Here is a 112356-nt window from a genome sequence, read left to right as displayed (position 1 = left end):
TCTCTTCTGTCGGTACAAGTCTCCTTCTCCTGGGTGGCTGTAGAGCTTTGATTTGTTTCTCCTTCTTTATCTCCATCAGGATCTGAGTAGTCAGGCCAATGCTCTTTCAGCTTTCATTCCAAGGATATTATGGCGCTGCCTCTTCTCCTTTATAGTTCCCTGATCTGTCACAATCCTGTATGATCTCAGTTGTGGAGCTCTTTCAATTATTATCCCTTTGTTCTGTTGGTCTCATACCCATACTCTCTCCACGGGCTTCAGCACTGATAAGTCTCATGCTCTGTGCCTGAAGTCAAAGTTATGAGCCTTTTTGTTCTGTTCTTCCTCATGCTGTTTTACTCTCTCGTGGTCATTTGAGTTAATATTAGGTTTTAGGTTCTGTTACAGAGCTGGAAGTTTTGTTCTCAATGTCCTTCCATGAACAACTCTGAAGGTGAGAAACCATTTTGTAGAGGTGAGGTTCAGTAACTCAGGAGAGCTAAATTAAGATCTTCATTCTTCTTCATCAAGTCTTTGATGGTTCATACACCTCTCTCAGCTTCTCCATTTGCTTGAGGACAATGAGGTGAGCTGTTACGCAAATTAATCCGTATTCCTTTGCAAGATTTCAGAATAGTTCATTAGTAAATTGCAGACCATTGCATTCTGGACATTGTGTTGTCAGACAATCTGTTGCATAAATTCTCTTCAGTGGTTGAATGACTGCTTCCTCTGTGATGCTGTACAATCTGTTTACCTCAATCTAACTTGAATCATAACCAATGACAATAAGGAATATTTTGCCTTTAAAATCTATTAAATCCATTCCCAGGCACTCACATGGCCTTGATGGAAAAGTAGAAGGTGTTGGTGGTTCCTTTTGCTCTTGGCTATTCACTGTATGCATAAGGCAATTAGAAATAATTTCTTCTCTGGAATGAGTAATGCATGCCCGCCAGACTGATTGCTGGGCTCTCGCTTGACATTTTGCGACCCTAAGTGACCTTGGTGAAGTCTTTGAAGAATATCAAGCCATAGTGTTCTCAGAATGACTCTTCTGTCATTAAAAACCAGGAGATCATCAATGGTTGTGAGCTGCTTTCTCTATTTGAAGTATTGCTGTAGTACTGGATTATTAGGAGTATAGTCTGGCCATTCTTCCAGGCAGTATTTTCTTATCTGGACACATTTGTCATCTTGCTGCTGTGCTGGTTTTATTTCCTGAAACTTCTTTGCGGTAGCCATAGGTGTTGACTAATGAGAGGTGTATACACTTCTACCTCCTCGATCAAATGCAAATCTTCTAGATTAGTTCCTTCAACTGGTATCCTTGATAATGCATCTGCTGTTGACTGGTACTTCCCTTGAACATACTCTTATGGAGTCATTTCTCATTAATTTTAATCTGAACCATGGATTCTGGGCGGCATCTTTGGAATCTCTTTCATGTTCAAAAGAGTGAAGAGTAGCTTATGGTACTTCAAATTTTGAACCACAATCCCATCACAGTCTGAGAATTTCTCTCACACCAACATTGCTGCCTATGCTTCCTTCTCAATTGTAGCGTATCTTTTCTGTGTTGATGAGTGACCTTGAGGCATAATAAACTGGTCTACATTTACCATCTCTCTGTATTTGAAATACTACTGCACCCAGACCTGTAGATGCTGCATCTGCTGCTACTATAGTCAGTAGCCCTGGGTTATAATGTGCTACGAATTCAGGAGGAAATTACAAGATTTTTGATTTTCTCAAAATCACTTTGCTTGTCCACATCCCAGCACCGCTGTTGCCCTGTCTCAAAGGCTTATTGACCTCAAACAAATTTGGCAGGAACTTGCCTACTTGGTTGACCATCCCGAGGAACCTCTGAAGCTCAGTAATGTTCTTGGGTTGTGGAAACTCTCTGATCTCCATTGTCTTTTGTGGGCTGACTGTGAGGCTTGTACAATGTGACCTAGAAATTTAACCATAGGTTTGGCAAACTCACATTTTTCAAATCGATGTTAGGCCTGCATCCTGTAAAACTTTCAGGACTGCTCTAACTCTATAGTCATGCTCTTCTCTCGTGGAGCTGTGTTCAGATATGTCATCCAAATGGCATATCACTCCTCCCATGCTCTCTAGCGTGCGAGACATTGTTCTCTGGAAAATATCAGGAGCGGACGTAAATCTGTGTGATAATCTATTAAAACAATAGTGATTGAATGGTGTCATACAAGTGGTCAGCAATCTGGATTCTTTGTCCAGAGGCAACTGCCAAAATCTGCTGTTTGCATCCAAGTGATTGAATAGAGTATTCTTGGCTAGTTTTGCAAGAACCTCATTCAGTGAGGCCATTGGGTGGATTCACATTCCACTGATTTGTTAACTTGAGTTAAATCCACACAGATTCTAATTGAGCCATTTGGTTTTGGGACAGTGACCGTTCCTGAACACCATTTTGCTGGCCCGGTTCTGGTGAGATTATCCCTTGTGGTAGCATGTTCTTGATTTCACCCTTGATTTTGTCCAAAAGTGGGTGGGGGACTTCCCTTGGTATGAAGAGGCAAATTAATGTAGCATCAACTTGTGTGGTAACACGGTACTCGGTCTTTAGTTTTCCCAAGCCTGTAGATAATCCTGGAAATCCATTCCTGAATGTACTGTTGTAATGCTCATCAGCAACTTCAATAACTTTAGAGATTAGTTTCAATGTTAAACATCCTGCTTCGTAAGGATTCTTGGATGGCATGCAGAGATTCAATGATTTCTCTATCTTTGCACTTCAATTTTGGCCTATGACTTTTAGTGTAGTCTCATCTGGACCGCTGTAACTTGGTAGATGAAAGCTGTAGTGTAATGGGCTCAAGGCAAACTCCTCTCCCTGTGTCTTTCTTTGTGGCTCTTTCACTTTTTGTATGTGTTTTGGCTTTAATATCCTTTCCTTCTTTTTGCAGATTGTCAACGTTTTAGATTGGCAGGTGGTTTTAAAAGATCTTATTTTTCCAAGTTGCGGCACTCTGGACCCTCTGCTGGGCATTTTTCCTACTTGTGCAGGTTTCTTCCTCCATACTGAGAGAATTTCAAGATGGTAGTTGGCATGATTTTCCCTGTTTTCATGAGCTTCTGCTTTGGTATGCTTTCCCTCTTATGGCCTACATACTGAATGGCCTCAATCATTCGTTTCCAGGGGACCTCACTTTCTCTGAACAAATGCTCTATTTTTTTTCTGAGCTCAGTTCATCTCACAATTTGTCAATCTCACTGCATTAGCTAAAGTTAAATCCTCCTCTTGTCTGCAAGAAATCTGATAAAGCTTCATCTAAGACCCCAACTACTATTCGATCATGAATCAATTCATTCCTCAATATTCCATAGTCGCGAGTTCTTGCCAGCCTGTATAGATTGATGATGAATGAATCCACGCTCTCACCTGGTCTTTTGCTTTCACTTGTTAAATTTTGCCCTATAATTTTTTTTTGAGAACACTGATATGTGAATCAAATGCTTGCAGGACTTCTTAAGAAGTTGAAGTCTCATTGACTCCCTACTTCAATATTACATCATTGGCAATAGCGCTGACTGCATAAAGTAATGCATTGACCAGATCCTTTTGGTTTTTTTTGTGCGAACCAGAAGTGGTTCTATATCTGGAAAACCTCTTTTTCCAGTCGTTCCAGTGCTGTGCCTGTTGCAAACCTTCAGTGCTTCAGAATAGTTCTGGGAGTGGTGGTGTGGATTCCATGCTTGTATCAAGCCCTGGAATGTTTGCTGCTTCACTGGTGTTACTAGTTGATTCTGATCTGTGCTGACTGCTGTCCGGACTCAGGTTCTGCATCTCAGCTTGCATCTGCTGCACCCGCAATTGTCCAACTTTTTGGTGAGTTTTGAATTTGTTCCTTTTGTTCATCTTTTAAAGATCTCTTGAATTGCCAGGTCTGTAGCTGCTTCTTCAAATTTTTTCTGGGTCTTTTATTCGCTGTCCACTGCTCCCATGTGCTTCTGATGTTAACCCTTTACTCTACATCTCCCCCCCACGTCTTTATCCCAATTAGATACATCCTCCTACAGTATCAGATTAGTGGGGATATAGTCTGGCCTTCCTTCCAGATAATATTTTCTGATTTGGAGACATTCTTCATCTCATTGCTGGGCTTGGTTTATTTCCTGCAATTTTTTTGCAGCAGCTGGTAAATGCTGAGTGATCAAAGAAGCATATGCTTCAGCCTCCTCTTTGAAGTCTAAATCCTCACTTGGAATGTTGGCTCTGTTTCTCTCTCCGCAAATGCTGCCAGAGCTGCTGAGTTTTTTCAACATTTTGTTTTTATTTCAGATCTCCAGCACCCGCAGTATTTTTCTTTTATCTAAATCTTCTTGATTGGTTCCTTCTGGTGATCTTTGACTGTGTCTGCCGTTGTTGATACTTCCCTTGCACATACTCTGTGATGGAGTCATATCTCATCCAGTCTGAACCGCTGGGTTTTGGGTGGCATCTCCACAATTTCTTTCATGTTCAAAAGGATGCCTAGTGACTTATGGTCTGTTTAGATTTTGAAATGCAAGCCCATAACATGATCTGAAAATCTTTCACATGCTTTTTTTTCTATTATGGCATATCATTGTTCTGTTTCTGTTAGTGACCTAGAGGCATAGCAGTCTTGGCTATGCTTGCTGTCTTTCTGCACTTGAAATAAAATTTCCCCCAGGCCAATGCATCTGTTGCGGCCGTGCCAAGATTTCAGAGATTAAAAGTTCTTTAATCCTTTTGAAAGCATTTTTCTGGTCCACATTCTAGCGCCACAGCTGACCCTGTCTCAACAGCTGTCTCAAGGGCTCACTGACCTCTGCTAAATTTGGTAGGACCTTGCCTACTTGGTTGACCATCCCGAGGAATCTTTAAAGCTCAGTTATGTTCTTGGGTTGTGGGAATTATCTGATTACTTTTGTTTTTTTTTGTGGATCAATTGTGATTCCAGTGGCTTGTACTATGTGTCCTAGAAACTTGATCATAGGTTTGACAAACTCACATTTTTCATTCCATGTTAGGCCTGCATCCTGCAAGACTCTCAGGACTGCACTAACTCTACGGTCATGCTCTTCTCTCATGGAGCCATGAAGAGGTATGTCACCCACATGGCATATTGCTCTTTCCAAACCTTCTAGAGTGAGAGGTGTTGTTCTCTGGAAAATTTCTGGAGCAGACGCTATCCCAAAGGGCAATCTATTAAAACAATAACGACTGAATGTCGTTATAAATGTGATCAGCAATCTGGATTCCTTGTCCACAGACAACTTTCAAAATCCACTATTCACATCCAGTTAGGTAAATAAAGTACTGCTGGCTAGCTTGGCAAGGCCCTCATCTACTGAGGGCATCGGGTGGTTCTCATGTTACACTGATTTGTTTAGTTGAGTTACATCCACGTAGATTCTTTGGCTTTGGGACTGTAACTATTCCTGAATACCATGTTGTCGGCATGGTGACCGGTGAGATAACCCCTTGCTATTGCATTTTTTCAATTTCACCATTGACTTTGTCCAAGAGACGGTGAGGGACTTAAGCTGCTTTGTGACAGGATTGCAGTCAGGGTCCTAGACAAAGCATTATCAGAGCTCTTACAAACAAGAAAGGATTTAACATTAATAAAAGCAAGGCAACCAGAAGTCAGGAAACAGAATGAGGCGGGTAAGGAGCGGTCCCGTGGAGATTGAGTGAGACCAGTTTGAGGACCATAAACAAAATGCCCACCAAAATGGGGAAAAAAACGTGCCAACCACCATTTTGAAATATCTTTGGTGTGGCAGGAGCAAACCACAGAAGTGAGAAGAATATCCAGCAGGGTGGGGGCAGAGTGCCACAACGGTGGAAAAATAGGTCACTTCAAAACGGTTTGTCGCTCAATAACACCGACAACCTAGAAAACCAGGGGGAAAATTTTAAAACAGCCACATGCAAGTAGACCTCGTAAACCATAGCTCCCATTGTCCCAGTTCTGGGCCTGTCGTGGGTCTTCTGTACCCTGAAATGGTTCTGGGAATGGTAATGTGGATTCCATGTTGAGCCCTGGAATTATTCCTGCTTCTGCGTTGCTGCTTTCTGCTTCAGGTCTCTGTTCACTGCTGCCTGGTCTCTGGCTCTGTGTTTTAGTTTGTACCTGCTGCTCCCACAATGTTCCAATGTCTTGATGAGTCTCAACTTTTCTTTTTGTCCTTCCTTTGAGGCTCTCTTTTATTGCCATCCACGTATCATCTGTTTCAGGTTCGCTGGGTCTTTTACTCGCCATGTTTTGTTGTGGGGGTGAGGACTAGACTGGGGTTTTGGGGATTGTCTATTCTCCCAAAGTATGCTGCTCGAGTCTGTAGTTTCTCAAAACCCTTACTCTTTATTTACAGCAAGCATTTACACATTTGGACCTCTACACAAGGTTGGAGCTTCTCCTCCTTCCAGATCTTTTACTTCTCAGTCGTGTGATCTGACATCATTATTGCATTAGCTTCATGTATGCTTCTGATGTTAACCCTTTACTCTACAAACACGACCATCCTTTTTGAGGAGTGTTGTAGAACACCCCCAGAATTGTTCAAGCAGCTAAGGCAAATATTCAGCAACCCAATGCCTCTCCCGACCACCTGACTCTCCTCAGCTTCAATCTGTGACATAAATGCGATGATCAAGCTATGCACAATGATGAGCTGTGCATTCACTTGCAGGATGTGCAACCAGGTGTTGTGGATCATCTGCATATTGAGGGAGTGGCAGCTCTCTCTATTCATATAGCTTTGTGGGTTCTGAAGGGGACTCTTCTGTATGACAGAAAGTCCATTATCTTCCTGAGCACTCTGGGGAAGTCAGTAGTTCTCTAGAAGCTCAATGATTTCAGCCATTGCTCCAAGCTGGACATCCCAAATCTGTTGAGTTCCCCAGTCCTCTGGAAGCAGGACCTGTACCTATCAAACGTGGGTTCAGTTACCAAGCAAGTCATAGAGTTGGCTGATGACCTCTGCAAAGTACAGCAGACACCTTCCTGAAATGTCAGTCAAAGCCTGTAAATTCTGTAGGCCAGATACTTGGGTCTGTGGTGTTTCATCCTCTGGGTTTCCTGTCTCTGTTTCTGTTCCTTTACCATATTTAATAATATTATAATGGTGGAGACAAAAGAGCCATTTTATTTCTCAAAAGGGCTGGAAAAGGTCTGCTGACATGCACAGGATGAGAATGGTTTCCTTGCTTCCAGTAGCAACCAATTTGTGCCTACGTCAGGTAACTGCAGGCACCTGCATGCTTGAAAATCAGGTCGTAATTTGAAGAAATCCTCTGGGCCAATTGCAGGAAACTCACAGATTAGGCTCTGTTAACTTGGGGCCGATCCATTATTATGGGCAGAGATGCATTGGAGTGAAAAAGTTGGCAATTCAAGCATAATGCAAACACACTCAAAATGTATGTAATCGTTTAGGCCATGTACCTATTTTGCACCCTGGATTTGCATCCTAGACACAGGAAACATACAGGAAATCCTAGGCCGAGACTTTTAACCTCCACTTTAATTGGCAGACAGAGATTCAGTGTAGAGTTTCATTCAAAAGGTGACATCTCAAAACATTAATCCAGACTGACAAGTCAGCGCAGAATATACTCCGATCTCTGGAGTAGGGCTTGAACCAACCACCTTGTGACTCAAAAGGAAGAACGCAGCCAACTAAACCACAGTTGGCATACTAAAAGGTACAGACGAGAAATCAGGTGGATAGTGTAAATACATTTTTTCCTCCCAAAGAAATGCAGCATTTAAAGCTTATCATTTTTTTTTTTAGCGTCCACCTTTAGATTGTTGACAGCTTCATAGAAATACTTGTCTCTCAGGGCTATAACCAGCTATGTTTGCCACAGTATGTGAACTGCAAACAATGAAATAATTCCTAATATTAGAATATATTGATACTGAAATAAACACTGATGGTACATTAATTAAAATACTGTAACAATGAAATAAACATTAGTATTACAGCAATAAATCCACTCGTGCTTATTTTATTAAAAAATTCAATAAAACAATGCTACAGAAAAAAAATTGAAACAATTTAAACGGTACATTCCCTCCAATTCTAACCTTTGTTTAAACTTCCATTTGATTCTGTAACTAAATTTTTTTTTTTTTACAAAACACAGCATAAAATCTTTACCAACCCCAGATTTTTCCATGTCACTGGTTCTATTGTGTGTTCTGGCTGATTAAGTTCTTCATTCTCAATCCAATGACTAAGATTGTAGCACACTCTGGATTATCCCATTTGAGAAGATAATTTAGCACCTGGGTACTGACCTGCTAACTTTCCTGGTCTGAATGGATTAGCTACAAATGCTAATTGTACTTACCCATTGAGACAACACACCCTTCATTTAATTCTCTCCTAATCACGTTCTACAGTTCCTTAACAACTCAAGCTAAGTCATTACCTTCCTTTGAGGCAGGTTTCTATCTTCATGGAGAGATATCAGATGTTGAGAAAATTGAACACTCTTCATTTCAGACACTAGGTCAATACAGTGTCAAATGCAGAGTAAAACTCCATGAAATCTTTCCCAACCATGAATCTTACCTGAACCTCACTTGATGATCCACAACAGCATAATTTCATTTCCAGGTCATTGATCAGCAACTTTTTGCTTCTGTCCCCTCTCTTCCAAGAGCATTGTCATACTATCAACTAACAACATCCTGGGGGTTACTAATGACCAGAAACTGAACTGGACCAGCCATATAATACTGTGGCTACAAGAGCAGGTCAGAGGCTAGGAATCCAGAGGCAACTCTCCACTTGCCTGAATGAGTGCAGCTCCAACAACAGAAGAAGTTTGACACCATCCAGGACAAAGCAGCCCGCTTGATTGGCATCCCATCCACAAACATTCACTCCTATCACCACCAATGCATAGTGGCAGTAGTGTGTACCATCTACAAGATACACTGCATGAAGTGCACCAAGGCTCCTTCGACAGCACCTTCCAAACTCACGGCTGCTACCATCTAGAAGGACAAGGGCAGCAGACACATGGGAACACCGCCACCTACAAGTTCCCCTCCAAGCCACTCACCATCCTGACTTGGAAATATATCGCCGTTCCTTCACTGTCACTGGGTCAAATTCCTGGAACTCCCTTCCTAACAGCACTGTGGATGAACCTACACCACATGGACTGCAGCGGTTCAAGACAGCTCACCACCACCTTCTCAAAGGCAATTAGGAATGGGCAATACATGCTGGCCCAGCCAGCGAAGCCCACATCCATAAATGAATTTTAAAAATACATTTACTTGGAAATCTCATCCATGTAGTTTTTCTTAAAGATATATATTAGAGGCAATCCAAGGAATTATCAACAAGCTAACTGGCCATGTTATGCAAAGCTCTTGGAGAGTCGTAGAGTTGGAGGAGGTTAGAGAAAGGAGTGGCAAATCTATAAAGGAATTTGAATATTAGACTCCATAGAGAAAGCAAGCACTGGAGAGCAAATGAACAACTTCATTTTGTATCTACAAGGAAGGTGCAGTTAAATCAGTAACAGAGTAAAGTTTTAAGTGTGGAGAAGAGGGGAAAAGAACTTCAAAAAGTAAAAAACGGCAGTCATCTCAACCAGGAAAATGCCGTACCGCTACCATCCAGAGGTGGGAGGAGAGAAATGGGTATGAATGAAGGCAAGCTGGGAAAAGCTTCCTTTATTTGACTAATGCCTCTAATAATGCAGTATTAAAAAAAAAAATTCTTTCGAGTTATCAACAGTCACAGATTGCAACTCTTCCGAGTACAATCACAGTTCTTGGTTTCCGGGAGTGGGACATGAACCCACAACCCTCTGATTCAAAGGCGAGGGTGCTATGAACTGAGCCACAGCTGACACCTCATAATGCAGTATTAAACCAAGCAGTCTCCACGCAGCTGCTAATGACCTATTGTACTGATTGATAACCTTGCTCAGTGAGTCAGTGGGCGATTGAACAGGATGCTGTGCAGTACAGGGTTTCTTCTGTGGTTGGAACTGAGGCACAAGGTTTGTGCAGAGTAGCAGGAGCTAAACCTGACCGAGTGCAAGATGCTGAAACTGGAATCATGGATGTACAGAGATTTACATAAGTCATTGCAAAAATAAAACAAATGTTAAGTATGAAGCAAGCAGTACAACTGGTGACCTAAATTGGTAGAAATTTCACAAGAGTTTGATTTGTAGTATACCAATGCTTGTAGTAGTGTTGTGTCTTTGTGTCACTCCTTTAGAACTCTCAGTTACCCAGATTTCCAGCTTAGCTAGGATAACCTGTCTAAATATCTTTCAGTAAATACAGCAGGAGATTACAGGTCTGGCAGAAGAAAAGCATTCTATTTCACAACTGATTTATTGAAGTCTCTTATACAAATTCCACTGACTCCTATTTAATACCTTTTATGTTCTACACTTGAAAGTCCTGTGAGAACTTAACATATTTTTCGCCTCTAACCCCTGCAGTCTCAAAACCATTTGGTTTCTCCCCCCCACCCCCCCTTTCTCCAGATGGCATGGTTGGCACCCCAGCCCCCATACCTTATTCAGCTGGTCAATCTCAACATTCGAATGCATATTGGTTGGCTGTTCAACTAGAGAAGGCATCAGTGTGCAACCCCACTCAAGACATTCACACCTTCTAACTTTCCAGACCTCTACTTTTCAGTGTTCCTTCTTGTTTTGAATTTTCTTGGGTATTCTTTCTACATTGAAGGTACTAGATAAATAAGTGTAGATCACAGAACAGAGCAGACAGGCAGTCAAGACGAGGAAAGCTACTCAATTGTTAGCTTCCTTCTCCATAATGGTAGAGGGCGGCGATTTGAGCAGGGTCTTAAGAACAGCAGTTCCTCTTTCTGGGAGCCCTACTGATCCAGCAGTGATGCCTATTCCTAGGGGAGAACCCATCTTATTGCAGAAGGTCCTCTTATTCCAGAAGGTCAGCAGTTTACTTGCTGACCAGCATCTGCTCTGGAACACTGCCTGCCTTCACACTCAAAAGGAAAGGTCCATGTTCTGTTGGTGCTTTGAAGTTATTAGGGGGTTGTTTCCACTTGGATCCTGAATAAGTTGCTTCCCCAAAACAACTGTTCGAGCAAGGCGAGTGTGGAAGGTGAAACAAAACAGCTGCAAATTTCAATTCCAATGTGACACTCAGCCAGCGCTGGCCCTCAAGGGCCATATGCTGTCAAAATAATCATGAAGTTAATGGTGCTGCTTCTTATTTATGTACAAATGCTATAGCAAATTCAGGCAATGGCAGATGCATGGTTAAATGTGAAAATCCAAAAGTTGCCATCCAAGTGGCACTGCTCTGCCGTTAACTTCATTGAAACACCATCTTGCTGTCTCATCACCATTGAATGATGCAAAGTTGCTGTATTTGCATGGTAGATATAACTTAAGTTTGCCACAGAAAGTCGTCATGTGATGGTAAGTATTAATTAAGTGTCAACCCCTCTGGCACAAAAAAAACTACAGGTCTGGAGTATCATCGCTTAAGGTTTTAATTGTTGTTGGAGATTATAAAATTTTTACCTTCAACGTTTTTAATTATTAAAACTTTGTTTCTTTTGCTCTGTCAATCCAATATTTATTTCCCTCTCTTTCTGTATCTTATTCAACATTGAATTCACCAAGACTAATTTACACTTCATTCTCCATCATTCCTCTTTCTCAATTTTTAAAATCTGAAACCTTGAGATACACAGTTGCTTACCCTGTTCACTCATGTACCAAATGCCTTGTTTCCCTCACTGCGCACTTATCAGTTCTCAGTTTAAGCAACTTGCCACATAAAGTAAAAAGCTAAGCATGCAAAGACAAGTCTAATTAATGGCAGATGTATGTTACAGTAAATTATGTCTCATTGTCGCTTTGATGTGAGGGGAAAACCTGGATGTTCAGGGAGTTGCATGCTATAGTGATGAAATTACCGTAGCTTTAACCATTTTTCTGGCACCAAAATTCCATCTGTGCTCAATAAACAATTGTGCCAGTGGCTTTTAGTGGAATGAAACTCTGAAGAGATCGGTTTTGTAGATTTTAAGGATTGCATTTGATAGACTGCTCAACCAGTGTTAGACTGAGAAGCAGCTCTGTCCAGGTCTCCCTAAATAGTTCTAGGAGACATCATTAGGTCCATTTTCTTTCCAGGCTTGTAAAAACTTGGAATTCAGCAGATATGGCCAAAGCTGTGACCCAACGAAGTGGAGCAGCAATGAGGGTGCAAGGAACAGATGCTAGGAAGAGATACTTTTGAAACGAGATGCTTTTCAATAAAATGGAAGTTAAAAATATACCAACAAAATAATTGAAGTCCACAGACAGAATACAGAACTGGCCAGGACAGGGGTCTCTCTAGTAACAAGAACAGAGCCAAGGAAATTGACAACGATAACACAATGAAAACACGCAGATAACATACTGGGCCCAGTGGAATGATGACTGCCATGCAGACGGAGCACTGTTATGGCAGGCTGTTATTATAGTTGGGAGGTAATCCCCGGCAGGATAAGTTTTAGACCAGGCCGAAGCCTTCCTTTTAATATGATGACTCTCCTCATGAAAAAGGATAATCTACTGAGCAAGACCTGTACTTTATATACGGTTATAAAATAGAATCAAAAGGAGAAAAATTAAATGGCTTGCTGGTAAACAGCAAGGCCAATGAGTTCCATTCTCATAACATGAGCCAATTCACAGGGACGGGCCATTATACAGACTCCAAGCTGTGCATATTTTACCCATTTAATTGGAGCTTTTCAAAGGCCAGACAGCTTTAAGTAACCAAACCATTTATTTAAATCAAAATTAAACAAAGCTCTCGGCAATGGAATATACAGAGAAAAGTGACTGCCAGTTTAGGTTGATTCATTTCTCCATTGTGTGACGAGTGCCTCTGTTCCAGTGTGGAATCTGATGTCTGCTGTACCACCATCAAGTACACAACATACACTCCTCAAATCTAAAGGTGTTCACCATTACAGTTTTATAAATCAAATCATATTAAAAGTGGTCATGCTTCCAGTTAGGAATGTTCAATACCATTCACTGCTACAAACAAGTAATTTTATCTTTAATTTTACTATTTGGTAATGAACCACCAATCTCAACAATTTCTGAAAGAAAACACGGGGTGAGTGAACGTGAAGAATCTGGTGTCAGCAGCTACATGGTTCATTATCGACTTTCATACATGGTTTCAGCCAGCTTTCAGCAAACAGAATTGGTCACACATAGAGGTGTTACCCAAAATGAGACGTCTAGAAAACAATTAACTTCAGTTTTGTGAAATATTTTAACATATTGAAATGTGTGCTTTACTTTAACATTTGTAGGATTTACATTTACTGTAATCGGGTCCCACTCCTTTATTGGATCACCCAGCAGATTGGTTGGAGTCCTACCAAGGAAAAAAGGGCAAATATCAGTAACTTTGTTAGAGAGAAAAAAAAAATCACAAATGTAATTCATGAATGCAAAATGAATACATTTTGGGAGTAATTTTAATCTAACTCTAAGTAGGAAGCTGACAGGGTCAGGTTGACCACCATTTTTACCTCTTCATTGAATTCAGCGAAGCACAAAATTGGGCAGGCGGTGAAACAAGAAACCAACCTCATTCTGACAGTTACTCACCAGGCAGATTAGGTTAAAATTAACCCTCCTGAATCACCACTGACCCCTCACATGGCTTTTTCTCACAATAAGATCCTGTTCACAGCTGAAGATGGTTTAAACAACTGGAACGTAGACTGATGAGTACTTCCCTACAACTAGGCCAGGCCTCGGAGGTATATCACATCTTCAAGATGTCGCAAAGTATTTCACACCCAATGAATTACTTTGAAATGCATTTGCTGTTACGATGTAGATGATCACAGCAGCCAGACCGACCCGCATTGACTGAAATGAGGTGATCTAGTTTTATTCAATATTGAGGCAGGAACATTGGTAGGACTCTGGGAGAATTCCATTCTCTCTGATTAATGTCACAGGGTTTTTTGCATTCACCTAAACAGGCAGTTGGATTCTCCATTTAACTCTCAGTAAGTTGCTAGAGTACCACCTCAGCACTACATCAGATTGTCAGTTCTCCAGTAAGACTTGAACCTAAAATCCTTCTGATTTGGGCAGAAGTGCTGCCAACTCATATACAAAGAGCAAACTGGGCACAAGCCTAAGGCAGTAAATATCTTGGGTAAAACTGGGTCGTGGATAAGGCATTAGCTGAAAGCAGCAGCAGATGCTAGGGGAATGCTGGCAAATTGAAGTGTCCCAGGGATCAATGAAGGATCCCTATGGTATAATCTAGAGAAGTAACCTAGGTATATAGATGTAATTAATTAAGCTCACAGATGATAAATAGCTGAAGTAAATACAACTTTGCATTTCTAAAGTTCCTGGTGACATGTCAAAACAGCTTGGAGCAAGGGGTAAAAAAAAAATCAGAGGAAGAGTGTACTTAAGTAAGAAGCAGAGAGCTGTGGATGTGGAAAAGAATCAAGAAAAGCAGAGAGCTTCAGTATGGCTATTACAAAAAGGGCTCAAGGAGTTTTTCGAAAGTAGGAGGGGAGGAACTGGGCTGGGAGGTCAGGAAGGCAGGAGCCGAACAAGTGGCCAACAGTACTAGCACAAAGGAAACCTGATGTTACAGCCGCCAAGGCCATGCGAGGTCTCGTGACAGGAGAAGATCACCAATTAAGGCATGTGTGCATCTGAAAGCAAAAGGAGAGATCTTCAATAGCGAAACAAATGGGACACAGATCTTGGAATAAGGGTGAGGGACTGCAGGACTTTGCAGAGCTTTGTTAACTTGAATGAGCTCCAATCAGCAGGGGAGGGAAAAACAATAAAGTCTAATGAAGCAGCCAAGGAACTGCAGGAGGATGACAACAAAAGTTTAATTGGATAGGAATGTGACAGATGAAATATACAGGTGATAAGTGTATGGTGTTGCACATTGGAAATTAAAAAAGAAGGAAAATTAATGATATGAATAACATCAAAGTAGCTGAAAGGGTGCTAAAGAACTTTAGGCTTGATGGTGGACTCAGCATTGACCACGTCCAGTGCCGCTATCAAACGGAGTGTTGAGCTATACGGCCAAGTCAGTCGAGTACAAGAACATTTTTTTTTTACTAACGAGCTGCTCTTGGAGTGCACATTTGCAGGAGTTTACACACACATCTGCCATGATTTTCCATTTTGTAAAATTTACGCTTGCAGTCTGAGGCTGTGGAGTGCTCTGATCAGGACATATCTCCAGTACTGTGTTCAGTCCTCGAGACATCTCTAACCCCTGGAAGGGCCACGAGGCTGAGCACTACTGTCAGAGAACAGAGTTACAAAGGTTAGAAAAACATTGGACTCTCCAATCTTGAACAAAGATGAATGAGGGGGGACCCCGGGAGGTATACAGATAGTAGGCGGAACAGAAGAAAATTCCTAAGCACTATTTCATGATAAATCGTGGTTGTAGTTCAACAGGCATAGGTAGAAACTGGGCGAAAAAAAACAAGAGCATTCAATGCCTGGAATAGGCTCTAGGTGGAAGTGGAAACTCTGGAATCATTCTAGAAGCAATAAGATACAATGATAGGCAGGCGGGAGGTTACAATAGAAGGTTGAGATAGTTGTGCTGGAGGACTTCTCCATCTAAGACAGATGCACAGCAAATGGCACCTGGCCCTGTAAAATGTCAATGTCCACCTTGTCCAGGGCCTGGTTTCCGCCAGAACCCACCCAGGTTTGCAAATGTCTCCCACAACTCTTCCAGCATATCCACCAAATTAACTACAAAACTTTAAAATGGGTTTGAAATTATACCGAGGTAGAGGGGCTTCTGTGTCACCAAATATGGAGATAGAAGAGCTACGCCTGGGATACATCATAAATACAGCAGATTTAAATACCCATTGATGAAAATGAGGGACAATATGTTCTCAGACCAGGGCAGTGTTACCTATAGCACCAGGTCCCAGAGCATCAATAGCACTAACAGGCTCTGCACCTACATATGATTAAACCTTAGCTGACACCGTATCTTCACATTGAGTGAGTGCCCTTGACATCAAGGCGGCAATTGGCAGATTGTGGCATCACAGAATCTCAGTGCAGAAGAGGTCCTTCGGCCCATCGAGTCTGCACCAACACATGACACATGAGAAACACCTGACCTACCTACCTAATCCCATTTACCAGCACTTGGCCCATAGCCTTGAATGTTATGACATGCCAAGTACTCATCCAGGTACTTTTTAAAGGATGTGAGGCAACCCGCCTCCACCACCCTCCCAGGCAGCGCATTCCAGGCCATCACCACCCTCTGGGTAAAAATGGTTTTCCTCACATCCCCCCTAAACCTCCTGCCCCTCACCTTGAACTTGTGTCCCCTTGTGACTGACCCTTCAACTAAGGGGAACAGCTGCTCCCTATCCACCCTGTCCATGCCCCTCAATCTTGTACACCTCAATCAGGTTGCCCCTCAGTCTTCTCTGCTCCAACGAAAACAACCCAAGTCTATCCAACCTCTCTTCATAACTTAAATGTTTCATGCATCAGGGAGCTCTAGCAAAACAGGAATCAATGGGAATCAGGGGGAAAACTCTCCACTGGTTGGAGTCATACCTAGCACAAAGCAAGATGGCTGTGGTTGTTGGAGGTCAGTGATCTCAGTTCCAGGACATCACTGCAGGAGTTCCTCCAGTTAGTCTCCTAGGCTCAACCATCTTCAGCTGCAGGCTTGGGCTGATAAGTGGCAAGTAATATTCACGCCACACAAGTGCCAGGCAATGACCATCTCCAACAAGAGAGAATCTAACCATCGCCTCTTGACGTTCAATGACATTACCGTCACTGAATCCCCCACTATCAACATCCTGGGGGTTACCATTAACCAGAATCAGAGCTGCACCAGCCATATAAATACTGTAGCTACAAGAGCAGGTCAGAAACTTGGAATTCTGCAGAGAGTAATTCACCTAACTCTCCAAAGCCTGTCCACCATCTACAAGGCACAAGTCAGGAGTGTGATGGAATGCTCTCCACTTACCTGGATGAGTGCAGCTCCAACAACACTCAAGAAGCTTGACACCATCCAGGACAAAGCAGCCCAATTGATTGGCACCTCATCTACCACCTTCAATATCCACTTCCTTCGCCACCAACGCACAGTAGCAGCGGTGTGCACCATCTACAAGGTGCACTGCAGAAAGTCACCAAGGCTCCTTCGATAGCACCTTCCAAACCAACGATCTCTACCACCTAGAAGGATAAGGGCAGCAGACGCATGGGAACACCACCACCTGCAAGTTCCCCTCCAAGCCACACACCATCCTGACTTGGAAATGTATCGCCGATCCTTCACTGTCACGGGTCAAAATCCTGGAACTTCCTTGCTAACAGCACTGTGCGTGTACCTAATCTACATGGACTGCAGTGGTTTAAGAAGGCAGCTCACCACCACCTTGTCAAGGGCAACTAGGGATAGGCAAGTCAGCACACTCACGTCCCATGAAAGAATAAAACAACTAAAATCACGCATTTAACAAAGCAGGTTCGAAAGCTTCACTTACACCAGATCTGTCATCTTAATATCAAATCTCTATCAGTGTGTCACCACAATGTAAGGAAAAACATACCCGCCATGAGTTCAACACGTTATCAGTTCAACACATTAATCGAAGGCTACAACCCCTGACTGTTCGGCACTAACCCCAACACTCAATAGTTGTTTCCAAATACTTGCCAAATGTTGCAAAATTTGTAGTTTGTCCGGGAAAATACTTCAAGCTCGATCACAGTGGATGGATCGCAGATGTTTACTCACTTGTGTGGAAATGTAATTGGTCATTTATCATTTACAAGGGCCTTATAAAAAACTGCCAGTCAGCCAGCAGTGTGCCAGACTTCAGGTTCCAGCTGTAAACATTCAAACCGTGTCAACTGCAAGACAGATTCCTAGGATATTTCTCCATGAAACAGAATCTGCTTCGGGACTCAACTTGATGGAGTGATAAACTGCTGCTTAAACTAAACAAGGTCAGAATTTACAGGCAATTTGTTTTTCTCCCCTCTGATGTGGGAAGATCACAGGCTCTCCAGTTTCCGGACTATAGTCACAGCACCCAGGCCAGTGTCCTCAGTGGAGATCACTCACTTGAGTCTCCACTGCAGTGAGTAACTGATACACTGATCGATGAATCCCAAGCAAAACTCACATATACACCAACATTATAATACAGACATGCCAACTTGAGAGTGCTGACAGATCAAGAGAATCAAACTCACACCGTCGCCTGCATAAGCTGTGCTACACGACTAAACTTCTCAAATATAAGATTCATCACTGCAAAATTAACTGAACAGTTTTTAAATTGTTTTTGCTCATTCATATCTCCCCAAACATTTTTTCTCTATTTCAACTTTCCTTTTCATTTGATTTCTAACCATTATATCTCATCCCATTCTTTTTTCTTCCTCCTTGAAACAAACTTAGTATCTAATGTTACAATGTCTCCCAATAAATCCCAAAGCATTTCATACCCAATGGACTATCTTGCAGTTTGGTCATTGAAATAGTGTAGGCAAACAAAACAGTTTTGTGCACAAGATCTCAAAACCCATTATCTGTCATCATGTTGGAACTTCTCTATAAATTCCACTTTCTCACCAGATCATCACATTCTTAGAGTCCCTTTGTGCCCCAAAATCTATCAATCTCAGTCCTGAATATACTCATTCAGCTGAGTATTCACTGCACTCTGGGTAGAGAATTCCAAAGATTTAAAGTCTCCTGAATGCGGAAATTTCTCCTTAGCTCAGTCCTAAATGGCTGACCCCTTATCCCGAGACTACGCCCCATGGTTCTAGACTCTCCAGCCAAGAAAACAGTCCCTCAGCATCTACCCCATCAGGTCAGCTAGGAATTTTATATGTTTCAATGAGATAACCTCTTTCTTCTAGACTCCAGAGAATTTAGGCTCATTCTACTCAATCTTGTTATGATCCTCGGCCAGGTCGTGGGGAGAGATCCAGTTGGGGACCAATAACGTTTTGTTGAAAGCCGATAAAGGTTGAGATTCAAACTCTGAAGAGTCAAGTCATACAGACTCGAAACGTTAACTCGGTTTCTCTCTCCACAGATGCTGCCAGACCTGCTGAGTTATTTGGAATAAAGCCACAAGATTCCATGGGTTTTGAACAAAAAACACCAAACTTTACTATACAAGTTCAGAAAGATAAAACAATTTGCAATATGTACCTTATACTCTTCTATTCAGGCAAGTATGAGGTACATGTGAATTAACAGAAACTGTGGTCAAACATACCACACCATACCACAAATGACAGATGCAACCAAGACAGAGTCCATGTATTTCTTAAGTACCCACCAAGTCAAACAATCTCGCTGAAAGTCTGCCTCATGAGGGATTCCCAGCTCACCTTCGAAGATCTCGTCTTGGAATTCTCTTCAAAAGTTGCTCTCCCACTCGGACGGCTTTAACAATGGCCCATTTCAAGGGTTTCAATCTCGCCTTCCAGATTTCCTTCTCCCTGCATTCCCAAGTGCACTCAACACTAGCTTACAAGCACACTTTTAGGTCTATGGCCGTGCCAAGCAGAACACCACTGCTCCAAAGGGGTACCTTTACTTCAACTGCCCTCTTTACTTAAAGTCTGCATCCTGCATCTCTTTCTTTAACTTAACTGGGACCTGATTCTGTCCCTTTTGTCTTTGCAACATTTGTTGGCTGGCATACTGCCCCAAGAAAAGCTGATCCTTAACTCTTGAACTGTTCTGGTGGCCTATCCAAACACTCCCAGTGGGTCCCACCTTGTTAGGAACCAACATAAAAGCATTGGAACATCCTGTACCTTAAATATAACAATCTTACAGACTGCTGATTTAGTACCCAGGAACACAAAGATCAATGATTTCAATGACAATCCCTCTCCATAAAACAACCTACTCATCACAGGAGTCAATCCAGTTAACTTTTGTTGTACCCTCTGAGGCAAGTAGATCCTTCTTTAGGAAAGGAGACCAAAACTCCACACATTACTTCAGGTGTGGTCTCACCAAAGCTCTGTATAATTGCAGCAAAACTTCCTTATTCTTGGCCTTTATTGTAAGTGAATTGTAGTACAATATACCATTTGCCTTCCTAATTGCCTACTAAAGCTGCATGTTAACTTTGTGATTCATATACAAGGACACTCAAGTCCCACTAAGTACCAACATTTACTAGTGTCTCACCTTTTAAAATATGTTTCACCATTCTTACTACCAAAGTGAATAATTTTACACTTCTCATTATGTAACACAGGAAAGGTAGCCAAACCATGGCCTACAAGGGAAATTAGATGCAAGGAAGAGGCATACAAATTGGCCAGAAAAAACAACAGACCTGAGGATTGGGAGCAGTTTAGAATTCAGCAAAGGAGGACCAAGGGATGATTAAGGAGGTGAAAATAGAGTACGAGTGTAAGCTTGCAGGGAACATAAAAACTGACTGTAAAAGTTTCTATAGGTATGTGAAGAGAAAAAGATTGGTGGAGACAAATGTAGGTCCCTTACAGTCAGAAACAGGGGAATTTATAATGGGGAACAAAGAAATGGCTGACCAACTAAATACATACTTTGGATCTGTCTTCACAAAGGAGGATGCTAATAACATACCAGAAATGTTGGGAACACAGGGTTTAGTGAGAGGGAGGAACTGAAAGAAATCAGTATTTGTAGGGAAATGATGCGGGGGAAATTGATGGGATTGAAGGCTGATAAATCCCCAGGGCCTGATAATCTACATCCCAGAGTACTTAAGGAAGTGACCCTAGAAATAGTGGATGCATTGGTGGTCATCTTCCGAGATTCTATAGACTCGAACAGTTCCTAGAGATTGGAGGGTAGCTAATGTAACCCCGCTATTTAAAAAGGGAGGTAGAGAGAAAACAGGGAATTATAGACCAGTCAGCCTGATGTCAGTAGTGGGGAAAATTCTAGAGTCCATTATAAAAGATTTAATAGCTGAGCACGTGGAAAACAGTGGCAGAATCGGACAGAGTCAGCATGGATTTATGAAAGGGAAATCGTGCTTGACAAATCTACTGAAATTTTGAGAGGATGTAACTAGTAGAGTTGATGAGGGGGAGCCAGTGGATGTGGTTTATTTGGACTATCAGAAGGCTTACGACAAAGTCCCACATAAGAGATTGGCGTGTAAAATTAAAGCGTACGGGATTGGGGTAGTGTATTGAGATGGATAGAAAACTGGTTGGCAGACAGGAAACAAAGAGTAGGAATAAACGGGTCTTTTTCCGAATGGCAGGCAGTGACTAGTGGGGTACCACAGGAATTGGTGCTGGGACCCCAGTTATTCATAATATATATTAATGATTTAGATGAGGGAATTAAATGTAATATCTCCAAATTTGCAGATGACACAAATCCGGGTGGGAGGGTGAGCTGTGAGGAGGACACAGAGATGCTTCAGTGTGAGTTGGACAAGCTGAGTGAGTGGGCAAATGCATGGCAGATGCAGTATAATGTGGATAAATGTGAGGTTATCCACTTTGGTAGCAAAAACAGGAAGGCAGATTATTAGCTGAATGGCTATAAATTGAGAGAGGGGAATGTACAACGAGACCTGGGTGTCCTTGTACACCAGTCGCTGAAGGTAAGCATGCAGGTGCAGCAGGTGGTAAAGAAGGCAAATGGTATGTTGGCCTTCATAGCCAGAGGATTCGAGTACAGGAGCAGGGATGTCTTGCTGCAATTGTACAGGGCCTTGGTGAGACCACACCTGGAATATTGTGTGCAGTTTTGGTCTCCTTATCTGAGGAAGGGTGTACTTGCTATAGAGGGAGAGCAGCGAAGGTTTACCCGACTGATTCCTGGGATGGCATGACTGACATATGAGGAGAGATTGAGTTGATTAGGATTATATTCGTTGGAGTTCAGAAGAAATGAGGGGGGGATCTCATAGAAACCTATAAAATTCTAACAGGACTAGACAGAGTAGATGCAGGAAGGACATTCCCAATGGTGGGGGAGTCCAGAACCAGGGGTCACAGTCTGAGGATATGGGGTACACCATTTAGGACTGAGATGAGGAGAAATTTCTTCACCCAGAGAGTGGTGAGCCTGTGGAATTAGTTACCACAGAAAGTTGTTGAGACCAAAACATTGTATGTTTTCAAGAAGGATAGATATAGCTCTTGGGGCGAAAGGGATCAAAAGGTATGGGGAGAAAGCGGGAGCAGGCTATTGAGTTGCATGATCAGCCATGATCATAATGAATGATGGAGAGGGCTCGAAGGGCCGAATGGCATACCCCTGCTCCTAGTTTCTATGTAACACATCATCTGAGCTTTGAGGCTACTGGAAGTATGAACCTAACAAAGGTCCTTAGAAAGTTTCCTACATCTATCAGAGTGCTGGTGTTAATAAGGTCTTCCAAAGTAGTGAGCTATGTACATGAAAACAGCGAATTACTTTGTGTTGTATACGTGAGTGAATGAGTCTCGTAATGAGGTATGTGGTTAAATAGGGAACTTAATAGACCCTTGTCTGAACTTCAGAAGTACTTCAAACACCATTAGGCACCTCCTAGGAAGCAGATAAGTTGGGGAGTCTTAAATTAAAATTAAAGGGCCATTTTACCAGTCATAACTTGTAGCAACATTAAGGCTTTAATTATACTTAATGAGGTGAGAAGATTATCTGAAGGAACTATTTTACAGAGATTCCGTCGTGTTATACTGGAAAGCTGACCCATGCTTTGGGTTTGCTACTGGCCTATTAGTGTCTCATTTGATCCTTCCAGGTGCTCGAAGCCTAGCTAACTGACAGCACAAGGCTATTTTTCATCGCCCAGTGCTGTAACTTCGCTGTGCTGTTCACCATGAGAGAACCCAATGTTGGTCCCATCAGGACACAATGTACCTAGTCATCTATATAAGGAAAGCTAATTTTCTTTGCAAGCCTACAAGGTGCTAGATTGAAAATAGATCCAAGTCAAATGAAACTGAGTTATAGACAAGAGTTTGGGAGACAAGTGGAGGATCTCCATCTAGCTATCACATAACACCATTCTGATAGGATCCTATGTATCTGTACCACCACTAGATCAAACAGAGCGCCACACTAGTTTCGGATCTATGGCAGCCGCTTAACCAAACCCCTTTGATCAAGGTTCATTCGCTTGACAACGTGAGTGTTGTTTTGTTGATTTGGTTGGTAAATGAAATGAAGTATTAGGTTCAGCTTTGGTGGCTGTCCCTTTAAATCCAGCCACACTACACAAGTTTGAAAGTCAGCTGCAGTTAAGTTCCTGGTCCTGCTTAAATCTATAGAAATGTTGCAAAGACAGTTTAAACTGGTCTTTGAACTGTAGGCTTGATGGAAGTCATCAACCTTCAACAAAATACACTGGGTCAATGATCGAGCAATGAAATGTATGACACCCAGTTATGACTGAATCCAGCTGTTATTCAAATTCACAATGGTTTTGGGAATACATATGTGATGAAAGGAGAGAAACTGCTTGGAGCTTTCAAGAGTTAGTTCAGCTTCTGCAGTGCAGAGAAAAAAGAAACTTGCATTTACATAGCACCGTTCATGACCAAAGGATCCCCAAAGAGCTTTACAGCCAATGGAGCACTTTTGAAGTGTAGTCACTGTCATAATATAGGAAATGGAACAGCCAATTTGCACACAGCGAACTCCCACAAACAGCAATGAGACAATAACCCAGACAATCTGTTTTTGTGATGTTGATTGAGGGATGCCAGGGATAATTCCCCTATTCTTCTTCGATATAGTGCTGTGGAATCTTTTATGTCCACCTGAAATGGCAGCCTCCATTTAACTTCTCATCTGAAAGTCAGAACCTCGAACAGTGCAGCACTCCCGCAGTACTTCAGTGGAGTTTCGGCTTTTTGTGTTAAAGTCCTGGGGTGAAACTTGAACCTGCAACCTCTGACTGGGGCAAGGATGTTTATACAAGAGTCAACTTGTGGATAGAGTGTCAAAAGGATGCCAAGTTAGTATTGGTATGGAGACTTTTTCTTGCTTCCAAGGAATTAGTGTAATTTTATATATATTAGATTGCTCTTATTCATTCACTTATTCACATTTTATTCCATAATGCATGGTTGTTTAATCCTATGACAAGATCTGATACTGCAACAGCCCACTGCTCAGAGATAGTCCACACCTCCTGAGCAGCGCAGGTTAATTCCAGTAGCTACAATACTTATTAGACGGATTTCTGTTCATAATTCTAGGCTCATTATCAAAAGTTTATCTACATATCGGGGCTAATGAAGATTCTCCCAGTCACTGGGAGGCGGGAATCAATGAGTGTAACCTAAATGTGAAATGTGAAAGCTGGAAAGTCTAAAGCAAAAGGGTGAAACTGTCCTAAAAAAGGTGACCTTTCGGCTGAACTGCAGGCTCTCATACCTCCACTCCCTTCTTGAAGAGTTAGTTCCATAATACTGGCAGTTTGTTGGTACCTTGGTCTAATCAGCACCACTCCTGTTCATGACAAGATAGATAAGTCTGCAGGAGTCAGCAGGTAACAATCTGGAGTAGGAATGTCTAAACACCCACACCTCCTGATTAGCCTCAGTTAAAACCAAGAGCACTGCTTTGTAATACACTTCGAAGGGGCGGGTGAATCAAATCAATTTTTTCCTTCTTTGGGAGGGGAGAATATGAAGGAAACATCTTAAGATGTTTTATCAATGACCTTCCCTCTGCCATAAGGCCAGGAGCAGGGCTATTCTTCGACTATCCCAGTGTTCAGCTCCATTTGCAACTCCTCTGATAATGAAGCAATCCATGCCAGCCGGCAACAGGAGCTAGGTAACATCCAGGCTTGAACTGACAAGTAGCAGGTGACATCTGTTTAATTGGACCAGCCATGTCATGAGTGCAATGGTATATTCTCCACTTGCCTGGATGAGTGCAACTCCAATTACACTCAAGATGCTCAACACCATCCAGGACAAAGCAGCCCACTTGATCAGCAACCCATCCACCACCTTAAACATTCACTTCCTCCACTACTGATGCACAACAGCAGCAGTGTGTACCATCTACAAGATGCAGGAACTCACCAAGACTCCTTAGTCAGCACCTTCCAAACCCATGACTGCTATTATCTAGAAGGACAAGGCAGTAGTTGCATGGGAACTCCAACACGTGCAACTTTCTCTCCAAGCCATTCACCATCCTGATTTGGAACCATGTCGCCGCTCCTTCACTCGCTGGGCCAAAGTCCTGGAACGTCCTTCCCAACAATTCTTGCGGGTGTGCCTACACCACATGGACTGCAGTAGTTCAAGGCAGCAGCTCACCACCACCTTCAAGGACAATTAGGGATGGGAAATAAATGCGACTCTCACATCCCATGAGTGAATAAAAAAAACTCTATAATCTCACCAGGTGTATCATTCTCCTGTGACCTCTGCCACTATTGTCTTCCTAGATGGCAATGTTATGGGAACCCTTAGAATTTGCTTACCATCCTAATTTGGAGATAAGTCACCATTGTCTCATCACTCAGTCAATTACCAACCTACCTAATACCATTCTGGGAGCACCAATGCCACAAAGACTGCCACAGTTCAAGCAGGTGGCTCATCACTTTCTCAGGGCAACTAGGGATGACAAACAAATACAACTTTCCCAGCATCAGCCACGCCTGGAGAACAATTAGCAAGAGAGCATGTGTTTATATAGTGCTTTTCATGACCTCAATATTCCAAAGTACTTCACAGATAATGAAGTACTTGTGAAGTCACAGTTGTAACAGAGAAACATGGCAGCCAAATAATACAGCAAGATCCCAGAAAGTGATTAGATAATGATCAGAAAGTTTTTTTAAAAAAAAGAAATTACATAAAAGTGATGATAACAGAGGGATAAATATTGGCCAAGACAACAGGGAGAACTTCCTCGCTCTTTTTCAAATAATGCCATCGGATCTTTTAACATCTACCTGGTTTATTGTCTCACCCAATGGCACACCAGAAATTGCAGCATTCCCTCAGTCTAGGCTGACACTTCAGTGCAGTGCCATGTTCTCAAGTCTCTGAAGTGGGGTTTGAACCCTACAACCTCCTGACTCAGAGGTGAGTGTGTGTTACCTCTGAGCCAAGCTTGACAACTTAATGGAGTCCTGTGGCTTAATGAACCCTTTTACTTTCCATAATATGACCTCAACTTAGGCTGAAGAGAGTGACTAAAGCCAAGATATGAGTGAAGGGTATACAACACAGCTATTTAACATAACCTCTCCTGTAAGCAATTAGAAAATTCACAAAAGGTGAAATGATGATTGGTATTAAGGCCCCAGGGACAGCATGCAGTGACTGACAGAGAAACACTTTGCATTTTATCCAAAACTGTCACTTCACACAAAAAACTGGGTTTACTGAATCCATCAAAACTGGCCAGGACAAACACACAATGCTGCTGAGAGGACTATCACGTGATGCAGTACTAGCGATGGTGCCAGGAGAGAGCACTGTGGTGGGCAGGGGCAGTGTGTGGGGAAAAACAGACAATGGCTGCCAGGGGGCACTGCAGATTTCTCTGGGCTGTCATTGATGTCAGTCAGTGTCATTCAGCGAGGCTCTGCCTGTTTATTAACGGTTAAAAAGATGAGTTAGGGCTTGTGGAATCACTAGCATATTAAGGGGCTGGATTGGAAAGGGGTATTGGGATAGGAAGCGGAAGGTGGTGATAAATGGAAAGAGATCTGTCTGCAGGGGAGGGCAGGCAGTGACTCGTGGAGTTCGATAGGGGCCAGTTTTGGGTCTCCTGCTGTGCACACAGAACTTGAGGACAGCTTTAAAGCTAAACGAGCCTCAAGTGAGAAAAAGAGAGAAAATCTTTCACTTCCCACACTGAGCAGTGGATGTGGGGAACAAACTGCAAACTAATTAAACAGTCAATTAAATGACCCCAAACAGGGAGATGGGGAGAGATTTGGAATAAGATTCGTATTGTTGCAACAGGCCAAGGCTGAATCAAATACACCATGGAACAAGATGGTCTTCGTTAAACTTGTGAAAGGATGGGAAGGGAAAGAGGCAAACAGAATGCTGTGTGAGGGCAATGGGCCAGTGCTCAACAGTGTGGATGTGAGGTTAGATAAAAATTCTAGAGCTGTTTTCAATTCCTCTTTGCATTTATAGGCTACTTACATGGATCTGTGCCTTGGCAAATTAAAATAAATGGGATAGAGTCCGTGATTGGAAACTGAGCAGTGAATGTGCTGATAATTTCCCTCTTCCTAAAGGGATCGCCAGAGCTCTGCATTCAGTGACCCACTCTGAACTGGTGAGAACCTGCTACTAAAGGGAAATGGAAGAGTGCCTAATGCTACAGCCATGCAGCTAACCTCACAGGCATAGTAACAGTGAGATTGCATTCACAAATGGAATGGGCAACGAGTGACAGGATCTAAAGCCTCCGGGTGATTATTTTGTAGATAGGTGTCTTATGTTACATCAGTGTTCATTGCGCTTTGATATTTCCAAAGAAATTGTTCAGTGATTATTTTTTTAGTTTTATATCTTACAGAAGCTTTTACATAAGAAAAACAAATCCCCTTTTAAATGCTTCTGGAGGACCCACTCTCTAGTTATGAACCTGAATTGAACAGAACTTCTTTGAGTGACAGCCCTGTGCCCACCAGTTCCACACCCTAATACAGTGACAGCCCTGTGCCCACCAGTTCCACACCCTAATATAGCGACAGCCCTGTGCCCACCAGTTCCACACCCTAATACAGTGACAGCCCTGTGCCCACCAGTTCTGTATCCTAAAATAGTGGCAGCCCCATACCCGCCAGTATTACACCTCAATTGCCAGGGTGCCTAATATAGCCCTCACATTTACTAGGAGGTGGTTCTCTGAAGAGTTATGGAACAAGGTTGGGCACAGCAGACAGAGCTTTACTTGACTGGAGAATTCTTAACATCAATATCCCTCACTTGGACACACACTAATATACATGTTTGATCTCCCTCCCATTCATGGTCACAAGAGCTGTGCACAGGGTCAGGCAACTACACTTAACAGACAAATCAGGCAGTCATTAACTGGCTCCACAGCAAACATTTCAAATTACTAGAGAAATCCTGGGATGGCATTAGGGAGCAACACTGGTGCTATCACCCAGAATAATGGAGGAGGAGATTCTGAAGCCACAGCCCTTCCGGCAGCAAACACTGTCCAGCCATCATGCTGGAAAATGCATGGTGTTAGGAAAGGATAGGCTGTGAGGCCTCCACTGTCAAATTGCCCACTGACACTCAATATCCAAAATAGTCATAGGAATCACTAGGCAAAAGACCAAAGAATCTAGTTCACCTTCTACCATTCTGGGACTTGTATGATAAAACTCTAATCGAGCTGTTAACTAATCATAGGAATCAATCTTGATCAATTTAGTCTACAACAGATCCAGGAGGGGAGGAAAAACCCAGTGATGGGGAGCTTTAGGAATCAGAGATTCAAAGTCACCTGCTGCTCTCAAGCACTCTACACTTACCACATGCCATGTCTCAGATTATTCACACCTTGTAACCCAATGATTGCTTAAGGGCCACAGACAAGTGTAAAATTGCAACACTCAGCACCTTGAAAACTGACAAAAAAACTCCTCCCTAGCAGAGACAGCTTAATAATGCCTTCGTGCCTCATTAAATGAAGCAGCACAGTGCTTTCTCCAAGCTACGGCTCACATCCACAAAGGAAGCAACTCACCTTAGTCTTTCACTGCTGCAGGTTCCCAGGCAGCAAACATCTTGCTACACATCTCCTTCTCCTTCAGGTTCCACTCTCGATAGCAGCTTGTGGAAGGGAAACCAAATAGACTGATTTACTAGTTAGAAGTTCCACACTTTTGTACACCATTTATATAAAATCCTCCCTCCCATTAGGCTGCCACTTCTCCAGAACATACAATTGCAGGCCCATTCCAGGCCCATCCCCACACCATTTTTAAGAAACTAATGCCACCATGACATTACCTGATGATGTGAGCGGGGTGACACACCAAGTTTCAGTCTCTGTACTCTCCGATTGGAGCAGTAAAGGGCCCAGAACAGAGTGTAACAGTCACAGAATGATACCCATGCCCAAACTGAGTCACAATATCCTGGACTCTAAAGCAGTCCTCAGCAGTTTAGGTTTCTCAACCAAGTTTTTAAACAATAGTGTGAACAGAATTACTGTGTACAACATGCAACTTCTACACTTTGTATTACTGTCCCTTATGTCAAAGCCCACTAACACCATCCAGTGCCAGAATTGGAGTACTGCAAGAATAAATAGCACATCACCCCATAGGTGCTCTGACTTAATATCACCATCACTGAATGATGCTCAGTGTGTTAATATTAGCACGCTTCAAAGTCTCACCAGCTGCTGGTTCCTCCAGCACATCAACTTCCAAAACATAGAGGACAAATTTCCATCAAAGGGTTTCAGGAACAGTGTTCGCTCATTCCCAGGGGCCCAGGGTCTCTGGCCTTCTGGCATTCACATTTTTATATAGAAAGCCAATGTCGCGTCCATTTAAATATTGAAATGTTAATGAATTAACCCCGAGATATTGCGCTGGAGACAATGACTGTCCCCTAGTCCCAGCAAGCCTGCCCCCAATCTGGAATTCAGAGGCTTACTGGGAGAACATCTTGTCATGGCAATGCTCTTAATACAACAATGGAATTAAAACAGTGATAAAAAACAAAAATAGTGCATTGTTCTTTTTAGAGTATAAAGAATGATCACCAATTAAAGGCCATTTTCTGGCTGTGTCCTCCTGACATGACTGGAAAACTTGTGCGCTGAAATGCAATCCCAGTAAGCGAGGTTCTCCCTCCAAGAGCAGTCAGAAAATGACCTCATCATTTGTAACATCCCATTATTTCAAACATGCAAATTATTTTTCCCACAAAGCAGCCAGCGGGTGAGAACAGACGTTATGTGTTACCAGATGCAGATCCCAGGGTTTCTGTGAGGTCGGACTCTGCTCACCTGTCCAGCTTCACTAGGGCACTGTTCACATCAGGGTTAAATGGCTCCAGTTTCTGTGCCCTCAGCAGAAAATCCTTGGATTTGTCGTATTCCAGCATCAGCATGCAGGCCTGGCAAAGAGCAGCACCACAAAGGAAGCTTGGTTAACCACGAAAAGGACTAGATGCACTCTCTCACACTCAGATCAGATACTCCCTTCAGCAAAATCGGGGAGGCGGTGGCATAGTGGTATTGTCACTAGCATTCCAGAGATCCAGGTTAATGTTCTGGGGGCCCAGGTTCGAATCCCAGATGGTGAAATTTGAATCCAATTTTTAAAAAATCTGGAATTAAAAGTCTGATGATAACCATAAAAATGTCCTTTAGGGAAGGAAATCTACTGTCCTTGCCTGGTCTGGCCTACATGTGACTCCAGACCCACAGTAGTGTGTGGTTGGCTCTTAAATGCTCTCTGAACAAGGGCAACTAGGGATGGGCAATAAATGCCAGCCTAGCCAGTGACATCCACATCCCATGAACAAATATATATTTTTTTAAATTTGCTCCCAGTACATGAGGAGAAGCCACACGGGAAACAAAGAATTCTCTCTGATTTGGGAGAGATTGTGAAACTTTATCTCTATATTCTTCTGGTGATAACTGGTGCTAATCTTTATACCACATGTACCTCACCCAGGCATCCACTCTTCACATGAGCCTAGTTAGCAAGGAGTGGGGGTGGTGTCACAGCTCATCCCTATCCAGACAGTCATTGGTTGTTTGGGGAAGAGCAAGTAACTTTGTGCCTATGGGTCCCAAAGCTCTCCTTCACTGGGATTTTTCTCACCTCTTATCTGGGTCCGTAATAGACTGATTGATTAGAACAACCAAGCTCTATCAATCACCAACTTCATTATGATTGCATCATACGACCACCAAGCTTCCTATGTATACTCCCCAACAGGAATCACTGGATCAAGAGCAGGAAATTTGGTGGATTCTTCCCAAGGCCAGCTAATGCAGCACAGCCGGAGAATTGAACCTGGGGCATGGTCCATAATACAATAAACATTGCATTCATTAACTGTCTCTGTGGGGAGCTGGCGCTCAAGCAGGACTCAAAAGTCACTCCCTGTAGCTTTGCTAAGGATTTTCAAATTGGCCCAGGTTGTAGGTTATGTGGGTCACCAAACATTCCTTGAAGCGTGCATGTAACAGCAGCCCTTTCTGCATTCCAGGGAAAACCCATCCAACATTTTCAACCAGCCTTAAAAATAGAGGACATCTCCCTGGGCAATCTCAATCTCCTTGGGCACTCTGTGGGAAGTTAGTGATGGACTGCTGCTGTGTACAATTCCAATGCCCTATCAAAGAGACACCAAGGCCTCGATGTGGGATCAATGCTTAATGCTGATCTGGGTGCCAGAAATTACCCCCAAACTAGTGGGGCATTTCTAGCATTTTCTGTTTTTATGCCAGAAATAGTTCTGCTCTGGAGCATGGAGATCCCTCGCCTCGAGCAGAATTCACAGCAGTTAAAAAACAAAAGCTTACTCACCTGGCCACACCTGAACAGTGCTTTGGGGTTCTTGCTTTCAATCTGTAGAGCTCTCTCCCCATAAACCAGAGCACGGCCTGGCGCATTCAGCTTCAGACTGACTAATGACAGGTTCAGGTACAGCAACAATTTGGAAGAGTAACTCTTCTGCTTCTGCTCCTCATCAGCTTCATGATGACGAGCAAACACCGATAGAGCCTAAAGAGAAATATTGAATATGTGGACAATGTGGGGCAAATTTGACTCTGTTGACTGCCATAGTAATTGTAGCAAACTTCATCCACTTTCCAATGGATGCAATAATATAGGTAAAAGACCCTTGAAGGAGATAATGAGACACAAATTTATTGATGAAAGAGGGAAAAAGAGGCTCGAGTTACATGACAGAATTCAAACAGAAAGCTTTAAGGAAAATTTCCACCTTTGCACTCTCACTGAGGAGACTCACCCAGGACACAGAAACGTAGGTCAAATTTTGGGACCCTGCAAGGACTTGGTTGCTAATGAGTGATCATGCACTCCCACACAGGGGCAAGACTAGGAGAGTTTGTACCTGTCTACTCACACCAATAGTTTCTGACAGCTTGTGCTGTACAGGAGATGGGCTGCAGGCCCTACTCAGTTAACATGAATTAGCAGCTATAGCACTGAATATTGGGGCTGAATGAAATAGAGGGCACAAAATGGACACTTTAAATCTCAGTATTCAAGCATTGTTTACGTGCCAACATTAACAATGCTTGAAGATTAGGTGCAACGAAAGGAAATTAGAAACTGCCAGAAACACAAGAGGACAGCAACATCAAAAAGAGAAAGACTGTTTAGATGTTTTGGGTGGGACAAACAAGGGGAGAAGACAAGAGGTAAGAGGCAGCAGTACAGAGGGAGTATTATTAATACAGACAACCAATGTCTTAATAGGCTATGTAAGGGCTGGTAACAAAACTGAATAGAGGTGAATGATAGCCAAAGATGTACAACCAGTTATTGTCTGCAAGTATCTCAGGAGCCTTAGACAAACTTGCACTATCAATATAGAAAGTCCATCAACATTGCCAGAAGAAAATGCTGCTCCTTACCCCCAATCTAATCAATAGTTCTTTTCAGGTTAACCTTTCAGCCTTGCGGACTCCTCCATCCTTGGGATTGAAGTTAATGTCACTCTGCACCATAAAACTTTGGGGAGAGGAAGGAGGAAGAACATATTCTACTATGTTTAGCCTGTTTTTCTTTCCCTTCCACCTAATGGGTCACCAGCACTCTAAGAATGATAAAGAACTTGTTGTGACAGAAATTGATTTTTTATCTACATTTAATTGTTTCACTTCTGCCGCTTGAATTAATATACAAGGGATTATCTCCCAAGGCTACAGACAGTGTTCTGTTTTATTTAACAGAAAAGCACTTAACCAGTTACGTATTAGATCTTCCTCAAGGTGCAAAGCTGTTTCAGGCCATACAATGGACATCTGAGGTGGTAACTGGCTAAGTGGGGATCAGTCCATACAATGGCTAACATTCTATACTATTGGCAAAGATACCCTACGTTGTACCATTAACATCAACTTATATTTATACGTAATAAAATGTCCAAAGCACTTCACGGGAGCATTATATAGCAAGATTTGACACAGCCACATGAGGGAAAATGACCAAACATTTGGTGAGCTGTAAGTTTTTAAAGGTGTCTGAAATGGAAGAAAAAGAGTCAGTGCGGTAGAAAGATTTAGCAAGGGAGTTCCAGAGCCAAGGACCAAGGCAGCTGAAGGCATGGCCACCAATGATGGAGCAATTAAAATTGGGAATACTCAAGGGACCAGGGTTAGAGAAGCACAGATATCTCAAGAGGGTTGTGGGCTGGAGGAGATTAGTGAGAGAGGGTGGTCATTAAGACAACTTGCTGCTTAGGTTGTTCTATTCAATTTGCATGGTCTACAGGTAGACCCAAGGTCACACAAAGGATAGGCCCTGAAAATGAAGGCAGCAGCTTGACTGACCATTATTTCAGGACTTTGAGAATGGGACAGGTCCTTAGATTGGCTGAACCCCTTCAATTTACACACGGATAAATTCCAAGATTTATTTAGATACGGAGCAGAAATGTACACTCAGTATGGGCAGAGGATGAGACACCTGCTTACAGAGTGACATTACACCCAAGAGAATACGTAATGCAAAAACCTGAAAACTGTGACACTTGCCCATAGTTGAAGCAAGATATGAAGTTCCTTATCGTCGAAGGGATGACCATCAGTCGCACCCCACATACAACCAACCCCAATCTCTACCAGCAGTTGGAGACTGAAAACTCAAATTTGCCAGATGAAAGAAAAGGATCAGAATTCCTAAAATACAAATACTCCATCCTGCATGTTCATCCGTAGGTAAGCAACAACAATTTGCATTTTTATAGCACATTTAAGATAGTAAAACAACCTAAGGCACTTGACAGGAGCATAATCAAATAAAGTTTGACACTCAGCCTCAGAGATATTAGGGCAGGTGGTCACCAATGTAGATTTCAAAGAGCATCTTAAAAGGGGGAGGTGTGGAGAGATTTGGTGAGGACATTTCAGTGCTTGGAACTGGACAGCTGAAGGTATGGCCATTAATGGTTGGATGAAGGAAATCGGGATGCAGACCAGGCCAGAATCGGAGACATACAAGGACTCTAGGAGGACTTGTTAGACTGGAGGAAGTTGCAGATAGTGGGGAGGTGGGGGCAAGGTGATGGAGGCATTTGAAAACTAGAAGGAGAAAATTCAAGTCATCGTTAGACATGGAGCCAATGTAGGCCAGTGAGCAAAGAATAGTGATGAGCAAACTGAACTTGGTGTAAGTTATGATATGTGCAGAGTTTTGGATAAGCTTAACTTAACAGAGCAGAACCACAGGGTAATGTACACCACCCCCAACCCAGCATCATAGGGTGATTTACAGTAACCCCCAGCCCAGCACCATAGGGTGATTTACAGTAACCCCCAGCCCAGCACCATAGGGTGATTTACAGTAACCCCCAGCCCAGCACCATAGGGTGATTTACAGTAACCCCCAGCCCAGCAGCATAGGGTGATTTACAGTAACCCCCAGCCCAGCACCATAGGGTGATTTACAGTAACCCCCAGCCCAGCAGCATAGGGTGATTTACACTACCTACCCCCAGCCCAGCACCATAGGGTGATTTACAGTAACCCCCAGCCCAGCAGCATAGGGTGATTTACACTACCTACCCCCAACCCAGCAGCATAGGGTGATTTACAGTAACCCCCAGCCCAGCAGCATAGGGTGATTTACAGTAACCCCCAGCCCAGCAGCATAGGGTGATTTACACTACCTACCCCCAACCCAGCAACATAGGGTGATTCACACCACCCCCAACCCAGCAGCATAGGGTGATTTACACTACCTACTCCCAACCCAGCAGCATAGGGTGATTTACACTACCTACTCCCAACCCAGCAACATAGGGTGATTTACAGTAACCCCAACCCAGCAGCATAGGGTGATTTACACCACCCCCAACCCAGCAGCATAGGGTGATTTACAGTAACCCCCAGCCCAACAGCATAGGGTGATTTACAGTAATCCCCAACCCAGCAGCATAGGGTGATTTACAGTAACTCCCAGCCCAGCAACATAGGGTGATTTACACCACCCTCAACCCAGCAGCATAGGGTGATTTACAGTAACCCCCAGCCCAACAGCATAGGGTGATTTACAGTAACCCCCAGCCCAACAGCATAGGGTGATTTACAGTAATCCCCAACCCAGCAGCATAGGGTGATTTACAGTAACCCCCAGCCCAGCAGCATAGGGTGATTTACAGTAACCCCCAACCCAGCAGCATAGGGTGATTTACACCACCCCCAACCCAGCAGCATAGGGTGATTTACAGTAACTCTCAGCCCAGCAGCATAGGGTGATTTACAGTAACTCTCAGCCCAGCAGCATAGGGTGATTTACAGTAATCCCCAACCCAGCAGCATAGGGTGATTTACAGTAACTCCCAGCCCAGCAACATAGGGTGATTTACACCACCCTCAACCCAGCAGCATAGGGTGATTTACAGTAACCCCCAGCCCAACAGCATAGGGTGATTTACAGTAACCCCCAGCCCAACAGCATAGGGTGATTTACAGTAATCCCCAACCCAGCAGCATAGGGTGATTTACAGTAACCCCCAGCCCAGCAGCATAGGGTGATTTACAGTAACCCCCAACCCAGCAGCATAGGGTGATTTACAGTAACTCTCAGCCCAGCAGCATAGGGTGATTTACACCACCCCCAACCCAGCAGCATAGGGTGATTTACAGTAACTCTCAGCCCAGCAGCATAGGGTGATTTACAGTAACTCTCAGCCCAGCAGCATAGGGTGATTTACAGTAACCCCCAGCCCAGCAGCATAGGGTGATTTACAGTAACCTCCAGCCCAGCAGCATAGGGTGATTTACAGTAACCCCCAGCCCAGCAGCATAGGGTGATTTACAGTAACCCCAGCAGCATAGGGTGATTTACAGTAACCCCCAGCCCAGCAGCATAGAGCGATTTACACTACCCCAACCCAGAAGTCAACTGCAGCACAGCCAAGACCACACAACTCAGGGACACACCAACCCTGTCAACTCCTGTAAATACTGGCACCCACAAGAACTCCACCTACCTCCCCTGCCACACTCCACTGTAAATATGCTAACAGCCACACAGATGAGAACATGCCCATCCACAGTAAATACTGACAAGCAGAAGAGAACCCCACCCTCTGTAAAACTAACACCCACACAGAGGGGAACCCCACCCTCTGTTAAAACTGATGTAAGAGAATGCTCTACCCCACCCCACTCCCATAAATACACACACACACACACACACACACACACAGGAACCCTTGACACCTGCTCCGCTCTGCTCCCCCACAACTCCCGGAAGTATTAACACACCCTGAGACGAATCCCCTGTAAATATTCGATGCCTAAGGACACCTATCCAATGCTGAGCAATACTATAATTACAGTCTCCTTTTTCATCCCATGGAATCCAGAAATTACTTCCCAGAGTTTCACAATGGATCCGTGGTACCAGTAAGCAGCCCCTCTCCTTCATTCACCCCTGCCCGTTTGGTACCTTCTTGTATTGGTCCTTTGCATCCTCGTACCGTTGCTGTTGGAAGAAATAGTTCCCAAACTCCCGCTCCGTATTTGCCACTTTCAGTAGCTTCTCCAATGGATAATTAATCTGCTCCTTCTAAAATGAAGAAACAAATGTCAAAACACCAGGAGCTATCAGGCCCTAACACACCAGCCCCACTCACCAACGCACTGTGGAACAAATACCTGCTCTATTTTTCACAAAGAGTAGAATTGCACCCGGATGTGTTTTCACACTGAACCCCTGGATGCCAAAGGTTGACCAAATTCATCAGATTCCTATATATTTTCAGTCTTTATTTTAAAAAAAAACTTATTTCTGTGGCTGTAAAGAGAGTCTCAACTACAGCACTACTTGCCTTTAAGTAGATGTAATTGTGTGTGTCCATGCGAGTGCTCCTCAGGTCATGACAATACTTTACAGAGGGCTCCCCTCAGTGCAGTTATTGTGTACACAATGGCTGAGTCAAGTGGCAGAGCTGTACACAATACAACAGAGCTAGATGAGTCAGAAATCAGGAAGCGTTGCTCGCTGTGGCTGAGGGTGGGTATGCTGGGAACAAATGGTGGGGGGTGCCTCACACAGTCTAGGAGCTTAGCCCAGTTTGATCACTACTCATGCAGCAACGTAGGGAGTAGGCTGTACTCTTGTTTCCTCTGTCAGTCTGCCCCATCACTCTCTGGGCAACAGGATTTCTAAAAGCTACCTGGTCCAGCAAAATTGCAAAGTCTCTTTCATTTTGTTTTCTCTCCTCACCACTCACTACCCACCCCCCCACCCTGCTGGGCTATGGTTTCATGACTACCCAGGTGCCCTTCTGTATTTTGCAACAGTGATCAGTCTCCAAGCATGAATGTGACAGGACATGGCAGAGGGTCGTATGACTGTAGGGGACATCACAATTGAGCCATCACCACCTCATTGCATTTCCACTTTCCATCAGTGGTGGCTGGACAGGAGATAGACGGGGCTGTTTGGCACATCAAAGCTGCTCTGCCAATTTGTATTTTTTTTAAATTAAAAATGAAAAATGCTGGAAAAGCTCAGCAGGTCTGGCAGCATCCGCGGAGAGAGAAATAGTGGCCGGGATTTTACGGCCCCATCGCGGGTGGGACCCGCTGTGGTCGAGGCGGCCTCCCAGCCAGATGTCCATTGACTTGCAGCGGGACGAGACTATCCTGGCGGCGGGCGGGTGTGGAAAATCCCGCTCAGAGTTAACGTTTTGAGTCTACGGGACTCTTCTTCAGAGATCATATTGGACTTGAAATGGTAACTCCATTTCTCTCTCCTCAGATGCTGCCAGACCTGCTGCGTTTTTCCAGCATTTTCTGTTTTTATTTCAGGCTTCTAGCATCTGCAGTATTTTGCTTTTATTTTTGTATTTTTTAAATCCCAATTTCACATCTCCATATCCTTTAATACTCTTACTTTACAAATACCCATCTTTCTTTAAAACATCTTAGTTGATTCTGTACCCCAAGCCTCTGGGGCTGTGTCCCACATTCTCACAACTTCAGCAACATTCTTTTTCTGGATTTGTTTGTAAACTAGCTCAGTTCTTATTTTAATATTTTGACCCCTTGGTCTAGATTCCCCTTCCAGAGGGAAAGAATTGTCTATTTACCCCATCAACTTTCTTCATTAATTAAACTGGTCAGTTTACTCAAATTGACCAATCTCCAGGTCCTAGTTTGAATTATCTCTCTCAATTTCACGCCTTCAGTGCAGTACGTTACCACAGTGCTGGGAGCACCCACCCGAGCTCCATTATTGCACTGTATTCCTGCAGCATGCTCCCAGAAATATTCCACAGAGATGCGTTTCACACAATGAGTAAAATTGTTTGCCATCTGAACTGGTTTCAGTGTTTAAAATCAGATTAAAGAAAGAGTGTTATAGTGCTTCAGTGATTTCAACCCAATCCTCTCACTTGACAATTACACACATGCAATCTGTAAAATTAATTAAACTATGAGCCAGTGTTCCCTGACTGATGAACACAAATAGCTTCCATCTGCTCTCACTCCCCAAAGCCCTATTTCTCAAAACCTCAATCCCAATATCACAGTTCTTTGACATTTCTCTGTACGAGAGACCTGCTGAAGAAACTGAGGAACTCCCATAATCTCCCTCTCCTAACTGGAGAAATATATCATCAGCTACTCAAGGCAAAACAGTGCTTTCGTTGTACAACATGGTTTTCTAATACTGTTAATGCATAGCTCATTAATATTCAGTAACAGAAATAATAATTCTACACATACAGGAATCTAATAAAGAACCCCCTGGGGTTCTGAGACTCCAGTTTCCAAACCCATACCCTAACACTGTCAGCTTATATATTAATGTATGTAGTCAGAACAGTACAGTAACATATTCTCAGGCTTTACAATGCACTAAGCGTTGTGTAAGGTTTTAAAAACATCGCAATGATGATACTGGAAAGGCTGCAGAAGAGGGGAACAGGACTGATTTCATGGGGTCAAATGAGCTAGGAGGAAAGATTAGAGGAGTTTGAATAGTACAGAGACATGACTCACTACGTGGTGTCATAAGTATATAAAGTATTAAAATCATACAGATGAGGTAAATCAAACAATTTATTTTTAAACCCAGAATATTCCATCAAGTTAAGAAATTAGGACAATCAAAAATTAAAAGGAATGGGGAAAGGGAATAAGTGTATAAATCTTTCAAAGGTTGATGCAATAGTAATGGGCTGAATGGCCTCCTACTGTATTGTGAAATTCTATGATAGTAGGATGACATGGGCAGACATCAGTAAACAGCAAATTCAAAGCCATCAAGGAAGGTTTCATGAATTATGTACCACCCAAGGTAGCAGATACAGAAACATAAGGATCATTCAAAATACAGTGAACTGCCATCATATTGTAGACAGATAGGCTTCAATGGGATGAATGGCCTTTTTAAACTTCCCGCTGGCCCTGCATTTAGTAAAACAAACACTGAGCTGGTCTTCTGATGTTCAGGTTCATACACCAATGAGGCAGCTAAGAACAGCTCTTTGAATTTCCTAGCTTGGCAATTTGGAAACTGAAGAAACCACTGAACAAGAAATGAAAGTACAAATAGAACAGAATTGTTTGGACTCCATAGGCCAGATTACTAATTCTTGTTTCCCACTCACAGTCCAGGGGGCAGCAGTTCTGATAACATTGACCCAATAGTAACGTGCACATTGTGTTGACAAGACCCTTACAGAGTAAAATGGATGTGGTACCAATTCTGCAATCAGCCAAGGCACCTACCTGTGATAGTATGAAGTATTCATCAGACTCCAAGGTGTCCAGAAAATGCAGGATCTCCAATTCAAACATGACGGTGGCATTTTCTGGGATCCGTGGGGGGCAGCCCATTGGCCCATACGCATACTGTGGCTTGAAAAGAAATCGGGAGAACTCACCCTTCCTCATTGTCAGTATTGCCAGTTCCATACCGGGCAGTGTGATATCTGAAAAACAGCAAGACCCCAGGACTTGGCAGAACACCTTTCAGTGAGAAGGAGGGGGTAGAAGATAAGCTGCAAGGCATTTTCACAATAACACCATTTCCCAGACAGATGGCAGACAAGTGGGGTCACCCACACTCTCCAGAAGACTCAGCAACATCTGGAACCTTCTCTGGATCGCACCATTCATCCATTTTGTCAGCAGTGCTTATGGCTCGTTCATAGCCCAGCTGTGCTAGCACATCACCTTTTCAACCCAGCACTAATGCTACACTTCTAATCTGTCACAGCGACAAGCGATGAACAGGAATGGAGATCGGATGTCAAAGTGCGGCACAAGTTCTGACAATCTTCCTCCGGTATGAAAAATCTCTGTTCATTAAGATGGGGATATCATTGATGCCTAGTGGAACATTATTCATTTCAGATGCAAAATTCAAACACTCCCAAGTCAAAGGGTTCAAACAGCACTATCAATAACTCCCCGGGCAGGTACTGCATGGGTATGATACCAAGTAAAGCTACCTCAATCCAGCTTTATCAAACATGCCCTGGTAAGATACAGCAGTGTAGCTGTATCAGCGCGACATTTCTCTGAGAGCTGCCAACTTGGTGCTAAGTCGGGGAGATTACATAACTTTATTTCACACAATGACCAACTCTGGACAGTTTTAGTTTACCAGTCTGGCCACTACTGCTCCTTGGGAAAAAGAAGCTCTCCTTCATTTCTGGAGGATCATTAGGCTCTGGATAGCCTGGCTTGCCTTATCACCCCAGATATCGCCAATGCATGTTCCTAACAGAAAAGCAGTGTCAGACACACAAACACTTGTTATTGATGGCTGCATTAGTTATTGTTCAAATGTATGAAAGACCAACAGGAAGTGTTAAAATTCTCAGATTGTGGCTCTAGATGGCACTGGTGCACTGCTGTTTCCCAGGAGCGAACAGACTGACAGCATGAAATGGTCTCCCTGTCACAAAACGCCAGGCTTGTCAATACAAGCTATTAACAGAGGATGGGTGGTACAGTCATTTTGTAAGGGAGTTGGATGTGGTGAGTAGAAGAGGAAATTCATTTCTTCAGCTAGTAGCTGGCTCAGTGTAACGTGTCACTGTGAGGATGGCTGTTCTGAACTTGAACCCTCTGCCATTCTACAGTTAGTTCTTTCTGTCAAGGGGTCAAGAGCCTTGCAAGTGTCTTTGCTCAGAACTCTACAGAGCAGAGTCCAGCTGGTGCTCTGATTTTGTGTTCGTGAAGAGCACAAAGGATCATCCATCAGCGCTATATAAAATCTCACCATACTGGTTACGTGTAGCAACAGCTTCCTGGAACTGTTCTCTCAATTTAACTCAAACACCACCTGCAGGCTTTACACTAGTGAGACATAAACCATTCCAAACACTGCCAGAATGCAGTCTAGGTTAGGCGTACAATTCTGCCACCTCTCTGCGTTTTAATTTCTGTTAGTCACTAACATTTCATCCAAGGCCACAATCCTCAGCAGGATAACTACTCACTGTTCACTTACAAGAATATTCTAACAGCTTGTGCCACTGACCAACTCTAGGCACGATTCCCCACAGGCTGATGCATCAACTTATAGTTTTAACCCTTTTAAAGAGAATAAGCACATGAGCCGAGATGGATCATACTTTCAGGAGAATCACCTTCATTAATCCATGTAACATAGCGTCCTACAGTTTTAAAAGGGATCTTTCTTTAATGGGGATTAAAAACATTGAGGGGCGGTGGTGGAATTGTATACCTGACCAAAACTGCATTCTGGCAGGGATTGGAACAATTTGCATCTCACTGGCGTAAATCTTGCAGGTTCTGCTCTCTGGAAGCTGAGATAGCAACAGGAGACTGTGCTTTCTCTCACTGAGCTACACAAGGATGAGATATAGCCACATGGAAACCCCTTCAGGCAAGTCATAAATGGAGGTGCAGTGACAGGTGGGACAGCAAGTCTGCCAGAGGTGGTGAAATTGACCTCCTCAGGATAATAAACCAGAACTGGAGACTGGAAGGAAGGAATTGTAGCGAGCAAGGCTCTGCCCAGCTCACCCCTTGTGGGCTCAACAATACACATCTTTACACCACAACCGGAGCTATCCATACCCACCTCGACCGAGTTTCATGAACCTTGGCACGTCCCTCTGCACGTTGGAGTCAAAGGGTTTGTCTGTATATTCACTATAGGCACTGTAATGAACTGCAACAAAGGAACACAGAGAAACAAAACTCAACTACAAACAAGACTTCAGGAAATGAGCCCCTGCAGATTCAAATGGTTCCATCACATGTCAAATGTCAGTGGCCATTACAACTGCTATCTCCACTGCCCATACATACACATTAGTGATCCAGCGCAAAACTTGTTTCCTCCTTTGCCCAGAGGCACAGAGATCATGCAGTTCAGTGCTCACTGGGAAGGAAACTAGGGCTTACTGGCCTGCATAGCTCACTGCATTTACCGACTGAACAAACATAAAAAAGATGGAAGAGTAAAGCAGTAATGATAATAGAAACTGGAAAAAGAGGTAGGAAATGCTGAAAATACTCAGCAGGTCCAGCAGACCTATTTACTTTACAGAAAAAAAGACGAATCCCTGATCAACAGCAAACTGAACGCATTCATATCTCGAGAAATCCACCCAGAGTTTAGTTACCGCTCCTCCAAAGCTGCAGACTTGTGTTGCACTAACTTAGCTCAGCTCAAGGCTGACAAACACAGGCTCACGAAGGCCATATGCCCCATCTAGCTGACCTCACTGTAGACATCTACAATCTCAGCATCCAACAGGATTCCAGAGTTTTTGCTTTTTTACGAGAGCGATGCTACTTCCAACAGTTCCATTACCGCCCAGACTGGTGTGATAGGGTCAACATGAATTTAGAGATCGCATCCCTTTGGAGAAAGCTATGGCGCAGGTCACTCCACACTGCTCAGTTACTGTTTCAAATCGGTGAACATGTGGGTAGATCGGAGGTGGGACAGCTAAAATGGAAAAAAGATTCCCCCTTTCCATAATAAATTCACATGTTACAGCCCTCATGGATGATTGCAGAGCAGGAATAAAGAATATAAATCAGAGTGGAAAGAACAGGAGGCCTTTGTAGTGAGGGTAAGGTTTAACCATCATGTTTGTACTTAAAGTGATAAAGGTCACCTTCTCTGAATTTCTGCCCCTAGTTAGTGGCTCCCTGGGCCATTTCTCATCACTGAGACTAGCTCATTCTGTGCAAGTACCCCTCAGCCTCCAACTCCTTCAGACTGACTGAGCTCAGCATTCCCTCTGGGAATTGGAGACAGTATCAGGAATTCACAAATGAAATGGATTAAAAGACTTAGTGTTTCAAGCTTTGCCAAGGTTTCCATGTAGTGACCCCCTGCATGCTGGAAGTCCTCTGGCCTGGGGCATTTCACAACTGTTCAGGGTACCAATAGTTGGCCATACCAGAAACTGAAGCAGTAGATGGGATAACACTGCCTGATCCAGGCCTAAGAAGTTCTTTTAATACACCACCATCGCCAGTCACATCTTGCATTCTCTGGGACATACAGACGAAAGGACTCTGAAATCAAAAGACATTAACTATCACTTACAAGTGCTATGTACCCCCAAAATTCATAATCAGACTTACAGTTAGCATTCCCAAAACTGAAGTGGAAAACACATCTTGTGTAATGAGCCACTTCTCCCTTCCTTCCAAGTATCTGCCACCTCTTCAAAAGGTGCTGAATCATGCTGGCGTACTGGCTATCCCACACACATTACCACAGCAGTCATCTTTCATGACTAAGAGTCATGGAGGTATCAAAGCCCAGTTCAGTCAAGCAATACACACTCAATATCCATTCATGCATACTCATTTAATAGGTGTCATTGGATGATTCAGGATCAGGATCCAGTACCAATTCTTTCCTCCTTTAGCCCCGAAGCACTGAAGCCAATAACAATGCCACGGAGGGATTAAGTTAGCTGAACAGAGTCTGGGAATTGTCCAGCACAACACTATGTGTGGTACACTTACCTACTGCAAAGTCAAACGCTGCACCAAGAAAAAAATACCACCATTTCAAGCTGCATCTAGAAAGCTGGGTGCAGTAATCTTATAGACACTGGCTATAGATTGGTTAGAGATTAAAGCAACACAATACCAGCAGATCCAAGTTATACTGCTGACTTCACAACACTCCAGGCAGATACTAAATAGGTTTATAATTCAGGTAGCTGACTGGCTAGCCCAATCTCTTGGAACAATAAAATAAACAAAATGAAAATGAGTTACCAGCTGGCCTGGCCCATTCATTCTGAGAACCCAGACGGAACGATGAAGGTCGATCTCCAGCAGCTGTAAAGAGTCCTAAATGGATAGGGCCTGGCCACTTGGTATGGAGCTTCTAATGGATGAAAGCCTGGAGGATAAATGGTCCAGAGTTTGAACATTAATCACTACTAAACTGGCAGTCTTGAATTCCACCATATATACTGGATATATGTGAATCTAAATTCACTTATGCTTAGTCCCAGTCCCCTTGGAACTGCAGGAATGGGATATCCCTGGAGTCAGGCCGGTCAGTGTAATGAAAACTCTGGGTGATTACACTCAGATTTGGAAAGACGGGATCAGAGACAAGATTCGGTGATTTAAGTTCTTGGACATTGTCCCATTCATTATCTACCTCTTATAAGAAATTAAACTGAGAAAGCACAAGAATTTTGATAAACAGAAAACGGCCATCAAGTTCAACAAGCCTGCCCAGCATTCACAGATCAAGCCTAACCAGGGCCCTCGTCACCACCGTCCCTCAATCCCTTCTCCCTCCAACACATCCAGCTGCTTCAAGCCTGTAAGCTCTGTGGTCTTCCTGGCGACTCGATCAGCTTCTGGGTTTCACCTGATTTTATTTCTTACTCTTAAGTTCTGATGTGTATTCTTTGGTGATCAAATCCTTCACCACAGGGAACGGAATCAACTGTGGCGATTCCCTTCATAATCCTAAAAACTTAACCCGTTCACCTCAGGGCTTCATCTTCAGGTTAGGACAATGTAATCTCCACGTGGTCACACCAGGAGAAGTGGGCTGACTTCTAGAAAATCTCTACTTTAACACATTCGCAAATCACCATTATTTCTTTCAAAAAGATTTGCATTTATATAGCGTTTTTCACAATCACTGGGTGGATCAAAGCACTTTGCAGCCAAAAGTACTTTGAAGTGCAATCAGAGTTGGAAAATAGGAATTTAATTAATTATTTGGCACCAAACTAATTAAAAAAATGATGGTGGAGCACATAGTTGCTGACAGCAAGAGTAACAATCAAGCATTCCTTAAAGCACCAAGCCTGACTCGCTGATCCGTGAAATATTATGTTATAGGGAAGCCAGAAATATACAAATCTGCTTTGACGTACATAACACAGTAAAACCAAATTATATCCTTTTGAATTCAAATTCCCATTTCTAATAAAAGCTCACAACATCAAAGCCTGCCATTTTGATAGCATTACCTCTTCTCAATCCCTGATGTAATTTCTGCCTGCAATCGTTTTCCACTTATCTATCCCGGTTTCGGTCTTGCTCCTATATATCCATGTGTAAAATAATGCAGATGGTAATACACTGCATGTAAATGTATTTTAATATCAAAATTTAATCTGGCCCAGGGTCTGTTGATGTAGGTTCCTACATTACTGATGCTTAGTTTCATTTCTTACTGAAAGCGACCTTTTAATGTTTTACTTCAGGGCATTTTTGTAGCGGTAATCTTCATCTGAAAGCTAAATTACAAAGCACTTCCTGACCTGTCAGGTAATGACACTGGGTGTGTTCTTCATCTTATTGCTTTTTGTGCATTAAACTTTCATTGAAAAGTAAATGAATATAAGAGGTTATTGGCCAAAACTGTCCCCAAGAGGGTACACAGTGAGCTTTTAAGAGATGACTTCAGTTTGTCCCAGAGGTAATGTGTTAAGTTTATGGCTTTTCAGACACCATCTATTTCAATGCAGTAACTAAAGCTGCCAATTAGAAGTCCCCATCTTACAACACAGTGTTCCTCATAATGCAGCCCTGAAGTCATTTGGAGCCCACAGCCTATCCACCTGCAGCCCTGTTGCCAATGTGTTTCTGTACCTCCATAGCCAGCTGTGGGACATTAGCTGGCTGCAATTCAGTGCCATCTCCTCTCCTGCTCTTTCTGTCCAATGAAAGCAACATGAGGAGGTAGAACTACCCAGTACCCATAGCAGATATGAAAGGGTTCCAATGTGGTATGCACTGCAACTGCCCTACGGTGACAAATTATAAGCTAACCATATGAGGAATCACGAGTGCAGGTCCATTCCCCTTCACTGAGGTACAGATGGAGCATTCCTGACTATGTTTATTTGAACAAGAAAGTGCTGGGAATTCTGACCAATCAAAAGAAACTGTACTAGGAGACAGCACAAAATCACAGTTTTAAGACCTGTTCCATTGTTGCTGGCTGCTTGTGGCAGGGAGAAAGGGCAACAGGGATGGTGGTGTCCCTTCATTTCATAGGTCGCCCAAAGAGTATGGGTATATAATTGGTGTTACTGTTGTAGCTACACATCACTATTTACCAACAATATCCAGAAAGAGTGAGCAGGATGGAAAGTTATCTGGGCCAGAGAATAAACAGACATTGGGGTATGTAGTAATTATGGTTTTATTTAGTGTGTGATGTACCTTTAAAGAGTAATACTTGTTAGGCAAGGCCACATGATCTGTAGTAACCAATAGGAGGGTAGTGCAGGCTACCTCACAGTCAATGTAGAGTTAGAGTTGGAGTTGAAAACACATGTGTAGCTGCTGCTGAGTATACTGTAAATAAATTTAATATTTCTACCCAAGAAATGCCTAGACATCAACTCTATCATTATTAGCACAACTCAGCTACCCTACACCAGGTTAGGATTTTCCACTTGTCCTATGGAGCAATAAACCTGCAAAAGAGGTCAACTCCACTACGACCATCTGAGAGATGCCTCTGTGCTTGGTGATGTGGCTTTACAGGTCAAGCTTTTAATGGATGCTGATGGGCAACTCAGTTTTGTTTTGTGCTCATGAAAGGGAGGAACCCCAAGAGTGTTTTCACACTGTGCAGAATGCCAATGAGGTCAAGAGATCAGTTTGCCTGCTGTTGACAGTACAGCATCAACATGAAGGAGTGCACATCTGACACATCAAGTCCTCAGGGCTGCTCTTCAACATTGCAAAATGTGGAACTCTGTCCTAATTGCTCTTCAACTGGCCCATAGGAACAGATTCAACAGTAGCTTTTATAAGGGAATTGAATAAATACTTCGAGGACACATGGGGGACAGCCAAAGAGTTGAACTGTTTGGATTGCTCTTCAGAAGAGCCAGTGCATATTTGATGAGTTGAACAGATCTTTTTGCGTGATAATATTCTATGGTTCCATAGTGGCATACTGGGAGACTGGCTGGCATAGATCATGGATCACCTGAGTGTCAGTCTCCTGGCACCCTGACAATAGCAAACAACTTAAGGGAGAGATATTAACTGGCTGCTTTTGAACAACTCCCAGCAAACAACATCAGAGTAGCATTGCAAGGGATGTCAAGGGACTAGTAGCAACATTTAACAATACCAACAACCCAAATGAACAAAATAAAAGGTTATTAACTATAGGTTTTTGTTCCGTTTATTTACGATGCAATCAATTTCTGTTCAAAGGTTTCACTTCAAAACAGTTTAGTTATTCAGTGCCATTTCTTGCCAGTAATCCACTGAGACCTTGTGGCCCAGAGGCCAGCCTCATTGATCACCCAATAATGACTCAGTCACTGAACCCAAATTTCTGAATGTATTACTAGGCTGTTTTTAAAAGGTGAGAGAGAGGAGATATGTCAGACTAAGAAGGTTGCAGTGTGATCAATCCATATCCAGACATTTGATCAATACATGCACGCAGATACAATACCAGACAAAGGAGTTTAATCTATTCTTCCACTGTATTTGTCACTTGTTCTCCTAGTCTACTGCACTGCAGTTGGCTGTCACCTTCTGGCATTGCAGCCAACTAGCCATTCTTGGTGTGCCACCCTAGATGATGAGCAATGGAAGAGGTTGTGGGGGCTGGGGGTGCGGGGGAAGGAAAGAGAGAAGAGAAATAGGATTTTCACAACTGGGGGCTTATCTCGTCCTCACCCAAAATCCACATGCACCCTCCAGTGACAGTCAATGCAATGTGAGCAGAAGCAATTTCTTTTTCCAAATTGAGGGGTACTGCGGTCAGTTATGGTACTGCAATGACTGCAAATTAGGGATTAAACTAGATTCTGTGTGGCACACCCGTGTGCAATTATCTAGCAAACCAGCATAGAACCAGACATCAAACTTCGAATTAGAGTTATCAAGCCCGAGATATGTAAATTTTTGTTAAGTAAAGCTCAACAGATGAAAAGCAGGTAGATGGAGGTGAGGTATGGGACCAGCAATGATCTAATCGAATGACAGAGCAGGTCTGAGAGGCTGAATGGACTACTCCCATTCCTTATATTCTCAACTCCAAAGGAGAGGAATGAATACAACATTCAGGGGAATACTGTGCATTCAGAAAAGTTAAGAATAGATAAAAGAAAGGAGGCAGTGCAGCCAAATACGTCAGGAAGGTAAATAAATTTGTTCACTGAGAGTCAAAAAATGACACATGTTACTACTCTGGATAAATATCTCTAATACAAAAATATCTAAGCTATCACCATGGCACGCAATCCACCAGAAGGAGAATTGTCCACTCTACTGACAGACAGGAAGGGGATGCGAGGGCAGGAAAGTTATTGAGTGGGTAACTTCAATCAGCCCATTAATAACTGGGAAAAGAGGTGATTTGGCATTCCAGCTGTTAATATGGTGCAGGACTGTTTCTAGACCAATGAGATGTAGCATTCTTCTTGATTTGGTGATGGTATTGCTGAACAGCATAGGGAAAATGGAAGTCATGGCACAGCAATCAGAGAATAATCAAGTTCAACGTGAGCCAGGATTCAGAAACGCCATATCTAACTTTTTTTAAAAAAGGCCAATTTCAATAAAATGAAGGAACTCAGACAAATTGATGGGGGGGGGGGGGGGTGGCAGTTGTTCAACTTTTGAGCAGAAAAAATGGAACACCCTCAAAAAGTGTAAGTGTAAGCATACAGGATAAATAAATATTTAAAACCAAGTTCACTCAGCCCAAATAGACATGGCCCCAAAAAATCAGAAGTAAAATAAGGAAAATGACCTCTCCAAATCTTGCAGGAAGGAAGATGTGGACTCTGCTGAACTCCATGATGTATTATTGGCAGACTTCAAAAAAGGGATTTGACAAAAGCTATTAATTGAGTTCAACATTAAAAATGAAATTAGATAAGGAATTGGCAGCAAGTTAGAAAGCAGCAGACACTTGTTAGAGAAGATATACCGGGTGGGGGTTGGAAAAAGTACTAAATGGGATGCCCCAGCATAGATACTGGAACCAATACTAAGGGAAAGCTGCTGAAATAGCTGAGAATGAAGTTAAGAGATTAAGAAAAAAAAATTACAATAAAATTCCATGCTCAACTGTCCAACCAGTGCAAAGCAGCAATTAACAACTAATACACACTGAAACTCTCAGAATAATAGAATGCAAACCAAGAGAAAGTTATAAGGAAATTGCACATTGTCAGACCACATTTGGGAGTACTGTGCATGCAGCTCTGCTCACCTTTACACAAAGGTTGGAGATACATTATCAAATGATGCATGGTAGATTTACAATGGGGCTAGATATACATCATGGGGTGAAGAGGGAGACTAAGCTGGTTACAACTCTTTCCTGCTTTATATCTGATCCATACATGATCAGAAACGTCCATGGTGCTGGTTCAATTTTCTAACAGGTCATCCCTCACCTTGATAAGCGGTAGGCGCGCGCACACACACACAAAACAAGTGCATGCTTTTACTGGTAGACCGTCCTGTATATATTTGATTTTCCTGCAGCCAAGATTTTCCAATGGTTTTTCAATCATTAGAATCCAAACTGCTCCCATGTCATTAGACAGCAGATTATAAGGGAACAGTATTTATAAATGAGCTTTATTATACTAACCTCAGATGTACAGTTTACCTCAGCTTGGATTTGTCACAGCCATTCACTCTGCATGAAGCAGACAATGGCAGGATTCTGCAGTGAAGGCTTTCTCAGGGAATCCTTCCAAAAATGACCTTCTCCAAAATCCTGCATTTGCATTTCAATCCATATGGGAGATTAGCTGGAAACCTTTCAATGAAGCATAGTAAAGCAGCTTCTATATTGACAATGCCTCCTAATTAAGTGATATTACTTAGCATCATTTGTTGGTGTTGAACAATGAATGGCAGATCAGCATTTATTTCCTGTAGGATTACGATATTCTTTCTCATCAACCAAGAAAATTTGATTAGCCCCAGTCCCCATTATAAATGTACCAGAAATTATACAGTACTATTTTTCCTAATTAAATGACATTAGTCCAATAAGTGGGGACAGAACCATTTTAATCTTTGCAGCTGGTACTGCTAGTGACCGTTTTGCTTATCTTCATAATCCGTGAATATTCTTCCCATTAGCTCTTTCCTGCTGTATTGGTTAATGCGATCACCCCAAGTCCCACAAAGGTAACAACTGGGTTAGGAGCAGGGCCAGAACTGGATTCTGATGCAAAAATATGTCAATGCGCAGAAGTCTACCAGTATCTGCTGCGAGACAAGACAGAGACACCTGATTTATAGGCAATAATATAGCCTTGACAGTTATCAATAGGTTAACATTTCACATGGGCACTCATCAAAACTAGGCTTACCGAATCTCCAGGCTTGCCCCAACAATTGAAGATTAATCTCCAGGACATTCCAGGGAAAATAATCATAGGGACATCAAAAAAAATCATCAAACTTCTTTTCACACTTTAGAAAAATGTGGTAAAGTTATGAATAAATTGGAGATGCGGAACATGGCCGTTTGAATGGGCAGGCCTGTTGGGGGCAGGATACCATTTGATGAAATCTCCAAGAATATGTCCAAAATTGGCAATTTTAATCAGAAATCAAGACAAGATCTTGTCTATTTACAGCTTTTCCTGTTTTATTTCAGATTTCAAAATTCACATTTAAGTTATGAAGAGAGGTTGGATAGACTTGGGTAGTTTTCGTTGGAGCAGAGAAGACTGAGGGGCAACCTGATTGAGGTGTACAAGATTATGAGGAGCATGGACAGGGTGGATAGGGAGCAGCTGTTCCCCTTAGTTGAAGGGTCAGTCACGAGGGGACGCAAGTTCAAGGTGAGGGGCAGGAGGTTTGGGGGGGATGTGAGCAAAAACTTTTTTACCCAGAGGGTGGTGACGGTCTGGAATGCACTCCCTGGGAGGGTGGTGGAGGCGGGTTGCCTCGCATCCTTTAAAAAGTACCTGGATGAGCACTTGGCACATCTTAACATTCAAGGCTATGGGCCAAGGGCTGGCAAAAGAGGTTAGGTAGGTAGGTCAGGTGTTTCTCACGTATCAGTGCAGACTAGGGGCAGAGAGGGTAGGGTGGCATGTGGATAGGGCAGGTGGTGGGTGCAGGGGGTTCAGTGTCTGTGATTTGTGGGGAGGGGGTGTGGGGAGGTGGGTATAGTTGCATAGTTACCCGTGACTTAAACCAGGATTTTTCTGCCTGACATTTTCTAGGTATCTACCTAGGTAAGTAAGTCTGCACTGTTCGAAATTTCCAACTCTAACTCAAGAGTTGACTCTATCTCACGAAGAGACTTTTGGGAGTGTCCCAGGAAGCAGGGGAATTGCCCATCGGAAATTCAAACTTCCTGGGCAATTCCCACAGAGTCAATGCATTGGGGCTTCTGAGGGCCCGCAGCACATCTTCCAGGATATATCCAGCCTCAACTACAAAGAGATCAGAAGATCTGGGCCAAACTGGTTACATTATGTGAGATACATGAACAGAAACAAGTTCTGAGATCAAAAGGCCTCCATTTTTTAAACCACTCATGATACAAGTAATAAAGTAGACTGCCAGTCCCAGCAAATTTTGCTTTCAAGCTAGCTGTTGCTAAGTTAACTGGTCTGAACTTTCTATGTTGCAGGTTTTGTTTGCAGATTTATACCTCAGCTAGAATCGGTCACTCGTTCTCATACAGATCTGAACCCACCACATCTACTGACAATTGGCGTAACCCTACACCTCATTAATACCTGAAAAGAAATCCCAATCAGCGAATGGTATTGGTGGAAAGACCTTAAACTACGCTGAACACACAGAAGAGCCAAAGTGAAATGGCACCAATCTCACCCCATCCTACACATGAGAGTTTTACTTTCTCAATGGGGGCCGGGGGGAGGGGAGGCGGAGAGAGCTGGGCTGCATTCATTCTACCCTCATGACCACTTCTCATCCCATCAGCTCAAATTTCCGCTCATCCATCGCTGGTTGAAACTCCATTCAAATCACTCATCAGAAGTCCCCACACTGAATATGTTTATCCTTCTTTGTTTCCCCATTTACAGTAACCTCACCCTCCGACCCTAACGTCTGTGCTTCTATTTATAAAGCCCCAGATCCTACATGCTTTCACAACTCAGAAGCAAAATACTGAAGATACTTTATTAACTGCTTTGTTCATCTGTTCTGCCACATTCAAAGGTTTGCACACAAATATCACCACTAACCCTCAGTCTGTTTTTGCACAACCCCTTTTAATATGTAACATTTGGTTTATATTCATCTCAAACATTTTGGTGTTGAATTTCATCTGGCACGTGCCCACCAAACTGTCCATGTCCTTTCGTAGTGTATCATTATCCTCCCTCACTGTGCACTACGCTTCTACATTTTGTCTCATCTGCAAATTTTGTGCCCAGGACCACCAAGTCATTACTGTATATCAAAAACAGCAGTGGTCCCATACTGGACCTGGGGAACACCACTGTATACCTCCCTCCAGTTTGAAAAATAGCCATTTACCAGAACTCGGGACCAATTTTGAATCCTTTTATCCCAGGAGCTTCAATTCTGCTAACAAGCCTATTATGTAGCAATAGTAATAGACCAGCTGTTCAAGTCAAATCAAAGTCATACATGAGACCAACAAGCATCAGTCACTACTGGGGTACCAATAATCTAACAATGTACTGAATGAGACAAGTGGTGCTCTTCTTTCCAAATTGCCTCAGGCTCCCACCCTACTCTGCCAGGCAAGTCAATCAATGGATGGGGTCCTATCACCCCAATCACTGGTAAGGGTACAGTGCATTCCATCATAAACGTCAAGAATGTGGCTTTTATCAAGACCCCCAAATTATCTGTTTGGTTTTTTAATACAAAGATCGTGTTATCATGTTGTGTGTGTAGGTTTGAAATTTACTTCACCCATTTCATCTCTGTTAATGAAAGAGGTGACAATTTTTCTTGAATTCTGTAACTGGTTCAAAGACACTTCCCTCCCCCAACCCTCCGTCCCAGTTCAACTTTGCACACTTTTCCCCCAGCCCCTCCCCAGATTAATTCCTTGCATCGATTATTAGGGAATGAGATAGGCATTATCAATCGAGCACAGAACGTTGTCTCATCCTGTGGAGGACTTACAGTCATTATCTGAACAGCAATAGTTTCCTATAATGGATCAAAGAGGTTGAAAGTGACTCTTTCACAGCTCCTGATCTTAACCCCCACACACACGCACACACACACAAACACACACGGCTACCTACAGTTACTATGCATTGAAACTCTTAACACTATTTGCGTCATATTGTGCTAGCAGGTGGCCAATGAGGAAATATTATGAACAATTCCTCTTGGCCTCTGTTGGAGCTTCCTCCGGTTTTTTGGAGCAATTTGGCCAAAATCAGTACCGGGGGCAGTGATGGCCCCCAAGCCCAGAGTGAGAATGCAGGCAGACTATTCAACTGTGTAAACCATCACAGTTAAGTCTAATCTCCTCAAAAGCTAATTCCCACAGATGTGTATTTTCCTTCATGGATTCAAGATTAGAAGTTCTAGAGGCTTGTGGATTCAAGTACCAGATAAAATGCAGATCTTCTGTTAATTGGATAAGTGGTGTGGAAAGAGGGCCAACAGGAAGGGGTCCAAGCAATTTGGTGTTTTCCAAACTCCACAGTAAGTTGTGTGCAAGCATTTCAAATTGGCCCCATAGGGAACTCAACTATATGACTACAGTTGTGAAACGGGGAGGAGGATATGAGGCATGGGGTTTGGGAAGTTAGGTGGAGTTGTATTTTGGGTTTGCAACTTCCAGCTCATTTATTCTGAAGAAAAAGAGTACTTTATATGCTGCCTTTCATGTCCACTTGCAATGAAGTATTTCAAACGTTACGCAAATAAATAGAGGGGCAAATGAGATAAATGATCAACACATTCTGTTCCTCTTCCAATAATACTGTGGGAACTTATATATTCACCTGGACAGAGAGAAAGGGGCTTTGTTTAATTCCTCAGCCAAAAGATGACACCTTCCTCAGTGCAGCACTCACACAGTACTGCATTTGGGCTACATGTTCAAATTCAGCAGGGAGGTTTAAACAGACAACCTTTTAATGCTTTATGACAGCACTGTCACTAATGAAAGGATGACATTAGCAGGTTTTCATTTTACTAAGTGATGTTGGTAAACATTAAAAGGAAAGGTTAGAATCTCTTGTTTTAAGAACAAACTTCAGCACATGTAGATTAAATACAACAAGTTTCCCATTTTTTGCACCCACTGTCAGCATGAAGCACACCCAGGTCAGCCACTGATAATGCTCCCCCTATTGTCACATTATCAAACTACATAATCCTAGCACAGATGAGTACCCTCTGCTGATGCAATCTGACATTCTTGTCTCTCACACCAAGTCAGGCTGATGGTTTGCACACACTGAACTGTGGGGCAGTTTTCAGATGCAAGTCTCTGCCCGTTAGAGACTAGATTGACACTGAGTCAAACATATTTCACTTCAAATCTTTACAATCAGCAGAGGAGCTGCAACGCATCAGCCCAGACTCAATTGAACAGATGGTGTCAGCCCACGTACCACCAGCTTCTTCTGAATCTGGACTAGGATAGGCCTCAGATTCAGGGATGGCCAGGGCCCCATTTATTGGCCACGCAGCATCACTAAAGTACTGCTTTCACCTCAGTGAAGGTTATAAATGATACCAAGATCATTCAAACCAGACCACAAGTCAATATGACTCACGGTGACAGTGTAGCTCTAACATCTCAGAACCCAATTGTCATTACTCTTGTAACTTGATCTCTTGGCATTTTGGTGATGCATTTAGTCAGTTTGGAGGTGTTATTACACAGCAGGAATCAAACAAACTACGCCCATGTCACACAAAGCAAAATACTGCAGATACTGGAAATCAGAAATAAGAACAAATAATAAGCTGGAAAAACCGTCCTGACAAAAGGCCATCGACCTGAAACAATAATTTTGTTTCTTTCCACAGATGCCTGACCTGCTGAGTTTTTCAATCTGTTTGTCCTACACCCATATCATGCCATTTCTAAGTATATGAACTGGTCAGTGAAAGGAAAATCTACACGGTTCCCTTACACCCCTCCCAATTAGAGGAAGTAATACTGTCACTAAACTATACCAAACCTGCCTGGTTTTAAAGTGACTTCAGTAAACAAGAAGCTGTCTGCAGCTCATAAAGGCTATTTCCCTACCACCTGACTCCACCTCAAAAGGAAAATTAGCCAGTCCAACCCTATCAGCAGCTCCTCAACACAGAGATGATCATGCGAGCCTGTCTAACACACACCTTCATAATAAATAAAAGGTCAGAGCAACAGTGAACAGGTAGCCTCCTCCCATACTGTAGACATCTTTAACAATTTTAAAATCTTTGTAAGCTTATTGCACAACATAAACTACACTATAACAGTTTGAATGTTCATTAAAACAGACAAAAGTACTGCATAAAAATCCTGCTTCTCACCATCAACTACTGCCACAATCATGTCTCCCTGCACACTAAACCCACCTCCTACATGTGCCCACCTGCTGCATTTCCATTGGTCAGTCAATTTAGGAAGCTTTTAACATAAATAAAATACTTTAACATAAATAAAACTCTTTAGCCTGAGTACAAACTAGAATTTGCAACATAATATTTTTTGTAGGGTGAAACAGCTAATTTGAAGCTTAAAATCTATTAAACTACTATGACCTTTGAACTGGAGGTCAGACATGCTCAGAGGTCAGCATGAGCACTGCTGGTTCTCAATTCTACAGATAAATCAATCATTATCAGATTTTCTTCAAGTGACAGCTTGCTTCCCTGAAGATCACAATTATTTTAATTTTATTCTGTAATCAGTGTTGGGGTCATGCCATCAGGGTAAAATTAACAACAGATGGTTGGGAGAAGCTTCCTTACAATGCCAGTAACCATCTGATAGCGTGACTTGGTGCGGTGGGATGGCGGTGGGGGTGGCGGGTAGGGGGAGGGATGGAGAGAGAGATCTCTGCTCACCGGAGGATTAGAAATAATGAAGCTACAATGAAGGATTGGAGAGATGCAATGAAGGATGGAAAGAAAGGAGGAGCACAGTGGTGAATGGGGGCTGGATAAATGGTAGGAGTTGGATGGAGACAGACAGATGGACAAATACTATCTCCTATACTATAATTGATGGCAGGTAGATAGAGGGACAATGCATGATAGGAGATGGAGTAAGAATCGGTGAAATATAGGATGAATGAAGAGATAGCAAAGGAGTAGAGATGGATGGAATCATAGTGAAGGATAGGGGTTGGGGGTAATTTAATTATGGATGGGAAACAGACGGAGAGATGCAATGTGTACACTTGTCTTAGAGTCTGCCTCAGGACCTTCTATAGACTCTCTGTAATCCCTAATGATGTCATCAGCTTTTACTATTCAAACAAAAAAGTACAAGGAAATAATAAAAATGGGTGGAGCAAAAATAAAAATGAAAGTTTAAGTTCACATCTCAGAGTTCGTTTGACCTTTATGGCTGAAATTAGGATGATCTGAGCTGTAAATTAATCCCTGTTCACCAATGACAGTAAAATCGTGGGTGATTGGATTGGATGATTTGTATCAGATGGTACAGATTGGATTGGATGATTTCTAAATGACACTCAATACAAACTAGATTTGACGCCTGGGATGTTCCATTGTAACAGCCAATCACAGCATCAAGAGAGCAATTAGGCAGGTGGGTGGGGGTGTGTGTGTGGGTCCGGGTGCGGGTGCGAGTGAGACAATGGGAGGGTTATTGGAGAATGGAGCTCTGAGGTATCATCTGGCTTCCTTTGTGCTGAAGAGAGAGGACTTGGTTGGACAAAGAGTTCTGACAGAGCAAGGAGAATCCTACGTAGCAGCTAGTCAATCGGGCATGGAACCAGTGAATGCGCCAAGATCCCCAAAGAAAAAGGAGAGTCTGAGTTATTGCCAGCCATTGCAAGGCAGGCTAGCTGGCAAGGGATTCCATAAAAAAGAATTAAAAGTATCTGTGAGGAAACAAGATCAGAAAAACTGTGTCTCTGAGCTTCATAAGGCAAGATATCATTAAGAGATTGCATGGAGATCATGGGTATTTCCAGGATGCAACTTTTAGTCAGAGGAGAGCAAGTAGAACTGTGAGTTTGGACACCATTCTATTGTTCCAGGGAGCACTTGGAAATGTAGTTTCTCATGTATTTGATCTCCCTACAAGAAGCTGGTGTTCAAGCCTCTGGAGATGTCTGTAATTAACGTTAAGGGTATTTGGTTAATACAATCTGCAAAATTGTTCTATCTCTTTCTGCACAAATCCATATGTAACCTGTATTTAGAGGGTCTCCCTGCTAAGCACGTTGGTGGAGCTGAACAACCACAGAAATTCTGAAGACACAAAACCATGTTGGCTGCCGTCAAGCTGCTTCCTATTCTCTCTTGGCCTTATCCAACACCTGCATTGCCAGAAATTACTTGGTCCAGTGCTTTCAGATATAACTAAGCTCACAATGAAACAACACGTTTATCTTTAATTCCATACATCCATATGTGCGCGCGGGCAAAGGGGAGGGATGTTGGGAGCAAGCCGTGTCGTGGTGACCATTTATTTTTGCTGCACTCAGTTTCACAAAAGAGGAGGAGAACAAAAATGGAGCAAGAGGTGCATAATTGGTGCAGCTCCATGACCCAGCAAGTGGTTTGTTGTAGTACTGGTATTAAGTCAAAATTCCATCTCCTGCTCACATAAGCATTACTGATCCCCATCATCATCATCTGGGAAAACAAGATGTTGTTCAGATTTTTTGAGAACATTCCTCTCTCTCAGCCAACACCTCCAGTAACAGGTTCTTTCGTCATAAAATGATTAATGAGAGCTTGCATTTCACAAAATGGCTGCCATGTTGACCTATTTTAATAAGTCTTTGCATTCTGTTATAAATTGTCATGACCGGACGCTGGGTAAGGTTCCCTCAATTGTTGTGCTCCTGACTGAAGAGGAATGAGCTGGCTCCCCTTCTTTATTCAATCCCCTCAGTTGGTCGCAACAAAGTTAGTTTAAAAATGATCCCCTCCCTCCTGGATACCCTTTCCCAGTCCAAATGTATTTGTTTTAAAAAGAGCCAATTTAACCAGGCTTTCTTGAGTCAGAGTGAGTTTATTAGCAACTAAACGTAAGAAAAAATAATAAAAACGCAACACACATACGCAGATTAGAAATGAGAAGTTGAGTCCAAAGGTAAAAGTTTAAAAATATGAATCAGTCCTTTGGCTTGTCCGTGAGGAGTAGATGCTGAAATGTTGCTGCCATTAAGTTAGGGTGATTCCAGTAGCCCTAACTTTGGTAGTTGAGCAGTTGGTTTTGGAGATTCTTGGTTCTGCAGGTTAGCTGAAAGAGGTTGTCTGGTTTCCTTTTTGACTGTGGGTTCGCTGACTTGTGACTTGCTTCCAGTTATCAAAGAGAGAAGACTTTTTTTTCCTGCAAGTGCAGGGATGCCCAGTTGGTGTTCTTCAACTGTGACTTTCACAGCACACACACCAGAACAGGACACTAGACTAGCACAGAGAACTATGGTTACAGTTGGCTTTTCAAAACCCCTTTCCTTGTGTGTTCCTGGAAGGGAAAAAGCAAACATCTTTCACCCAGATCTGTTTTCTTTTCAACTCAGTTCATGTTCACAGTCTGGGATATAACTGAACAGGAAGTGGGGGTTTCAGATGAGATGGTAATCATTTTCCATTATCTCTGCAACCGCAGGAGATTACAGTTCTGTTTGCATTGTATCTTTTCCTTTGAAGGGCCTCTGTCTGAAGTAGGCTGTGTCACACTTATTAGGTGTGATATTCCATTCTCTCTGAACTAGTTGGTCAAGTAATCCACATAGGAATTTTCCAGCAAGTGATTACCTTATAGTCTCAGCCAGTTTTTGTTTGTATGTCCTTTTTTAAAAAACACACGCCTTATTTAAAAGTTCCTTATGTCCATAAGTAATTTGGGGTTAGGATCTGTGGTCATGACAAAATGGAGTGTTTCATGATGGTCCTGAGGAATGTGATAAAGCACTCCATTAAAGCATTTTTCTTTATGTATTATACAGTCCAACTTGGAATTGTTTTTACAATGTGTGTGTTCCCCAGTTTTCTTGCTCACTTTGCAGAGTGCTATTCAGAGCTTCTCAGTGTTATACTAACCAATTGCATTTACAAAATGGATTCCAAGTCAAGTTGTGATTTAAGTTCTTGTCCTGAAGTGAAAGCTACCTGATGGATTGTTTATTATCATTGGCAATTTATTCGTAAGCCAAGGAAATGAAGACTACTTGCAAAATGTTTCTGGGCTTCCACAGATTCGTACACCACCTGTAGTACAGTGTCACCTCACATTAAAGGCTCCTGCATAGTATAAGTGGAGTATTGGACCTTGGGCCTAGCTTGGTTTTGCCATCTCCAGCTTGATGTATTACTGGAGATTTCCTCGCAAGATACCCTCCAGCCAACTGCCCCACCTTCTCTCACACAGCATTGGTCACCCAACATGTCCATCGTCACAGGGCAACGCCATGGAATGCCAATTGGAAAGTGATCAGATTCTTTACTATCTGACTGGATACTTCTTGACTGTCAGTCAAACAGCCATTCCTTTTCCATCTCCATTTTATAACGAACAACTGAAAGCATTGAAAGATTTTTTTCTTTAATGGCCCGATAATTTTTATTTCTTAATTGGCCTCTAGCAGTGCCCAAGGGATTAATTTTCAGTTCCTGAGGGTTGGCAGCCCTAGCCAAGTTCCCTACCTGACAGGGCAGAAAGACATCTCTACAGGAGTTACTTAGGGTAGTGTCCTAGGTCCACCTTCTTCAGCTACTTCATCAATTACCTTCCTTCCATCATTCAGAAGTTGGGATGTTCACTACACAATGTTCAGCACCACTTGCGACTCCTCAGATATTGAAGCAGTCCATGTCCAAATGTAGCAAGGCCTGGACAATATCCAGGCTGGCAAGTGGCAAGTAACATTCATGCTACACAAGTGCCAGGCAATGCCCATCTCCAACAAGAGAGAATCTAACCATCACCCACTTGACATTCAATGGCATTACTATTGCTGAATCCCCCACTATCAACATCCTTGGGGTTACCATTGAACAGAAACTGAACTGGACAAGCCATATAAACACTGTGGCTACAAGAGCAGGTCAGAGACTAGGAATCCTGCTGCAAGTAACCCACCTCCTGACTCCCCAAAGCCTGTCCACCACCTACAAGGCACAAGTCAGGAGTGTGATGGAACACTCTCCATTTGCCTAGATGAGTGCAGCTCCAACAGCACAAGAAGATTGACACCATCCAGGACAAAGCAGCCTGTTTGTTTGGCACCCCATCCACAAATATTCACTCCCTCCACGACTGATGCACAGTAGCAGCAGTATGTACCATCTACAAGTGGCATTGCAGGAACTTTCCAAATCTCCATAGACAGCACCTTCCAAAACTATGACTGCTACAATCTAGAAGGGTTAAGGGCAGGAGATAAACAGGAACGCCATCACCTGAAAGCTGCCCTCCAAGCCACTCACCATCCTGACTTGGAAATATATCACCATTCCTGCGCTGTCGCTGGACCAAAGTCCTGGAGCTCCCTCCCTAATAGCACTGTGGGTGTACCTACACCACATGGACTTCAGCAGTTCAAGAATCACCACCACCTTCTCGAGGGAAATTAGGGATAGTCAATAAATGTTGGCCTCGCCAGTGAGGCCACAACCCATATGTAAATAGTTTTTTAAAAGAAGTATCTGCAATGAGGGTGGAGTCTACAACTCTGTCAAACAGCTGCCTTTTCTGGCTTTGTGTTCAGCATCTGTTTTAATGTCAGGACATCCTGATTAAAATGGGGCTGATGAGATGAATGGATTTCTATAAGCCGTGGATATCTTGCACTGAAAATAAAAAGCCACCACGGAACTTTTGAGTTATATCCCTCTTCCCCCTGCACTCCCCTCCCCTCCCCTTTTATTGCCTCTGTGGCTTAATCAAACCCCAGCTGCACATTGCCACGTCTCCTGGACTGAGTCATCAGTCCTCCAACTGGAAATGTGAAGTAGTGGATATTATTGATGTTTTCCTCGTCCTGTCACTAACCTTGCATTGAGCTCTGTGTTTACCACAGAAATCCATTAAGTATAGGAAGGTCATTGCAAAAAGCTTTTCCTTAAAGCGGGGGGAGTTTTGATTGTTCGCTGAGTACATTAGAATAGAATTAGCTAACTCATAGGATCATTGTCTGTTCATACTGTTTCTGCTAATAGTGAGCTCTAGAGTACAAAAGTCTGCTCAAAAATGAAAATCCCTGCACACTAAAAGAAGTTAAGTTTGATCAATATGTAACAATGGCAATGAGCCTGTGAGGAAAGACATCACATGGCACAAGGCACAATAGTACTGAATATAGAAAGAAACAGAACCAATCATACACCACTCATCACAGCTCTCAAGGGCATCATGTTTCTTAGTCAATGAATTATGTTGAAGTGAAGCTCTTCTTAGAATTGAACCAAATATGATAGACACAGCAAGATCCCACAAAGGATACAAGTCAGTTTTGGGATAGTGTTGGCTGAGGGAAGACTCCTGGCAAGGATTGGAAAATGCCCTATTTTTATTTGAAAAGGGCTATTGGATCCTTTACCTCCACCTAAACAGGTAGATGGGGCTGTTGTTTGATGTCTTGTGTGAATGATGACATCCAACCAGGCTGGGAATCAAACGGGTCAATCTGTGCTATTAGCTGATTTCAAATAGGACCATAGTTGGAGATCTACTCAGTCCCATTGATCCAGGGAAGACAAAAAATGTCACCCAGCATCTGACTTCTAGCTGCTAGTCTTACCTACTGATCTCTACTAGAAAGTTGTGTGTTATAGCATTAAGTTCAGCCCTGATTCACTTATTCCCCTTATCGATGAGTGGCCAACCATTGGTCAGAGCTAATTCACTCATTCCCGTGTGCTCTGTCTGATATCAGGTCATTGGCTCTTTGTCTGCTGGTGCTTCGTTCTGAACTCTTTCTCTTGGTAGTTTCTTGCTAGTGGTGGTTTGCCATTGTCTTCCACTCTTAGGGGTAGACTGAGGAGGCAGGTCCCGAATCTACTTCAGCCAGCATAGGAATCAAACTTGCACTGTTGCATTATTCTGAACTACATGCTAACTGTTGAGCCAACTCATCTAACCAGCTCCCCATTGGAGGTAATAGTGTCTGATATAAAAAATTGAAATGTCTTCCAGAAATTACCTTTTCCATTTTAGTCACCTTATACTCTTGCACCATGGTCAAGCATAAGAAATTATAGAATGATAAAAGAGCATTTAAACCCATCAAACTCATTCTGTTCTTAAATCAGATCACAGAATTGTTATGGTGCAAATGGAGGCCATTAGGCCCATCATGTCTGCACCAGCTCTCCGAATGAGCATTATGACTTAGTGCCATTCTCCTGCCTTTTCCCAGTAACCCTGCACATTGTTTCTATTTAAATAATCAACTAACACCTTCTTGAACACCTCTATTGAATCTGCTTCCACCACACTTTCAGGCAGTGCATTCCAGACTCACCTCTCGCTGTGTGAAAAAGTTTTTTCTCACTTCGTGTTTGCTTCTTTTGCAAATCACTTTAAATCTGTGCCCTCTCTTTTTCAATCATTTTATGAATGGGAACAGTTTCTCCCTATCTACTCTGTCCTGCGCCCTCATGATTTTGAACAGCTTAAGAATAAGATACAGAAGTAATGATTTATTCTCCTGAGCGTGGCTCCTGCTATGTCGCTTCCTGTCCACCAAAAGTAAATGAAGCAGAATGTTTTTACTATTCTTTCATGGGTTGTGGCATCACTGGCAAGGCCAGCATTTGTTGCCCATCCCTAATTGCCCTTGAACTGTGTGGCTTGATAAGCCATTTCAGAGGGCAATTAAGAGTCAACCACATTGCTGTGGGTCTGGGGTCATACGTAGACCAGACCAGATAAAGACAGCCGATTTCTTTCCCTAAAGGACATTAATGAACCTGATTTACAACAATCAATGATAGTTTTATGGTCACCATTAAATATAATTGTGTTAGAAGCAATTCAGAGAAGGTTCACTCACCTCATTCCTGGGATGCGGGGCTTAACTTATGAGGAAAGGTTAAACAGCAGGGCCTCTACCCAATGGCATTTAGAAGAATGAGAGGTGATCTTTTTTTTTATTCATACACAGGATGTGGGCTTCACTGGCTGGGTCACCATTTATTGCCTATCCCTAGTTGCCCTTGAGAAGGTGGTGGTGAGCTGCCTTCTTAAACCGCTGCAGTCCATGTGGTGTGGGTACACCCATAGTGCTGTTAGGAAGGAAGTTCCAGGATTTTGACCCAGCGACAGTGAAGGAACGGCGATACATTTCCAAGTCAGGATGGTGAGTGACTTGGAGGGGAACTTCCAGGTGGTGGTGTTCCCATCTATCTGTTGCCCTTGTCCTTCTATTTGGTAGAGGTCATGGTTTTGGAAGGTGCTGTCTAAGGAGATTTGGCAAGTTCCTGCAGTGCACCTGGTAGATGGTACACACTGCTGCCACTGTGCTTCGGTCGTGGAGGGAGTGAACGTTTGCAAATGTGGTGCCAATCAAACAGGCTGCTTTGTCCTTGATGATGTCAAGCTTCTTAAATGTTGTTGGAGCTGTACTCATCCAGGCAAGTGAAGAGTGTCCCATCACACTTCTGACTTGTGCCTTGTAGATGGTGGACAGGCTTTGGGGAGTCAGGAGGTGAGTTACTCACCACAGGATTCCCAGCCTCTGACCTGCTCTTGTAGCTATGGTATTTACATGGCTAGTCCAGTTCAGTTTCTGGTCAATGGTAACCCCGAAGATTTTGATAGTGGGGGATTCAGTGATGGTAATGCCATTGAACATTAAGGAGCGATGGTTGGATTCTCTCATGTTGGAGATGGTCATTGCCTGACACTTGTTTGGCACGAATATTACTTGCCACTTGTCAGCCCAAGCCTGGATATTGTCCCAGGTCTTGCTGCTTTTGGACATGGACTGCTCCGGTATCTGAGGAGTCACAAATGGTGCTGAACATTGTGCAATCATCAGCAAACATCCCCACTTTTGACCTTATGTTGGAAGGAAGGTCATTGATGAAGCAGCTGAAGATAGTTGGGCCTAGGACACTACCCTGAGGAACTCCTGCAGTGATGTCCTGGAGCTGAGGTGACTGACCTCCAATAACCACAACCATTTTCCTTTGTGCTAGGTATGACTTCAACCAGTGGAGAGTATTTCCCCTGATTCCCATTGACACCAGTTTTGCTAGGGCTCCTTGATGCCAAACTCGGTCAAATGCTGCCTTGATGTCAAGAGCAGTCACTCTCACCTCACCTCGGGAGTTCAGCAATTTTGTCCATGGTTGAAACAAGGCTGGAATGAGGTCAGGAGCTGAGTGGCCCTGGGGGAACCCAAATTGGGTGTCAGTGAGCAGGTTATTGCTAAGCAAGTGCCGCTTGATAACACTGTTGATGACCCCTTCCATTAGTTTACTGATGATCGAGAGTCGACTGATGGGGTGGTAATTGGCTGGGTTGGATTTGTGTACTTGTGTACAGGACATACCTGGGCAACTTTCCACATAGCTGGATAGTTGCCAGTGTCGTAGCCGAACAGGAACAGCTTGGCTAGGGGCACGGTAAGTTCTGGAGCACAAGTCTTCAGCACTATTGCCGGGATATTGTAAGGGCCCATGACATTTGCAGTATCCAGCACCTTCAGCCATTTCTTGATATCACGTGGAGTGAATCGAACTGGCTGAAGACTGGCATCTGTGATGCTGGGGACCTGTGGCGGAGGCCAAGATGGATCATCCACTTGGCACTTCCGGCTGAAGATTATTGCGAATGCTTTAGCCTTAGCTTTTGCATTGAGGATGGGGATATTTGTGGAGCCGCCTCCTCCAGTGAGTTGTTTAATTGTCCACCACCATTCACGACTGGATGTGGCAGGACTGCAGAGCTTAGATCTGATCTGTTGGTTGTGGGATCGCTTAGCTCTGTCTATCACTTGCTGCTATTGTTGTTTGGCATGCAAGTAGTCCTGTGTTATAGCTTCACTAGGTTGACACCTCAGTTTTAGGTATGCCTGGTGCTGCTCCTGGCATGCCCTTCTGCACTCTTCATCGACCTAGGGTTGATCCCCTGGCTTGATGATAATGGTAGAGTGGGGGATATGCTGGGCCATGAGGTTACAGATTGTGTTTGAGTACAATTCTGCTGCTGCTGTTGGCCCACAGTGCTTTATGGATGCCCAGTCTTGAGTTGCTAGATCTGTTCGAAACCTATCCCATTTAGCACGGTGGTAGTGCCACACAACATGATGGAGGGTACCCTCAATGTGAAGGCAGGACTTTGTCTCCACAACAGCTGTGCAGTGGTCACTCCCACTGATACTGATACGGACAGGTGCATCTGTGGCAGGCAGGTTGGTGAGGATGAGGTCTAGTATGTTTTTCCCTCTTGTTGGCTCCCTCACCACCTGCTGCAGACCCAGTCTAGCAGCTATGCCATTTAGGACTTAGCCAGCTCGGTCAGTAGTGGTGCTGCTGAGCCACTCTTGATGGACATTAAAGTGCCCCACCCAGAGTACATTCTGTGCCTTTGCCACCCTCAGTGTTTCCTCCAAGTGGTGTTCAACATGGAGGGGCACTGATTCATCAGCTGAGCGAGGGTGGTATGTGGTAATCAGCAGGAGGTTTCCTTGCCCATGTTTGACCTGATGCCATGAGACTTCATGGGGTCTGGAGTCGATGTTGAGGACTCCCAGGGCAACTCCCTCCAAACTGTATACCACTGTGCCACCACCTCTGCTGGGTCTTCCTGCCGGTGGGACAGGATATATTGAAACATGTAAGATCCTGAGGGGATTTGATAGGGTAGATACCAGGAGGATGTTTCCACTTGCTGGGGAGCTGGGACCAGTGGACACAGTTTAAGAATAAGAAGTCCACTGTTTAACTCTGTTAGAGTCAACCAAATAAATGGAGTGGAGTTGAGACCACAACCAGATTAGCAATGAGCTTATTGAATGGTGGAGCAGGCTTGAAGGGCCTACTCCTAAGTTCTTATTACTGAGACCATTTTCATATTCCAGATTTATTAATTGAATTTAAACTCCGTGGTGGGATTTGAGCCCAAGACCCTAGAGCATTAGCCTGGCTCTCCAGATTACTAGCCAAGTGATATTGGCATTGTCCAATTGTCTCCACCTAGCTGTGGCTCAGTTGGTGGCACACTTGCCTCTGAATCTCAAAGTTTGGGGTTCAGCTCCCATTCAAGGGCTTAGCATATGGTCAATGCTGACACTCCAGTACAATCCTAGAATGTTGTCTTTTGGATGAAAATGCTAGAATATCTGTCTTGCATTCTATATGATGCATCAGTGTTGGTTATCTATCCTTGTTCTACATTTTAGGTGATCTGAAAAGAACACGGTTTTTTAGAATGGTGCAGAATGTATTATTTATTTATAATCCACCATTTGTGCTGTCATGTGACCCAACGATTAGCAATTCCAGGTAATCACAAACGTCCCACTGCACACATCATAACTTTAAGGGCACCATCTATAAGTAGGCCTATGTGCTGTCTGGAACCTTCCAAAGAGGAGAAATAGTGTGCAGTTTTTATCCTCTTTCATTCTATTCATGTTAAATGGATGTCCTTTAAATGGCTGCTGCAGCCCTTTAAAGCAGTGCTTTAGGGTCTTTGCTTAGTGCGTACGAGCTCTCATAGGAGGTCCAGTATGCAAACTGGACTTTACCATAAAGAAATAATCGGGTTCACATGAAAACCTTACACACCAAGTTGGCAAGATTTCTTGCAGTCCCCTATTACTGTTGACAAACTGAGCAAGTGGGAGTTTTTATCCGATGGTGGGAAAAGTCTGTAATGGATTAATTGACTGTTTCAATGATTTCTCCTGAAGAAATATTTCTCTTTTGATAAGGACTTTGTTAAAATTACAGTATAACAGCAATATATTTTCTGTCATTCTTGTGCATAAGTAATATCGTTAAAAATCTCATAGACTGATCACTAGTCCAAGTCTTTCCAAATCTTTTATTTTAAAAATCAGTATTATGAGGTACATTGACCATGAAATTCTGGTTGGTGAGACAATAATAACAATAACAATAATAATAACCAGAGGACTTAAATTTGAGGTCATCCCAAAACAAAGTATGAAGTTAGAATTACTTGATTTTGGTGGGTTGTTAGGACATAGAAAGCACAATCAGGAACAATGATGGAAGTAGAATCCTTAATTGCTTTTTAAGAAGGTGCCTAAATATTTGAAAAAAAGAAAAAGATCTTGCATTTATATAGCACTTTTTTACAACTACAGATGTCCCAAAGCACTTTCCAACCAATGAAGTGCTTCTGAAGTATAGTCATTGTTGCAATCTAGGAAATGTGGAAGTTAATTTGAACACAGAAAGCCCCCACAAAGTGATGATGACCAGATAATCTGGGTTTTTTTGTGATTTTGACTGAGGACTAAATATTGGCCAGGGAGCCAGAAATAACTCTCTTGCTCATCTTCGAACTAGTGTCATGGGATGTTTTATATCCACCTGAGAGGGAAGATGAGACCTTGGTTTAGCATCTTATCTGAAAAAAAGCACCTCCGACAGTGCAATCCACCTTCTGCACTGCATTGGAGTGTCAGCTTTGATCCTGGAGTTGGACTTGAACCCACGACCTGTTGATGCAGAGGGTAGAATGCTACTGATGGAGTCATGGTTTAAAAGTATACAGGAAATGAAGAAGGGAATAGGACTAAGTAGATAACGCTTTCAGAAAGTCAGCACAGGTGTGCTAGGCTGAATGGACGCTTTCTATGCCGTAAAATTCGATATCTCATTCAGACCCCGGGAATCTATAATTTACATGTTTCTCAGACAAAAGACCATGTAGATCAAATGTTTTTAGATGCCAGCAGATAATTTTTCTGAAAATGAAAGTGCAATTCAATAACACACAGAACGTAATTTCACAAGCACATTATAGTAACTTGGCAATGGAAGTGCCAAATACCATTAACAACTTCCCATCAATTACTCATTCAATCAACCATGGAAATAGAGCACTTTGATCTCCAAAGGATACAAGCTTTTGATCTCTCAGTTGGAAGTTAATACTGTCAGCTTTTAATAAAAAAACAGAACATTTACAATCAATGTTTGCAACACTCAGTACATCATTTTCATGATTGTAGCAGCACAGAAACCGTGTCCGTAGAGCACTTGATTTTTTGCTATTTATACTTCTTATCGCACTCAATCCGTTTTCTGAACTGGCTTATTTCTCCAGCTCTTTTAAAAGGGAGTGAAGGCAAAATGAACGTCCTTATCTATGAACCTGGTCCACATGAGCTGATTCTATACCTTCTCTAAGAAGCGTTCTTTATCCCTCAGGGAATGAGATTGAGCAGTAGCAGCTAATGTCAATCCATAGAGATTACATTCTTCTAAGGAATAATAGATGCTTGTTGTTCCTTTGCTTATTGGTCTCTGCCAGCAGACTTTGAGCTGCGGTTCCTTCATACAGAGGATAAGAAGTGGACTGAAGAACAGATCAGGAATGAAATAGTGATTTGAGAGAAATGAATGAGCAATTTCAGCAGAGAGTGGTAAACTGGGATTTGACCCCATAAGGTCTGCCTGCTGGATGATGCATTGGCCCAGCCTTCTGTTTCCTCCATCGTGATTTAAAGTGAAGAATTTGACTGTCAACATGAGGAACAGACGAAGGGGTTAAAATTTTGCTGCTGCCATTCCAAACCAGGCATCCTTGTGGGGGAAAAAACAAAATAAAAATGAAAGGAAGTAAGGATGAGGGAGTGAAGGAAGGAAGAAAAGAACGCTGTTTGTCATCTCCTGACATCTCAAAGCACTCTAAAGTACTCCTGGGGCAGAATCTTGTCCTTGTCAGGCGGGCTCGGCCAGGGTGGGCGAGGGCGATCGGGAAGCTGGCTGCCACCTGCGATCGAGGCTGGAAGGCGATTTCACGCTGGGCTGGCCAATTAAAGCCCGCCCAGTGTGAAACACAAGCGGCAGCGCTCAGCGCTGCCTGTGCTGGCAGGGGGCGGAGGGGGAGTGCAAGTGGGGCGAGCACGAACTTCGTGCACATGCATGAGTGGGTGCTTGATAATCTCCCTGAAGCACAGAGTTGCCTCAGGGAGATGAGGAAATATTTCAAAAAAATATATAAAGCAATGAAAAATGTAATAAAATATGTCCCTTCATGTGAACAGGAACATGGCATTAATTAAATTTTAAATTTTTAATTTTATTTTTATTTGCTCTAGGAAACCCCGTCCTGCAAGTGGATGAGGTTTCCTAAAAAGTGCAAAGGCCGCTTGGCCTTTTCGCCTGCCTGCCAACCATAAGGTTGGATGGGCAGTGAAAAATGTCAGTCAATTGATATTTTAATGGCCTTAACAGGCCTTCTAATCGGCACGCGCCTGCTGACCGAAATATCGAGCGACTGCGCATTGACGTCGGGATGCTTGCCCGACGTCAACGCATGTCATTTTACACTTGAGCGGGTCAGGCGTGTGCCTGCCCACCAAGCTAACAATTTTGCCCCCGTAGTACCTATTGTAATGTAGTTAATGCAGGAGCCGATTTGCAGAAAGCAAGTACAATGCTAGTTGAAGGGTAAATATTAACACTGGAGATAGGTCCTCTCCTTTGAAATAGTGCCATGGGATCTTTGGAATTCTCTACCCCAGAGGGCTGTGGAGGCTCAATCATTGAGCATGTTCAGATGCTAATACATTAAGGGATATCGAGATATTGGGGGGTAAAATGGCGTAGAAGTAGATGCTCAGTGTTTCTACCGGTCCCCGGGTGAGGTACCCCAATTGTTATGCTCCCAAGTGAGGAGGGATGAACTGGCTCCCCTTCTTTATTCAACCCCTTCAAATGGTCACAACAAGATAAATTTAAAAAGGATCCCTTCCCTTCTGGATACCTTTTCCCAGTCCAAATGTATTTGTTTTAAAAGGAGCTAATTTAACCAGGCTTTCTTGAGTTAAAGAAAGAGTGAGTTTATTAGTTACTAAAACACGAGGAAAAAAAGTAATAAAATGCAACACACATACAGACAGATTAGAAATGTGAAAAGAGACCAGAAATAAAAGTTAAAAAGATATATGAATCAGTTTTTGGCTTGTCCGTGAGGACTAGACAGTGAAATGCTGCGGCTGTTGAGTTGGGTGATTCTGGTAGCGCTGATTTTGGTAGTTGAGCAGTTGGTTTGGAGATTCTTGGTTCTGCCGGTTTGCTGAAAGGACTTGTCCTGCTTCCTTATCGACTGTGGCTTTGCTGACTTGTGGCTTGCTTCCAGCTATCAGAGAGAAAATACCTTTTTACCTGCATGCATATTGATGCTGAGTTGATGTTCTTCAGCTGTGATCTTCACAGTACACCCTCGCACATCAGGCCTGGAACACCAAAGCTAGCACAGAGACCAGGCTGCAGTCGGCTTTTAGCTCCTTTCCTTGTGTATTCCTGGAGGGGAAAAAACAAACATTTTTTCATCCAGAGCTGCTTTCTTTTCAACTCACATCATGTCCAAAGTCTGGGATATAACTCCCAGGAGATGGTTTCTGCCAAGATGGTTATTTGCCTTCATTATCTCTGCAACCACAGGAGATTACAGTTTTTGCATTGCGTCTTTTCCTTTTGAAGTATCTCTGTCTGAAATAGGCTTAAACACCTTTTAAGGTATGACATTCCATTCTCTGGACTAGTTGGTCAAGTGTAATCCACATAAGAATTTTCCAGCAAGTGGTCACTTTACAGTCTGAGCCAGCTTTTACTTGTATGTCCTTTCTTTTAAAAATACATGTCTTACTTAAAAGTTTAATATGTCCGTAAGTAATTCAGTCTATGGTCTGCTGGCATGACATCAGTCATAACGTGCTTCAATGGTGGAGCAGGCTTGACTGGCTGAATGGTTTACTTCTTCTCCTATGTTGCTTTGTACATTGACCTGAGTGGGCAGATGAGCTTCATTTTAACATCTCATCTGAAAGACGGCACCTTAGAGAGTGCAGCACTACCTCAGTACTGCACTGTAGTGTCAAACTAATTGATATGCTCCAGTCTCTGCTGTGGGCTTGAACCCATGACTTTCTGACTCAAAAATGAATATTACCACAGAGCTATGGCTGGCACTTAATAATCCAGTAGGCTATGGAACAAGAAAAACAGGTTTGCTATATATTTTTCTTCCTTCCTCTTCTACTGTACAGTTTCCCAGATACCATCCATCAGCACATCCAGATGGCTGCTGTTTACATGAGTCTAGGTAGTGACAGGCTGTGAGAGTATCATAGGGAGGTGGTGGTGTAGTGGTATTGTCACTGGACTGGTAATCCAGAGATCAAGGGTAACACGCTGGGTACCTGGGTTCAAATCCCACCATGGCAGATGGTGCAATTTGAATTCAATAGAAATCTGGAATTAAAAGTCTGATGATGACCAATTGTCATAAAAACCCAACTGGTTCACTAATGTATTTCAGGGAAGGAAATCTGCTGTCCTTACCTGGTCTGGCCTACATGCGTGACTCCAGACAATGTGGTTGACTCTTAAATGCCCTTGGAACCAGGGTAATTAGTGAGATGAGTAATAAATGCCAGCCTCACCAGCAACACCTACATCACTCAACTTGCATGCACACTCATACTAGCAGGTCTTCCTAGACAGGAAAGAGAACTCCCAGGCTGACTTTGCTGCGGGAGTTCTGTAGTGTTGATTGGGAATGACATGGGATCTTTTATATCCACCTGAGAGAGTGGGTAGGTGCCTCGGTTTAACATCTGATCTGGCAGCTGGCACTTGCTGCAGTGCAGCACTCTGACTGCTGCACTGGAATGTCCACCTAGATTTTTGTGCCCCATCTCTAGAGTGGGATTTGAACCCACAACCGACTAATACAAAAGCAAGAGTGTTTCCAACTGAGCCATGGCTGACACATTAACTTACCTTAAGGTAGATCCAAGAAGAGCTCCTCCTGCCTGCATGTTAGTTTTGCACACGCCCCACTTCCATTTACTTACCTCTCTAACTCGACTTAGCTGCAAGCCAGTTCAGTAATCAAGTAGGGAGTAAGGCTGGAATGATGATACTTTTAGCTTAATTTATAAGGTGACTCTGGGATTCACATTCAGATTCATAGTAGATGCACCAAATCAGATATCAAAAGCCAACATATTTCTTTGGGTACATGCACGCTTCAGGGTGTAGTGACACTTCTAACACTGGGCATAATGGGGTGTGGGGGTGGTGTGTGAAGGGACAAATGTGTACATGAGCATGGCATATGCAGCTACAACATTTTGGCATGAAAACAAAAAATGCTGGAAAAATTCAGCAGGTCTGACAGCATCTGTGGAGAGAGAGACAGAGATAATGTTTTGAGTCTGTATGACGCTTCTTCAGATCTAAAGGGAGGTAGAGATGTGGTGAAATATATACTGATTAAGCGGGGTGGAACTGGTGAAGCTGGATAGAAGGCCAGCAATAGGTGGAGGCAAAGGAGAGATGGTAAAAGATATCATAAACAAAAGGTCAAAGAGTTGTTAATGGTGGTTGTACTGGCTAAAGAAGATGCTAATGGTGACATAAAAAAAGCAAAATATGATAATGGCCGGACCAGGGTAAGCACTCTGGAAAGTGACAGATGGCCCTAGTGGGGGTGAGGTAGGGGAAGAAGGATCAGAAATAGGCTGGGGATAAAACAATGAATAAATATGGAAATAAATTTAAAAAATAATAATAATGAAAATAAGTGGGGGAAAAATTAATGAAAATTTAAAAATAAATAAATAAAAATGGATATGGAAAAAAGAGGGATGAAAAAGTGGGGTGGGGATGGAGGAGAGAGTTCATGGTCTGAAGTTGTTGAACTCAATGTTAAGTCTGGAAGGCTGTAAAGTGCCTATTCGGAACATGAGGTGCTGTTCCTCCAGTTTGCGTTGAGCTTCACTGGAACATTGCAGCAGGCCAAGGATGGACATGTGGGCAAGAGAGCAGGATGGTGTGTTGAAATGGCAAGCGACAGGGAGGTCTGGGTCATGCTTGCGGACAGACCGAAGGTGTTCCGCAAAGCAGTCACTCAGTCTGCATTTGGTTTCTCCAATGTAGAGGAAACTGCATTGGGAGCAGCGAGTGCAGTTGGTCAAACTGAGGGAAGTGCAAGTGAAGTGCTGCTTCACTTGAAAGGAATATTTGGGCCCTTGAACAGTGAAGAGGGGGGAAGTAAAGGGGCAGGTGTTGCACATTCTGTGATTGCATGCCAAGGTGCTGTGGGAGGGGGTTGAGGTCTTATAGATGGTGGAGGAGTGGACCAGGGTGTCCCGGAGGGAACGGTCCCTACGGAATGCCGACTGTGGAGGGGAGGGGGTGGGGGTGAAGGGAAGATGTGTTTGGTGGTGGCATCATGCTGGAGTTGGCAGAAATGGCAGAGGATGATCCTTTGAATGTGGAGGCTGGTGAGATGAAAAGTGAGGACAAGGGGGACCCTATCATGGTTTTGGGAGGGAGAGGAATGTGTGAGGGCAGAGGTTGGACACGGCTGAGGGCCCTGCTCCCACCAGCGGGGTCTGAGCCCAGCGTGACATGCACCTGAAAGCGCTGAGCGCTCCCTGTGTGGGCAGGGCCACCCCCGCACGCCAACCCGAAGATTCTAGCCTCTATTTAAATAAAAAGGGATAAAAAGAGCCTTGAGCTGCAGGCCCATCAGCCTGAAAACCAGTATTGGGAAGTTTCGAAAGGGATTGTAAGAGGTGCACTTTATGATTACTGGATTTCCCTCACCTGGTAACTTCCTCAATAAACCCTATCAAATTAGTTTGGCAGAGCCTGTTTTTTTCAGAAGCAATGTTGTGAATTTCTAATGTCCCCTTCCATTTTTCAGTATCCATAAAGTGCACCTCTTACAATCCCTTCTCGAAACTTCCCAATACTGGTTTTCAGGCTGATGGGCCTGCAGCTCAAGGCTCTTTTTTATCCCTTTTTATTTAAATAGAGGCTAGAATCTTCGGGTTGGCGTGCGGGGGTGGCCCTGCCCACACAGGGAGCGCTCAGCGCTTTCAGGTGCATGTCACGCTGGGCTCAGACCCCGCTGGTGGGGAGAAAATTCTCCCCAGAGACTATATGAGCTCACTTCCTGTCTAAGGATGCTACCCGTGACTCTATATTAAAGTATTAAATGGACAAGGGGTTCACGGAGCACCTACCCCATCTCTTTTTCACCATTGGATGGATATTATCCGAAAGTGATATCAATTTTGAGCTTTCCTAATCTATCCAAAATGACACTATATCTATTTTAATTTTAATAATCCTATTAATACTGAGCAACCCCAATCGGGAACATGAATACCTTCTATAAGATTATGAACTGATGCAAAATAGTTATTTAGGAGCTCTGACATTAACTGCGAATCAATTCGAATCTACTTTATAGTATCCTTTAGTGCTCTTGTATAGTCCTTAACTGTCTCCTGACTTCTCAGCTGAAAACCTTTTGCTATTACTGCAACAATTATGTACCAGCCTCTCTTCCAGACATCCCTCAGCTCGTATGGCTATTTTTATCTTCCTTAGTTGCATATTGATACTTTTCCCTGTTTGCCTGTGAGTGACATGCCTTAAGTGTGCTCTTATGATTTAACGTGCCCCTGTACATTTCTTGACACTTCTGCTTTTATCAGGAAACATCACACACGTAATCACAATGCAAATTTTGTGGCAGGCGCATGTCCCACGTGCAATCACATGGTGGAGGGAATCACTCTCAGCAGCCTAACCCCTTCTCAGCTGCTGATGTTGGGGTCACAACAAGGTGTTGTGGTCATAAAAGAAAAATGAAGTATTGAGGGCACAATGGTGGTACAGGTGCCGAGATGCTGTTATGGTGTCTACTATATATAGATCACAATATATTTTTGCTCACTTGTTGGGACGTCCTCCTTTGGAGGGCACATTGCATTGTCATGCTTCATGATTGGTGGTCTTCGCTGAATGAAGGGGACGAATGGACATCACCTGTTTAGGTAACAATGCGTTGGTGTGTTAAAGCTTCGTATTTATTGGATGGTGATGTGTGTGGCGTGATTCGTACTCCCAAGGCAATGTGGCATGGCTTCACATGCAGCATCTTCTGGCCTCCCCATAATGACTTATCAAGCAGATTGGCTGAGGTTGTTGACAAGCGCAAGAAGTGATGTATTGCCTGTGCACTCAGTCATGGCAATGTGGGTAAGGAGCAGAGAGATGCCTCATAATAGCTTAATTGACTTGAAGGTCAGTGCAAAGCTGGTCTCCGGGTTGTGGTGGGGGGAGGTCATCTCTTTTCAACCGGGGGTAGAGAACATGTGAAGTACAGTAACTCCAGATGGAGACCGGCAGAGGTGGGCACAATCAGAGCTAGCAATGGGTTGCAGATAAGGAAACGATGCTCAGGTAGGTGCATCACTCTTGACCAAAACAATTGAAGATGAGGTTGGCCCTAACAGCCCTGGCATGTCTCTGCATGGCCCTGGGCATCTGGGAAAGCTGCCATGAGATCTCTATTCTCCTCATAATCCTCCTCATCATCCTCATCTGAGGAGGTTAGCAGCTCCTCCATGTCCTTGATTTACAATTCTTCTCCCCTTTGCAATGCCATATATTGCAAAGCACAGCAGACGATAACAATCCTGCACACCCTCTGTGGCACATATTGTAAAGCTCCACTGCACTGGAAGTGCATTGGAAGTGCATTGTGAGCGATTCTATGATTGCCCTTGTTGAGTCAGCAGTGTGCAGTGTTGCAATGCTGCTCCACAGGGCTTTGGGGATGATGCACTAGTGTCATGAGCCATGTTCTGAGGGGACAGCCCTTGCCCTCCAGAATATAACCCTGCTCTTGGGCAGGGGCCTCAAATAGCTGTATGGTAGCTGGTAGTTCCTTAAGATTTTCTGTAACCAGTTGTGATGGAAGGTCATCGACCTGAAACCTTTAATCTATTTCTCTCCACAGATGCTGCCTCACCTGCTGGGTTTTTCCAGCATTTTTTGCTCTTACTGCAGATGCTGGAAACTTGAAATATTTTGCTTTTGTATAGATGAAAGTGTTGAAGTGTGTGGATCAAGCATTGCCAATGATCAATCAAACTGACAGGGAATAGTAACAAGACACGGAAGGGCTGTTAAGAGGCCAGCTCATCTGACCTCATTACTTATTATCTTCCATTGAAGCAGTTGAAAAAAAATGATGCACAAAATGTCTCAGCAGCAGAAGAGACTACAGTTCATTGCCTGATAGAGATTTCACTCAATCATATTGAAGTTTGAAACACAATGGTCATATTGACTCTCAGTACAAAGGCATGGAAAGCATCATCTGTGCAATTATCAATCCATTCCACATCAGGGGTTCTGTTCTGCTGTTTTTAGTCATTTATGCTGTTTCACTGGGGAAACTGTTGGACTCTCAGGAGGTTGAGAAAACCTCCACAGATCTACAGAGCCATTGGCTGCAAAATTCAGTTGCATATGGCCCATATTTTTGGTGCGCTAGGTGCCATTTTGGTCTATTCCGTGTGTGCACACTTCAGGTGCAGCTTGTGCCAGATTCCATTTTGGTGAGGGCAGGTGCAGCAGAATTATGCAGATTAGGCAGATTATGATGCCAGTTACCGTGCAACGCTAATTTGATGCCAACGCTGCCACTTTGAACCCCACTGCTCCAGATACTGCCTTCTCTTAACCTCACACAGCATGGAGTGCAGATTGAGTCCCTTTCACCAGCACTGTTTAAAGGGTTCAACTACGTTCAGCCTAGTTGCTAATTGATTTCTACCAGCTATGAGTTTGTTGAAGTGCTGTTTGAGTTTTCTAATGCTATTTAAAGTTGGTGAAGTTGGCAGTGAATGGTATTGCACGTGGTGAAGGCTTTGGAGTCACAATCATAGAGTCATCAAGGCACAGGAGGCCTTTCGGTCCATTGATTCCATACCCACTTTCTGTAGAGCAATCCAGTCATCTCATTTTCCTGCTCTATCCCTGTAGATTCAAGTGTCCATCCATTTTCCTTTTGAAATCATTGATTGTATTTGCTTCCACAACTCTTGTAGGCGACCAGTTCCAAGTCATTCCTACTTGTTGCGTTTTAAAAAAATAAAATTCTTCCTCACATATCTTAAATTTGTGATAGTCCTTGTACCATCAGTTATGGGTATCTAAGCAGCCATTCCCCTTGGCCTGTAGCACGATGGAGATGGAGCAGAGACAATACTGGAGGACTGCTCGAAGGAGGAGGTGGTGAAGGGCTCTCAGCAGGAAGCTTTATCCACTGAGTGTGATGTCATGTATTTGCACAATGTGCCTTTTATAGTTAAATAGCTGGTAGTATTTGCAAGGTGTGAGATGTAGGTGTGAGGCTTGTTTAGCAGTGTTAAATGTGTGATGGTGAGGTAAAGTTATGAATATGAAGTAGTGGTCATGATTGATGGGGATTGTTGATAGATGAGTGAAGGGGGTGTGGTAAACTGAGTCATATGAGGCAGGGGGTCAGTTGGTGGCACATGGCATCTGAAGATGCAGTCACTGACCTTGAATGTCTTTCCCAGCCACTCCCAGCACCTACTGAAGCCAATATGTCCCTCACTTTAAGAGGTGCAGCTTGGCTTTGAATCGTGCAGGCTAATTTTAAATGGTGCTAGCCTTGTGGAAACTTGGGCCCCCCTTACTGAGCTGTGCGGCCACTCGAGTGCAGGTTAATTGTGCATTGCGATCCCTGCACCCATTTTTAGGCCCTATCCCATTTTTGCCTGCTGTTTAGAGCTGTGCTTCCTGGAAGTGTTACATTTGCTTCCTGTAACACATTCCCCATCACACTTTGACATGGACGAACAGAGTTTGACTCAGTGTAATTCAATGGCCCTGATAGTAATACAATATGAATTAAATGGCAGTTACATTTCAGGACTTTTTAAGTTAAGTAAGATGACCCACTGATGTCGTCGGGATCAGATTTCTGGTGAACTGCAGACACCCATTGCCATCCAGAAGCAGCTCACTTGTATGCTGAGCTCCAAGTCCGAGCTGGTTCCCTTACACCAGCCTGCAGTAGTGCTGTGCAGCCAGGAGCAGCAATCCTGTCCTTCTTGGCAGCTCAACATTAAAAAGAAATTCAGGACATTACACTCCGTTTTTTGAGTGTAAAATGGGGGGAAAAAATTGTCCCAAGTGTGCCTGAAATACAGACAGATAAGAGCCAAAATGCTTCAGAACTCCTTTGTTAAATTGGTCAGCACTGGTTTTCCCTTTGCTGCAACAGAAAGAGATACTTTCTAAGATACTCACCCACAGTTGGATTTGGGTCCTCTACTCCGGCTTCCACAGCCCTAGGCCTGGCTGCTGACAGCCCTTCCCAACCTTCTTCTCTGGCCCACGGGGCTTTTCTGAGGGCTGCTGCTGCACAAAATGGGAGGCAAAATTCACTCTGGAGGTGTGACAAGCACCCAGACTTCACTGTAAATATGTTGATAAGTCTCCTATCTTGTCAGATGTGAGAACAAGCCTATATGAATTTCAAGTGGAGTTTGTCGAATTATAACTCCTATTCTGCAAGCTCACCTCCTTCATCCATATTGGCTCAGTCTGCCTTTAGAGAAATTGAAACAGTACACGTGAGATAGACCTCCACACCTGGTTCAGGTCATAAGGAGGCATTATTGGTACGTCCTCAGGTTACACTATCATAAAGATACATACAGGGCCACGTGAGAGCCAACAGCTCAGGTACTCAGACTTCTACCAGGAGCAACTGGCACCATGGAAACCGAAAGGATGTCTGTGGTGTGTCTAAATTTCTAACAATGGATTAACACCCTAGAACAGCATACTCTCAGATTCACCATATATAATGCCATTAGCTAATAAAGATGGTGCCAGCCACTGTGAGAACAGGCACAGTGAGTGAGGCAGCAACGCTGACAATAACAAGCTTATTTGAATTGCAAATTTAGAGATTCTCCTGAATCATTTAAACATTAGTGACATATGCATCCCTCACAGTGAAAAACAAAAAACTACCAAAAGTACAAAATGCTATAAAGGATAGTTTGACGATATTGGATTTTAAAGATGCTGACTGGTGTTTTATTACCTAGGAGATGCCAACTGAAAAGATTAACTCTGATTAAGGAGAGAGTGTCCTAATCCTGAGGAGTTTGAGAATTCAATGCTTCAGCCTTGGTTTATTGGCAGCATTCTCACCTCTTAGTCAGAAGGTTGTTGTTTCAAATCCAACTCCAGAGGCTTGAGCACATAATCTAGACACTTCAGTGAAGCACTGATGGTTTGCTGCACTTTCGAATGTTATGTAAAATCAAAGCCCCACTATTCAAAAAAAGAGCAGGTGAATTCTTCTTGATGTTCTACCCAATGCTCACTCTTCCACCAGCAGAACTTAAAAATAGATAACTCGTCCTTATCTCATAGCTGTTTGAGGAACTTGCTATGTCAACATTTCCTGTGACAATAGTGACTAAACTTCAAAAGTGCTTCTTTGGTTGTAAAGCATTTTGGGATGTCATGAATGGTGCTATATAAATGCAAGCCTTTCATTCTTTTAACTCTTGCTGACAGGAAGGGAAGCCGCCTCTTCATATTTACTGTTCAAAGTACACTTACCAACTTTGAAATCAGAAAGACAAAGGCTTGTTGGCATTTATTGCAAGGGGATTGGATACAGGAATAAAGAAGCCTTGCTACTATTGTACAGGGCTTTGAGACCACAACCTGAATACTGTGTACAATTTTGGTCTTCATATTTAAGGAAGGATATACTTCCGTTGGAGGCAATACAGCAAACTTTTACTAAATTGGTTCCTGGGGTGAGATAGTTATCCTATGGTGGAGTTTCTCTAATTTAGAAGAATGAGAGGTGATCTTATTGAAACATACAAGATTCTGAAGGGGCTTGATAGGGTGGACACTGGGAGATTGTACCCCAACCAGCAAAAATAGTCTCAGGATAAGGGGCTGATCATTTAGGACCGAGATGAGGAGAAATTACTTCACTTAAAGCGTTGTGAATCTTTGGAATCCTCCACCCCACAGGGTTGTGGATGCTCTCTCAGAATCGAGCGATATGGGGAGTGGGTGGATAAGTGGAGTTGAAGCCCAGTATCAGCCATGATTAGCGTAGCATGCTCGATGGGCCGTGTGATCTATTCCTGCTCCTGTTTCTTGTGTTTAAATGGAGATGTCAGCCAGACATTGCCATGTTTCTATCATCATCCCTTTTGATTAATGAGAAGAGGCATGGTCAGGCTTTCTGCTTATGGGGCTGGTATTGGAAATTTTATTTTAAATCGTTTTGACACAACTCTTGCAAAGGCCAGGGAAATGGTTGCTACCAGCACACATTACCTTTCAAATCACTTTGCCTTTAAAACTTAAATTCATAAAAGTAGTCAGCCCATGGATCTGGACTGTGAAGAATGTATATAACTAAGTGTGGAATGAGAAAAAAAATCATTCAGCCCACCATGCCTACTCCATCTACAGACCATGTACAATCTGCTGTATCATGGACACGATTTACCCATTGAATCTCTTGAGGGGAGGTAACAAAACGTTTCTTCCTCTCTCCAAATGTAAATCAAATAACAACTTCTACTTAATAGAGCACCTTTAATGTTCCAAGATACTTCACGGGATTGTAATCAGAAAAAAACTGAGCCAAAGAAGGAGATATTATGATAGGTGACCAAAAGCTTGGTAATGGAGGTAAAGTTTAAGAAGTGTCCTAAGGAGGAAAGCAATAGAGAGGTGGAGAGGTTTAGGGAGAAAGTTCCAGAGCTTAGGGCTGAGGTGGGTGAAGACTTGGCTGCTCATGGTAGAGGGCAGGAAGTGGAGGTGCACAAGGATCTGGAGTTGGAGGAACGCAGAGCTCTTGGCAGGCTGACAGGGCATCTACCTAATCTTATCGTATTCCTCATTAATAAATTGCTATCCTTAAATTGACATGATGTTAGCAGCTCAGGTACCTTTTATGTGCCACACATAATTGTGGAGGTCTAAAAATTCTTAGGGGTCCAGATGTATAGACCATTGAAATGACACATCATCAATATGGTGAATGAAATGTTGGCCATTGTATCTAGAGGTACACAAAGGGATAGAGGTCATGCTACAGCTATACAAAGCTCTGGTTAGACCAGGCCTGAAGCACTGCGACCATCTCTGGCCACCACACGTTTGGAAGTACATATTAGTGCATGTTTATTATAATGGAATCTGGACTCCAAGGATTAAGTTGCAAGGAGAGATTACAGAAACTAGTGTTATACTGCCTGAAATTTAGAAAGTGGAGGGGTGTCTTGATCAAAGTTTGCAAGATATTAAGGGGTATGTGGGTGGATGTGGATGGAGACACAATATTGGGTCATAACTGCTGAGCTCCCCAGATTTGGAGGGTGGGGAGTACACCAAAAATATGATGGGGAACCCCCCCACCCCACCTGATTTTCAAAGGTCAGGGCTTACATGGCAATTGCCCAAAGGTGCAAACTTCCTCTGGGCAATTGCCCTGTTCTGGGAACCGTCTGAAAATGCGATTTTAAATCACAAACTTCGGATGGTTCTGACTGTGCTACACATAGTTTGTCAGAGAATGTTAGAATTAAAACCTCTGGGTAACTATTGTAAAGGCACAGGCTGCCCCCCCACCCCCCACACCCCAGACCCTCCAGGGGTCTTCCCCAACTCTCTGACTATCCCTCCACATGGTATTCCCCAACCCCCTCCCTGACTCCTCATGGGATTCCCCCTGACCTGACTGGACTCTGCTGGACTGCGATGCTGAGTTACGGAGACAGCTGTGCTGCTTGGATCTCACCCGGCCTGAATTGGAAGGTTGAGCGAGACACGAACAAATAAATATAGAGCAAGTAATTGGGCACAGAGTGGCAATCCAATGCTGATTAGCGCTCTGAGGAAGTTATGGCTCATTATCCCCTCCATGGGGAGCTTGGGACTAGCCTAAAAATTAGAGCCGGACTTTTCCTGAGTGAAATTAGGGAATGCTTCAATGCACAAACATTTCCAGAAGTTTGGAACTAAATGTTCTACTAGTATTCCCTATGATTAATTCCATTCTGTTTCCAAGCAGATTTCCATTCTATTCTGAGACATCCATCCAACATGATCTGCTTTGCCCAACCTTGACTCCCAGGATGATGTGGCAATTCCATCAAGAAATCCAGGGGGCATGGGTTGGAGGATATTGTAGCTCTAATTCTTTGACCTGTGATTCTGGAGAATGAAGCCTTCTTGCAGGGAGTACCTGTCCCAGCTCGCTTATCTGTTATTGTGCAGAATAAACCTCCTTCTAAACTCTAACCTTGTTTGAGGATTGCCAGTTTGTCATGGAATTCATAATACAGCCCCCTCTGTCTTCCAATCGTTATAAATATGGCACCATTCTCCCCCCCTCATCTTTTCTGTAAAGAAAATTTACGCAGTTCTGCGATTCTGCTTTTCAATATAGGACTGGGCATCAGTAATTGGTGGTGAATTTACAGAGCCTAAAACCATAATATAGCCCTGCCATAAGATGATGGAGCTCTTTCATATTCACTAATTCTTTTTTCCAGGGTCATTAATATTTGGACCATGAAAAACATCATTTTGACTGATTCTGTTCTTTAGCAGCTGCTGCTTTAATTGCTCTCTCAAGAACTCTTGAAAAGTGAGAGAGAGAGATCAATTGAGGTCAGATACAAGTGTCCAACATTCAGCTCATATTACTCCCATTGCTCTTTTTCGAATAGTGGCATGGAATTCTTTTATATCAAACAAAAAGGACCTCAACTGAACCTTCAATAATGTAGTATAATAAAAGCTAAAGACTGCGGATGCTGGGGATCTGAAATAAAAACAGAAAATGTTGGAAAATCTCAGCAGGTATGGCAGCATCTGTGGAGATCTCTTTCTTCTCAGTCATGTGATCTGACATCACATCACGAATGCACCTGATGTTAACCCTTTTCTCAGGAAACTATCATATTTTTCATAATATTATTGTAGGCTTATGGGTTTGAGTGTGAATGGTTCTCTGTGACTGATTTAATTATACTAGAGACGCTTAGACTACAATATTGAAATTATCAAAAGAGTTAGATGTAAAACAGACTTTTGAAATGGAGATGGATAAGCTAGGATGTGGGTTCCACAGGGTGTGAAGGAAATTTGCATTTTTAGGTAAGTGAAGTGTTGTTTGAGTTTCAAAGGGATGGTGTAATATTTACCACTAACAAGATACATAAAGCTAAGCAATACATTTACTTTTCCCAAAAGGAAAAGGCCATATTGACAACATCAAAGGCTTTTATATTATGGGAAAAGTAAATTTCAAAAGACATGTAGAACAATGGGATTTTACACAGTAAAGAGGGAGAAACATATAAAGTAGGATGGAAGGCTATGTGGGGGCGGCTGTGTAAAATCTTGGAAGGTACACCATATCAATCACACTTGGGGACAAGCCTCTAGCCACTCTGAAGAAGTGCTCCTTTGGTAACTAAAGTTGTGTTAAAAGCTTTTGGAATTCCACTGTCGAGTGGGTGCTGTGGTAACCTTGCTGGATTGCTTATTTAAATTTAAAATCTATTTTGGGTTGTTGCCTTAAAGGGGGTGTATAGTTGGGAGTCAGGTTAATTAGGAATTTTGGGATTTGTTATAATATCAAATAATTGTAATCTTTTGTGTTTGAATTCTTTTCTTTTGTTAATAAACATTTTAGTTTAATTTTTAAAATCTCTAAATTTGTTCATGGACTCATTACTTCTGAATTCAGTGCCCAAAGCTTCTCGTAATAAATACAAATTGTAAAACTGTTGTGATAGTATGGCCAAGTTTCCCTCATGGATTTGGTCCATCTGGCACATGCCATGTGCCCCATCATAACACCTTTACTCTACATCTCCCCCAAGCCTTTATTCCTATCATATTTACATCCTCCTACATCTCCCCACAAAGTCTTAGACTTCAGAGGGTTAGTCTGTGCGGTACCTTGGCTAATCTCTTTGATCATGCTCTGATCTCCTTTTGAGGTTGGGGATATTCTGTACTCTCCCTCCTGTTGGTGTGACAGTTCTTCTCCTGGGTGACTGTAGAGCTTGTAGTAGGTCTTTCCTCTTCAGGATCTGACAAAGACCAAATTTATATTGGCTTTCTCCCTAAGGATACTAAGGCACTGTGGTTTCTTCTTTTGATACCTGGCTTGTCTTGATTTTGGTTGTGGAGCTTTTTCAATGATTGTACCTTCCCTCTGTTGATCTCAGATCCGTACTTCTCTCTGGGCTTCAGCACCGGTATCTCATGTTCAGTTTGTCTTGAGATCTGCACTGATTTCACCAATATTAAATCCCCCCTTGTCTGTAAGAGATAGGGTCATAGGGTCATAGAGGTTTACAGCACAAAAAAGGCCCTTTGGCCCCTGTCTGTGCCAGTCAAACAAGTACCTAATTATTCTAATCCCATTTTCCAGCACTAGGCCCATAGCCTTGTATGCCATGGCATCACAAGTGCACATCCAAATACTCCTTAAATGTTATGAGGGTTTCTGCCCCTACCACCCTTTCAGGCAGTGAGTTCCAGATTCCCACCACCCTCTGGGTCAAAAAATTCTTCCTCACAGCCCCTCTAAAGCTCCTGCCCCTTACCTTAAATCTATGCCTCCTGGTTATTGATCCTTCCACCAAGGGGAAAAGTTCCTTCCTGTCTACCCTATCTATGCCCCTCATAATTTTATACACCTCAATCATCTCCCCCCTCAATCTCCTCTGCTCCAAGGAAAATAACCCTAGTCTATCCAATCTCTCCTCATAACTAAAACTCTCCAGCCTAGGCAACATCCTGGTAAATCTCCTCCACACTATCTCTAGTGCAATCACATCAATCCTATAATGCGGCATCCAGAACTGCACGCAATACTCTAGCTGTGGCCTAATCAGCATTTTATACAGTTCCAGCATAACCTCCCTGCTCTTATACTCTATGCCTCAGCAAGTATCCCATATGCCTTCTTAATCACCTTATCTGCCTGTTCCACTACCTGGCGGATATGCACACCAAGGTCCCTCTGATCCCCGGTACTTCTCAGGGTACTGCCATTCATCATATATTTCTGTGCCTTGTTTGTCCTCCCCAAGTGCATCACCTTACACTTATCCAGATTAAATTCCATTTGCCACTGATCAGCCCATCTGACCAGCCTGTCTATATCCTTGTGTAATCTAAGGCTATCCTCCTCACTATTTACCACCCCACCAATTTTCGTGTCATGAGATCTGATAATGCTTTGTCTAACACTCCTACAATAATCCTGATGTGAATTAGCTCGCTTTTTAAAATTCCATAAAAGCAGTTTCCTGCCAGCCTATGGAGGCCATTGATAAATGAGTCCATGCTTTCACCTGGCTTTTTCTTTTCTTCTGTTAAATTTAGCCCTTTTCATCATTAAGTTCTGGCAGATGCTGAAATGGGAGTCAAGAGCTTGCATGGCTTCTTCATAACAAGATGAAGTCTCATTAACCCCTGCCTGGCTATCTGATTGTCAGAGATAGTTCCTACCGCATAAAGCACTGTACTGACCTGACCTTTGTTTTATTTCATGTAATCCTGAAGCAGTCCTGTGTCTTGTGCATCTGTTTTCTCCAGTTGTCCTACTTCTGGGCCTGCTGTTGACCTTCTGCACTCTGAAATGGTTCTGGAAGTGGTAGGATGGATTCCATGTTTCTGCTGAGCCCTGGAAATGTTACTGTGTTTGATCCTGATTCTCCACTGCTGCTTGCTGTTTTGGACCCGAGCTCTCTGCTGTTTGGTCTCCGAGTATGTGTCACAGCTTGCCTCTGCTCCTCCTGCAATGTTCTGGCATCTTAGTGAGTCGTGGAATTTTTTATTTTGTCCTATCTTCAAGGCTCTCTTCTCTTGCCAGCCCTATAGCTCCTTTCAGTCTTTGTTGAGGCTTTTACTTGCTGCCACCAAGTTTTTGTTATGTGTTAGGGATCTGATGGGGTTCGGGGATTGTCTAGCCTCCCAAAAGTGTGCTGCTTGAGTCCATAGTTTTTTTTAACCAGAACTATTTACTTACAGGAAGTATTTACATGTTTGAGCCTCCACACAAGGTAAGATCTTCCCTCTTCAAGATCTCTTTCTTCTCAGTCATGTGATCGGACATCATTATTACATCAGCATCATGTATGCTTCTGATGTTAACCCTTTATTCAACACCTACCTTGGAGCTTGGAGCTCCTGCACAGTGCCACCCCATTGGCTGCAGCATGCTTGGTGGAAGGCAGCTGATTTTCAGTGGAATCCAAATGGTCTTGGAACAAGCTCGAGTAGCTCTGGGTATAGAATTCCTAGCTTCAGGCTGCATCATATCAGCATGGGCTGCAGCAGACTGGTAGAGGCATGCTAACATCTTTGCCAATATATTGTTTGGTGCAATTCACAGCAGAAATATGCACATGCGCTTCCGATGCCACTTTTGCTCCCAAATGGCACTCAGTGCCAAACAATGGGCACGGCCAGGCCCAACTACTGAAATAGATTTTAGCTCCACCCATAGGCTTAAGCAACCAAGTACAGTTACATAGATCAGAGAGCAGACCAACACAATCAAGGGCTTGGTTGACCTGTGCTTGAACACTAAATCATTTCCGCTTTTTAACTAAAGACCTTATTTTAAATTAAATAATTGCTTGAGTTCATCTTATTTGTTTTATCTATGCCTCATTACGTATGCTTGGCTGACAGCCCAAACACCTATTACTCTTGTTAAAACTGCTGTAGTGGAATTATTTTTTTTTAACATAGTGGAAAGTAAAGAATAAATTACTTCTTTAAAGCTTTAACATATCCTTCAGTCACTATAAGGTTCTTTTGTTCTTTGGAGCATATAGTGCGTTAATGGACGGAAGTGCCAAAACTTGGCAGAGGGTGCATGAGGGGCCATTGGGGAGGGGTGGGGTGGAGAGGCATAGCTTGGTGTAGGAGGTGTGAGATGCCATAGGTGATGGGTGGGGAGTATAGCTTAGTGTGGAGGGGGCATGAGGTGGCATGGATCAGGCATAGCGAGTGTGAGCAGTTGTGAGGGGTGAGGGTTGGAGGGCCTTTTAAACTGCCTGCCTCAGCACCTGGCAGCTCCTGTGGCTTTTTCAGCCTCTTTCCCAGGTCAACTGACCCAACTCCAGCCCACACCCACACCCCGGTAATGAACATCTTGCCTTTGTGAGCACTTTCTCCAAGGAGGGCAGGCTGAGCCTGGAATTTTCCCCAACTCCTGGTACCCATCTCGGTGATGAAAATTTAGGCCAATATATGAGTATTGCCTTCTTAGAAACTGCTGCTACATGTGGACTGTCTATCCCTGTAATGAGTGGGTAGATCTTGAACCTCGATCCATCACTCCCACAACATCAGATGATCTCCCTGTGATGATAGAAATGGTTCTGAAGCTGATAACGTTGGACTTTTCTCAACCATCATTGTCGTCACTTTTGTTATGTATTCAGCAATTTGTATATCTTGGATGTCTAATTCATCTCAGAGCAATGCAGAGATGAAACTGGTTCCAAACCTACAACAGGCCTATTTACAATACTTTAAAATATCTAAAAAATTACAAGATTTTCTGCACACACATGGTGTCAGCCAAAACCTTGGCCTTTTCCAGAAGCTTCTCAGATTTCTAAAGCCTGTGGATGGAACTGGAGAGCTGATGGAATCAAGTATAGTTATATAGATCAGAGAACAGGCCAACACAATAAAACACAGATCAATCAAACCATTGACCATTACATCACAATCAACGTTAGTACAATAGATTACACAGAATGATTGCCGTAGGAAGAATTTTCCCATCAGTGAGCGGGGGCGGGGCCTGCATCCGCTCACTGATGCATTAAATGACGCGGGATGACATTGGGTGGAACTCCCAATGTCACCCCGCATCATTTCCATTTTCAGGTCAGCGGGGGCGCAACCAAGTCAGCTGCGCACCCGCCGACCTGTCAACGGCCTATTGAGGCCATTGAGAAACTAATTAAAATCATTAATGGGTCTGCCCATCCAACCTTAAGGTTGGCGGGCAGGCCGGGAACCCTGGCGGGCTTCAGAAAAAGCATGAAACCTCATTCACCAGCGGGATGAGGTTTCATGAGGGTATTTAAATTTTTAATAAAGGTTTCAAAAAAAGTTATGGATATGTCCCAACTCATGTGACAGTGTCACATGAGGGGACATGTCAGGGAAATGTTTCTATCATTCGTATTACAATTTTTAATTCGGAGCCAATCTCCCTGAGGCAGCACTTAGCCTCAGGGAGATCAGTGCGCTCTTTCGCGCATGTGCGAAAGAGTGCACTCCCGGCTGAGGGAATGCCCGCCCGCACAGGTAGCGCATAGTGTTTCCAAGCGGACATCACGCTGGGTGGGCCTTAATTGGCCCGCCCATGTAAAATGGTGGTACGCCCCCAATTGGGGTCACCGATCGGAGGCGTGTCTGCCCGTGCCCGCTCCTGCGCTTCTCCCCCGATGGGGGTAAAATTTTTCCCTGTGTTTCTTCAGTGAATACACTTTAAAAATTGCTTTAGGAACTTCGCCTGTCATGAACAGTGCTGTTTAAATGCAAGCGTTTTACTTCTTTCCTAACAAAACAGTTGCAAGATACTCTTTCCTGCCTAATTATCCCAACAACCCTGAGCATGGCAATGTAAAGAGGGTTGAAACCTATTGTAACAGATCTCCATCTCCATTTTGTTGACAATCACTCCCTGTTTGTCGGCGGCAAAGGTCAGCAAAATAATTCTTAAAATGGTTCTTTCTCCATTTTAAACATGGGAATGGTCGTATGTAGTTTCCATCCACCTCCTACACCCCCTCAGAAACCTGCAATTGTGATTAATATAATTCGAAGGTTTCAAGTGATGTTAAATTCTACCATAGCAACTTTGTTTTTAGATTTATCCCATTTAATCGTGATTCTCTGTCTTCTTGGTGTCCTTAGTCTCTGCAATTATTGTAAGATCAGTGTTTTAAAAATGTCCATCAATACTCACCCTCTTCATTAGACACTGCCATCTCGTACACCATTCTTCTTAACCATTACTGTAGCTGACACCTGGGGCATTCACAGATTCTTTTGACATCCAAACGTTTAAAGGACCCCATGTACTGGACCTGTGACTGCAAATATGATCCTGTTGGAACAAATTGTAACATCTCCATCCACAACCTATTAACACTGTAGGGCAGTAATGTACAGGACCTTCAGGGTAAATAAATTGACACTTTCTGAAGAAATTGGATCAAATCCAATTAAAGAACACCCAAAGCTTTCGGAAACAGGAAAGCAAGTTGCACGGTTTCACCTATAGTCTGGCACCATCCCCCATTCAAGCTGGACTAAGATTATCTTCCAGGGTAAAGCCTTCAATTTTGCAGCAGAGATTGTGACACAAGTGTGATGTCAAGTCTCCAAATCGCACGCCCTTCCAGTGAAAATCCAGGTTATGATTGGTGAGTTTACCCTCTAGACTTCGCATCAAGATCGGAAGTATGCTTGAAAGGACGTTCACTTTCCTATTTCTAGATTCTAAAAGCATGTGTTTGGATTTTGCTGGAAATATCACTCAGAGAAAATCTTCATAAGCCTATTTACATTATCACTACAAAGCAAGCTGAACCATTCTTACCCCCAAGTGAGCTCATTCATGATTTCCCCTGATAACTCCCAAAGATTCAGCTCTTTATCACTTTAATCTTCAACAGTTTATTTTTAATAATCTCTTTTGAACGGCATCATCAGTACAGGCTCAATTCCTCCAATATAACATCTTCAATATCTTTCAACTGAGATTTTTTAATAGTCCCTGGCAATGTCCAGCTACCCATTCATGACTTGATTTGATATTAGAAATGATAGGGTCATTTTTCTATTTCTTTTACTATTTGTATTACTATTTGTAATGACTTTCATTTAATCAAGCCAGTTTATGAAAAATCTTTTCCTGTTTGTTCAGATTTTCATCTACCTCAGCCCTGTGGTTGTCTGGCCGGCCAGTTTTCAGTTTACGTGTGTGATCTTTAATCACGGACCCTAAGTTTTAAAAAAAAAACCTGGAATAATATTGTTACTGAAGGATGAATTCCCATAATTACTGAAATAAACACCATAAAATGGAAATAAAGTATGCTTGAGACACTATGGATCGAGTCTTCTGCTCTCGCAGGAGTTGGGAGGGCATGAATTTGGTGGATTGGTCATCGTGACTGATAACCAATGCCTTCCTACCTCCACTGCAAGTAAGTTGTGGGCGGGGAGGCCTATGCTCCACCTTCCGACTTGAGACCCTGAAGTGGCCGATTAATGGCTAATTAACTCTTCCTGCCTCTGCTGCAATTTTCTCAGCTCCAGGTAGGCCTGCCAACCCTGCGGCCTGCATGACTGGTTAAACTGTGTGGGCTGCATGTCAGCTAGCGGGATGGGGGGAGGGTGGTGGTGGGATGGCAGGGTCCATTGATCACCATTATCTGCATGTTCGGGGACATGGGCAGGGATGTGGCCGCTGACGGCCAGCCCTCTTCCCTTGCTTCTGACCCCCTTGCCTCCCTCTTCTACGGCCCGCCCCATTAGTTACCTTTCTCCTGGGACCTGGGACTCTGGGGGTGTGCTGTTCCAACAGCAGCCACAACCTCCGTCGTGACGTTGTCGATCACGGGCTGCAGCCTTTGATTGGCTGGCAGCTCTAGGCAGGCAGTCCTCCAGGGAGTTGATTCTGGAAGAAGGCCCACTAATGTCCCCAGATCTGCCTGATTTGGCATAAGATTCGGCAGGCCTTCCAAAGAAGAGGCAGAGCAGGTCTCTTGCTGGCTCTCCAGCCAGCCGGAAGGCAAAATGCTCACCACCAACAAATGATTTCGCTCTATATTCCTGTAGTCCACTGTATTTTTCAGTTTTTTTTCTCATTTCCACATTTTTTAATTGTTTTAATTGTTTTTTAAATCACACTTAATGCAGCTTTATTTAAAAAAAAACTTTCTATACCTTGTTTTAGTTTTCCTGTTTTCCACATTTTTCATAAATTTCCAGGATTTTTATTGGAGGTTGGTGCCAGCATATTCTAAAATTGACCTTTGGCTGATAATCAGCTCTAAATGTTAATGGCATGGCCAGTCATGATTCCAGACTGGAAATATTGACTTTGATGCTAATAGTTTTATCATTGACCTTTTTTGTATATTTATGGTTGAGAGTTTCAATTAAATTTGGGATTGCTTCACTGCAAAAATGTAGGACTGAATTCCTCAGTTCCTCCCAGTGAGAAGCCTTGCCTACCAAACATGCTGAGAGATCATGAGCAACGAGAGACCCATGGCTCCTTGTGGGCAAGACTCCCCGCTGGAACTGGAAAGTATATCGTGCCCCACCGAGACACACAAAACACAATGGGTTTTAACAAGGGGCCTCATTAGCTGAATAGTTTGACCCAAAACCACTGTGTCACATGACTGAGAATTGAGCTGTTTGAATTGCTTTAATTATACAGTGTTTGGGTTTTATGTTCAGTTTCTGTTTAACTTCAAGAGAAACAGGACTCCAGGCTCTGTCTGCAATTTACCACCTAACAGAGCAGCAATAGAACCAGGGCTCTGTCCAGGTTTTAAATTACCCGCCCTTTGTCTACACTGAGTGCCACTTGAACACCTAAACTTCTATATCATAAACAGAATTACCTGGAAAAACTCAGCAGGTCCGGCAGCATCAGTGGAGAAGAAAAGAGTCGACGTTTCGAGTCCTCACGACCCTTCAACAGAACAGAGTATAGTTAGGAGAGGGGTGAAATATAAGCTGGTTTAAGGTGGGGCGGGGGGAGAGAGAAGTTGAGGGGGGGTGGTGATTGTAGGGACAAGCAAGTAGTGATAGGAGCAGATAATCAAAAGATGTCACAGACAAAAGGATCAAAGAGGTGTTGAAGGTGGTGATATTATCTAAGAAAATGTGCTAATTAAGAATGGATGGCAGGACACTCAAGGTACAGCTCTATTGGGAGTGGTTTTGTTTTGTTTTTAAACTTCTATATCTGTGCCTATAAGACTAATTAATGTCTATGTGCCACCCTCAATCATAGAAGTCATTGCTTCTGGAAAAAACAAATCACCCTGCAACAGTTTCAGCCAACTAACCCTGAAGGAATATACCATTGGACTTTTTGATTCATGACTCATGTGAAACCATAATTCCTGTTTTTGTCTGTGGTCTTGGTCCTGAACCTCTTTCTTTCCAATATCCCTTTTTTATTGTATGAATGCAAAAAAAAAGGACGATATTGCGAAACCCCCTTCCCAAGTTTTGTGTGTGTGAAATAAACTAACCCTCTCATTTCACCTTATCCTGAGTTTGCTGTGGGGTGATTAATAGAGGATTGGATCATTCCAAAACTGAAGGGTTGGGGAAAATACGCCACCGCTTATAAAGGGGTAAATCAAAAGAACACCTTTCTGTTTACGAATGGGTGGTGTCTGACTTTGTTAATACGTCATGTTGCTTGTACCATTCTGCAAATATTTTTATTACTTATTGCACCCACAAATGTTTTCAGAGATGCTGAGATTATAGTATTGCAATCTTTAGCCAGTTGACAGGTTCAGGGAAATTTCTTTTACACTCTGCCAACTGGTTTTGTTTTTAGCTCGTAACATTGGGACCTGTACCCGACAGCTGACTGCTACAGTTTTAAAAACTAGTCAATGACAAATGTAACAATGTAAACATTTTAATGTTAAGTCATGAGCAACATATTTGTGAAGTGCACTGAGGGTTAATACAATGGTAACTGCCCTGCTGCTTCTGAGCAAGCTAGTCTGACTGCAGTTATTAATCAAACATGATACAAATTGACAGTTATATTTTAATAATGAGTAAGAACATTACAAAATGAAATTGATTACATTTTGTAATGTGTTCCAAACATGTATACTCTCTCTCTGCCTTTCCCTTACAACAAAACACAGTTTCTGTTAATAATCATAAAATTATTCCTTGGGCAAGGTAAATTCATCACCCCCTGTTTAGTTTTGTTTCCTCCTCTTTTCTATTTGCTTTATCTATACTGTTTATTAATTTTTTTTTTCAGATTCACAAAGCATTATGTAAATAGCTTAAAAACCACAACATCTATTATTGTGCATATGATCTTTATACCTTTTTGGAAAAAAAAAGATTTATTTTACTTATATTAACAAGGTTGACATTTTCAAATTTGGACTCGGAGTAGCACAAAGTGGCTGTCGCATTTCCAACATAACAGTGACTACACTTCAAAAGCACTTCCTTGGCTGTTAAGTGCTTTGGAACAGTGAGGTCCTGCATGGTGCTATATAAATACAAATTCAACTTTCTTTCAAAACCCTGGAAAACAAGTGCTCTGCCTCTTTGGTAAACTACAACCTGATCTTACAACAAAAGCACGAATTAAAAGGCTGCTTCACACGGAGACTGTTGTGTGAAAATGCTGAATACCAGCAAGTCCTTCAGTGGAAAGGGCCAAGGGTTACATTTGCAGGACTCTGCTTCCTTAATGGAACATTCATTTTAAACAGCCCATCACACACGGAAATCAATTGCATAGCTTTCACTGAGAAACAGAAGTAAGGGATAAGGTCCATATTGAAACTTCTTAACCTTGGTCGTCTTCTGCAATGTTATTATCATGATGCTTGTAATTATTTGTACCTTAACACATCAAAGCGCCTCAAAATGATACAGATATGTGCACTGATCGTATCTGTTTTGCTTACGTTAATAATGAACTAATTCCAGATGTACAGGGGATGGTGACACAAACGCGATATTTAACAGCTTGAAGAATGTCAGGGGGAGAGAAGTAGTTTCACAGTTCTTAGATCCTGGAAAAGAATGAATTAAAGTAGAAGAGTATGTGACAGGTCTTGATTTCCACACGTTAAAAATACAGGAAGGAATAACAGTGTGCATTACAGCTTACTTGGAGCTTAGGAGTTCCTGGATGAGTGACCTCCAAAGGATATCTGTGATATTTAAATATATCCCTCTTATTTCTGAGATATTTAAATTTATCCCTAATTTTTTTGTGGGGAAATTGAGTTCACCATCTGAGTGGTGTTGTCCAGAGGTGGGCAGCAGTTGATGAAGCATCATCCCATGTGACGTGCTGTTGATGGGGAATTGGTCCCTTTGACACATCTGAGTGGCTCATATGGCAATTTAAAAAATTTGTTCTTGGGATGCGAGCATCACTGGCTGGGCCAGCATTTATTGCCCATCCCTAATTGCCCTTGAGAAGGTGGTGATGAGCTGCCTTCTTGAACTGCTGCAGTCCATATGGTGTGGGTACACCCACAGTGCTGCTAGGGAGGATTTTGATCCAGCCACAGTGAAGGAACGGCGAGTACAGTTTCAAGTCAGGATGGTGTGTGCGGCTTGGAGGTGGGGGTGTCCCCATGCATATGCTGCCCTTGTCCTTCTAGGTTGTAGAGGTCGTGGGTTTCGAATGTGCTGTCTAAGGAGCCTTGGTGAGTTGCAGCAGTTCATCTTGTATACGGTACACATCACTGCCACTGTTGGTGCTGCAGGGGAGTGAGTGTCTAAAGGTGTTGGTTGGGGTGGCAATCAAGTGAACTGCTTTGTCCTGGATGGTGTTGAACTTCGTGAGTGCTTTTGGAACAGCATTGCAGGGTGGTCCTGTAACCCTTCACACCCCTGTCTGGAAAAATTCCACAACAAATGTTGTTTGGAGTCTCGTTCTTCTGCTTTTTTGCACTGTTTGATCTCGCCTGTTTTTTTCCGTTCTCACACTCACATTCTTCCACATTTCTTACTCTACTTATCTCTGTCTTTCTCTCTCTATCACAGTCTGTTTCTCTCCCTTTCTCTGTTTTCTAGCCTCTCCCATTCATCATTCTTGGATCAGTGGAAGCAGCACATGGAACACTAGGCTATAAACTCAATGTCAGATAATCATGTCCAAGGCCTCTAGTCTGCCCCAAGAAAATTTATTCCTATCCTCTTATGCTTCTAATTACCAAGCTAATTGGCTGCAGATGAACATACTACGATCTGTACTTTCCTCTTTAAAATCTACATGACATCCAAAATGTCAGTGTAAATAGTATCCAGAAATGATGCTGTATTTGTTTCAGTTTCCTTCTGTCAGGATCATGATTGATAAATCCCCAAATGCAGCCAACAGAATTGGCCAATCAGGCCACACCTTTCATTGCGCTGATGTGATATTTCTCAAACAGCTGAACAAAGCTATAAACAAGAAGCAGCAACATTCTCAATTCCGGTGATGCAGTCAGTAATGTAGAAGGAGATGTTCCAACATTACAGTTGGCTGCTGGGTGCATGAGTATTGTCCTTCATGGACAATATGTGTGGCCCGCTGCTTAGCCTTGATCTCAATGCTGGGTTTAACGCCCCTATCTGTACCAACTCGGTGATCTTCCCTGCTCTCACTTCAACCCAATGCCAGCCCTGAGCTTGCTTATGAACCCACCCTCATTTAAGTTCTGATGTTAGCTGTCTCAGTTGAACCTCAATATTAGCACTCTATTCTACCCAGGTGCCAGCCCTCTGTTGCACCCAGATGTAGGCCTTGAGTTCAATTCCACTGCTACCCTTTGATGCAGCCACCCAACATACATGGGGTGAAGCTTCAGTGTGATAGTGGGGTGTCAGTGACAACTACCAAATGCAACCATGTTTGGCTGAAAGTGCCACAAGTTGCGTATCCATCCTGTAATGTTTAATCTCATCACGCCGGGCGCCATGTTTAAAGTCTAGACACAAGCACACATCTCAGTGCTTCCAGACCACCACTGCTGCATAGAAGGCATGGCCCTGAAACTGAAGAAGATTGCAGCCCCCAGGTTTGGCGTCGCATCCCTCAAGCGCCATAGAGGCATCTCTACCCCTGCTCTGGCTGCAGGATGTGCAGCGGCAGCACCAGCCAGGCTTGGGAGGGCAGTGGTCAGCGCCAACGCCTTTCAAAAGAGGACAGTCACCCAGTGCTGCAAGTGGATGAATGATCTCCTCCATTCTGCCAGGGCAGGTCACTCTTCTCATCACTTTCAACTCACACACTCACAAACCCAGCACACATCCACAAGACCCTCACTCACTGCCAGTTCAAGGGACAACACCATTCACTCTCTTACACTCACCATCATTGTCCTCATCCCGTCCATGGGTCCACTGACCACCCACACATGCCCAGCACACTTATCATCTGGACTGGCAGGCATCCTGCTAACACTCTCTCCTACTCTATTCATGCAGAACAAGCTGGCACACAACAACAGGAAGAGGTCACAGACCAGTGGCGAATGCCTGAAATCAAGGTCCTCACAGACTTTGAAAACAGAGCCATCCAGCTGGCCGGCCACGATCTGGACCGGTCCTGTGCTGACGGTGAGGTCGGCGCTGCTCTACCAAGTGAGGATCCAGCATTACAACATCCATCAGACAACCATGCCGTGAGTGATGTGTCCTGTTTCACAGGCCACTGCCATGCACTAATTATCTCCCCTTGCTTCCGCAGGCACATCAGGGAAACAGCCGACTGCGTCTATGACCCAGGGCCTCGAGTCAAGCCCCAAAGAATCCTCGGAAGAGGAATCTGAAGGCACCCTCCCTGAAGTCCCATCACATCGCTCACCCACACCGTCCACCAGAACAGAGACACGCCTGGGATCTAGCTTTAGAATAGCCTCGGGATCACAATCTGGTGAACACATTGCATTTCCTGATCCACAGCAGGTGGTGGCAGGGACTTCCAAGGTTCCTGGCACTTGGAGGATTGCTGGAGGCCAGAAATTTGCTGAGTCCGAGTCAGATGATGAGCCTCTGGACTTGATCATGTCACAGTTGCTGGAGCTGCAAATGCAAACTCGGGAAAATTGGGAAAGGATTTCTGCTGCACTCCTCAGATTGCAAGGCACGATGGAGGAGTCTGTCTGTCTTCAGGTTGAGGTGATAGCGCCGGCATTGCAATGCACTGAGGTCAACACTGGTAGGATGGCAACCACCATGGAGACCTTGGTCCAGGACTTTGCTCCTGCACTGCTGCGCGGGCTCAACTCCATCGCTGATGGCATAGTTGGCCTCCAAAAGTGTGTACGCGAGAGGGGTGCAGCTCTCCAGCTACCCCTTCTCCTCAAGGCCCCAGCCTCAGGCAGCCATTGGGAATAGGATCAGCACACCCCGGGGCTATCCACCCAGGTGAGTCCGGGAGTGACTGGCCGATCCGATTCCCCTCTTCCTGTGACCTCAGCAGCTCCAGCTCCACAGGCCAAGGACAGAGCCACTGCCACACTGTGAGATTCCAAAAACAGGTCGGGGCCCTCCAGATCTCGGTCCTCAAGAGGTCACTCACCAAAGTCATCACAGACAGGGTGTCACAGTCAGCAGGCTGCCTCCACCTCTGCTGTGGATGTCTGGGGAGCACCAAGATGTAGCAATAGGTTTTGGAAATTTAAGGAGAATTAGTTGCACAGCCAAGGCATGCATGTTAATCACTTGTACATACTGTTCACTATTGTCAATGAACTCCCAGGAGTGTCTCCCTGCCTATGGATCCTTGTTCTGATGAGCAGTGTTCTTGTCACTCAGATATGAAACCTTTCTGCACAAGGTAAAGCAGGTGTCTCAGTCCAGGGCCTTTCCCTGTGCTCTGTGCAGCCTTCAGACCACAGTGATGGTCCAGCCTCACACTCCCTGGAAACATTACTGATGCCTGCACCTTGACAGTGCTGGTCATTGCTGCCAGAATGTAGTGGGCAGGTGCCACAGAGTTCTCTCATACTCTCTGTGTGATCTCAGCACCTTTAAGGTGGGGCTGGTCCCCATCTCTTCAGCATCTATAACCAGCGACGCTGTGCTCCTGAAATGCTTAGGCGCTGAAGGCTGGCAAAGGATCAGATACTTCTAAAGTTTCATGACTGCGTCTCTATGATATGACTCTGATCACAGAGTGCAAGCAAGCTGCCCTCGGCCAGACAGCAGTCAGACATTCTCAGAGGCTATGTGAAGATCTACGGAGTGTCCTCACTGCATGTTGTCATCATCCTCCTGCAATCGAGCGACTATTAGGGCCTCCACTGTGTCTCCATGACAGGAGCATTCTCAGAGAGCTTATGCATGTTGCCATAAGCCAGACTGGGGTCTCTAGCAGGTAGTCTTTGTCCCTGAGGAGCTGACCCTGGAAGACCTCAGGGATCTGTGACCGTCTGAGGATATAGGAGTCGTGTACACTCCCTGGAAACCATGTGCACATCGGCAGGATGCGTTTCTGGTGGTCGCACACAAGCTGGACATTCAGCGAATGGGACCCCTTGCAGTTGATGTAGTTTACCGTGTGTTGCAATGGAGGTCTGAGCACCACGTGAGTGCAGTTGATCGCACCCTGAACCTATGGGAAACCTGAGATCTGGGTGAATCCAATCGCTGTTGCGTTCTGGCTATCCTGGTCCTGGGCGAAATAGACAAAGTTGTGTGCCCTCGCGAAGGTGGCATCCGTGACCTCATGGTTGCATTTGTGGGATATCCCACAGAAGTCACGTGTGGAGCCCTGAAAGGAGTCTCTGGCATAGAAATTGAGTGCCGTGGTCACTTTCATGGCCACTGGCAGTGGATGCCCTCCATGTCCCCGTGGCGCCAAATCCTGCAGTAGCTGGCAGATGTGAGCGACTAGTTCCCTAGATATTCGCAGTCTTCAGTGACAGTGATTTTTGGTCATCTGCAGGAATGACAGGTGGCGTCTATAGACCCTGGGTGTCGCTAGGCACTGACCAGTGATGCTGTGGCTATTCAGCAGCGTCTGTGGGAGGCGCAGCCGCCCCTTCTTCTTGAGGTTGCTGCTTCTGCACAGCCAGGAGTCTCAGTTGCTCTCTCCTCCATCGTCTTCGCTCCCTGTAGGCCATCAGGCATACAACTAGTTCACCAGGCTCCATAATTCTGATGTACTCCTCCTGCAGGATGAAAGAGAGAGAGACGCGTGGGTTTGGATGGGTGTACTAAGAACCTGTCCTGGTTAAGTGGGAAGGCCCCTTAATGATCCCCAGAGAGTACTGGCCACCACTTGGATGGCCAGAGTTTAGTGCGCTGCATGGCTGCCCGAAACCATACCACCTCTGCCTCACTTCACCTGATAGATTGGCAGCAGCTTTGCCCACTGGACTGCACACTGTGCTCTCAGCTCAGGCGCAGGTATTTTCCTAACCCGCACAGCAAGGCTGGATTGTTAGCTTGAACCATGGAGGAGACTGGTCCAAACTGGGATCCTGACATTGCCAAGGGGCTGTGAGCACCTCCTCCAGTGACTGCTCCATGGCCAGATTTAGTAAGGGGATTGTACAACATGTGCAGTCGTCCAACTGTTCTGCAGTCCACTAAAATGCTCATGAATTTTCAGTCTGTGCCGGGCGGGGGGGTGGGGAGGGGGATGAAAAGCTCTGGAGCATTTGGTGGCACTTTGGTGCCTCTGCGCTGCTTGAGTGGGCAGATAAGCTAGAGGCCTGACTCCAATCATATCAATGTGGCTGCGCCTGGATTGTCTCTGTTGCAGAGGAATGGTCACTTCATACATTGTGTGGTCACCCCCCTTGCCCACCTTACCCCCCCACCCTGAATACTTGTGCGCTATATTCAATGGCGGGCCCTTGCCCCCCACACCCCCACAAATCACCTCGATGGCAGGGTGCGCTTGCCCCCCCCCCTTTCACAAGCCGCCTCAATGGCAGGGCTGCCCTTAACCCCAATCCCCCAGCGCCCTTCAAGGTTGAAGTCCAACAGGTGACCTTGGCGAGCGCTGCACAATGTTACTATGTACTCGCCTCAGATTTCCCCTCAAAGTGCAGCCGCCAAATGCACGTCGTTTATGTGCTGTTGCGAAACGTGTTTTCCTGCCAATGTGGACGGGCAATCCAGCGGGATGGGGAACGATTCCGGTGGGCAGGCCTAATAATGATATGCTGATGTATTACAATGAGGCTCTCGACCTCCGACGGCAGGAAACGTGGCCCACCACTGGCGAGCTGAGTGGATGATCGTGAACTGGTTTCACTGTGTCATAAAACTGATCACGCCAATTTTGTCTGCCCACACCACCAAGCACGCCCGATGCTGGCGGGCATGGAAAATGCTGCCCATAGTTTCAAGGAATGTTTGAATTTTGTTAGTACCACATTTTTTACTCTCAAAATTCTCTGCTCTTATAGCTGATAGTAATTTTCCTTACATTAATAGTATGAGGAAGGTTTGAGCTTTCTGGAAATGTAGTAACGTTTCCTCACTTGAACAAACTTCATGAACTCCAAGCTGGGGCGAAGGAATTGCTTTCCTGCTGGAATTCCCAGTACAACAGGATCATGGATGGAGTTTAATGCCTTCAGGTAGATAGGAATATCTAATGTTATCTGTTTGATAGCGACTTCGAACTTGGTATAAAGATGGGTGTAAAGATGAATGTAAGTTGAAGTCCAGATCTCTTGCGGTTTTGAGAGTTGTGAGTCCTGTTCCCTTGGATTTATGATTTGAATGAGTTCTGTTTCCTGAAGGTTCATGATTGGATGTGTCCTGTTGCTGGTGCCAAGTTTTGTGGGCTGGGGCACTCTAATCAAATATTATGTGTCAACTTTGTGGCCCACCTGAACTTTTTCCCAAGTTGCCATGCACCACTTAATTGTTCCTCTTAAGTAGGAGAGGAAGGAACAAGAGTGTCAAATAGTGGGAAGAAAGAAGTTGAAAGGGATATTGTCAAAACGTCCACAAAATTCCCCAGTTTGAATTGGGATGCAACTGACCTACTATCTAAATTCAAGTTGTTTAAACAATGTACAGAATTATGGTTTCTTGATTCAGGTGTGTCTGAACCAGGCAAGCAAGCAATAAAAATTCACCTAGCAATTGGGAATGAAGGTCTACTCAGGCTGAAAATGTCAGGATTAACAGAAGAAGAGCTAAAGGGTCCCCAAAAGATATGGACTACATTGGAAGACAGATTCAGGATCAATTAAACTTCTGTATTCATCGACCAAAGTTCATGTCATTTCGACAACAGCCTGCAGAATCTATTGACCACTTCATCAGCAGATGCAGAGAAAAGGGTACGTACTGTGATTTTTCAGATGCAGAGCTAGCAGACAGAATTGTTGAGCTGGTGATTGCATCCACTCCTATGGAAGCATTCCAGAAAGATCTGCTAGACAAGTCCAAAATGTATAGTGTCAAAGAGCTACTCAAGAATGAATGTAAGTCTGAAGCCATTCTCACAGGTTGATAAAGCTTACAGATCCTAAGCACAACCCCAATTATTGATGCACTCACTAGAACACCCAAAGAACAACCTTGCAAGAACAACCACAAAACACCCTGGCAAGATATGGAAGGTGTGGGCTTCTACACGCACCAAGGAAATGTCCAGCTTTTCATCAAATCTGCAAGGCATGTGGCATAAAGGGCCATTGGGAGAGGCAGTGCACTAGAGCAAAAGCTGGTGCAGCTACAAAGAGCCATACATTGATCCAAATGGACCATACACAACGGGTACCTTCAAACAATAAGAATGACTGGCTGGTATCCCATCAGAAACATATACATGAAGTGACTAACAAACCAGAAAATGACGATGATGTACATGATGAGATGAAGAGCAGTGAAGACATGTTTCACACCATCAATCTCATGGAAAACATAAATGCCATCAGACTGTCCAATGTGTTTGCCAAGATTTGAATTATCTGTCCCACAAAAGTTCGTAACTGTTTATTATAGGCCAAAATTGTCACTGGGATGAGTGCTAACATACTACCTCTGCGAATTCTAAAAGACATTGCATCCACAGACATGGAGGGCATGGCAAATCCTACTACTATGAAACTTTCTGTGTACAATGGTTCACTAATTCCATGTGCAGGATCCATGGTCCTGGACTACATTGGCAGACCAGCGGATAAGCGGTGGTGTAGTGGTATTATCGCCGGACTGGTAATCCAGAGACCCAGGATAATGCTCTGGGGACCTGGGTTTGAATCCCACCCAGCAGATGGTGGAATTTTAATTCAAACTAAAAAATCTAATGATGACCAAGAAACCACTGTCGATTGTTGTAAAAACCCATCTGGCTCACTAATGTCCTTTAGGGGAGGAAACCTGCCATCCTTACCTGGTCTGGCTTGCATGTAACTCCAGGCCCACAGTTTGACTCTTAAAAATTGCTCTCTGAACAAGGGAAATTAGGGATGGGCATTAAATGCTGGCCTAGCCAGCAACACCCACATCCCATGAACGAATAAAAGTACAAGCAATCCTGTTGGATGTCACAGGTGTTCTACACCATGGAACCTAAAGTCCTAGCAATTACAGGTATGCTGACATGTTGTGACCTCACACTATTAACAATCCATATCAGACCAACTTCAGAAACTACTCTTATCACCTGTTCGTGACCTTACATTGAAATATCCGGAATGTTTTGACAAAATTGACAGTTTAAAGGGAGTTGCAACATTACACTTTCAGTAGAATGCAAGTGTGTCAATTGATCCTACACGTAAATACAGCATCCACTTACAAGACACATTAAAGGTCAAACTAGACAAAATGGAGAAAAATGGAATCACTGGAAGAGTATAAGAGCACACCGATTGCAGCTCGATCACATGTCATAAAGAGGGACGGATCATTGAGAAAATGTCTCGATTCAAGATGTTTAAATGCAGATTTGAAATGTTCTCCTTACAAAATACCCACATAAGAAGAGTTAAATCTGAGATTTGCAGGTGCAAAATTCCTCTTGAAGCTTGATGCCAAGCATGGTTACTAGTCAGTACATCTCACAGAGAAGTCCCAAGAGCTTACTACATTTCATACCCCATTCAGACGATACTGTTTCACACATGTCCTTTCAGACTATCTATTAGTCAGGACGTCTTTCATGCTCACATGGAACGCATTACACGCACTGTGCCAGGATGCATCTGTATTGCAGATGATATAGCTGTTTTGGGAAGAACAAAACAAGAACATGACAATAATCTGCACTTATTGATATAAGCAGCACGTAATGAAGTATGGGTGTTCAACAGTCTGAAATGTGCCACCAACATGCAGCAGATCAATTTCTTCAGTTCTATTTCCAGCGCTGATGTGCTAGACATGCCAACTCCAGAAGATAAGGACGCACTTCGAAGATGTCTAGGTCTCTTTAATTCCTTGTCTCCATACATTCCCAATTTCACTCAAAAATTTTCATCGCTAAGGGAATTGTTGAGAAAGGATGTGCCGTTCTTGTGGCACAAAGACCACTAATAACTCTTTGAAGCCCTGAAACAGTTATTATCAGAATCATCGACAATGCAATGTTACGATCATAGGGAGACAACAACCTTGGAGATAGATGCCTCACAGAAAGGTCTGGGAACATGCATACTACAAAAAGGCAAACTGATTGCATTTGCTTCAAAATCTCTGTCCATAATGCAAACCAACTGCTCCAATATTGAGCGGGAAACATAAGCTTTAGTGTTTAGAATCGTGCCTTTTCATACCTATCTATTTTGGTAAAAGATTTATGGTAGAGACTGACCACAAGCCACTGGAGATGATTTGTTGAACACCATTGACAAGTGCACTGCCAAGACTGAAAAGTCTCTTGATAAAGATTCAAGTTACGATTGAGATTGGGTAAAAGTCAGGTCAAATTGTATAAAATACTTAAATAAAAATACTTAGCAGATTGCCTAACACAGCAAAACAGAAGAGATACCCTTAGATCTACAAGTTGACTTCATTGACATTGGGTTTGAAGATGTCCTCCAAATTGATCTGGTACATTTTGTGCAGTGCAAATGCCAGCAGCTACAAGAAGAAATGGCAAAATATTCTACACTACAGAAACTGGAAAACTATAATTCAAGGGTGGCCTGATTTAATTTGGCATGTCCAAGTGCATGGTGCCATTTTGGCCTTATCAGGACGAGCTAGGAATCTACTGGGGAGTCATTTTCTCAAGGCAGGCAGGTTGCCATGACAGAGTCTTTGCGACCTGATGTTCTTCAACTTTGTCACTCACACACATGGCCATAGATCAAGCAAGATGATAAGTCAAGCACAACTGTTGCACACATTGTAAGTGCTATTTTTAGTTTATTTGGCGTGCTTAGAGAGATCATTACAATCGGCAATTTATTGGTAAGCCGTTTCAGGATATGTGCGAGAAGCGGGATATCAATCACACTACTACTTCTCCTTATGACCCTAGATCTAACAGCCTAGCTGAATGAATGAATCACACTGTGAAATCCCTAATTCTCAAATGTAGACAGACCAAGCAAGATCTACACATTGCAATGTTACATCTGAGAGCAACATCTTAATTGTAACTATTCCATCACTGGCAGAGCTCCTGTTTGACAGGCCTGTGCATACCAATTTATCTATTCTTGCCTACTGTACTCTCTCAGAAACTAGAGAGCAATTTTTTTTAAATTATAAGAGAAGGTGACCAATGTGCATGATAAAAATGCAGGTACAGAAGTGCCAGGTTTACAGTTAGGACATCAAGTTTGCATCCAGGATCCCACAGAAGATACATGGCAACCAGTCGAGGTGACAAGGATTTGTTCAGAACCAAGGTCCTATGAAGTCATTACACACAAAGGCACATCAGTGAGGTGTAACCGAGGACATATCAGAACCATTCCAGCTCCTCAACCACCGTACAGTCCTATTGTATTGAGGACAAAATCTCGAATGAAACCAGGAACAACATCCAAGAATGGCATTCCCACGGACCACTGCGAGCAATTAAATAAACCTCCAGACAAGGTCACTATTACGAGGTCTGGGGGTACCAGCAGATTACCTTTTATGCTTTGGAAGCTCATAGAACTGATGAGTCTATGTACTTATATAATAGTAACTAAACATGAACATGTGTTGTAAATAATTATGCGTGTTTGGAAGGATAGAAATTATTTTTAAAAAGAAAGTGAGATGTTCTACTATGCTATGAAGGGATTGTAACATGACAGCACTAGAAGAGAAACGTGTCATGTGATCCAGTCTTAGTTTCACTTTTGCTTTGAGTAGAGCACAAACACACAGCTCTGATGCCTTCAAGCTTTATACCGATGTGTAACTGTTCTTCTGTGCCTCATCATAATAAATGAACCCACAGCGTGTCTACTCAATCCCCTATGAGTGATTTGTTGCCTTGTGTCTTGTACAGCAAATAAGTCCAAGGTATTACATCATTATATTAACATGATAGATTGCACCACGCACACTCCCTTCCCATCAAAAGCACTGGATCAGCCTCTTAAACACTGCATTTTAGTTCATACATTTCATCTTTTATTGTATCATATGAACACTTATTTAATGCATCACTGAAGCTGAAAGCAACAGACATGGGTTTGAACATTGCAAATTGAAGTAAGAACAGCTCTCATACTTCCTGTAGGGTGCAACATCATTTAAACAGCTCCAGCCAATGATTTCATTCCCCACTGTTCTTTTCAGTTTATTTGTTAGGGATTTCATTCACATTCATTGATTATAGTTAATAATTTGCAGGAATACTATTTAAGGTTGTGTGACTCTTCTAATTTTTTTTTCTTTTTCTACATAAGTAACTTCATCAGACTGTGGTTTGGATTTCTTCTCTGCCATCTTCGGTTTATGATCTTTGCTCCTTAGAAATACATGTATATTTTCAGATGTTATTTGGAGAACCAAGAACACTAGTGTTAAACGCCAGTAAGAATATTTGGCATTGAAGCTCACCAATACTTAATGTGTTTGATAATCTCCCTCCTACTATCCTGCTGCATCAGTCTGTTGCTGGCTTTAATGGAAGCAGCTGACAGAGGAATTGGTGCGAAGTTCAATGCTTGGGGTCTGTGTTGAGTTCGCTCTTCCTAGCTGGGTTAGTGATAGGGCCACTGCAATTGACTTCATCCCTATAGGATATGGACAGAAAGAACTCAGCCAAAATTCCCATTCTCCTACCTATTTTGTGATTGGGGTGGGGGCTGGGGAACAATTCTGACTTTGTGTGATAGTGTAAAATGGATGATCGTGGATTGGCAGAAATGCAATATTAACTGCCAGTTTGCTATCAGACAATTTATCCTTTCCCACAACATCAAAATCGACCTGAAGTTGTTATGCATCTGTTGTTCTGGAGTATTGTATTTAAATTCTTGCTGGGAGGATCCTCTGTTCCTTTTCCCAATGCATTTTAACAACAACTGGGAAAAGTAATATTAATGTATTGAGTAGCTGTCGAGAGCAGAGAGTGCACAGTTCAGAATATTGTTAGCTGAAATGAATCACCAGCCAAGCTGAACCTGCATTTCGGTGGAACAGCTGAGTTTTCTGCACTGAGGGAGATGTTCCCCCAGATCTGCAGCAGTGGGAGATTTCGGGAGGAGGGACACTAACTCTGCTGAGCTGTCAGCTGTTGGCATTGTTCATCTGTGCCAGCCTGAGCTCTGTTGAATCTGGGAGTATTATGCGTAATTGGCAATTGTCAACAGAAGGCGGGCAGAACTTTTACTGAGGGCTGCTAGATGTGTGCACAGTCATAATAAGGGAGCCTGGCGAAGCTTTCCCTTTTGTAGTCTCTGAAATATTGAACATACAAACAAGCAAAAGCCTCTACCACTAATCTCACAGAGTAGAACCGTGATGTGTGGCTGTGCAGTGGCCTTTTTCATTGGCTCACAGGAGCTGCTTCATTCGTGACCGTCCAAAGTTGGAATTGCAACTTTATCATCCAAACTCATTTATCTTTTCTGCTTTGGGAGTGGCCACCATGTATTTACGAGTGTCAAGTGGGCCAAGTTATAGATCAACTAATCACTGCCTGAAATTCCAACCTACCAGGCTCTGTCCCAGAGTTGCCTGGTTTCCTCCTAAGCCTAGCACAGGACAAGCATGGGGCAGGTAGATGACCAGCAGTAGATTGTGGGTAAAATCTTTCCTATTGCTTTTAGGGATCACGTGATTGTACAGACGTATCAGCCCTAAGCATGGGTAATCTTTGGGGTAGAGCTTTCTAATCTTGGACCTGGTTCAAGCATGTAGCTACTACATGAGCTCTGTAATAAAGTTACCTGTTTCAAGTAAGAAACCTGTCTGGTACATCAAGTTTATTACAATTCGCGACAAGGATAAATAGCTCCGACACTACACCTCATCTTGTGAATCTGAGTACATCAATTCTTAAGGAAAGAAAGAAAAGTACACTCATCAGTCATGCCACTCTTTGGCAGAATTGACCTTTATGACTCATCAATGGAAGACTGGAGTCAGTACATAGAGTGCTTTGGTTTTTATTTTGTGGCGAATGAAATAACAGTGGAGGAGAAGCAGAAAGCAATTCTTTTAAGTGTCTGTGGTAGCAAGACATATAACCTCATCTGCAGTCTGACAGCCCCGAACGCATCCAATTCTAAATCTTTTAACCAGCTCGTAGACCTTGTTAAGACACATTTGTAGCCGAAGCCATCGGTAATTATACAGAGATAGAAGCAGGAGTAGGTCATTCGGCCCTTCGAGTCTGCTCCGCCATTTAATATGATTATGGCTGATCCTCTATCTCAATGCCGCACTCCTGCACTCTTCCCATACACCTTGATGCCTTAGAACTCTAGAAATCTATCTATTTCCCTCTTAAATATAATCAGTGACATGGCCGTCACAGCCTTCTGTGGTAGAGAATACCATAGGCTCACCACCCTCTGAATGAAGAAGTTTCTCCTCATCTCAGTCCTAAATGGCCTACCCCATATCCTGAGATTGACCCCTTGTTCTCTACCTCCCAGCCAGGGGAAACATCATCCCTACATCCACTCTGTGTAGCCCTGTCAGAATTTTATTTGGCATTTGAAATCCCCTCTCATTCTTCTAAACACCAGTGAATACAGGCCTAGGCGACCCAACTTTTCCTCATACAACAATCCTGCCATCCCAGGAATCAGTCTGGTGAACATTCACTGCACTCCCTCTATGGCCATAAGAAGTAAAGAGACCAAAACTGCACACAATCCTCCATCCTTGCTCCTGTATTCAAGTCCTGTTGCAATGAAGGCCTACATACCATTTGCCTTCCTAACTGCTTCTTGATTTCAGTGATTGGTGTACAAGGACACCCAGGTCCCTTTGTACATCAACATTTCCCAATCTATCACCATTTAAATAATACTCTGCCATTCTATTTTTCCTACCGAAGTGGATAACTTCACACTTACCCACGTTATACTGCATCGGCCATGTATTTGCCCACTCACTCAACTTGTCTAAATCGCCTTGAAGCCTCTTAACATCCTTCTCACCACTCACATTCCCACCTAGTTTTATGTCGTCAGAAAACTTGGAAATATTACATTTGGTTCCCTCATCCAAATCATTGATTGTGCATAGCTGGGGCCCAAGCACTGATCCCTGCAGCACCCCCACTAGTCACCATCTGCCAATCTGAAAAAGACCCATTTATTCCTATCCTGTTTCCTGTCTGCTAACCAATTCTCAATCCATGCCAATATATTACCCCCAATCCCATGTTCTTTAATTTTGCTTCCTGAAAATCCAAATACATTGCATTCACTGGTTTTTCCTTATCTATTCTGCTAGTTATGTCCTCAAAAAACTCCATTAGGTTTGTCAAGCATGATTTCCCTTTCATAAATCCATTTTGACTTTGTCTAATCCTGTTGTTATTTTCTAAGTGCCCTGTTATCACATCCTTTTGTAATAGACTCTTGCATTTTCCCTATTACTGATGTTAGGATAGCTGGTCTATAATTCGCTGTTTTCGCCCTTCCTCCTTTTTTAAATAGTGGGTTTACATTTAAGTTCAACTCCAGAGTAAGGGCCCTGGGTGCGTTAACCGCAACTTATATTGCGAAGTTGAAGCAGTTGACTGAGCACTGCGACTTCGGAGATACGCTCACTGACATATTGCAAGACCGATTGGTTCGTGGCGTTCACGATGACGCTATTTAGCGCCATTTACTTGCAGAAGTTGATATCGATTTGAAGCGCGCCATGGAAGTAGCGCTAGCAATGGAAAGTGCTGAGAGAGACTCGCAGGCTTTGCAGAGCGTGCAACATGGCGCCGTTCTTCAGTTGGTGCAGGAGCCTACCGCCAGGACTAGCGCGAAAACCAGAGAGACAGCTGTGAAGTGGGAGACAGTTTCTACTGCTCCAGATGAAAAGGCATACTGGAAGCCTCTCACCAGGGGTTCAAAAATTAATGTTACTGATGTGGGGGCAATCATGGACCAGAAACCTGCAGATTTAAAAAGGCCATTACTGCCACAAAAAAGGATCTGTAATAAAGCAGTGCAGGCCGAAATTGAGACAGCCAATCAGAGAGCAAACCAAGATGATTGAAGTGCACAATATATATCTATTCCCTGTACAAGGTCAAAGCAGTAAAAATTGAACCAATCACTGTCACCTTTTCAAGTGAATGGGAAGCATCTAGTCATGGGGGTAGACATTGGAGCATCAACCGCAGTGGTGGGAGAACACACATTTTAAATACCTAAATGTAGGTACCCAGCCACTGAATCTGGATCAAATCATGACTCAACTGAAGACATACACTGGAGAGTCAATACTGGTAAAAGGAAGCACCACAGTACCTGTGTCCTATAGGCAACAGAGAGCCCAGCTTCCGGCGATCATTGTAGGTAGAGGACCTAGTCTTCTGGGCTGTGACTGGTTACAAAAAATTAAGCTCAACTGGCCAGAAATCTTTCAAGAAAGAACAGGAGGAATTCCTGAGCTGTTAAGGCAGTACGACAGCGTATTTCATGATGAAATGGGAAAGATAAAAGGCTTACAAGCAAAAATATATAAGGCGAGACCTGTGCCATATGCCTTAAAGGAGAAGGTGGATGCAGAATTGTGCTGCTTAGAGAAACTAGGTATAATCCAGCCAGTCCAATTCTTGGAATGGTCAGCACCCATAGTCCCTGTGATGAAACCAGATTAAACCATTCTCATTTGCGGAAACTAAAATTAACTGTGAACAAGGCAGCTAAATTAGATAAATATTCAATCCCAAAAATTGAAGCGCTAAGCTAGCTGGAGGAAAATCCTACACCAAACTGGACATGAGCCATGCATAACAACAGCTAGAGCTGGACAGCACCTCCTAGAGGGTATGTAACAATCAACACCCACAAGGGCCTGTACCAATATACCTTTGGCATATCATCTACCGGTGCAATCTTCCAAAGGACCATGGAAAGCCTAGTGCAAGGATTCCCCGAGTAGTTGTGTACCTGGATGACATCCTGATCACAGGATCAATGGAAGCTGAACATTTGGGTCGGCCTAGAAGAGGTTTTAAGAAGATTTTTGGAAGATGGTGTACAATTGAAGAAAGAGAAGTGTACTTTCCAAGTGACTGAAGTCACTTTTTTGAATCATCGATCGGATGCCTAGTGGTTGCATCCAGTAGAGGAGGAAGTCAGGGCAATCAAAGTCAGTGTCACTGAACTCAAGTCTTTTTTGGGCATGATAAATAACTACAATTGCTTCTTGCCAAACTTGTCAACAGTGTTAGCCCCTTTACACTTATTATGGAAAAAGAACCATTGGTTGTCATGGAAGGCACAACAAGGAGAAGCCTTTGTAAAAGTCAAAAAGTTATTACACTCATCATGTCTACTAGTACATTACAACCCATCAAAATAATTAATATCAACCTGTGATGCAACTCCCTACAGTGTGGGAGCTGTGTTATCACACAGGCTGGAAGATGGATCTGAAAGGCCAATAGGCTATGTCCCCAGAACCCTCACTGCAGCCAAGAAGGGTTATTTACAACTTGAAAAGGAAGGTATACCAATAATTATTAGAGTAAAGAAATTCCATCAATATAAGCATAGTGTCGGATCATAAGCCACTAATGGGTTTATTTTTATTGGAGATAAAGCAATTTTGCTGATAGCCTCAGCCAGAATTCAATGTTGGGCTTTGATTTTATCAGCATATGAGTACATCTATACGCGCCGTCCTGATGTGCATATTGCAAACGCAGATGCACTCAGTTGTCTTCTGTTACCAGATAGCTTTGTACACTAGAAGTTGTACTTGTGCTGAATTCCTTGGGCCCTTCCGTATTTGCTTCACACAGACCGAATTGGATAAACAGGGATCCAATTTTGTCATAAGTCCAGGACCAGGTATTGCAAGGATGGTTGAATGCACAAGTCTCTGAAGGGATAAGACCATTCCATGCCGGTAAAACAGTTAGGTTGTCAAGATGGAATCTTATTGTGGGGGTCAAGAGGCGTTGTCCCTTTGCAAGGAAGAGAACTACTCTTGACAGAGATTCACAGTACACATCCAGGCATTTCAAAGA

General features: G+C 43.3%; 1 protein-coding gene across 1 annotated transcript; it reads right to left on the bottom strand.

The window, feature by feature from the left end:
- Window positions 1-12834: 12834 nt before the first annotated feature.
- Window positions 12835-87058, bottom strand: fkbp6 (FKBP prolyl isomerase 6). The gene is made up of 9 exons (XM_078547837.1): window positions 86520-87058; window positions 44523-44649; window positions 43688-43805; window positions 40023-40225; window positions 36727-36846; window positions 31606-31803; window positions 30069-30178; window positions 28794-28879; window positions 12835-13406 (listed from the first exon to the last, which is right to left on the bottom strand). Exons 2-8 carry the CDS (start codon window positions 44541-44543, stop codon window positions 28795-28797), a joined length of 855 nt encoding a protein of 284 aa, XP_078403963.1. The 5' UTR covers window positions 44544-44649; window positions 86520-87058; the 3' UTR covers window positions 12835-13406; window position 28794.
- Between the last annotated feature and the right edge of the window lie 25298 nt (window positions 87059-112356).

This window comes from Cetorhinus maximus, chromosome 9 (genome assembly GCF_964194155.1).
Source record: "Cetorhinus maximus chromosome 9, sCetMax3.hap1.1, whole genome shotgun sequence".
Lineage (NCBI taxonomy): Eukaryota > Metazoa > Chordata > Chondrichthyes > Lamniformes > Cetorhinidae > Cetorhinus > Cetorhinus maximus.
This window is presented reverse-complemented; position numbering and strand designations above follow the sequence as displayed.

What these genes read in the sequence shown, in the direction of transcription:
- fkbp6 (XM_078547837.1), bottom strand. Translation starts at nt 44,543, where the DNA reads ATGAATGGGCCAGGCCAGCTG. An exon ending in TGAATGGGCCAGGCCAGCTG is followed by an intron (nt 43,806 to 44,522) that starts GTAACTCATTTT and finishes TTTTGATTTCAG; the next exon opens with AGTCCTTTCGTCTGTATGTC. An exon ending in CACTGTTCAGGTGTGGCCAG is followed by an intron (nt 30,179 to 31,605) that starts GTGAGTAAGCTT and finishes GCTCTTTGCCAG; the next exon opens with GCCTGCATGCTGATGCTGGA.